A 101467-nucleotide genomic window follows, 5' to 3' on the forward strand; every position below is an offset into this window, starting at 1 on the left:
AATACTAATGAAATGTTCTAGGAATATCTTATTATTTACCGTCAAATTTAAACACCACCCATTTCACTATCCAAGTGGCTCTGGCCAATTTAAAATGATTCCATAGAAGCCCTGTAGAAGAGACATAAAAGCACAATTAAAATAGAGGGACAGAGTAAAAACAGTTTAAAAAGTAAGTTAAAAGTTGGAGGAAGTGCCCTCAGCCAACAACCATTCCCAGGGTTTGTGTGCTACTCTTCAATTCCCATGCCAATGGGCAGAAGATCAAAATGTGGGGGCCAACCTAACCTTTTGAGACAAGATATTCCATAGGATGGAGGCAACAGCAGAGAAGGCTCTCTTCCTAGATCCTCCAGTTAAAAATCTTTAACCAATAGGCTACATATCCTTCCTGCCATGCCTTATCATACCGTGTGGAACAGGCTGATGTAATTGGGACAAGGTAGTTCCTCAGGTAATCAAACCCCAGGCCATGAAGAGCTTTAAAAGTGATAGTCTACACCTTGAATAGGATCCAGAAGCAAATCAGTACTCAATGCAACTTACATAGCAGACGTGTCACACGCACAGTCCTTGAAGTTCATCAAACATACGCACCCGCATTCTGCACCAGCTGAAGTTTATCTTAGGCTATCTACAACTAGAGTGCATTGCAATAGTTCATGTCGGAGATGACCAGGGCACAAGTGACTGAGAGAAGGGCTTCCTGATCTAGGAAGGAATGCAACTGGCACACGGCACAAATTGATCAAAGGCCTTCCTAACCATGACTGCCACCTGCTCCTTGAGCAGGAGTCACGAGTTTAGGAGGACTCCCAGATTGAGAACTGGGTCCATCCGGGCAGTGCAATCCAATCCAAGACCAAAGATGGCACATCCCCAGATAGAGATAAGCATAGCCCATAGCCACTGTCTTACCAGGATTCAGTCCCCAGCCAAACTCCAAGAGCCTCCAGACGTCACAAAAGAACATCCACAACATAAAAAAACGTTTATTAATTTTTCATGAAAGTGTAGAGTACTAGCATGGAAAACTACATGCTTTGTTTCTATAAAATGAATTGCTCATTAGTTTTACAATAACACAATGGCTAAGAATCAGCATATGGTTAATACAAAGCCCGCAGGGATTCTCTGTGGAAGAATGTTTCCCTCTCTCTTCACCTCCTCTCTAATCCCATGGTATAATAGTGTCACTTGCATCAGCTTTTGCTTATCATGATGTTATAGTACATTCCTTTTGTTATCATGCTGCATTATTGAGCAAGGCGGCTGCCTTATCTTTTTTTTCTCAATTCTGAGCATTCAGATTGGAAAACAGCAGTTAGGGGAACAAAGACAAAGAAATCCTGAATATCTTATAGATTATTTACTTTACTGGACATTTATTTAATGGAAGGATAACAGATAAAAGCACTAAAAGCCCATTAAGATCCTATCTCAGGCAAAGGCAGGACACAAAGATACTCTATCAAGAAAAGACAGCAAAAATCTGCAGACACATAGCTTCTCAATAGATTACTGATTGAAATCTATGGACCCTTCTCTGCATTATTTTACATAAGTACCCATTTGAAAAAGGGGAAGTAGCCTCAGTTGTCTGCTAGTAGAGTCAGAATAATCAGGAACAAAATCCAGTAAGTTTCCATTATATATCAATATCTGATGTTTGTGGAGAAGTCCTATTGAGTTCAATGATGTTTGTTCTTAACTATACAATTTTTACATTGCTTACTACAACTGTTTATACAACTGCCTATTATAATTAATTCTGTGCAATATACAAACATGATCCTAAAAAAGCTATAATACAAAAAGATTTATATTTCTAACATCAATTTTGTGTTTTTATAGAAAATTTCATATAAGGAGTTACAGATATTGATAACATTCTGCAAAACCCTTCCATCAGTGCAGTATATACGGTAGAAAGGACATGTCTTGCCATTTATTACAAAACTTGCAATCTGGAGCAAAGTTTGGTTGACTCGGTAATTTTGGCTGCCTAAATAAATATGATATAATTTACTCATCTATGCATAGTTTTGTAGTGAAAGCACCTAAATTCTAAAACAGCTGCTGCTAAAAATAATATTTTATAAGACAAAAATTCACATCTGCCCTGGTGAGTCTGTTTTTGTTAAACGATTCTTCACGTACAGTATGAAGGAATGGGCAGCACTTTAGGCTAGGTAGAAAATATACATAAATAATTTGAGACACTTTCTTCAGAAGTGAAGACTAACACTTAGATAACTGGACCATTCTTAACTTATTATGCCTGTGCTTAAAATTATAGACTTTCAATGCTGTTTTTCATTAAAAAATATATTTGGGGAAAACTAATGGCTCAAATTTTCCAAATCTATTAAGCCAAGCTCTGTATTCTCCATTTCATGGTCACTCCACTCCTTCAACTCTCAGGAAGTTCTTTTCTCCATAGTTTTACTGCCAAAAGTTTCTTTGCAGTACAGTATTTATCAGGACTTCTTTCTAGCATGTTAGTTTCACATCTGAAGTGGGTGGCACAACACTTGAAGATTACAGTAGACAGATTTGGGGGATACAGAAAGAATAATAAAAGTGGAAGTAACCAGAGAGGTCATCAATACAGGACCCATCCAAAAATCTCTGATAGATACCCAAACAGCTTCTGTTTGAAAACCTCTAGCAAAGGAAAACTCACTGTAAGAGCATTTTCCACTGGCTACAACTCATACAGTTGGCAAAGTCCTCCTGGCAGGTAGCTTAATCCAACTTCTTTGTGATTTAAATCCCCTGGAGTAATAGATAATAAATCAGTTTCCTTTTCTGTATGACACTCGTTCAGTCATTTATTTATCTATTTATTATATTAATTTATATAGCTCACCACTTATGAGGCTGAGCAGCAAATTTAGGATTAAAATCCAATATAATTTTTTTTAAAAAACCCTTAAGATACCAGTGGTAACACAACAACAACACACTGGCGCCTGACAATAATCCAATCTAATTTATATCACAGCAATCATAGCTAGACAAAAAAAAATCACATTGATGATCTCATGCAACCTCCAGGCTCAAGGGAACATTAGGAACAAGCAAATTGGGGATATGGTATTCCAAACAGCAAGTTCTGCAATATTTGAAAACCACATACTGTATCTCTGCTCAGTGGTCTCTTCTGAAGGCTAAACCTTAACCCTAAGGCTTAGTTTACAGAACTTTACTATCTTGGTAGCTTTGCTCTGAAATGTGCATTCATTCATTCTGAACAGTCACTGACTCAATATATGACATTTGATTCTGAGCAGTAAATAAGCTAAAAACAACAATGAAAATATTAACAAAGAACCCCAAATATTCTTGGATCCAGAGAGAGGCTGCAGTACACATGGGCATTCTGATCCAAATCTGTTGGCACACTTTCATCCTAAGAGATCAGCTGTACTATGCTGGAGTTTCAAAAACATCCCATGAGCAAAGGGCTGATGCATTATAGAGAACTCCAGGACAATCAAAGAGAGAACTATGACCGTGACGGCGAACCTATGGCACGTCTGCCAGAAGAGCCCTCTCTGTGGCATGCGCACCGTTGCCTCAGTTCAGCCAGCTGGTCGTTGGGTTTCCAAGGTGTGCATGCATGCCGGCCAGCTGGTCCTCAGGTTTCCGGCATGTGCATGCCTTCCGGTTTGGGCACTCTGTGCCTAAAAGGTTCGCCATCACTGGAATATGACATGGGATTAACATTTATTTCCCTCACATGATCACATCACCCATGCCTAAGACAAAATAGACATATCTGGGTCAGGTTGTGATGGTCCTGGACTAACTAACCACTGGTGATTTTGCACCCAGAGAAGGCAGGTTGAAGTTGCCGGGAGTCTCTTGGAAAGTACTGCTGGCACAGAATCAAGGAGTACAGGGAAGAAAGCTGCCATACAGTATGGATGTTAATGCAGCAGTGGCACTCCTATCTCATCCCTAGAGTTCAATTTCACAAATAAGGTCTCACATTCACTTGTCTGCAGAGCAGCATCTCTGAAGAGCACCAGAATCTCCCAAATAACTACAGCCATTACACCACACCTGGGTCACAACAGTGCCACACTTGAAGTACATTTCTAAGAGAGGACCCCAACTCCCATGTCCAACCAGGGAGCTGATATGAAAAATCAACATGACATCAAGACTACCTTCCCCAAGGGCGAGTTGCCCCAACATATTTCTCTCTGTCTATCACCTACTATCTTGTTTCAATTTGTCACTGTCCTGTTTGAACAGTGATGTCCAAATAAGACACAGCACTCCAAGTGGCAGGGCAGAATAGAATAGAATAATTAATTCCTGTGAATGACAGTGAAATATTCTTCATTTTGATGTGTTAGTGGGGTACTCTGTCAGCGGGACACTCTGGTACAATTAAAGCATAACACTAAGATTATTGCCCTCAAAATCAGTGCTGCCAGTTTCCAAGATTTACCGTTAATCCTGTCACAGAGTCAGTGGGTCCTTAGGCATGTATTAAAAAAAGGAATGCTACAAACAGCTGACCCTGCCTTGTAGCTGTAACTAAATATTTCATCTACGTTAACCTCAATTACAGTAGCTTCAATTTTGCTTTGTTTTATCCTGCTGAAACTTCAGTGTATTGTGTAGGCTTACTAATGCATATCATGTGTGAGACAGCAATACATGCACACTGAATGGTTTGTACAGCTAAACTCAAGATTAGTTTGTCTTTTTTTACATTCAGTAATTATGCAGCAAAAAGAATAGTGGTACTGTATTGTTTATGACTACCAGTAGTGTTCAAAGCTACTCAAAATACAGAGCAAACACGACTACTGAAAAGCAACAGAAATTCAGCTCTGGGCCTGTTAAGAAATGCCCATGTGCCTGCTGGACCAGTTTGTTCCCTTGAGATCAAGACAGCAGACCTGTGGCAGAGATTTTCTGAAGGCAGAGTTTCCAAGATATAATATTGGTGTTCCAATTAAACCAGTGATGCGAAGGAGCCTTAATAAGTCAGTGGTAATGGGAGTTGTGAAATAAATAAATTCACTTTCTTGACTAAAAAAAGTGAAAATTCCTTGGAGTCAACCTCAAAGCCAAGTGACATCATGGGCATATCTATGTAGGTAACAATATGGAAGAGGATTATATTGTCTTCTTCTAGGATCCCCCCCCCCATTTCCATCCTATTTTGTCCTCCCCAGTATTTCCTGGTGGTTTCTCATCCAAGTATTGACCAGATCTAATTCTGCTTGTTTTTCAAGATCACAGAATGATGTCTAAGGCTCCCCCATAACTGGCTGTTATCTTGAGTGTATGTGTCAGAGGTGGTATTCAGCAGGTTCTGACCAGTTCTGGAGAACCAGTAGGGGACATTTTGAGTAGTTCGGAAAAACAGTAAATACCACCTGGCCTCGCCCTCACCTGTTCTCTGTCTCCCAGCTGATCAGGAGGGAATGGAGATTTTACAGTATCTTGCCCCTGCCACTCCCACCAAGCCACACCATGCCCTCCAAGCCATGCCCACAAAACCGGCAGTGAATTTTTTTGAATCCCACCATGATATGTATGTGCATCTGTGTGCTTTCATGTCAAAGTTGATTCCTGGCAACTGCCTGAACTTGTCCCAGCAGTTTTCTTGGCAAGGTTTTTCAGAAGTAATTTGTTCTTGTCCTAAGGCTAACAGAGAGAAAGAGAGTGATTTGTCCAAGGTCACCCAGTTGGCTTTATGCCTAGAACTCACCATCTTATACAATACAATAGTAGAGTTGGAAGGGACCTTGGAGGTCTTCTAGTCCAACCCCCTGCCTAGGCAGGAAACCCTATACCGTTTCAGACAGATGGCTATCCAACATCTTCTTAAAGACTTCCAGTGTTGGGGCATTCAAAACCTCTGGAGGCAAGATGTTCCACTGATTAATTGTTCTGTCAGGAAATTTCTCCTCAGTTCTAAGTTGATTCTCTCATTGATTAGTTTCCACCCATTGCTTCTTGTTCTACCCTCAGGTGCCTTGGAGAATAGTTTGACTCCCTCTTCTTTGTGGCAACCCTTCTGACTTCTAGCTGTGGAAAGTTATCACCCAGCCCTCTCCCAGAAAAATGAAATATCCTAGGAAATATTGAAATGGCAGAATATTACATTTCCCTGGATGTGAAAAGGAAGAAACATGTTTTGAAGAGAGAATAGCTCCATGTAGCTTCCTGCCCCCATCCATTATGTCAATGGACCATTAAGAAGGCTAAACCAGTCCCTTTACATAATAAAGAGTTCTTGCCTTCAGCTCCAGGGGGATGGGATTAAGGCAAAATAATATTGGTCCTTTACCCAACTCACCACATGGCATCTGAGAACTCAACCAAACCTGGATTCAAAATGCAGCCTAGAGAGTTGCCCCTGCATGCCCCACTGGGAGTCTGACAACCAATCAGAATACAAGCTCAAGATCAAAGGCCAGAGAGGGCATACAACCAGGGACTCAGCATCTCTGCCCTCCCTTCTCTTTTTTCTCCACCAACATTGAAGCATGTGATCACCTTTTCTGTTCAGGACTCAAGCCATGTGGTCCTGTCCACTATTAAAACCATCTTTCCAAGCAGCCTCCATGTCTCCAGTGTCTTTTTCCCCACTTGGAGCCGAACCCAGAAGGACATTTCTTTCAACATAGCCTGGTGCCTTAACCATGACACCAAACTGTCTCCAAATTTATATGACCAACTTCTTTATTTCCTCCTTCCATTCTCTTGCCACAGAATTCTCTGATCTCTGTTTCATTCCCTCAATTAAAACACCCACTAGGGAATAAAAATCTCTACATTATTTCTCACCTAAGGAACATCAACCAATCAATTTCAACCATTAGAACCCAACCAGACCGTCATCCAACAACTGCAAAAGTATGTGAAATGACCTTCACTGAGGGCACTTTTTATCCTGCATCAGAGGCAACATTAGCTTGTGCCCTTTGCTGTATTGTCAAAACGGTGCAAAGGAGAAGTAAAAATCCAATTTGATTGTAAATTTGAACAAAAGAACATTATACCCAATATGATTTAGAAATGTCTCTTTCACAAGTGTGCACAGGATAAGCAACCTCCTTTCTAATAACTATTTATGTGTAGTTATTTCTAATAACTAATTATCCTCCTTTCTTATAACTATTCCAAACGGACTTTTTGCACCTAGTGGTAAAAAAAAAAGTTCCTCCAGTTCAATCTTGTTAACATTTGAAGCATGCCACGTGTTTCCGGGGAAAGGCTGCAGTTTCTGTGCAGCCTTTTCCCATCCAACTCTACAATCTTTCTAGTCGACATCATAGAAGGAACTTTTCCACCAGCATCACCTACATATAAAACAGCCTTTATCCAGCCCAAATCCAACAATTACTTGCAAAAGGCTTTTGGAAACGGCGCAAGAGGGAGGGGGGAAAAGCAAACGTTCCGGCCGAGACCAATCCAGCTGCTGCCTCCCTTCTTTTCTTCCTCTTCTCCACATCACTGCTGGGCGGCCTTTCTGCCTCGGGTGCCCCACGAGAAGCACTGCCCCCCCTTTCCTTGGGGGTGGGAACTGGGAGCTTAACCTCACCGCCCCCTGAGGGAGGGCGCTCACCTGTCCCCCGAGGAGGCGAAAAGAGGCGGTGACCACATCGCGAAGTCTTCCAGAAAGTTTCTACTGTACAGGGGTGGGGTGGGGAGCCAAACGAGGTCTCCGCCCTGGCCAGTCGCGGCAGAGAGCGAGCAGTTTTCCCTCAAGGAACCAGAAACTCCGGAAATTGTGCAAGAACTTGCGGGAAAGGGGGGAGCCTTTCCAAGCCCCCTCCCGCCGGAGGAACCTCCATTCCTTTCCTTCTCAGGCCCTCCCGGCCGAGCTTGGGGACGAGGAGAGCCGGACAAGCGTCTGCGAAGACGCCGATCATCTGGAATCTGGCCTGGCAAAAGGCGCCGCTGTGGCCACCAAGGGCTCTCGCCAGTCCCCACGAAAAGCGGGGCAGAAGAGGAGACGGTCGGCGAGCCTTTCTTTTTGTTCGGGGTTAATCCCCGTCTCTTCTCCTTCCCAACTTTTGTTTTTGGATCAAGTTAAAAAGCGTCTGGCTCCTTCCCACTTATAGCGGCGGTGCGGAGGTGCGCCCCTGGAGCCGGCTTTTGGGGGAAAGTTAATTTTTTGTGTGGTTTTTAATTTAATGTAATTTTTTTAAAATTTTGGAGCGAGAGACAAAACCTCGAAGCGGGAGCAGCTGCTCCGGAGCAATTTGTAACCCGGCTGCTTTGGTTTCTCCCCCTTCCACCTGATGGGCAAAAGCCTCCATGGCGCTGAGCAAAGGGCTGAGGCTGCTGTGGAAGCAGGAGCCCACTCCCAGCGCCCTACTGGAGGCGCGCGGCCGCCCGGATTGCCTGCTGCTGGAAGCCGGCACGACAGCCACCCTCAGTAAGTGCCTCGCACCAAGACTGCTGCTGGTGGTGGTGGTGGTGGTGGTGGTGAGTGGGTGTGTATGTGTTTGCCCGCGTAGTACCCTGGACGCAACTATCCTACAATTGCTTTGCCTGGCAAACTTTGAAGGAAGGAGGCGAGGTCTTTCAGACCAATGGTCCACCCTGTCTGCTTTCCAGTTTCCAAGACAGCCAACCGTGACAGAAGGATTTGGTTGGTTGATTGATCGATTAGTCAACTCAGCGCCTGCTCTTAGCAATGGATGGGCTTCTTCCAGCATGCTCTGCTCAACCTGGCCTTTTCCATCTCTTGAGTGGTGCTTGCCTTGATGCTGATCGCCTTCCTTCCATTTTTCCCAGCTTCTCAAGGCAGTGGCAGATTAAGGCTCACTGGTGCCCTAAGCACTGACAAATCTTGGGGGGGGGGGGGGGGGGCTCCTCCAAAGTTCTTTCACAACTTTGTGATACCCCTTGGGCCTGATGCCCTAAGCATTTGCTTAGTTTGCTTAATGGTTAATACACCACTGTCTCAAGGGAGCTGGCCTTTGCACAATTGTATGCAAACTAGTGTTTGAGGTTTTGTTGTTTTGTTTTGTTTTGTTTTTTTGCTTCCTTGGTTGTCCATGGTAATCTAAAAATCCTCTCCAATACCAACTTTCAAAAGTAGTAGGCATTCTATCTATACCAACTTTCAAAAGTTGTAGTAGGCAGTCCAATTGCAGAAGTCCAATTTTCACATCCACCTAGTGTTGCACTGCATGTATAATCTATTGTAATGTTATACGTGTGCATTTGACTTATTTATGCAAGGCCTTCATTGTTTCTCTACCAAGTGCTGGTCTATTGCATATTTCTTTCTTTCTGTAAATTAATTGTGGGATATTTCTTGGCTGTTGTTCCTGAACTCTTAATAGTCAATTCTAAAAGACAAAATATATCTACCCCCATCATGTCTTCACTGTTAATTTTCCTGTTGTCGTTATTTAATCATAGTCCCATTTTTTCATTGCTTTCATTACAGTAGGATATGAAAATATAATTTTTATTTTTCTATGGAGGTTATCCACAGAAAGGGTGCTTTTTTTCAAGAGGCAACTGTACTTTCTTGTTTTTCTTTGAAGACATTTTGCTTCTCATCCAAGAAGCGTTTTTAGCTCTGACTGGATCGTAGGGAATGGAAGGATTTCATTATATTCCTTGTCTGCAAGGAGTATAAATCCTTCCATTCCCCACCATCCAGTCAGAGCTGAAAAAGCTTCTTGGATGAGAAGCAAAACGTCTTCAAAGAAAAACAAGAAAGTTCAGTTGCCTCTTGAAAAAGCATCTTTGGGATATAATTTCCATTATTACCAGAATCTTAATTGATTCTTGATTCAATCATCACTGATTTGGGAGGTGTGGGGCATCTCCTTTTCAATACCACGTAAGCCATGATTACGATCATATCTTATTACAGGGGGAAGGGCTCAAGACCTTTCAAGAATGAACAAGAATATATTTTTTCCTCCTGTTTCAACAGTGGCACATAGATAACTTTGCACCAGTTCAGGAAACCTTACTTGTATTCTTTCATGGAGTAAACAGTCAACATTACTGGACAAAATTAAATAACCAGTGCTTCAGGACAGACAGTATCAGTAGCTTGAGGCATCCACATTTCTTAATAGCATGAGTTCTTCCTTGCTGTCATACATTTTATTAATTACAGAAATTGTTTCACAATTGATAAAATGATATGGTTAGTTAGGTGTGAATTTAATATAACAAGTGACAGCTTGTCTTCAGAAATTCATTTGCATTATGCTTCCTAGAACCAATATGAGAGATTCCGTAAATGCTCAATACCTTATTGTCACTCCTTCATGCCGTCCTCTTTGATTCAACTGATTATTGAAAATGAGGGCAATAAAACAAGCAATTGAAGCTCCAAGAGGCCCACTTAAAGCCAGGTGCTAGCTAGATAATTCCCCCATCACTCACTCTACAGCTTTGGTCTATAGACCAAAACAGAAAGTAATGCAGCCATGCAAAGCAACACCCCCAGATTTTCCTATGCATTGCCTTTCGCAAATGTAAACAATTAAAATATCAGGATCTTACATGATACACGAATTGCAAAGATTGCTATAATTTAAATGTCATATAAAAAACTTGGCATGCATAACTTTTACACTGATAATGCATAAGAAAGACATTGATGATCTATTTATTTTATCAACAAAGCACATATTATTCATATTTTAAAACTGATTACGTTTTAAAAACTGATAAGAGATTGACAACATAAGAAATGCTGTGTTAGATTGAAAGCCTCTTTATTCCAGTCTCCAGCGCTCACAACAACCACATATAGTTGCCCCTCACTAAATGCTTTAGTGTCTCTTGCATGGGTTCCCAGTAAACTATGACTCGAGATATGCCTTAAAATACTTTTTTTGTCTTTGTCCTTCTCCCCCCTTTCTTGAATCCATCCTGCTTCACTCTGGAGTCCCTGAAGAATTACACTCCCATCTTGATTTACAGCTGTGTGTCTGTGTCTGTGTGTCTGTAGAAGGAAAGAGTGCTTATCAAAAAAGTAATGAAAGCAGCAAGTTCAAAATCCCACTCCCTTTGTAAACACAGAGGGGTGGGGCAGGCATCACTCTCTGATATGGTGAGGTAGGGCTTCAATCTTTGTTGCTGTGGCCACTATTTTGACTCTATCCCACATCCTGTGGACACCCCTGTTCTGCTTCATTATTATTGCCTTCTTGATCTACTGGATTTTAGTGTACTATATTTATTTAGAAATCTTAAAAAGCATCTCTCGATATCTAGACATTCGTGCAGTTTGCTTCATCTTGGAAGTTTTAAGAGGATTTAAACTTCAATAATATAGTTCTATGCGTATCTATTCAGAAATGAGTCAAAGCAGAGAGTTGAATTCTAATTTAGAGATCTAATCCTAGCCTTTCTTTGCTAACATGTGAAAATATTATTATAGAATTAATTTACAGCAGAAAAATATATTTTTGACTTCTAAATAAACAGGAACTTCCACCTTGACTGGTGCTTTGCTCCAAGATATGAAGAAATTATGACAAATGCATATATTTTTTTAAAAGAAACATTTTATGCCATATTTCTATCTCTACTTGTTACTTATTTCCTAATATGAACTGATGCCTGAAGCCAAGGTCTGTCAGTCATTTCCATAAAATGTGTGTTTTTTTTTTAATTGCAACATTTTTTCAGAGATTCAGGCTCGATTAGATCCAATACTTAGCTGACTGCTTTTCCTTCCTCTTGGTGAATTAAGTTTTCAAAAGATCAAAAAAATTTCAACCTTGTTCAAGATCTGCCTTTTAGCCACCTGGAAAAGGAAACCTCTCACTTCAGGGAAGCTTGGTTCAGACCTAGAGTTGTGCATTCCTTGCCTGGGAAGCAAATGTTCTTGAGAATACCAGGTAGCCTCCTGTAAGAAATTTCTTCTGAATTAGCCCTTTCCCCTTACTACCAGTGGTGGGTTGCAGACAGTTCATACCAGTGCCTGCCTGGGGCACCAGGTACCGTTCCGGTATGGTGCTCCGGAGGGCCTACCCACCCACCCTTCCTTCCTTACCTGTCTTTAAACTCTTTGGCGCTTCCACACATGGCGCGTACAGTGCCTTCGCAATGCTCCGCCGAGCAGCTGGAATGTTATGGAGGCATGAGGGTACGACGTGTGCGTTCATGTGGAAGGCGCCTGGGCCCCGTTGTAACCATACCAGTTGCAACAGGATCCGGAACCCACCACTGCTTACTACTAATAGTAATTTACTACCTCTGGAACTGTTGTTATAACCAGTGCATTCATGAGCATCAAGCTTTTGTTCCTTAACTGTAATCATATGAATTTTGCTTTGTTTAAAATGTAGTTTGCATTTACTCGTCCATTATTTAAATCTTGCTGTTTGTCTTGTTGGTAGCATATACTTTTCTTTCTGCAATCAGTGTTCACGTTGTTTTAAATATATTTCTGTTTGCTAATGCAGACTAGGAGAACGAACTTTGGACTCTCAATCTCTTTTCTCCATGAATTGTGAAATGGCAAAGTTAGAAAATTGCTTACATTCTTAAACTTCGTATACATTTCTGAATGTCATGTTATTCACTCTATTTGTATAGTTCCACTGTGGCCTGTGGCTACAGTAATTCCTTTGTCTAATGAAGAATTAAATATCTTGATTGTGTGATGTCAGTGCATGTCTGTTGAGTGCACTTTCACAAATATGAAACCTTGCAGAGAATTAAACAATTTATTCTGTTAGCTTCATATTACCAAGAAAATCCTAGCTTAACAGAAAAGTCTTTGCTACTCAATGTGTTTTGTAGAATTTTTAAAAACTAGGGTAAATTCATTATAGCGAAGGCTCAGTTTACTGGATCGTGGTACAATCGATGCAACAGAACAAATTTCCACCATGTAAAAATGTAATTACAAAAACTGTGTGATGTTATCTACATTATGAGATCATCATGCTAATGATATCATTTGTGTCATTCCAAAAAAGTCACAATATTCCACTTTTATATATATAGTGCACCTTTGTGAATTACAGACTCTCTTTCTCCCCACCCCCCACTTCAAAATAGGAGTTCACTAGCATTAGCTCTTTATTAAGTCTATAGCTAATATATCTTCCTACTGATCCCGGGTAATACTTAAAATAACTAAGCAATTGGCAGAAATTAACAAAATAACAGAATAACAGAGTTGGAAGGGACCTTGGAGGTCTTCCAGTCTAACTCCCTGCTCAAGCAGAAGATCCTATATCATTTCAGACAAATGGCTGTCCAATATCTTCTTAAAGACCTCCAGTGATGGACCACCCACAACTTCTGAAGACAAACCATTCCACTGGTTAATTGTTCTCACTGTTAGGAGAACAATAATTTTAATTGATCTTTTAACAAATAAAAGAGTCATCTGCTTGATACTTTGATGGGTGTCTCAGGAAATCAAAAGTGCCATAAAAATACTCTAGAAAATTAGAAAAATATCCCCCCAAAAAACTTTGGACAAAACTAATCTATTTTATTGCCCACATAGTCTCCTGGAATTGAGTTTAAGACAAGGGAGTTAACATTTAACTTTTTATATCCTTTAATGCGTGACTCCCTGATTTTATTATTTACCACTAACATTCAGCAATTCAACTACCGTAGTGGAATTTCACACCTGGAAATGTTGATTGGTTAACTTTCAACCAAATTAATCTTTCTATTTATGGCTGTCTTCTCTGTTAAGGCCACTTACTGTTTTCAATATTTTTGTACACTAGTTTCATTCTCTCACTACCCTGTTTCCCCGAAAATAAGACCTCCCGGGATAATAAGCACAATTGGGCTTTTGAGCGCATGCATTAAAATAAGCCCTCCCCTGAAAATAAGCCCTCCCCGAAAATATTGCAACACAGCATGAGGTGACCACGCTCACCGCCTCCTGCACCTCAAAAATAATAAGACCTCCCCGAAAATAAGGCCAAGTGCTTATTTCGGGGGGTCAAAGAAAATAAGATTCTGAAATGCGGTAAATTCCATCCTCTTATCTCTGTCCACAATTACTCTGCAGTCTTTGAATTCCTAAATTTTAGCTATACTACAAAAATAACTTCCGGGGATGGCTACTTTAGGATTGAATTTACTAAGACTTAATATATTTATTTAATTATGTCCTAGTGGTATATTTGATGCAGCTTAGCTAGCAAATGTCTTAGTCACAAAGTTATGGTTAATACATTTTGGCTGATATAACATATTATGGAACATTAATTTCTATATAATGTGTTTTGCATCTTTTTCTTTTATTTCTATATAATTTGGGAAATTGGGTGGCATATAAGTATCAGTAATAAATAAATAAGAACCACCTTGATGTAATAGTTAAAACAACCAGGTTAGAAATCAGGAGACTATGATTTCTAGTCCATTCTTAAGGCCTGGAGCCAGTTGGATGAATTTGGGACAGTCATTCTCTCTCGGTGTTAGGGAAAAGACAATGGCAAACCACTTCTGAAAATGTTCCCAAGAAAATTGCAGAGTCTTGTCCAGGCAAGGAATCAAAATTGACTCACAGGTGCACAGGCAAGGCCGGATGGCTAGTCAGCCAGCCAATAAGTAAATAACCAGCCAACCAATCATAGGCTTCATTTGGAAGAGTTTTTGTTGTTTTAATATCAAAAGCTATATGCCACTCCTTGAAGTGCTGAAAGTTGAGCATGACCAGTTTTTCCCGGTCATCTGAACTGGTATGTGCAAATCCAGAACCGTCAGCAAAGCAAAGAGTGTTTTGTCACAATCCAAGCATCCCTTCTATTTATTTGCATAGCCCTAAGAAACACACTGCTTTTAGTTGGCTTATTGCATTGCCATAGAGTGATTGCAAGAAAGCAAGAAATGATGACTTTTACTGTGTGATTTCCCCAGCATTTGAAGAAAAAGAAGAAATTAAAGGGCAATATGAGAAGCTTATGGATGCTTATGGATGCTTAGGCGAGCTGCAGTTAAAATCTGGTATGTAATCACTTAATATTATGCAATAATCAGATAAAAAAGAACCATCAATATTATTCATTGATTCATTATTGCTAATGAAAATGTCAATGTTATTCTTTGTTAGGTTAAAGAGAAATGGTTACAGGTAGTCCTCGACTTACAAACATTCATTTAGTGAACATTCACTTAGCACAGCAGTGAAAAAAGTTGACTTATGACTGTTTTTCACACTTACGACAATTGCAGCATCCCCATGGTCATGTGATCAAAATTTGCAGTTGGCACCAGGCACGCATTTAAGACAGTTGCACTGTTCTGGGGTCATGTGATCACCTTTTGTGATCTTCCCAGCCAACCTTCTGAGAAACAAAAACAATGGGGGAACCCAGATTCGCTGAATGACCTCATGAATCCCTTAACAACTGCGCTGATTTGCTTAACAACTGTTATAAAATGGGACAAATCTAACTTAACTACCACCATGCTTAGCAATAGAAATTTGGGGGGGGTCAGTTGTGGTCATTAGTCAAGGACTACCCGTACAGTATGGAATAATTATTTCAGTTTTTTAAACATTCATCTTACCATGTGTTCTAATACAAATTTGAAAATAAGATTTGTTTCACCAAAATTACTATAGCTTTTATTTTTGTAATCTACTGCTTTAGCGGGAATAAATTGGAGGGAAATCACCACAGTGATGGTCTCACTGCTGTAATATACTATTACAGCGATGGCGAACCTTTTTTGGCTCGCGTGCCACAAGTGGGGGGAGTGCAGGGGGGTCGTGTGCGGGCGTGCCGCACCCATAATGCAACGCGCAACCCCCCCAGTGCGCATGCATGCACAATGCACCCCCCCCACATTTTTACATGCTTTTTTTGCCCTCCCCAGGCTCCAGAGGCTTTATAGGAGCCTGGGGAGGGCGAAAAGAGCCTCCACCGCCCTCCGGAGGCCTTCCGGAGGCTTCAGGGACCGTCCGGAGGCTTCCCTGAACCCTTCGGAGCGCTTAAAACCACCCTCCAAGCAAACCGGAAGTGACTTCTGGGTTGCTCGGAGGGTCGTTTTAAGCGCTCCGAAGGCATCAGGGAAACCTCCGGACGGTCCCTGAAGCCTCCGGGGGGTTGGGGGAGGCTCTTTTCACCCTCCCCAGGCTCCTATAAAGCCTCTGGAGCCTGGGGAGGGTGAAAAATAGCTTTTAAAAAGGTGAACTCAGCTGGCCAGTGCGCGCATGCGAGCTGGCCAGCTGACAGAGCAGCACCTCGCGTGCCCTGACAAATGGCTCCACGTGCCACTTGTGGCACGCGTGCCATAGGTTCGCCATCACTGTACTATTAGCTTAAAGATTTCTTCACGTATACTTTGTTTTGATAAGCTCTCAAATGTGCATGTTTTGTTTCTGTTAGTGAGATGATATAGAAAATAGATGAAAACTCAGCAAGCAGTTAAAGGAACACTTTTTGACCAGGAATTATGAAACACACAACTTTATAGTCAGAGGCTCCATGCCTTGATAAGAAGAAGGCAACCCTTTTTCTTAACATTTTAATGCAATGCTGAAGAAATCTGTATTTTTGTCCATGTTAGTCCACCAATGTTTCTTTTAAAAGCTCTGCGCATAAAATATGGCAGTGCTCAAGAACCTCCCTTCTTAGCCAAGAGCCAGCTGCCAGAAGCATTATTTTTATCTGGCAGGTTTTATTAATTATGGCTCAGAGTTAATGAAGACTACTCTCATTTCAGAATGTGAGGCAAAGAAGCCATTGGCAGCCTCAAGAACAATGATGTAATGTCTGCTTTATTTGTCACTGTTTTAAGCAATATAAGCATGTATCTGGCAACCCTGCATAGCACATTCTTCATCCTGATTTTGTCCTCTTATAGACATTCACTTAACTATTGCAGCAAAAAAGACTCGGTTACATGGTGACTTGCTTAAAAACTGGTACAAATTACAATGGTAATTCTGGCTTCAATTACGGTGATAAGTTGAGGACTACCAATAAACCCTTACATAGGAAAGCATGTGAAAGCATCCTTCTAGGAAATAGGGGACTCTGCTGGTTATCGATTGGACATGGTAAACATTTGGGGGAGGGGGAAACCTTCTATCCCTCCCATTTGATAAAAGAGATTTAAAGTTACGTTTCAGACAAAGAGGAATGTTTACCTGATTAATATCTTTTCATTTCCTCTTGCACTTTGATCTCTGCAGCCTATTTTAATCTGCTTTTAAATTCCAGAAGGAAGAACATGTGAAGGGAGGACTTGATTTATTTTCCACAATAGTATCCCGATCTTGGGGCTTCAGAATTCTTCTCAGGGTATCAAATAAAATGGGAAATATGGCGACTAAACATTAACATTTTCAGTGAGAGTTACCAGGTTGGAAAATGGTTCCATTAGAGAGACTTGCACAAAACTCTTTTCTAGATTTTTTTAGTTTTCCAAAATACTTTTTATTTTGGCTTCAATAGCTGTCTTGAAAAGATTTTTTAAGTTACATTTTAGTATGATACCATATCATGAAGATTCTGGTTCAGCTTTATTTCCAATCCTCCTAGAAATGTCCAGCTATTAGAATAGACAGAATCTACTATGTCTAGGGTTACAGATAAATGTTCTACTTACAAAGATTTATAAATTTAATTATGCCTTTAATTCTCTCATACCTATAGAAACTTCCAGACAGATAAATATCCTAAATTTAGCCCCTGATTACCAGGCTAAGAAAGACCCATTGTGTTGTTCTGATAAATATAATGGAAGAATGTAATATAGACTGCCTTTGTAGATAAAACCTAGAGCATTATAAGCAATTATATACATATATAACCATATTATAACGTGTCATTTTGCAGGCAACTCCACTTTGCATTTCCTAGTTCTTGTGACAGGCTGTACATCAGTGGGAAAAATCCTTGATACCGAAGTTTACAAGATCACAACAACTGAATTTTGTGCCCTCCAAGAAGAAACTAAGGAAGAAGATCGTACTTCTGCCTTGAAGAAACTTCTGAATTCTGGGGTCTTCTATTTTTCTTGGCCAAATTCAGGATCAAACTTTGATCTCACTATCCGAGCCCAGAAGAAAGATGATGATAGCTATCAAACTGGAAATTCATTTTTCTGGTTAGTACCAAACTTGGGAGCTTTGCTCAAGCCTTGATTTAAGATGTTTGGGTGGGTCTCTTAGAGTTGAGTTGATACATCAGGATGTTATGTTGTCCATCAGATAATTTTTTATTATCTGATCTATGCAGGATCTTCTTAGATCCTTACAATTCCACATATTGAGTAGCAGGTTTAAATATATTTTGAACATGCTTAATAGAGACAATTTTCCTGGACTTGGTTATCACAAATATGTTGCACCCCATGCTAAGTTTAATTGATTTAAACCAGAGAGGCTGAAATGTGTGGTTATATTGTCTCCACTGACTGCATTAAGAAAAAACAATAGGACTCCTTAGGACAGGTTGGTGGAATCTCCTTTCTGAGAGTGCTGTGCCCTTCTTCCTATATAAAACTAATGAATAAATTAATTCTGCTGAATGATCAATCGTTTTCAATAAAAACATATAAATATATATTCATATAGAAGCAATATACAGGTTTAATCATATATGCATGACTGTTAAATCTATTGCATTATTTCACCATACATTTTGCTTTAAATGGTGATGTGAACAGTTGTAGAATAAATCTATATATATAAAAACGAAATGCCATTCATCCGACATCATGAAATCTCCAGAACTATAAAGCCTAAAAACTTGAAATTTGGCTCGTATGTTCCATTTGGCTTCTAGGTGCTTACTAAGAAATGAATTTTCGAAAAGACCATCTGATCATTAATAATGATCTTAGCATCATATATTAATAATAATATATGATGCTAAGGAGTTAGACGTTCTATTCCCCCTCCCAACTTGAAAATAACTCTGTTCCAACTGCCACTTGGGCGTGGCCAGTGCATGATTCATCTGGCCTGCTGGCTGGGAGTTGGAGAGGAGCCTGAGGGAGAGAAGAGGATAAGATAGGAGAGGCCTCTGTGGGGCAAGCCTAGGGAGAGAATGGGATAGGAGAGGAGAGGCTTCTGTGGGGCAAGCCTGAGGAGAGAAGGGGAGAGGAGAAGCTGATCATAACTATTCATTAATTTTCAAGTTGTAAGTGTCGATTTATCAAGCCCGATCACATAATTTCGTAGCGGAGCACCGGTATTCAGCTAGTACATTAATATAGCAATTGTGCCAAACTGAATACATACCAGCAGTTGAATATTGATCAGAAGCACCCAAATACTTGTGTTAGATTTCCTACCATTTGTGATGAAGGAACACTAAGTAGGTCCTAAATTCAGCTTTATGGGTCATGTTACACAGATATACTACACAGTATAGATAGTTTTTGTGGCATTGATGCGATAATATGATGTAGTTTAATGATTCTAACTTATCAGTGGTGAGAACCAGGTTCCAGTCCCCGCTCAGTCTTGGAAATTCTCTCTTCCATTGCTCAGCTTACCTGAAAAAGTTATTTTAAAGAGAATAACTATAGCTTCTGGGTGATAGGTAAGTAGGTAACTAATAAGTAAATAAAATATTTTATTCTCAGCTTTTATTGCAGAAAAACAGTGAACAACAAACACTTGTTAAAAGTTCAGGTCATAACCAATACTTTAAATCATGCAGTTAAATTTCCTTCCCTTTGTGACTATCTAGCTATCTCTGTGTTACCTGCAGTGCTGGTTTTTTTTGGCCTGGTTAGGAAATCATTTGTTACCTTATGTACTGGGGTTTTAAAATTTTATAAACTGCACAGGGAAAACATATTAAAACTGCTAAAGAGAGAGATCTAGATTTGGATATTATAGAGATACAGTTATAGATATAAAATGTGTACATGTGTGTTATACATGCATGATCTTTCTTTCTGTCCTGCTTACAGGAACCAGCTATTGCATGTCCCTTTTAAACACTATCAGGTGAACTGTTCAGACTGGCTACTAAAAGTGATTTGTGGTGTGGTGGACATTCGTACTCTTTACGCCTCTCACAAGAAGGCAAAAGCCTGCCTCATCTCCCGGATTAGTTGTGAGCGAGCTGGTGCCCGGTTTCACATACGAGGAGTCAATGATGATGGTCATGTTTCTAACTTTGTTGAGACAGAGCAGGTAAGTGGCAGGAGAAGATCCATGTCACTAAATAATTAAGTGTGAAATGAGGTATTTTCTAAAGCAGCAAGGGACAGAAGCATGGGGTCTTCAGAATTTCTCTGACTTTTTGCTCTTTCTAATACACAGCCCTAGCCAAAACTATTGGTATCCCTCTATTTGACTCAGCCTTCCATCCTTCCGAGGTGGGTAAAATGAGGGCCCAGATTGTTGGGGGCAATATGCTGACTCTGTGAACTGCTTAGAGAGGGCTGTAAAAGCACTATGAAGCGGTATATAAGTCTAAGTGCTATTGCTATTTCCTTCTGAGAATCTCATTTGTAGGCATTGGATGAAATTCTTCAGTCATATCTTAACTGCATAAGCGGTCACAGATTATAGGAATAGCTTTGACTTCTATAAAATATGTTGGGCATTGGACAAATGGTACTTATGACTTGCTCTAGGAGTTCTGGCATATGTGGTGTCCCTGTGGTCATATTATTACAAATTCCGATATCGTCTACCAGCTTCACCCATGCATAGTCAATGGGGAAGCTGTCAGTAAGTCAGAAGCCATGATCATGTTTGATCCTGACCTGGGTGGCCTTTTGGTTATGACAGCAACCGAGACTGCCAGAATTGCTGTTGCTAAGTGATGTTGTCATGTGGCATTATATTTTACAACCACATTGCTTAGAAATGAAAATCCCAGTCCCAATTGCTGTCTTGAGGATTACTTGTATCCTTAGTAACAGATTTGAGGTGATAACAAGCCATTGAGAATCAGCTCCTTAACATTAGCACTTCTTTATAATAATATGTATATAAAAATGGTATTAAACTTAAGAACGGGCTGGAACATAAAATATCAGTGCTGGAAAGAAAATGATTTTGCTTTGCTGTTAGACTAGTAGATAATTACCAATGAGGGCAATAACTTGACTGTTTCTAATACAGTGGAAAAAATAGTTCACTGTGTCATATTGGCTCTGCTCATTCATAAATTAATTATACCCCAGGATTGTAGCTATCCTGACCCATTTACGCTGCATGGTTTCCTCCGGTTTAAAGAAGAAAATAAACAATTACTTTTATTTCCTGGAAGCTCTTCTATGAATAAATGGTCTTCGTTTGCTTCCTACTGAGCTACTCCTTTGGTATTTCAGTCTCTCTCTCTCCCTCCCCCCCTCTCCCCCCCCTCTTCTCCCTGATGACTCATTGCATTAGCAAAGAAAAACAAAACAATTTGAAGTCTCTTTGCTTTCTAAACTGAAGTCAGCTGTTGAACTTTTAGCTCATTTGCTACAAAAACAGAATCCAAAGAAGTGGTGGTACTGGGTACCTGAACAAAGTAGCATGCAGAGTGAAAAGTAGGGAGAAGGAATTTTGCAGCTGGAATTAAATTAAAAGTTGCATCCCACACAGCTTAATTCCGCATTCAAAATGGCCTTGATGCAGCAGTATTAGCACCAGCAGGAATCATCTTGAGTTAGTTGTATAAAAATACTGGTAATCATTTTCCTCAAATCAGTTTGTTTGGGAATCATATGGAATATGATTTGTTTGGCAGTCATATGGAAGTAACTTGATATTGCCTTCTTCTGGGACATTTGCTTGACTTCTGTATCTAACCTAACAGCCCTGAGATTTTTGATGGTTCCCAAACAGCCACTAACCATTTCTGATCCTACTTAGAAAATAGGACATAGAAATGACTAATTTCTCAATTAAGGTTGTTTAGTCTTGATTGATTACGTAATTAAAGATCAGTCCTGGGCCTGGGTATATGCAGGGACTTGTTTCTTGATTATTTTAGCAGCTCTGATGTATGACTTATTCTTGGCTGCCATATGCCTTAATTTTTGTATTATTGTGTTTTTATTTTCTTCTGGATTTTGCTGAGATGGGAGAACGTACAAATTGAATGAACTAATAAATAATATAGTCCAGCATGAAATGATGTAAAGTATTATGCATTAGAAAAAAAACGTATTATCTTTTTAGAAAAGGTAGTTTGAGGTTGTGTTGAATAGACTGAAAATGTTGTGTAAAACAAGGCAAACTATGACTAGGATTATTAGGAAATAAATTATAGCATGATGTATTTATTTAATTTTATGGCACAATCATACCTAAAACAACCTACACAGTTCTGGCTACTATCTCAAAGGGAAAGTTTAAATAATGCATTTTCTAAGTTTTCTCAACATTCTAAGCTGCTTATAGTAGTGTTATATTAATTTTAATTTTATTGTTATTTTGTGAATTTAAAAATATCTTAAAATTTAGATAAATTGACCTCTAGTCAATGTTTAAAACAATTTAATATAGGCACCCTTCTCTTACTAATGGTAATTAAAACCAGGAACTCTGTCACTAAGTGACAGAGCATGATAGCACATGACCACTCTGACTTAGGACAGCAGTTTCGAGAGTTCCCAGTTGCTGTTGTAGGCGAATCACGCAGTTACAACATCCTACTGTCATATAATCACCATATACTACCTCCTTCCAGTTTCTCTATTAACTTTGTTGGAAAATAGTAGTGTAGGTTGCAAATAGAGATCACATGACAGTGGGATACTGCAGTGTTGTAATTGCAAGACGTGCACCCAAGTCACAATCACAAGATCATGGGGACGTGTAACAGCCACAACTACAAAAACCGCTTGTAAGTAATCTCATTCAGTGGACGCCCGTCCTAATTTAAAACGGTTGCTAAACCAGCAGATGTTAAATGAGCACCACTTGTAATTAATTACATTAATCTAAATATATGTTTTTTTTAAATTTTTTCAGACTATTTATTTGGATATGGATGTTTCTTCCTTTGTTCAGATCAGAGGTTCAGTTCCATTATTCTGGGAGCAACCTGGATTGCAGGTAATTAGCATAAATCATGAATATCTAAAGTAAAATTTACTGCTATACTGAAAGTCTCCTTTACATTTGGCATGTCAACATTTCTGGCCTTAAACTCTAAACAGGACAAGAGTTGCCATCCTTTTTGGAGGGACTGTATTAGTGATGTAGTCTTTCACATGGAATGGATTTATACATGTGCATATTTGAGTTTGGATTGATTCAGGAATACAGAAATGAGTGCGTTAGTTACCTTTATCATATTGTAAATGCAATCATATTTTTGTTAATTAATTTAGTATAATAAAAAAAAATATTAGCGAGGCAAGCAATTTTAATCTTACAAGGAAATTGAAAAACATTGGAAATAAGTTTTGGGGCAGATTTATTAATTGCACATCATTATTTTTTGTCATCCCCATTTTCTAATAACATCTGCCTTCTATGTTCTATGGCATCATTTGTGGATACCAAGATGGTTGCTAGGCTATAATAAAGAAGTCCTTTTCTCTAAATGAAGAAGGGAGACATCTAGTGATTCATGTTAAAAGTATCACTTCCTATTCTTTTTATTGTTATCTTCTTAGGTTGGTTCCCATCATCTGAAGCTTACCAGAGGCCTGGAGGCAAATGCTCCTGCTTTTGATAAGTAGGTTTAATAATTGCAATATTGCTGATAACATGAAGCCTAGAATTTGATATTACAGCTTTTATTGTAGGATGCTTCAGAATCTTTGCATGGAGCCATGTCTTTTGGTTTTCAAATCCATTTTGCTCTTTTGCATGAATATTTCCATTTGTCATTTAGGACTGCATCTGAAAAAGAAGACATGTTGAAAGATAGGTGTATATTTTTGAACAAAGCTGTCAATATTTTAGGTGCCTTCAGATTCCCTGGTACCTTTGGGCATTTGCTCTTAGCCAAATCTACCTCACTAAATTATTGTTGTGTGAGAAAATGGGAGGAAAGAACGCTATGCATGTTCCATTGAGCTCCTGATTGGCATATATAAAGCAAATAAACAAAATATGAACATACGGCATTATGATTATTTTTTTAAAAGCAACCTTTTTTAAATCATGTAGCTCCAAACTAAAAGGGTGGCATTCTGTTACCCATAGCAGATGGGAAGGAGTAACCTTTGTTTAGGAGAATGTCATGTTGTTGACACTTTTTTAATTCACAAGAGACATAGCTGCACTCTAAGGGGAAAATTTGGACAGAGAGTATACAGTGGAAATGTCAGTTCCCGCCTATAAATTTTCCATCAGTTGGAGAATTTGAATAGAAGTACCTAGTAAGGGATGCCGATAGCCCCTAGAACTATAGTTTGATGAGACTTCACCACTAATGCTGAGTTGTTTGGATATTGAACTACTCAGTACTGTACAATGAAGAAAATTATATGATTGTTCAGCCAAATCTTAGGATAGGACATACTGTGGGTGGATTTATTTTATCTAGATGGAGGATAATCTGAAATAATCTGAGTTAACATCTCATTGCTCTTGTCAAATGTTTTTCTTTTGAAGATTAGGAGTAGGAATAGCTTTTTTACACTGCAAGTGCCATGATGGGTAATCTTTGAAAACCGTCCATCCTATTCTGATGGATTATGAAGATTTGTGTGATTTTCCAGGAGTTATGACTGGCACTCTTATGGAAACTCCGACAGAGTCATTATTTGGTCTTGTAAGATAAAATGCCCTCACCGTTTTAGAAATCCTTAATTGCTTAAGGAGAAAGCAATTAAAAAAGTGAGGTGACAGCTGCAAAGCCTGCAGGAGGAAGACTCCTGCTGGCTCTGATGGAACCCAGGTTGAACCTAGTCTGTGGGGTGCTAACAGTGGCAAACAAAAGAATTGTTTTCCAAAATCATTGAATCAGGTTAATTTCATGCAGCGTCATTGCTGTACTGATTCCTGAGCAATTTGCACTGTTAGATGCCTTAACATTTCCTGCAATATTTGAAACAGTCTTGGATACCAAGTGAAGGAAAGAACCCGTTTTCTAGTAAAATTGGAAAAGTAAAATAAAAATGTAGTTTAATGGCTGAGAGAAGCATCTTAATACTAAAGATACTCTTAAGGTATTTTGATTTTCCGCCCGCCGCCAAACAAGTAACACTCTGAATCTATTTGTTTACCTGTATAATTTCAATTATTTATACTCCCAACAAGTAACCAATCCAGTTAAATTTTATTTATTTGTATTTTATTTAGTTTGTCAAACATGTACAAGATAACAGGTATAAGTACAAACGTGGACATGAACAAGGGAAATGAGTACAAATAAATGGGGACAGTAGGACAGGGAGGGTAGGCACGCTGGTGCGTGCATGCCCCCTCATAAAATTATAAAATGGTTTTGTGTAAGAAGTAATAGTTGATTATTAAAATATGGAACATTTATTCATTTGGAGTAAAACATAAACTGTAGTAAGGAATCAAGTTCTTCAGTCGCCATTCTGAAAAAAAAAAACCTCTTGTGTGATTAGAAGGCCATAACTGACATTGGTCATTTGTATTTTAAAGAGAATTCTAGGTAGTTTCTATTATTTATGAACTAAAACCGACCTATTCCTGCTTTTACAGGCATATGATGCTTCTGAAGGAACAATATGGCAAACAAGTGATCGTTAATTTGCTGAGAAGCAAAGGGGGAGAAGAGGTTCTCAGTAGGGCTTTCAAGGTAAAAACAAAGATCAAAGCCTTTTTCCCCTAATTTTGACTTGGTTCAGAGTTTTATTTCTTATGAAAGTAAGAAATACCTTCATATTAGGTAGCCGGCACTCAGCCTGGCAAAATGGGAGATAATAATTTTCCTTTTACAAATATGTTTGAATATCCCCAAATTGGTAAAAAATATATATAAATGCTTTTTTTGACAACCTACTGGAAAGAATTGGGTGATAAGTAATTGTGAGTATGACTGAATCATTTATCTGAAGTTGATCCCTATTTCTTAGAGAAATAATCCCACTGAAAGCAGAGGATGACAGGTTGTATCCATGGATTTTCTTTTCTTAGGAAAAAAACCCACAGCAATATGCTGTTGCTTTTCCAATAAGGCTTTATCAGAGAAAAAAGAAATGTAAGATGTAAGAATGTACTGGAGTTAAGCTCTGTAAAGGGTATCAGATTTTGTAAAAATTGCTAAATGTTGACAAGGAACATAATGGGTTGTGAGGACTGGCATGTTGATAAATGTTTAGCAGCCGTCTCTGCCACTTCCCCTGCACTGTGCATTAAGTCTTGCGTCTCAATTCTATTTTCTCAAGCTGATACAAGCGGGCTCCTGCATACCACTAGTTGCAAGTGACTCCTTCACTTACTGTTCACTTTAGTTTTATGGACTATGGGTGTGTGTGTGTCATGAAGGCACCCAAGTGAAATTGCTCCAAGGTGCATGGAGACATTTGAAGATGAGGGGGAAAGAGGAAGGGACAGTGAATTCTGCTGTGATGGTAATGTCAGGAGCAGGTAACCAGGAAGAGGAGCTGAGTTCAAAATACTAGAAGTTTATTACATTCTACCCATACACAAGAATCTGATCTACTGACCGTCAAGGCAAATTGGTGCTAGTTAAGAATCAAGAGAATTCATGGGAGGGGGGGCTGATTACGTGTTTCACCCCGCATTTGGGTTGTCCCGGGTCATCTCCTACAAATATCCAGCATGATCGACTAATCAGGCAGTTTGGGGAAGGGGGTTGTTCCACGCAGCCCTGCTTTCAGCTTAGGTGGGCTCTCTTGATGATTACTTGGATTAAAAATAGGGTCCTACAGCATGTGAAGTAGCTCCTCTTTCACCCAGCTAAGCTTCTACTACTGTGCCCATATTTCAGACATGGAACATGAAATATAGGGTGAGGGAGGGGAAGATAAATGGTTACGAGAAAGAGAGGAGCACGGTGGCTTGTGTGGTTAAGATACTGGGTTGGAAGTTAGGAAGCATGTGTTAGAGACGGAGTGCTTGCCGTGGAGCAAGGTGAGCTCTCATCCTTCGCTCCAGCTCCTACCGGGGACAAGAAAGGAGCCCCCAACTGGGCTTTCCCTAGGCAACGGGGATGTCACTGGCTACTCCTTTCAATCCAGAAGCGCCTCGGTTCTTCTGACATGAGTGTGATGCGACCAGATAGGGAATTGATATCATGTATTAACATTCCTCCTAGCCCAGGTCTGTCAAACTCTCAGCCTGTGGGCTGGATGTGTCATGCTCTGGACATACCCAGTTTAGCGAAGGGGGGAAAGTCCCAATACGTCATGTGATGATGCCATGACGAAGTGAGTTTGACATCCCTGTCTTATCCTGCAAGATGATTTTCTGTCACCCCAGGTTAAAGTTGTGGGCAGGAAACTGCAAAGCATTTGGCTACATCTACACTCTTCCTTTCTTAAACCTCTTTTTATTGATAAAACCTAGAGGCCTTTTGGGAAACCTCAGCGCGCTGACTTCCCATTTATTCTCTTTTTAACATTTTAAATGTTTTTTTAAAAACAAAGTTTTCAAAACTTTGAGAACAGAAGACCTGGGGAGTACCAAGGCAAGTATCTTTCTTCCTGCTGCCTTTCCCACTTGCATTGTTTAGAGGCAATCTGTTGTGATTCATCTGTGAAGTTAACAGTTAATACAACCACAGAAGTGAATAGCATGCTTGGAACAATGACTCATGCTGGGCCCGTAGGGCTGCAGTCGTTCCTAAGTAAGCTATGAAGAACTGAGGCCTGTAAATAGTCAAAGATATGTAGGCAGTTAGCAAAGGAACAGATCCAGTGGCAAACACAAGCTGATATTGCTTCTGATCGCCTCTTAGAAGCAGCCTTTACATACACTGTGATTTTCTCTTGAATTTATTTTGGATCTTAGCCACTGGAAGTTTGCAATGAGTTTGATCATATTGCTAGTGAGAGTAAATTCCATATCAATTTAGCGTTTGCACCCCTGCTGTCTGCACACAATCCAAGTTTAAAGGGCAGGGTAGGAATCTTTGAAACAACAGCACTAAACCAACAAGCATACGGCTTTGTGAATGGGTGGAGAAATTTCCTACTCACATCACACCTATTAGTCATAGCCATCTTATGCAATGCGGTCCAGCCAAGGCCACATAAAGGAGACATGAGGGCAACATATAAAACGGCCTCTTGGGGGGGGGGTTTAATTTTCAAACACCATTTTCCCATATGTGAGCACGTATGAAGCCAAAGAGGCTACCCTAGTTATGTCCTACTTGTACTTGTGATCCATTCAATATATTTGTGGTGATAGCCTGTGATACCGCATTGAGCTACTCCAGTTATACATTCCGTTACGGAGAAATAGTAAACTATATTTTTGATTCAGTCTTCCCACCAAATCATTTGGGAAGAAGATCCTCGGCTCCTGATTGAGCTGTTATAAAGCATCATTGTAAGGCAGAGGTGACAGGTGTAGATTGAAATGATTTCTAATATATATTACTATATAAGAATATTATTTCTCTGCCTATTATCCTGTCCATAATGTCTCCTTTTCACTGATTAGTTTTTGAATTAACTCTGCTTATATAATATTCCATCAGTAATTTCTGTGATAGTAGCATATTTTGCATTCTACCAGTCTGCTGGGATTTCTGCCAAATTCTGTAGTCTCTTGGCTGATATTTTTTTTCAATGTAGGACTGGATGCCTCAAATATTCTACTATAGTAATGTATTACATGAGAAACAGATTTTATTACTTACACTGTCTTATTGCTTCTGGGAACAAAATACAGTTTATTTTAATTTATTTCTCTGCGTCCCAACCTGTAATGAAGACAATAAATATTCAGGCCATGAATACAATAAACAGACTGCAATGCAGCTGTATCACAAGTATTAACTAGGCTTTTTCAACCTGCCCTTTCCATAATATTGGGTTATATGATTGCTGAACTAATTCATGTGGAGAACGTTAAAGGATAGATAACTAAATCCCAATGAGATCAGAACATGGTGAATCCATTTTTTTTACGATGTCATGTCACAGAAACTTTAAGTACAGGTAGTCCTTGACTTGCAACCACAATAGGGACCTAAATTTGTTGCTAAGGGAGACATTTGTAAATGGATTTTGCCCCATTTTATGACCTTTCTTGTCACAGTTAGAAGTGAATCACTCCAATTGTTGTTAGTAACACAGTTGTTAAGTAAATCTGGCTTCCTCGTTGACTTTGCTTGTCCGAAGGTCACAAAAGGTGATCATATGACCCCAAAGCATTGCAACCGTCATAAATGCGAAATCAGTTGCCAAGCGGCTGAATTTTGATCACAAGACCACAGGGCTTCTGCAACAGTCATAAGTGTGAAAAACAGTGAGTGGTAAGTCACTTTTTTCAGTGCCGTTGTAACTTGTACAATGACAATAAAGATTATACACATACATACATACATACATATATATCTACTGTATACATCATTCACCAGTCGTTCAATACATGTTATCAGAAAGACTTTTACAAATGAAGTAACAAAAAAGATTGTTTTCTGCTCTTTTCTTTTGTAAGAAATTACTTTGGGCATCATCCCATGCAGTAGACACACCAATGATTAATTTTGATTACCATCATTTTGCAAAAGATGGGAAACTGGAGAATTTGCTGGGGCCTCAGCTAAAGCTGCACTGGGAAGAATTGGACATCTTTACAAAGGGTGAAAATGCAACTTCCCGGTGAGTATTATACTCCTTCGTCTGCACATGTTTGTGCTTTTTATTGAACAGTTTTTCATGCTCCAACTTTACGGTTGTGGTTATTTTATGCCAACTTGCTTTTAAACTTGATACTTTTATGCCAGTGGGATTATTTAAATTACAGCTCTTCATCATTTGTACATATGGGACAGTCTGGAAAGTTGGTGACTCAGACATTTTTGGACACCCCATATCCGTTGCTGATCTTTCAATCTCATCCATTTGTAAAGCAAATTAATATGAACCACGGCTCCTATAATAGTTACAATTAATTGTTCTTTCGATGTATGGGAATCAGCATGTAAAATAAAGAACGTTCAAAAGAACGTTCAGGTAGGACCAACATTCCTTCCAGTCAGAATTGGGCTATGGTTCTGAGGAGACCATTTTGGGGGAAACTGATCTAGCCAATTTCAGCATTCCAGATGCACATCCTTGATGAATTGTGGCAAAGGAGGCTAGCAATGAATAAACTGAATTGTTGTAATTTGTGCTTCTGCTTTAAGACTTGTACTTTTGTCCATAGAATCCTAAATTTTCATGCTAGAATTCCTCAGTAGAATTCTCAATTTATAAGGGGAAGTCCAGTACTAATTCTTTTAGTTCTTTGACTTGTTTTTTGAAGTCAACAGATGGGTACCATTCGAATGAATTGTCTGGATTGTCTAAATCGAACTAATACCGTCCAAACCTTCATAGCCCTTGAGGTGAGTGATAGAGCATTCAGTTTCTAAGAATTTGAGCAAAACCCTTACAAGAGGAATTATAAATCAAACATTGAATATTATGCGGGTGGGAAATTTGATTCGTGTCCTGTCTTGTTCTGCATTGTATTTTTCTTTTTCAAATCAGATTCTCCAAAGTCAACTAGAAAGCCTAGGATTAAATTCCAAACCTATAGTTGAGCGTTTTCTGGAGTCTTACAAAGCAATGTGGGCCCTCAATGGGCACAGCCTAAGCAAGATTTTTACAGGGAGCCGTGCTTTAGAAGGAAAAGCCAAGGTAAAGGAAAAAGTGAGCTCCAGTTATTCTCTGACATTTCAATAACTATGAAATTAAATTAAATTGTTAATCCTATTCTTATATAGGTTGGGAAATTCAAAGATGGTGCCCGGTCAGTGTCACTGACCATTCAGTCAAACTTTTTTGATAGCGTGAAACAGGAAGCCATTGACTTACTGCTTATGGGTGATTTTTACAACGAAGAGTATGCTGATAAAGAGAGAATGCTGCTGGATCATACCGCATTATTGAGTAAGCAAGATCATTTTTATTTCAATAGCTTTGCAGTCATATCTGTTATTGTATATTTCTTGGGAGTAATCCACTTAAGTAAGCCTGCACAAGATTTTGTATTAGAAAACATTTCAGCATAATGTTTGGGACCTCCCAGTAGGATATTCAGCCACTCTCTTCGTTGTTTCCAAAATCAGTGTCTGACAAGTGAAAGGTTCCAGTAGGAGATTTTAATGCAACAGTAGAATCCTACTGATAAAATAAGGACCTGAAGATCTTCACCATTTTTTTCTTGACCCTCCCATCCACAATGGCACTTCAATCTTCTCAGGAAAGCTGGGTGACCTTCCAAAACATTGAAGGAGGGTGGAATCTGCAAACATCATGTCCCTATTTTTTTTTAACTATGGACATATCATGCAAAATTGCTTCTCTCTGTAGAGGAGAAAATGGATCTGTTGTCACATTATCCATGTACCTACTTGGGAACTCTCGCTAGTTAGAAATATTATTGCTATAAGGAGTTCAATATAATTTAACATGCTTATCCTGCATTTAGAGAGTACTTATAAAGGAAATATTTGGAAGCATGACAGCAAAATAATTATCAAGAGATAATTTGCAATCAGTGCTATGGTTCATAGTTTAAGGGAAAAAAATATCTTTCCTTCCTCTCTTTCCTCATCTCCATTAGTGACACCAAGTACTTTGAACATCATGTCAGAGCGTCAATTTGAATTCACAAACTTCAAGAGAATTCGTGTTGCCATGGGGACCTGGAATGTAAATGGAGGCAAACAGTTTAAGAGTAATATCCTTGCTACCAGCGAATTAACAGATTGGTTACTTGATTCCCCTAAGCTCTGTGGGGTTTCAGAGTTTCAAGGTAATAAAAAGTCCTACAGGTGATAATGACAAAAATATGCATGCGCACACACACACACACACACACACATACACACACACGTACGTACGTACAGTGTGTGTGTGTGAATATATGAGGATGTCATTTGGGACTGCTCAGTTCCATTGTAAGAGTAACAAAGTTTTTTAGATACTTTTAGTAGGAGTAGGAGTATGTGCATTTGGGAAGGCGATCTTAATTATTAATGTTTAATCTCCTTTCCTGAAATGGAATGATTAGATTAAGTTCATATGTTTGGTTTTTCCCTCCCATCCCAACAGATGATCATTGTCCCGTTGACATATTTGCTGTAGGATTTGAAGAAATGGTAGAATTAAATGCTGGCAATATTGTGAATGCGAGGTAGGTTGAAATTGAATTGTTCAACTGCTTTATTTCAATGCCTGGCTGAGAGGCTCACTGAATGTCTTATTTGTGGTAATTTCAGAGCTATCATAAGTTTTGTTATTCTCAAAAGTATTTGTAATTTCCTGAAATGAATTTGTTCAGTATTTTTTAATTATCTTTCTTTATATGTATATTTTTATAGTCCAAAAAGTTACTTGGTGCTCTGTCATTAAAATGTATTTTAACATTACATGTTATAAACTAGCCAGGGTACAATACTCTTCAGTGACTTTATATAAATATAATAAATAAAATGATTACAAATCTCTAGAGTCTGATTCATATATGCATAGCCATTAACCATGGTGGCACAGTGGTTAGAATGCAGTATTGCAGGCAAACTCTGCTCACTGCCAGGAGTTCGATCCTGGGTGACTTAGCCTTCCATCCTTCCAAGGTCAATAAAATGAGAAGCCAGTTTGTTGGTGGCAATATGCTGCCTCTGCAAACCACTTAGAGGGTGCGATAAAGCACTATAAAGTGGTATATAAGTCTAAGTGCTATTGCTAATTGTTGACTGTAGAATCAAATAATAAATGACTTGTGCAAGGACCTTCACAATAGACTTATATCATCTCATACAAGTGCAATACATTTCAGTGGAAATAGTTAACATATTCAGCTGAAAGTCATCAGCTGATATTTACTCATAGAACTGACAATCCTTGTAACCACGAAGACCACACATTGATTGCTGGGCAATGATCCAATGGCTAGGAGTGTCATCATACTCAGGTACCCACATATCTTGCTTGCAACATGTAGTCATAAAGAGCTTTCTTTCAGCTCATGGCCACAGAAAAAGCAATTGTGCTCAACAGGATTGCTGAGAAAGAAAGAGAGCAATCTTTAGTGGCTTTTGTCAAGATTGCTGACTATGGAAGTGGGAATTTAGGTTCAATATGAATTTAGCTTCATCATATCAATTCCAAAATTTCATATGTATATGTAGTACACATAATTGAATAATGACCTACTAATTTAGTCCATCGTTAGGACTAAAAAGCATTTTGCTCAAATCCATAAAACATTCGATGGAATTTTGTTAAATTCTTTGATGAAACGGTATGTTTAAAAACATTATATCTATTATCTTTTTAGCACAACCAATAGGAAGACATGGGGAGAACAAATTCAGAAGGCTCTTTCAAGGACACATCGATATATTCTGTTGACCTCAACACAGCTTGTGGGTGTTTGCCTCTTCATTTTTGTAAGACCGTTCCATGTTCCCTATATAAGGTAGTTCTTCTTGCTTCTATTTTTATGTGACAGCTTTGTGAAGAGATTGTAGATTTTCTTTTATGGAAATGAAAATTAAGGAACAACTGTGTTTATTTCTAATTCTGATTTAAATAGCCTAGAAGAAAATCGAAGTTACGTATTTGGTTTTGTTAGTTCTTCTCACCAGGATGAATTGGGATCATTACTTTGTTTTTCAAAATGAATTTTCTACATTCCTGTATTTCTCAGATGAATTATAGTTTACCTGTCAGGTTTCCAAGCAATGAAACCCATTCAAAGAAGCAGTGTGCAAAATCCATCGTCAAAAACAAATTTCTTTCATTTGGATAGAAATCAAATTGGTGAAATCTATTGTGATTCCGGATTTGAACACAAACCGGAATTACACCACGTAATATTGTAAGTTAGAAACATCCCTCAAAAGTCACATTATCCAATGAACACTCAATCCACATTGCCCGGTGTCTTCAAACTCTACTTTCTGTTCTCAGCAGGAGCAGCCTCTGTTCCCACCGGAAACAAGGTCACCTAACCAAAACAATCCTCGCTATCTATGCGCTCTTTACCCCCACCTTAAGAATGTAGCAAGCCCGAACCCTCCTCCCCTTACATAGTAAAGAGAAAGAAAAGGAATAAATAGTATAATAGAGAGCTAAATAAAATGGCTACACATATGTCAAATTCGGGCTTGACATTACCCCCCCCCCCCCATTTCTTCATATAGTTAGGAGCACTTCAAATATTGTGTATGGAAGACAGCCAAATGTTCAGAAATGAAAACAAGTAATGGCTTTTGATTCTTTCCTACTCTTGTATCTGTTCCTGAGTATATGTGTCTTGCTAGGAGAGCTATGCACTGTTTCTCCATAAAAATTAGATTATATGAATTAAGCCCACAGTCATTTCCTATGATAATCGTGACTATGTGTTCATGTCATGTGTGAACCACATTTAGGCACAGTACTTGCAGTATTCCTTAAGCACGTTTCCTTTCATCATTCATCAAAGATGCAACAAAACGCAGATGTCAGGTGGATTAGAGAAGAAACACCTGTACATGCTTAATATGATTGCTATATGTTTGGCACTAGATGATTTTTTTTATTCAGAAAATTATTTTAGGATTCATGCAAGTTATTTTATAAAATATTTTTTAAATATTTTGGCTGTTTTATATTCTGCTCGTTGAAATGCTACCAAAGACCTAATTGGCAATCAGCTTGCAAGGCCACACGGAGCAAAGAGTCAGAAAGGAGCTTCAGAATTTAAACTGACCCGAGCAAACAAAGTTGCTTCCTGCAAAGGCTCATGTGCCTTTGCTCCTCCTTTATGTCCTGTGGGAGGGGCCAATCACCTCCAAGCCTTACTCCTGAGTCGTCCCTTTTGTCTTAACTGTTCTTGCCTTCTGGCAGCTCTGTGCATGCGCACACTGGGAACAGGCTCCCCCTATTCCTCTGCCTCGCTGATGTCCGACTCTGGAGGCAACACATAACTCCCAGATCGCCCTGGCCCCCTCTCTGCCTCTGACGCAGAGCCCTCGTCCGAGCCTTCCCCAGATTCCAGGACTGGCCCACGTTCCTCCCCAATCTCCTCACTGTCTGACTCTGTTGCCAGCTCCGTAGTCCCCGGCAGACCACAACAAAATGTTTTTATAAGTTTAAGATACACACACACACACACACACACTCACACTCTTTCCAAAATAGACAGTTGCTAGGCAATCGAAAGCTATAAAACATGCCAAAAAGAAGGAGGAACATGAATAGGAGCTGTGCTCGATAAATTGCTCTTTGAATTGCATTCTGCTTGAATAATTCACATAATAAAACAAGTGGGTTTTGAGATCTTTATTGCAACACACACTGCCCTCCATTACAAAATTGTATTTCAGGGCAAGCGTAATGGCATGTTCCTTGAAAATAGCTGCCTGCATAGATTGATATTGGCAGAGTAAAGAATGGCATCTAGAATATATACAGTTGTTTTTCTCAAGTTCTGACAGTTTATATAACCTTCAAAATATTGTTATGCCAAAATATTCTGATCCAAAATAGGAAAAGTCCTTTAGATCTGCCATGGCCAGATTTTCCCTACCTGTTGGTAATTCTTAAAAGACGTTTTGCACTGGATCCCAGGAAAATAAGGGTTTGAGTTAACGAAGAAACACCACCTCGTGGCTTTTTATCACCACCTTAAATGAATATTTTCTTGGGGTCCCAAAACTACTGAATGAACTGAGGAGAAGACATGGTTTCTTTGGGGAATCACCACCAAACAGAGTGAATGTGCCCAGGCACCTTCCCACTTAAAATCTGAAGAGTGCATATCTCTATTCAAAGCGTAGTCTAAGGCTGTGATGGCGAACTTATGGCACATGTGCCACAGGTGCCACACAGAGCCCTCTCTGCGGGCACGTGAGCCATCGCCCCAGCTTTGCTTCAATGCACATGTGTGTGCGCCTCCTGCCAGCCAACATGCATTCGTGGAGCGGGGGGCACATGTGCCTTAATGGGGCACATGTGAGGGGCATGTGGGGGCGCACATGCATGGGGCCAGGGTGCATGGGGGAGTGTCGTGCGAGCATTGTGTTATGGGTGCATGCGCACTTTCAGCACGCAACGATAAAAAGATTAGCCATCACTGGTCTAAGGTGCTAAACAGAAAGTTTCCATTAATTAGGGTCTGGCTAACATCTCATAATAATATAATAATAACAATATTTAATGCTTCTAGACCGCCCCCTCTCCCGCAAGGGACTCGGGGCGGTGTACAGTTCATACAAAATATAACAGGATACAATAAGATTAAATTAAATATGTACAGTTGACAATTGACATGGAGGAGGTTAAAATGTAGTTAAAAGAACTGTACAAAGCAGATATAAAATAAATTCAAACCCCTAAAAACAAATACAGTAAATTAAAAAACCCCTAAAATAACCAGATATAATACATTTGCCAGGAGGGACAGTTGAATTATGCCAGGCCTGCTAGTCGGAACAGGTGGGTCTTCAGTTTTTGCCGGAAGGAGCGGAGGTCAGAAGTGGTTCTAATGTCGGGGGGGAGGTCATTCCAGAGGGTTGGGCCCATCACAGAGAAGGCCCTACTCCTCGGTGTCGCCCGCTGGCATTGCCTAGTGGACGGCACCAGGAGAAGTCCCTCCCTGTGTGAGCGTATTGGCCGCAGGGATGTATGTGGGAGGATGCGATCCCGCAAGTAACTAGGTCCCGTGCCATGGAGTGCTTTAAAGATGGTAATCAGCACCTTGAAACGCACCCGGAAAACCACAGGCAGCCAGTGCAGCTCGCGCAGGAGAGGTGTTACGTGGGAGTACCTCGTACTCCCCATCACAGCCCGCGCGGCTGCGTTCTGAACTAACTGCAGTCTCCGGGCGCGTCCCAAGGGAAGCCCCATGTAGAGAGCGTTGCAGTAATCCAGGCGGGACGTCACCAGCGCATGAGTGACCGTGCGTAGGGCATCCCGGTCCAGTAGGGGGCGCAATTGGCGCACCAGGCGAACCTGGTGGAACGCCCCCCTTGCCACGGTTGCCACATGGTCATCCATTGACAGCCGGGCATCAAGGAGGACGCCCAAATTGTGCGCCCGTTCCACAGGGGGCAATTGTTCGCCCCCTATGGCCAGCGATGGGATCAGCTGGCTGAACCGAGGTGCCGGTAGCCACAGCCACTCAGTCTTGGAGGGGTTGAGTTTAAGTCTGTTGTCCCCCATCCAGACCCCGACGGCTTCCAAACACCGGGACATCACTTCGACAGCCTCGTTGGGGTGGTTTGGAGTTGAAATATACAGCTGAGTATCATCAGCGTAGAGGTGATACTCAACCCCAAAACCACGGATGATCTCACCCAGCGGCTTCACATATGTGTTGAACAGGAGAGGCGAGAGGACCGACCCCTGTGGCACTCCACAAGTGAGTGGCCTCGGGGTCGACCTCTGTCCCCCTGTCAACACACATTGCCTCCGGTCGGAGAGGTAGGAGCCAAACCACCGCAAAACGGTACCTCCGACTCCTATCCCCTCCAACCGGCGCAATAGGATACCATGGTCGATGGTATCAAAAGCCGCCGAGAGGTCTAATAGGACCAGGATAGAGGAACAACCTCTATCTCTGGCCCTCCAGAGATCATCAACCAACGCGACCAAGGCTGTCTCTGTGCTGTGCCCGGGTCGGAAGCCGGACTGGCGTGAGTCTAGATACTCGGATTCGTCAAGGTGTCGTGGAAACTGCTGCGCCACCACATTCTCTACAACCTTCGCTAGAAACAGAAGGTTGGAGACTGGACGATAATTAGCTAGCTCCATTGGGTCGAGTGAAGGCCTCTTAAGCAAGGGCCTCACCACCGCCTCTTTCAAGGCGGTTGGTAAGGATCCCTCACCCAATGAGGCATTCACCAGGCCCAGAAGCCAGCCTCGGATCACCTCCCAAGATGCCAGTATCAACCAGGAGGGACACGGGTCCATTAAACATGTGGTGGGTCGCAGCCGTCCACGCAACCTATCTAAATCCTCGGGGGCAACAGAATCAAACTCCTCCCAGGATGGTCTCACAAGACTCGCTGTTGGCGGCCCGTCTGGTCCACTGAGTGGGGCCCATCCGCTCCGGATCTGAGCGACTTTGTCCTGCAGATATTCCCCAAATTCATCTGCTCTGCCCTGTAAGGGTGCCCCCTGTGTCCTCTGTGACAAGAGGGAGCGGGTCACCCTAAACAGGGCGGCAGGGCGGTTATCCGCGGACGCAATAAGGGTGGCGCAATATCTACGTTTGGCCACCCTTAATGCCACAAGGTAGGTCCGCAAGTAGGATCTTACCTGTGTTCGATCAGATTCGGAGCGTGAGGACCTCCACCTGCTCTCTAGACGTCTCCTGTGGTGCTTCATCACCCTCAGCTCCTCGGTATACCAAGGAGCCCGGGTGGGTCGCTGCCGCAGGAGAGGTCGCAAAGGCGCAACCCGGTCCAAGGCCCCAGCCGCCGCCCTATTCCAGGCGGCCGCTAGGTCCTCCGACCGAGCGCGGGTCAGGGCTACAGGTAATGGCCCAAGCTCCGTCTGGAACCTATCCGGCTCCATCAGGTGCTTGGGGCGGTACCAGCGTGGACCGTCTGGTCCCGCCTCCTCGCGGTGGGGGGTAGCGCCAGGGAAGTCAAGCCGGAGACATGAGTGATCTGACCATGACAGGGGTGTAACAGTAAAATCCCCTCTACCCAGATCACTCGTCCACTGCTCAGATACAAAAACAAGGTCCAATGTGTGGCCTCCTTCGTGTGTGGGGCCCTGAATTAACTGGGTCAGGCCCATGGCTGTCATGGAAGCCATGAACTCCCGAGCTACCTCAGACGCTGCTCCCGTCGACGGCAGGTTGAAATCCCCCATAACCACAAGCCTGGGGATCTCAACCGCCGTCTCCGAGATCAGCTCGAGGAGCTCGGGCAGGGCTGCTGATGTATAGCGAGGAGCCAAGTATACAATCAGCAAACCCAACTGCCTCCCTGGGCCCCATTTCACACCAAGGGACTCACACCCGGATATCTGAGGAACAGTGAACTCCCTCGGCTCTAGACCTTCCCGTATAACTACCGCCACCCCACCACCCTTACCCAGGGCCCGAGGCTGATGGAATGCACGGAAACCTGGTGGGCACATTTCCACGAGGGGTAAACCACCCTCGTGGCCCAACCAGGTTTCCGTTATCCCTGCAAGGTCTAGCTCCCCCTCAGAGATCAACTCATTAATGAGGGGGGCCTTGTTGGTTACGGACCTTGCATTGCAAAGCATCATATCCACTCCCCTTGACAAACCTCCACTAGTAAGAATTATCCTTACTGCTGGACAGTCATGAATTACAGGATGTGCCAGCTTTAATTTGAGGAATGAACTGATGTATCAGGCGCCATACTCCAAAAAGTAGGCATGAACAGGAAAAATGTGTCTTGTGTACTTTATTTATGAATTGTTTTCCCACTCTTCTATCAAGTTAATCATTGCTATTTGGTGACATGTGTGTTTTTTTTTTGGGGGGGGGGGGCTCTTGGGCTACTCCAGAAGTGTTTTTCTTTTATTGTTGTTGTTTTAAGAATATGCAAGATGTGCATCTCTGATTGACCAGAAATTACTCTGCAATTTTGCTGGAAGTTTTTTGGTTGCATGAGTTACTTAATTACCTTTCCTATTACAATATGATAAGAATCAATGTCAGGATGGTTTAGGGGTATTAAGATATGCTCATACACAAACTTGTTAAAGTCACTGAGTTCAGCACAAGCTTTCTATATTTCTTTTTTTTTTTTGGTATTGGTTTGTACCTCAGATGTGCAGAGATGCTGACTTTGATTAGATGATACAATATCATTGAACAAATGATCTTCACCATATAACACTATTGTCTGCAGTTGGGATTCTGGCTTTACATGTGTATGAGTCCACATGAACTGAAACTTTCAAATGTAACAAGGAATGTCCGCTGCAGATAGCTGTCCTGTATATGTGAATGACCAGATGTTTGTTGACATCTCAAGTGAGGGTTTTTTTTGGGGGGGGGGGGATGGCAACTCCCTTGGGTTATTTAATTGCAGACTTTCAAGGAACAACTGGCGTGATCTTTGACGTTTTCATGCATTCTAGTGATTGGCTTATTTCAGTCGGATTTTGCTGGTCTTTTGCTGGAGGGAGGAGATGATACTTCCAATATCTATATTGGATTTTATTTTATTTTTTTGCCAACAGCATTGCCAGTGCTGGGCACAACCAACATTTGTGGTCCTTTGGGGGGCAATTAAAGGGCTTTAAAGGATGTAGTGGTTGTATTTAACCTTTGGTTTTGCAGAAAGACAGATCACATTGTGGGATATCAGCATTTTCTTTTTTGTCAGATTGGTATAATCGGGATGAAATCAGAGTGAAAGAATGGGTTCTGGGAGACAAAATGCAGCCTGCAGGCTATAGATTGATCATCTTTGCATCAAAGAAAATTGGAAATAAGAAAAATTCCACTCTTTCTTCCATCAGGAATCTCCAACGGATCCGCATTCCATCCTTGAATGGAAATGCTCTATTTAGAAAGAACCAAGAACTAAAGTAAATCACTTGTTCAGAGTTTTCAAATTCTTCCTAAAGGTTTAACTTTTTTTATTTTATTTTTTGCTTTGGGTTTTATTATCACCTTCTGTCCAGGGACATAGCAGTGGACACAGTGAAGACTGGAATGAGAGGAAAAGCTGGAAACAAAGGAGCAGTTGCTATCCGTTTCCAATTTCATAGCACCAGCTTATGCTTTGTGTGTAGCCACTTGACAGCTGGTCAGTCTCAGATAAAAGAACGGAATGAAGACTATAAAGAGATCACTCAGAAACTGAGTTTCCCAATGGTAAGGTCTGGGGAAAGTTTCATTTACAATGCTACTAAATTTGCACATTTTTCAGGATAAAAATACACATTGGGAAACGCCTATGTGCATGTGATTTTTATTTTTACTCAAGCTTATCTTTTTATACTCAGCGCGTTCATGTAAGGTGTGTTCCCTGTTAACAATCACTTTGTTGCCCAGGTCATTTGTTCATCCATCCATCTCAGTTCTTTAAAAATTTAAGTCCTGAACAATTACATTTTAGTAGATCAATTCCTTACCTACCAACCTGAAGCATAAAACTAATAGAGGCAGTATGAAAGGTTAGGATTTTGGGGGGTGGGAGGGAGACAAGAAAGTGTTCTAGAATGCAGTAGTTTTAAGTAGCTATTCTTGCCAGTAGGATTCCATGTGTAATTCAAGGTGCTTGCTATCCCCTTTAAAACAATGAGTAATGTTTCTCAACCTTGAGAACGTCAAGAATTCCCAGAATTCTCTACCCAGCATGAGTTATGGGAATTTAGGTTCATACATCTCAAGGTTGTCAAGGTCAAAAAACACTGGTTTAGACATTTGGAGAACTACTTTTTCCCTTTACGCCTACCTGTAAAGATTAAGGATAGCTCATCCCAGGCTCCTTCCTCTTAGGGCAGAGGTGTCAAACTCTCGTTGTCACATTATGTATTGCAGCTTTTTCCCCCTTCGCTAAATGGAGGTGGTCATAGCCAATATGTGACACATCCGGACCATACGCCGTGAATTTGACACCCCTGTCTTAGAGAGTGTCACCTACAGGGACTTTGAAAGAGTGCCTTTTCAGCTGCAGCCTCTTTCTTTGCAGTAGCTTGCCTCCTGACATTAAAATGGCCCTTTCCCTCCTGGTTTTCAGAAGACCCATTAAAATGAGGCTGTACCATTAGACCCCTAGAACTGGAATGATATTATTAGGAATGTTATTTTAATTTTAATCCATTGATTATGGCATTCCTTTTTTAAAATATTTTTGTCTTTTTACCCATTATTTATTTTGTTGCTACTATTGATATTCCTATGTTTAAATTAATATATGTGTTTGTGTATAATTAGATATTTAATATTAAGATTGGGGTTTCGCTGTTTTATTGTGTTGCTATGTACAAATTTCGCTGCTATTTGTGTCTTGCTATTGCTGTTTTTATTATATTGCTAACACTCAAATTTCATCTGAATTTATGAAGATTGGAATTTTGTACCATTCAGAGTCAACTGAAAAGGCTTATAATTCTTGTAAAATAAGAAATCAGTAATAAATCCCTGGAAGGGATTTATGCACTTAGGCCAAGGTTTATAAGGCAACTTCAGAATTTATTAACATAGTATTGTAAATACATGCTATGATATATAAAAAAATATAAGCTTTGAAATGCGGAGATAGTGATAGCAAAAGAAATAGAAATATGACATTAATACATTAAGACAGTTGTTTTTTAACATCCCAATTTATCTTTTTTTCAATAAGGCAGCAAAGAAGACTTTCTAGCAACACAATAAATATGTTAATGTTATTTGGTACAGAAGTTAATTTTGAGGCCTCCCTTAAAAGTGTTATGTTTATCAATGTTAATAATTCTATCCTCTGGTATAATGTAGCTTTTATTTGTTGATTAACATAAACAAGTATAGGGACACGGTGGCTCAGTGGCTAAGACGCTGAGCTTGTCAATCAGAAAGATCGGCAGTTTGGTGGTTCAAATCCCTAGCGCTGCATAACCGAGTGAGCTCCCGTTACTTGTCCCAGCTTCTGCCAACCTAGCAGTTTGAAAGCATGTAAAAATGCAAGTAGAAAAATAGGAACCACCTTTGGTGGGAAGGTAACACCGTTCCGTGCACCTTTGGTATTTAGTCTTGCCGGCTACATGACCACGGAGATATCTTCAGACAGCACTGGCTCTTCGGCTTTGAAACAGTGATGAGCACTACCCCCCAGAGTTGGAGACGACTAGCACATATGTGCGAGGAGAACCTTTATCTTTATCTAACATAAACAAAACTGTAAAATAGAAGCTGAACTTCTAATATTCAGCAAATTACAGAAAACCTTTGGTTTCCCTACACCTCCCCCCCCCCACCCCAAACATTTTGTAGCCTTCAGGAAGAGGCTTCTTAAGGTGATTGTGGCCAGCTGGTCACAGAAGAAATTTGATAATGTCATTAAGTCAGATGGTAATGAAAGAAGGAAGCGATGGCTTCATGGTTATGAAAGGAAGTGTAGCAAGATTCTAATTAGGTATGTTCACATGTTTCTGAAGTCTTTCACTTGTTTTACTGGTGGAAAGAATACAATATTTTTTTATAAATTGCAAATTATTTCCATGTCATGCTTTCACCATGCATCCTTATTAATTCTTAGAACTTAGAGCAACAACAAACCATGCTGTAACTTTTAGATCTTTAACAGCTCTTTCTAAAATCTGACCCTTATCCTATGGATACATGTTGCTGTCAAAGAATGGATTGGTTTGCTGTATTGTCAAGTGGGGTACTTCATTAGATTTTCATATCTGCACTGTTTCTTCTTCAAACGTTTCTCTAAAGATTAAAAGGTGTTAATAGCTATTTCTGTTTCCAGGATTGAGAGTATAACTCAGCCAATAGTGTGCTAGAAACTTTATTACCTTAAAAGGATGCTTTCCATTTATACAGAATAATTCTTATAAATGTCCATCTACCGATCATTGCCTAATTAAGCAGTTTATATTTGCAAAAGTACATAGGCAGATTCACTTTTATTATTATATAGCTTTATTAACAGCACCCTCTTGTGGTGTGATTGAGAAGTCATCTTTGTGGTACCTTTCCAACAATATATGCAGTATCTTTTAGACTGTTTAAAAGGGACACGGTGGCTCAGTGGCTAAGGCACTGAGCTTGTTGATCAGAAAGGTCGGCAGTTTGGCGGTTCGAATCCCTAGTGCCACGTAATGGAGTGAGCTCCCGTTACTTGTCCCAGTTTCTGCCAACCTTGTAGTTCGAAAGCATGTAAAAATGCAAGTAGAAAAATAAGGTGGGAAGGTAAAGTGTTCCATGCGCCTTCAGCGTATAATCATGCTGGCCACACGACCACGGAGACGTTGTCGGACAGCGCTGGATCTTCAGCTTTGAAACAGAGATGAGCACCACCCCCTAGAGCAGTGTTTCTCAACCTTGGCGACTTTAAGTCCTGTGGACTTCAACTCCCAGAATCCCCAGTCCATGGGACTTAAAGTCGCCAAGGTTGAGAAACACTGCCCTAGAGTCAGGAACGGCTAGCACATATGTGCGAGGGGAACCTTTATCTTTAGTTTGTTTAGATCAGGGGCTCTTCGTCTGATATCCCTTGGGGTCCATGGCTTGATGCTAGGAGCCTATGAACTTGGATTTTAAAAGAATCTAACTTTATTTAGTTAACCTCTAACTAGAAAAAATAGCCAGTTTGGTATAGTGGTTAAAAGAATCAAGCTAGAAATGGGGAGACCTTGAATTTTAGTTCTAGTTTCTTAGACACAAAGCCCGTTGGGTGACCTTGAGCCAATCAGGTTCTTTCAGCCCTAGGAAATAGGTAATGGCAAGTCCCTACTGAAAAACCTTGCCAAGAACTTACCCAGGCAGTGAGCAGAAGAAAAAACCATTAAGTCTTTATATAACTGAGTTAATGAAGAATTTTAAAATGCTGTTGTTTCATGAGTTTTTCCTCGAACAGGGAAGAAGTATGTTTTCTCATGACTACGTTTTCTGGTGTGGTGATTTCAACTATCGCATCGACTTGACTTATGAAGAAGTATTTTATTTTCTCAAACGACAAGACTGGACGACTCTCTTAGAATCGGATCAACTGCAACAACAGAAATCCAGTGGAAAGGTAAAGATGTCACACTTATGAGGGTTGCAACATCCTGCAGTTACACTATATTGCCAAAAGTATTCGCTCACCTGCCTTTACTCGCATATGAACTTACTGTAAGTGACATCCCATTCCTAATTCATAGGGTTCAATATGACGTCGGTCCACCCTTTGCAGTTATAACAGCTTCAACTCTTCTGGGAAGGCTGTCCACAAAGTTCAGGAGTGTGTTTATGGAATTGTTGACCATTCTTCCAGAAGCGCATTTGTGAGGTCACACACTGATGTTGGACAAGTTTACGTGGCCTACCACTTTGTGGCTGACTTGCTGTCGTTCCCAAACACTTCCATGTTCCTATAATACAGCTGACAGTTGACTGTGGAATATTTAGGAGATGGGAATTTCACAACTGGATTTGTTGCACAGGTGCCATCCTATCACAGTTCCACGCTGGAATTCACTGAGCTCCTGAGAGCGACCCATTCTTTCACAAATGTTTGTCAAAACAGTCTATATGCCTAGGTACTTGATTTTATATACCTGTGGCCATGGAAGTGATTGGAACACCTGATTCTGATTATTTGGACGGGTGAGCGAATACCTTTGGCAATATAGTGTATTTGATCAGGATTCGCGACCTCCTCTGCTGGCGTCCTATCAGCAAAATCACAGGGGAAGCCAACAGAGAAGGTCACAAGTAGCTCGGGTAAGTCTCCCCCCACCTTCCACACCCTCCCTCAGGCCCTATGCACTTGAGCTCTGCCTCACCAGCCACAATCACTCCCTTCCTAACCTTTCTGCACTCACTCTGTGCCTCCTCTGCCAATTGCACATCGCCCAGAGAATTGCTGCACCCGCCACTCACAGACCCTCATACATTTCCCTGAACCTCGCTGTGCTTATGCCATGCATCCCCTACCATACATCACCTTTGCACCCTCCCATACCCAGCAGCAGCTACCACAAACCTCAATCCCTCACAACCTGTGCACTCTCCTTGGGTTGTGTACTCATTCTACACCTCCCCAGCCACTCACCCACCCCTTCCCCATCCCACAGCAGGCACTCTAAGCCTCATTAATGGCCACTGTGTTCATGTGATGGGCTCACTGGCTCCCTAATTGTCATCGCTAAGCAATATGATTGCATCACTTAGCTATGTAAATTCTGGTTCCCATTGCTGTCATTACTTGAGGATTACCTGTAACAAGACTTCCTGAGGGTAGAACAAGACGCAATGGATGGAAACTAATCAAGGAGAGAAGCAACTTAGAACTGAGGAGAAATTTCCTGACAGTGAGAACAATTAATCAGTGGAACAGCTTGCCTCCAGAAGTTGTGAATGCCCCAACACTGGAAGTCTTTAAGAAGATGTTGGATAGCTATTTGTCTGAAACGGTATAGGGTTTCCTGCCTAGGCAGGGGGTTGGACTAGAAGACCTCATCCAAGGTCCCTTCCAACTCTACTATTGTATTGTATTATAAGACAAATGAAAAATGTTCTATTATGGAAACTTAAATTTGATCAATAGCCATGCTGCTGTTTTTCACCAGTTTCTTTTCCTAGTTGTTAAAAATGAAATTATTTCAGAGGATCTTTAAAGTTTGAAATCATTTCTCTAATTCATTAGTTCGTACATATTATTGAAGTTGTGTGGTTTTTATTTATACTTGCAGAGTTAATTGTAGCATGGATGTTTTATTGCTCTGTTCTTTTTATGATTGTGCTGTAAACCATTGAAAGCCTTCCCAGTGGATGCAGAATGAGATGAGATGAGATAAGATGACATGCATAAAACTTATCAATATTTTCTTCCATAGATTTTTAAGGACTTCCATGAAGGAACTATAAACTTTGGTCCCACGTATAAATATGATGTTGGCTCTGAGGCTTATGATACAAGTGATAAATGTAGAACTCCAGCGTGGACTGATAGAGTGCTTTGGTGGAGGAAGAAACTTCCAATTGATAAAACAGGTTGTTGGGGTCGTTTTTACTCTTTCCTAGGGATTTCTTTAGCTTACATTAGTGTTTTTCAATCTTGGCAGCTTTTAAGATGTTTGAACTTCAACCCCCAGAATTCCCCAGCCAGCATACTGACTAGGGAATTCTGGGAATTGAAACCTTCACATCTTAAATGAATCAAGGTTGAGAAAGAGTGGCTTTAGTTGTTTTATGATGTTCGACATAAAAATCAGTGCTCAATTCTGGAACTCCATGCATAGTTTTGCAAAGGACACTTTTTTTTTTGTTAATGGAATGTACTTCATACCACTGAGAAAATATACCTTGGGAAGCAGGCATGATGCTGATCTCTCATTACTTAAATGATTTACTTGTGTGCAGAAAGTTTGATTCAGGAAGAATTTTACTCATTAACTTAAATACTAGCGATAATCTTATTCTTTTTTTTAATTATATTTCATACTCAATTAGATTAAGCATTTTCTGTCCTTAATAATTCCAGAAGGCCTTTTTTTTTGGGGGGGGGGGGTCAAGACATTTTGGAAATGTGCTTTGTGTCAGTGTTCTCTCTCTCTCTCTCTCCCTCTCTCCCCCTCCCTCTCTCCCTCTCCCTCTCTACTCTCTCCCTCTCCCTCCCTCCCTTTCTCTCAATATTGCAACACAGCAGCAGCCATGAGGTGACCATGCTCGTCCAACTGAAAGGTGACCACGTTGCATATGTGTGTGTGTGTGATATTTGTGCTAATAAATAAATAAAGGGAGACTTGCACAAATCAGCACAAATATAACACAAATATAACAAAGACAATATTAAAAATATGGTTTTCTGCCTGGATGGTCTCCTGCAGTGAGCCGAAAGACAGAAAGGGGAAGCAGTGAGTTCCCTCCCATATTTGGGCATATAACATTTGGGCATATAACATTTGGGTTGTAACACAGTACATACATACATGCATACATGCATACATGCATATTTAGGGATTGGTATTATTTATCATCATTGTATTGCAGTCTATTACTTGTCCTATTGCAAGACTTATTATATCAATGATTTACACCACTGATATAAACCACCTTTTCAGCACTGAGTATACTGAAACTGGAGCACATGTGTGAGTACTGGAACCCAGAAGTGAGTAGTTGGCTGGTGCTCATGTGTGTGGTGGCCAGCTGCTCTTCTGGGTTCCATCACGCGCATGCACGCTGGACAGCTGCTCTCTTCCGGGTTCCAGTGCACGCATGCTCAGCGGACAGCTGATCTTCGTGCAAAGAGCAGCTGGCCGCTGTACACATGCCCACAGAGAGGGCTCTGCATGCCACCTCTGGCACACATGCCATAGGTTTGACATCACAGATTTACATCCTTCCTATCTATTTGGTGCCATATGAATGAGGAGCTATCATGCAGGCAACATAGCTAGTCAAAATAATGGCGAGTTTGTTTAGCTTCAATATAGTAAGTGGGTTCATGCATCTCACTTAGTTTTTTATAAACCCTGATTAATGGCTTAAGTAAAAAAAGAAACAACCTCAGTTGTGTGATTGGCTGGTATGTGTGAATCAGGCACATGGTTCTGGAGCAATGCCTTCATTATTCTTAATTCTAAATCTATTGCTTTGTTTTTTCACAGCGGGACAAGTCAGTCTTCTTGACAGTGATCTCAATGCTGGAACCAAAGTTGGACCCATTTGGTCTCCTGGTGCTTTGATGTATTATGGGAGAGCTGAGCTGCAGGCCAGTGACCACAGGTAGCATCTTCTGGAGTGTCTTGGAAAACATCTTTTGCCATTATAAAACCCAGATAGCTCCTCCATTTAAAATGATCTCTTTTTATGACTCTAAAAAATCCAGTAAATAGAATTGGGCTAGTTGAACCAAAGATCTGATTCGTTATAAAACAACTCTAAATTATCACAAATATTGACCATTGTTGAGTGAAGAAGCTTCTTGGATGAGAAGCAAAACGTCTTCAAAGAAAAACCAGGAAGTCCAGTTGCCCCTTGAAAAAAGCATCTTTGGGACCGCCATGACCTGGATGACTGAGAATCTCCACAGACATTGCCATGCTTTGCAACTTTAGAAGGAATTCCAGGGGGAGATTCTCATGTTATCCCTTGCACAGAACCATTTTGCCAGGTTCTCAGGAACATCAAGCCTTTTATAGACCTTACGGAGAACGAAGTTTCAACATTTCCATCTGCTTTGTGGACTATAGAGAATATATAGAACATCCTTATAGCATTCAAAATTCCTTTCTTGTTTCTTACAGAAGCAGTTTTGGAGCAGAAGTGGTAGTGCTGTCACTTACCTTTGTCATACTGACTAGAACTGCTGAAAGATTTAGTTAGCAATAGCTGGAGGGCCCAACCCTAACCTACTAACTGTCATTCTTCATTCTTCTATATGTATTTTAGTTGCATACAAACCGGGACACATATATAGACCAGAGGTGGGTTGCTGCCAGTTCAGCCAAACCGGTAGTGTAGGCAGCGGGAGGCTCCACCCACCCTCCCGGATGCTTCTGCACAGAAGCGTTGCGCGTGAGCACGTGTGCAAGCGTGAGCAAAACGGTAATAAACCGGTTAGCAACCCACCACTGATATAGACACAATCTGAGAACTGAGTAAAAAAAACAATATTGTGGCAAAGTACCTCTGCCAAATTAAATGACAGAGTAATTGTTAGGATTGTTTTATTGTGTCTCTGGACTCCTGGAAATTGTGTGAAGTCAACTTGGGCAGATAAATGAGCAGATGTAATCAATAAATAATTTCAAGCTTCCCTGTGACTACTTATTCATTGTCTTTTTTCCCTGTTAGGTAATTATTTATAGGATCAGCTGTCAACTTTTCATTATTTAACAAAGATGTAATACGCTATATAAGTTATGCTGAAAAATAGTTTGAGAAGCCAAGTAATCTAACAGTAATATTAAGCAGATCTAAGTGATTTCAAATAGTTGTGTTTGACAACTGATTTTTCAATAACCTGTCGCATTTTTATCTTCTGTCCTCTTATCTGCCTTCTGTCATCCTTATTAACTGTTTTTCTTCCCTTGTTATCTCCCTGTAGGCCTGTTTTAGCTATTGTGGAAGTGGAAATCCAAGAGGTTGATGTGTCTGCTAGGGATAATGTTTTCCAGGAAGTATCATCCTTTCAGGGTCCCCTTGATGCCACAGTGGTGGTGTCTCTATTGTACTGTTCCCCTGAAGAGAAAGATGAATTTCCTGAGGATTGTCAGATGGAGCTTATGCAGATCTTTGAGACTTACGGCACTGTTGTGCTTGTCAGGTAAAATATGCTGTTCATTTTAGAAAATAATCTTTGGATCTTAATTTTGAAGGGAACTTTCCCTCATGGAAAAGAGACTCTTGGCATATAAGGAATTGTTCCATTAATATAATTCCAGAAGAAGAGTAGGTTATAAATCTAACAAGCAAATAATTATTCAAATTATTAATAGAATTTCATTTAAATTGTGGAGTAAAGAGTTAGGGATCCATGTCAGTGAAATATAATGATGCTAGAGAACGTTAATGGCTTAAAACTTGTTAATGTAATAATACTTCAATAATAATGAATATTCAGTTATTAATCCACCATTTTTAAGAAGAAACAGCTTAGCTTTCCTATCTGCTTATTTAATGGCTGATTAGAAATTAGTTCTGTCAAGACATATAGAGTTTATTTGATCTGTGTCTATCCTTGTTAGGATCAACGGAGGTCAAATGTTGGTTACATTTTCAGAAAGCAGATCTGCTCTTCACGTTCTTGATGTGGATGGCATCAAGGTAAAACAAAACAATTAAAGTTGCTTGTACTGTTTGAAATACTTGAGTGACCAAGTAAATCCCCTCACGATGGCTATTTTGCTGAGAGAAAGCCAGCCAATTTTGTTTGCCTTGCTGGTGGCAAATATAGATATCTTTCTCATATAAAATTGACATTTCCTTGAATACCAGCTTGTAGTTTCAGGTTCACCAGCTTTTTAAAATGTTAGCTGTTAAAATGGTTTCCAAAGAATTGATTTGAAAATGTCAAGCTGTTAGACCAGAAAACACATTTAACCACGAAGATTCCTTTTGAAACTTTAATGAATAAATTCATTTATAATGTAATGAGCTTTTATAATGTAGGTCATGACATAGTTTGTTATTTTTAATATACCACCTCTTGCTGTTACTTTTCAAAAATCCATTTTTGTATTTAGGGATTTGATAAAAACATCTGGAGGCTAATTTTTTAAGCTACATAATAGGTAACCAGAATACTCTCCATATTATATTGGAAATGTTAGAGAAATTAGCTGCTTTTTAAGGAGGATTTCAGCAAATACAAATTGGGAAATAATTATTTTCTAATTGACCACTAGAGAGGACTTGGCAATTGCTGTCTGTTTATAAGTGGTTTCTCATCCTGACACATAAGGAAACTTGATGTCCTTCTTCCATTATGAGTAATAATGATACAAATAGAGAACACACACACACACACACACACACACACACAAATCCAGGATATTTAGCTTAATCACTTTCAGTTTTTTTATTCTTTAACAATTGACATAAGAAGAAATGGAACACTGTTAAAACCAATTATTGATATATATCACAACAATATATATCTGAAAAAATCAAATCTCATTTAATCTGCAATAGTAGCCATGCTCTTTAAATATATACTGAAGTTTTTTGTCTTCAATTCAATGAACAGACTACAGGTAGTCCTTCACTTACAACAGTTCATTTAATGACCAGTCAAAGTTACACTGGCATTGAAAAAAGTGACTTAATGACTGGTTTTCAAACTTGGGACTGTTGTGGCATCCCCAGAGTCACGTGATCAAAATTCAGGTGCTTGGCAACTGACTCATATTTATGATGATTGCTGTGTCCCAGGGTCATGTGATCACCTTTTTCAATCTTTTTACAAGCAAAATCACGGGGAAGCCAGATTCACTTAATAACCGTGTTACTAACTTAACAACTTCAGTGATTCCCTTAACAACTGTAACAAGGTCTTAAAATGCACTTACCGTATTTTTTCGGAGTATAAGACATACCTTTCCCCCACCCTAAAAGAGGGTAAATTTGGGTGCGTCTTACACACTGAATGTAGCCCCACCTAACCATCGGCCCCAACCCTTTGGCCTCTGCTTCCCAGCAATTTACCTCCTTGCAGCAAACGGGGGCTTGCAGAGGCTGCAATAGGCTATAAAAATCCCTACAGCTGATGATTGGGAGAAACTGAAAGTGAAACTTGGTGTTTGCTCCACAAGGCAAATTGCTGGGAGGCAGAAGCAGATTTTTTTTCTTGTGCTAATCAGGCTGTTTGCTGCAAGGAGGTAAGTCAATAACTATAAATGCCTATAGAATGCTTAAATTATTAGACTTATTTTTTGAAGACTGCTTTATTTATTGTTCTAGACAGCTTAACAAAATGAAGAAGCTTTTTAAAATAAATGCTGGATCTGAAGAGGCCCAGTACTATTGTATCTTCTTTTAAATAGAAGAGAATAGCTATACTTCCAGAAAGCACATCAATTTTAACAGCATTTGTACAAGTATGGTCTGAAATGTAACACTACAAACAGTGTATATTATCTGTACTGTTTGCTGTTAGTTGCAAGGAGGGAAATTGCTGGGAGGCAGAGGCAGATATTTTCCCCTTGTTTTCCTTCCCAAAAGCTAGGTGCGTCTTATACTTCAGAGTTTCTTATACTCCGAAAGATACGGTAACTAATATTACACTCAGCAACCGAAATGTTGGGCTCAGTTGTGGTTGTAAGTCGGGGACTACCTGAATTGCTTTGCATCATGTTAGTACCTGGGTCTTGCTTATGATTACAGGAAAAATAATATATTAGGGGTTTTATGTCTAGATTAAAGGGAGGATTGTGAAGATTTGTCCTAAAACCAAAGATTGGCTGAAAGGTCTTCAAGAGGAAATTGCTAGGAAACGCGACAGTATCGCTCCTATGTCACCCACAGCAAATTCCTGTCTGTTGGAGGAAAATTTTGATTTTTCAAGCTTAGATTATGAATCAGAAGGTAAGTGGCCTAGGATGCGGGTAAACGTATAAGGTTTGGTCAGGGGGGCTTTTTCTCCATGGAGCCTGACTGAGATGGGTTGCTATTTTCTTTGCAGAACGATATAATTTGTAAAAAACAACAACAACCCCCTTTTCTTTTAGCTGAAATGTTGGAAGAAAACAACATTTCTTCAACTTCCTTGTTCTGTAACATTTTCCAATTTAGGTGATATCTTAGATGAGGAAGATGATTATTTGGATGAAACGTTGCATCCGGTACCATGTGAAACAGAAATGGTATCAACAATGGAAGAGTCGGGAGATGGATCAGAATATGTGAGCATGGCGTCTACCATACATGCAAACAAGTCACATCTTGCTGGAAGAAAACCATGTCGGTATAAAGGTATCCGTCCTTTCATGATGAAAGACAAATGAAGCCCTAGCCATACAGGAAAAGTTGGCTGGGTCATCCAGATAAAGCTTTTTTATTGGAATAAGTAAACCCAATTAAGTTGACAAAGTTATCTCTGTGTGAGAGCTATTCAGATAATTAACGATATAATTGGTCTTTCTGTTAATGACTAAGACTTTCTGGGACAGAGTGATGTTGCCCTGGAGATATGTCATAATTTAATTTGAGCTCTTCTTAAGGATTGATGAGCAAACTTGATTGATATGCCAATGATGGTAATCTTTTTCTCGTCGCGTGCCGAAAGCGCACAACAACATACGGCAATGTGTGTGCGACACCTCCAGCTCCCCACCCTCCTGTGCATGCGTGCGCTCCCCCGTCCCCCTGCACATGTGCACGTGACCACCCACGCCTCCCTGCAGCCTCCTGGGACCAAAAACGGGCTGCCAGGGGAGCACTCTGCGCTCCCCCCCCCGCACCCCATTTGGGGCCTAGTAGGCCGACCTGCAGCCTTCTGGGTATAAAATGGCCTGCAGGGGGGTGCCGCATCCTCCCGTGCTCCGCTGCCCATGCACGTGGGACCCTCCCCACACGTGTGCATGTCCCCCGCATGCATCACGCATACACGGCAAAGACCCGAAAATCTGTTGGCCGGTGGGAGGTGCGTGCACATACACGTTGGAGCTGAGCTGGGAGGGGGCTCGTTTGCCTCCAAGGAGGGCTCTGCATGGGCACCTGTGGCACACGTGCCATAGGTTCCCCATCACGGCTGTATGCCATCCATACCTCTTGCCTTTACTCCTTTGGGGGCATTATATGCGCTCATATCAATTTTGGAAATCTTTGAATGACGCAATTTTTTCATTATTATACTTTCTGAGTCAGCATTGTAGCTCAAAGTTTGTGCCATAATTCATGGAGGATTAAGAGAACAGGCCACTTGATTTTTGACTGACCTCCTTTATGACTAATTGTTTCACCACTAGGAACAACAGGAGGCAATGACTGGCTCAGTCGATTAACCCTGATACATTACTATTGGATAGATGTCAATGATTGAATATGGCTTATAGAACCCTTACTAATGTTCCCCATGTAGCAAGCACGTGTTGGGTGTTGTATGGTTATTTTTCAGTTTCCTTCCTTCCTAGTTAATTTCAAGGGCATCAATTTTTATCAGTTGCATTTTATTTTCTAATTTTATATTCTTTGGTCATGTTCACTAGATGATGCTGACTTGGTCGAATTAAAACATGAGTTTGAAGAAAGTGCGGAGTTCTGTCATCGCTCCCCAACCAGGTCTCTGTCTGTGCCTGGTAGGCCTCGGCAGCCTCCGCCCCCCCAGCGACCTCCCCCACCAGGTCAGAGTTTGTGTTCTTTCTCCAAGAGTTTCTACTTAGTGGGGAAAAACGTTATGATTTTGAAACGACAGTCCTGAATACACAAGGAAAGCAAGGTTGAATGTGTTGTGGCCCGTCAGTGGCCAGGGGAGCTGGCAGCAGATTCAGACAATGAGGAGGTTGGGGAGGAACATGGGCCAGTCCTGGAGTCTGGGAAAGGCTCTGATGAGGGCTCTGTGTCAGACGCAGAAAGTGGGCCAGAGACGTATGCCAGTTATCAGCTGCCTTCAGAGTCAGACGTCAGGGAGGCAGACGAACAGCTGGAGCCTGTTCTCAGTGTGCGCGTGCCCAGAGTTGCCAGACGAAGGGAACAGCTAAAGAACAGGGGTTGACTTGGGAGTAAGGTCATAGGTGGACAAGGAATGCCCCTCCTAGAGGAAATAAAAACATCCTACAATGGTATGCAACTTAGTTAACAAGTGCCTTGTTTAGCAATGGAAAATTTGGGCTCAGTTGTGGTTGAGTCAAGGACTCGCTGTTATGTAGTTCAAGCGGATGCAACAGCCAGCTGAAAGTCAGATAAAAACAGATATAGATATCACCAGACCAATTTCCATTTCATGCCTTGCCACGCAAGCACAATTTGGCGAAATGGTTCTCCAGAATGGTTCTTTGTACGGGGCACAATTCAGCTTTTCTTGGCAAAAAGATTTAGAGGAAACTAGATGCAGAATTATTCTTGTGTACAGTATTTGCTGTTCTGACCGAGGCTTCCCGAGAGCATGAAGCAAACTTCAAAATCAAAACAAATGGTTGTAAGTCAAGGACTACCTGGATACTAGCCATATAAGCACATTAACAAGGTGGATTGCTGAAGGTAACCCCATTTTATATCACTGAGAAACAGCTGGAGATGTGTATTTTTCCTTCTGTATAATTTCTGTTAAGTTAGGGCTAACAGAAGCAGAGGAATTTTTCTCAACAAAAAAAAATTATGTAAATTGGTTTTCCCTTAGTGACATCACTCAGAGGTAGATATCCCAGTCCAGATTATTTTCCCCCTCTCAGTTGGCCCTTCTTATAGAAGCAAATTGAACATTTCCTTAGCCAGTTATGACAGGAGTTTAGCCATGTCCCCCGAGCACTGTCTCCAGTTTTCTCACAAGTTTTCAGGATTTTTAAAACCAAAAGCTTGGCCAACCTGTCAAGCACACCCCCTCACATTTTGTAAATATTTCAGTATATATTTCCATATGACCACACTGAAGAAATGACACTTGGCTACAATGTAAAGTAGTACGTATACAGCTTGTATAACAGCGTAAATGTGCTGTCCCCTCAAAATAATGCAACACACAGCCATTAATGTCTAAATGTTGGCAACAAATGCTTAAATATTTGCAAAATGTGAGGGAGTGTACTCATGTCTGTGATATACTGTACATTACACCACCTTCCATTAAGAAATTATTTATGTGTTTTTCCTACAGCTGCAGTGCCCATTAAAAGATCCCCATCAGATGGTTCCATCTCTTCAGGAAGCTGCTCCCTCTCCTCCATCTTGGATACAGCAAAGCTTCTTCCAGGAGCACCACAGCACCCGGTGAGTAGCTGAGTACCATCATTGCAAGTACTGATAAGAAAGAAAAAAATCTCACTTTGCTCAGTATAATGTTAAGCTAAGGTTCTTTTATGAGAAGCATCAAAATACCAAGAAGCTCTAAATCACCACTACCAGCACCCTAAATAGGATATCTTTGGAAAATATATGCCCCCTTCTCCAACCTTGTGCTTTTGTGATGAGGGGGACTGCCATAATTCCTAATGGCCCTCTACCTGGGTTGATGGAAATTATAATCCACGTTCAGAGAGCGTGGGGAAGATTAATAGCTGCTCTGAGTATGTTTTAAGTAGAAAGCAGACAAAGAATATTTTAATTAATAAATATGTATCTGGTGGCAGCAACTAAGGAAAGGAAAGGAATATGTAAGAGATGTTCCTCTATATCAGTGATGGCTAACCTTTTTCTCCTTGCGTGCCGAAATTGTGTGCATGCTTGACAGCACGCACATGCATGCCAACACCCATAATGCAATGCCCCCTGCCCCCTGTGCATGCACGCGTGGTCCCCCCGTGCTCCCCTCACCTCCTGCGAATGCCATGTGACACACACCCCTGCCCCCATGCATGTGTGCATGACCCCCCATCCCTACACATCCATACGTGCCTCCCGCATGCGCAGCAGAGACCTACAAATCAGCTAGCTGGTGGGTGGGGGGTGCGTGCACATGTGCTGTGGAGCTCAGCTGGCCGACGGCTCATGTGCCCTCAGAGAGGGCTTCACGTGCCACCTGTGCCAAGGGTGCCATATGGTTGCCATCACAAAATTATGTTTCATGAAGGCATGACCAGTAAAAAAAAAAATGATGATGATCCTTTATTTTTACATTTTCCCGCAAGCCAAAATCACGAACTGGAATTAGTAAGCCATACAACGTGAAACAGATCAAAACCACAACCCCAGAAGAAGCCGAGGAAGCCATTCGGTGTCTGATGCAAGCAAAAGGAGGTATGGCCGGTTTTCTGTTGTAAACTTTGATTATATTCTATTATATTTACTTAGAAAGCAAAAAAAAAACCTCAAACCCACAATATTGGATAGGGGCCACATAGTTTGGTAAATGGTACATGTTAAAAAGTATCTGAGAACAGTGGTCTGGCTCAAAAAAAAGCAAATTTAACTAGGTTACATCGATAGAATCATGGGAATTGTTCCATTTTATTTGGCTTTGATCGGACCCCCTGCCAATGACTGTGTTTGGCTTAGGGCACTACATTTAAGAAGGATTCAGAAAAATTGGGACAGGTTCAAAGAAAGTCATTGAGAATGACCAGGGGACTCAAACCTTGGCCATATGGAAAGAGATGGACGAAGATGGTCTGATATCTTCTGAGGAAGAAGTGAGGAAGACAGCTGAGCAGGAATATGACAGCCCTCTTCAAATATTTGAAAACATGTCACACAGAAGACAATTACAATCTGTCCTCTCTCATTCAAAATGCAGAATACAGAATAAAGGAGTCAATTTACAGACCGCATTAGGGAAATTCTTATAGTAAGAGCAATTTATCAATCGAACTAATTCCTCAAAGGAAGTTCCTCTTCATTGTATGTGTCAAAGCTGGATAGCCCTCTTCTGGAATGCTTTAAATTGGAGAAGAAAGCTTTGGCATTGGCAAGAATGGGGCAAAATTGTAATGGAGAATCAGCTCTAACAGAATATCTAACTGAGCTCTTGCTGGAAGCAAAGATGCTGGTGGAGAGCTAGTAACATACCCAAGTTCTAACAACACAGAGTGGCCCAACTGTATGGGCAAGTTCAGAGCAGCCCAGAATATTAGTCATCACTAGCAGTGGTAAAATTCTCAGGTACTGGAAGCTTTAGAAAGTACATCTGAAGACTTAGCGCTCTACCAAGCAGTGAGAAAAGCCAAGAAGAGATTAACACCTCCGTCCAGAATCAACCAGCTGTACAAAGCGGGGATAGAGAAAGAGAAGGATAGACCTGTAAATCCAGGGGGGGAAGCAAGTTAAGCAAAAGTTAACGTAGAAGAAGAACAGAAGCTTTATTTTTAAAAAGTTGGAAAGTAGACTTTATAAATATATACTGTATATATAAATGGCTGTGTGTGTGTGTGTGTGTGTGTGTGTGTTCTGGCATAAGCCTGGAATGCCTCAAGCAATTTCAACCAAACTTGGTGCACAGATGATTTACTCTCGGGAGAAAAATACTGTGGGGGTAAGACACCCCTAATACCCCTCGATGTGTCTGTGTGTGTGTCTGCGTCCCTTGGCACACAGAGCCCAGCTCGGCTCCATTGCGCATGCACCTCCTGCCGGCCAGCTGATTTTCAAGTCTCTCCCGCGCATGCTCAGGGGCGGGGGGAGTGGCATGAGTCCCTTGTCCTGCAGCCCGTTTTGGCTCCCAGGAGACTGCAGGGAGGCCTGCGAGGTCCAAAACAGGGGGGGTCATGCGCATATGCGCGGGGGTCAGGGGTAGCATGGGTGTATGTGTTGTGTGACACTATAGATATTATTCACTTTTTTCCTATCTAATACAGCATTAGAAAAAATAAATACCTGGGCAACGCAGGATTATCAGCTAGTATAATATAAAAGCCTATTATTAGAGAATAAAATAGGAAATAAAAGATAGAATAGTAAGGCTTCAGACAAAGTATAGACAAATATACTCTTTTCCAATGAAATCTTCATTTTTGCTAGAAATCTTTGCTAATAAATTCAATTCATACAATCCTTCTCCCCATTTTCTTCTGAATTGAGTATTTCAGGATGGATTCTAGATTTAATTGCAATTAATACATCACTTTTAAATACTATATAGTAAATGTTGATTTTTACATGTCATTTTTACATGTTGATTTTATTTCACAATATAGATGTGAACACTTAAAAGTTGTCCCTATAAGGCACATCAACATATTTTCAACAAGATAAATTTTGCAAAAACATTTTCTCACATTCTGAATTGAGAAGGAAGAGGCTGATACTGAGAATGATCCTTTTATGCCAATAAAATAAATGGGGAAAAAGGGTCTTGAAATTCCAATTCATCTTTGTCCTTCCTTGGTTTATCAATTAGTAAGGCTATTAAAAATTCTTTTCTTTGGTGTGGATTTTTAGCCTAGATGTTGGCAGGTTTTATACAAGCAGTAATATGTGCTGTTAAAAACAAGTGCTACTTTGGATATATTGAATGCTTTAAATAAACCAAATACATTCTTTTGTATTTCAGTAACACCCCAGGAATCCTTGGCTTCCATTCCAGCAAGAAGTCAGGCTGTGACTAAACCTGAATTCATTCCCAGTGGCCCAAAGCCAGCACCTCTTCAGGGCCCCCAGCCAGTCCCAGTCCTCATACCACAGCGCCCTCCACCTAAAGTCCCAACTACGAAAAAACCCTGTCCTTTGCAGAAGATGGGAGTCAAGCCAGGATGTGTAAGTGTCGGTATAAGGCTCTTCCCTCTGCACAGAAAGCATCCCCTCATATAGATTGCATATTTAGTGTTTGGAAGTAAGTTATAAGAACTTCAGGGTTTTGTTTTGTTTTTTTGTCTCAGAGATATATTTGGGAAGATAGAGCTTTCGCGTTTTCCCTATAGTCCTCCTCTCCTAAAACAAGTGTAAGATGTGTAGTGCCTAACTGAGAGCTGAAGAAAGAACTGAGAACTCTTCAAGTTTTTCCTGTGATTGATGCAGGTTTACATTGTGTTGAACTGAACTCTTCATAGATGGGAGGTTAGGGAAATCTAATTCAAGTAGCGCTATTCCAGCTCAGGGAATCGAATCAAAATCTAAACTCTCCTGTGCAGCTTCATTGGCATTTGAAATGTGGAGTGACAAGCAATACATGCAGAAATCCTACATAACAGAAAACTCCAGGGCTTGGAGAAAAGAAGAGGGATTGTAGTTTGTGATGGATTGTTGTAGCTTTGAACCAAGAACTCTCTGACACAGGGCTTAGCTAAAATGCTTTTTGAAGTTATACTAACTCTAACCCCCTTAGCTTAGAGCCGTGGTAGCACAGTGGTTAGAATGCAGTATTGCACTTGTCGGCTACTTCTGCCGGCTGCCGGCAGTTCGAGTCGCACTGGTTCATGGTTGACTCAGCCTTCCATCCTTCCGAAATTGGTAAAATGAGGGCCCAGATTGTTGAGGGGCCATATGCTGACTCTGTAAACTGCTTAGAGAGGGCTGTAAAGCACTGTGAAATGGTATATGAGTCTTAAGTACTAAGTGCTAATTATCTCTTGATCTCAGGAACATTAAAATGAGCATTCACAGGATTTGGAGGTAATTGCATATATTGTGGAGGATTTGGAGCTGTTGTTTTTCTGAGTTGCATTGCTGTGCTGTATACCATTTAACCATCTGAACGTTTGCTTGAGAGAGGGAAGACAGAGGGGGAGAATTGGGAAGCAAATAACTCTCCCCTTCCAATTTGTCCAGGCTTCCTTTCTATTAAAAAAAAATCCACCTGCTTCTAAAATTCTGCAGCTTTCTTAACTTCATTCTGCATGTTATGCTCCAACTGTAGACCCGAAGCAGAGATTCTCAGGAGAAAGGAATGGTGTACCTTTGTACCTTTGAAGATATTTAGCAACTCCTTCTCAGAGTCCTAAAAATGTTATCCCAAAATGTTAACAAAATTGTTATAGCTATTTGATTTCTGGTTAGAGATCTAAAGATTTGAATTTCTAATGGAGGTTGGGGGAAGGGAGCAGAAGAATCAAATAGCAAGGTTTATTTAGCATAAAAACAGTTGTATGGAAATATGAGGAATTAATTTAGAAGGTTGTCACCCACTTTCAAAAGTTCTTTGAATTACTCTTTGCATTTTCTGTTTTGCTTTGATGCAGGGGTTTTGAAGAAAACCAAATGCCTGCTAAGGATATACGAATGCTGTGTGCAAAATTATAATGAAAAAGCATGTGTGGTAGGCCAGGGATGAAAAAAAAAGATAAAACAAGATTTGGAAGGTTTTTACTGAGAATTCTGCTTTGTGATATTAAACAGTGGGCTATATTGTAGGTCTTTTGTAGATATTTGCTCTCCTTTGTCTTAAAAATTGTAAAAATCCTGCAAGGGTTATTGCTATATCGTGGGGCTATTATGATTACAAACCACGCTGATTAAATAATTATCTTCAAGTGTACTGGATAGGGACAGAAAATTGCACTGGCATTTGTATTACCAGAAAACACACACATGCCCTCAAGAGCAAGAGAGAAATGTTTCTTTGTTTATTAAATGTATGGGCCCACCCACCTGGTCCAGAGATGATCTGGATGGCTTGCTGTTACTAATGAGAGGTTGGTTGAAAGACAATTCATTGTCCATTTTTCTTCTCAGCCCCATTCTCCAGAAGAGCAGCTGGAACAAACCTTGGGTCACTTCTCCGTATCACCAGAATCGGGTCTGGAAAGCACAACTGTTACTGGTTCTCTTCAGACTGTCCCCATTCCTAAGCCAAGGACAATGCCGCCTGGCAAAATTGTCCAGAGGAGCAGCAGCAGCAATGGAAAGCAACCAACTCCCTTGTCTCTTTTAGAGGAAAGTTCTCATATTCCTTCTCTGAATGTGACTCAGGTTCCAAGAGTTCCCCCAAGGAGAAAGAAGTCTGCTCCTCCCGATTTTCATCTGCAAGTACTCCAGAACAGCAATAACCTGTTTCTAAAAGGGCTGACATTCAATTCCAACAATAACAATGTTCCGGCACCATGTTTTTCCCCAATGAAGGATTCTGGTGGACTTCCATCTTCTCTGAGTGAACCCTCTCTTCTTGCTACAACAGTCGTGACCAGCTCAAAAGACAATGATGCTAAGCTTTTGGGGCAGACTGGCTTAGAATTTATTGGTGACCAACAGGCAACTCCTGCCTTGTGGATTCAGCAACAACAGCAAGCTTCAGACAATCATTGTCCAATGGAGAACAGCCATTTGCTAGACCTGGAAATAGACTTTGCTGCTGGCCAGCCAGTGATTCAGCCGTTACCAGCCAATTCACCTCCTGCTTCACAAAATTTGAAACACTCCTCTCCAAAGGATTTCAGCCACTGGGTCACATTTGGAGAAGATGGCAACAATAGTACTATATCTCAGGGTTAAGATCTGACCTCGGTTCAAAACTACGAACTCATTTTTGTCCTAGAAAAGCACATTTCCCCTCTAAACTTTATGATAGAAGGAGCTAAGTTCAGCAAATCAGTTACGGCAGTGGTACCCCCAACCTTTGGGCTTGGCAGCGCGGTGGGAACGGGAAAGCTGCACAAGTAGCAGCCTGCCACGCATACACGTACCAGCATTTGTGTGAGTGGGGCTGCGCACATACAAGTCCGCTGGCGTGCCATGCACTAGTGGAGCTGTGCGTGTGTGCCAGCCCAACTCTTGGCGGCCCAGTTCCAAATAGGCTACAGGCCAGTGGTGGGCTGTAGCCCAGGGGTTGGGGACCACTGATGTGTGGTATAGCACTCATCTCTCCTCACTCCTTGGTGATTTCTGGTTCAAATTTAATAGTAAATTCAATAACAAATATTTATTTCTCATATGCATGTGTGCTATAATGAGGCATGCTTCAATTACTCTTTACTTGCACTTTGCTCTTTTCTAAATTCCATGCCACAGGTGGCTTCTTGCCCTGCAGTTCTCTACTGTAAAAAGATGGTATAGTTAATTCTGCTTTATATACCAAGAGGTATTCTGTGTCATTCTGCATGCTTAGAACCCACAGTCTTAAATTATTTTTATCCTTGTTATCAATGTATGCAAAGTAGGAATGAATTTGAGTTTCAAAGAGGCCCGTTGGTAAGAGCAAAAATGATAATCTGATTCTTTCTAATAATAGCGGTCATCAATAATATAAAGGGAAGTCCCAGGTGGTTTTAGAAGTGGCATGGTAAGCTTGGAGTTGGTAGTGTCCAAAATAGCCATTCAAGTTCAAGCTGTGATAGAAAACCACCTTCAGGATATTAGAAACATGCCTGTATGAAGACATGGGAATATGTACTGGGAACAATGTACAGATCACCTCATAGGATAAACAATTAATTTTCTATTATATACAGAGACGGGTGGGCTTAAAATTTTTAGCAAGGGATTCTCTGCCCAGTTGCTGGGTGGGCGTGGCCATGTTAGGCGTGGCTTAGTCACCTTCTTGCACCAAAGGGGGGCCTTTTTTGCCCTCCCCAGGTTCTGGAGGATTTTTTCGAGCCTCCGGGAGGGCGAAAACAGCTCCCCAGCCTCCGGAGACCTTCTGGAGAGCGGAAACGGGCCTGTTTCTGGCCTTCCCGAACTTCTGGTAGGCCCGTTTTTCACCCTCCGAGCTTCCGGCATGCCCTGCACTTACCTGCATCCAAAACAGGTCATGTGGGGACTCCTGAGAGGGGTGGGCAGGGCCAGCCAGGAGTGGGATATGGGGGTTCTCTGAACTGCACAGAATCTTAGCTAGAGATTCTCCCAAACCCTTGCAAACCCCCGGCAGCCCACCTCTATAACATAGATATGATTCTGTCTGGATTAATATGAATAAGAGTGTATTACCTATGGAAGAAACTACCCATATATGATATAGGTAGGAAATACACAGGTACATATATGAGAGGCTTTTATTCTCATTTTTAATATTTAAATCTCAAGTATTTTTTGAGAGCATCTGAAGGCTGATAAAATGTCCAGTGGGTTATTGGGGAAAAAAAACACTAATCAGCTTGGGCACAGAAAAGCTTAATATTTTTGTGCACAATCATTTTACATTGTAAAAGATACAATGATCTAGCCTCACAGTTCAGGCCAGAAATTAAAATCTAGGATCTGATTTGTAATTTAATAAAGATTAATGTTGCTTTAGAAGAAGCAGCAAAGTTAATGATTTCTTTTTTATTTGGGGGGAGGGGGGATGCAATATGTATTGGCCTTTTTTATTCTGTTAATTTTAAAAATGTGGTTTATGAGAAACTAGTCTTGGCCTATTCCTATATATATATATATATATACTGTGCAAGGCTAAAGGTGAATTAGCTAACATGTTGCTATTGTTTTTTATTAAATGAACCTTAAGAAAATATAGTTGGGAGTGCTAAATCAGGTAGGTTATTGTGGTCTCCATTCTCCTGCATGTAGGCTAACCATTATACCGCTGTAAGCAATATTTCAAAAATTGAATCAAATAATGAAAAGGAGAATATGTAGCAGTGACATTTGCTTACTAGAAGACATAATTTTGTACTCTCTAGATGGGTTGCCTGTAACTCTTCATGATCCCCCTGTAAGGTTGTTGCCCTTGACATAGGACAGCTGGTTGGGGAAGATTGCTCTAACCCTCCCCTTTAATAAGGAAACCAGAAGCATCACTGGTTGTTTATAGCTGCATCTTAAGATGAAAAATGAACACCTATTAAAAGGAAGGCTAGTATACTGTTACTGGCGATATTCTGTGCAACGTGGACAATTTATCAGCTTTGTGGCAGGTCATTTACATGCTAATAAAAGCATTAGAAAGCAAGTCAATTGAAGTGACTTTATAAATTGCAAATGAAAGTAATTTTTATTACTCTACTTGAAGTGGTATCCGGCTGTTGGCACTATATTGTATAACTTGCTGCCTAGTGAGATGCCTCATTAAAACTTGAATCTTTCTAGTAACACACTCTGCCATCGATTGCAAGTTATGCCACTCGCCCTGAGCAAAAATGGAACGGGGCAAATGTTGCAATAAATAAAAGTTGTTCTGAGCAGTTTTTAAAAACATTTTTTCTAGTGAGTAAAATATAACCTTTGAAAATGTTTAATAAAAAAGGACCGTTTAAATATTTAGAAAGTCACAGGCAATTTCAGGAAAGCAAAGCTGAATTTCAGTTACTTCAAGACCAAATCATAGTCACATGTTAATCCATTCAACACCAGTAGCTTCATGATGCTATTGACTCATGTATCCATTTAGACACAACAGTATTCATAGATTTGACATCATGAATAATTCTCATATTGTTTACTACATTACATATAAATTGCCTAGTGATAGGTTACTTGTTGGAAAGTTTTTATTCTGGAAGAATAATTTTTGGTGGGTTTTTTTTCTAAATGTGTAATGTTATAACTGTACGTAACAATGTAATGATCAAGTATTTTTTATGTTTACGACATGCCTTTTTTAATCAGCTGCAATAGTAAAAAAAATCAAGAGTTGCCTGAAAAAGTATACACAAATTATTATTTAGTACACACAAAAAATATTAACAGTAGGTAAATTACATGCTGTTTGGAGTGCGTGGAAATGGGAATGTATACTTCAGATGGCTCTGACAGTTAGAGATATTTTTTGACACAAGGAAATGCAGCCAATTGATATGGATAACCATTTCCCCTTTGTCGACAATAGGAATCTGCTTTGCTACAAACATAGTCGCTTAATTTATCATTCTAAATCATAGACAACATTTACAAGGTTCTCTATAACTCCACACTACGATTTGAAACATCTGACAATATCAGTGGTGGCTTCCAACTCACAATTATGGCAGTTGCTTTACCAGTGGGATATTAAGTAAATGGAACATAAAAACAGGACAATCTTCAGGAAGATTTTTTTTTTTCATTTACATGAAAAATCAAGTCATGGTTTGGCTTCATGCTGGAACTGAACAACTGCTTTATACATTATATTAACTTAAGATTCAAAATACTCAAATGGCACCAGCCAAAGGGAAGAATTTCTACCTGGAGTGTTTCGCATTTTCAATATTGCGAAATAATGTATGTATTTGGCAGGCGATTCAGATTACATTGAGACTGAATTTTATCTTCTGATAAAATTTTACAAAAATTTAAGTGGTAAAGACATAATTGGGATTCATCTCAAGTGCCCCCTTGACTAATCCAGCCTTTTATGCAAAATCAAGCAACAATTCTGAATCTTTTGTTACTTCGTGCGGCATTTTGGTATAAGATGACCACAGGAAAATCTGTCGTCATAGAATTAAGAAACCGCTTCAGTTCTTTGGAGTAAACAGTTTTGGGCTTGTAACAGCTTTCCAAACACTGTACAATAGCAGATTTACTGTATACCCTTGTTTTCAGTTGGCATCCAGGTGCAAAGACACAGGTTAGGGTCCAGATTCATTTGTCATTACAAATATTTTCTACTATATTTAAAATATCAGAATGTCCGTAAAGAACTTGATATCACGCAATATGGGTGTATAAGTACATCAGCACGGGAGAGTAGATTTATGGCATTAGTGCATTTGCTCTCCAGTATGCACAAGGTCAAATGCCCCCACCCATCTAGTGTCAGTGACTGAATAAAGTAGTATAGGATAATCATTAATGGCATAATAGCTTTGTTTCTATATTGAGCAGAGAATGAAGATCTCTTTAGGTAAAAACACATACTTACAAAGCAGTGAAAAGACCTTCTAGGAGCCCAGATAACTCTTTTCTTGTCAAGCATTAAATGGAACTCAAAATGAACAAAAACACTTTGTACAATATACAACACCAGAAATACACCCACGGTTTCCCATTAGGCAATGTTAAAAAAAAACAAAAAACAGCTTGAGTGTAATAAAACAGCCGCCCTGCCAAGGAGAGGCCCAGATTCAAAGAAAAGTTAGTATAACTGCTCCAGTAAAAGAACAAATATGCACAGTGTTGCCGTTCAGTGATTTCCCAGCTGCCTTTTTAGAGACTCTTGAATAAACTTTAAGGTTTGTTGATATAGGAAAGATTCTTTGTTCTTGGGTTTGCAAATGTTGAGGTGGCTAACTTCTACTTGAATGAGTTCTCCAATGCCCAAATCTAAAACAGACATGAAATCAAAGAGCATTAATATCACAGAAAAGACACACATCACCTATTTGCATTCAAGGGACTCTCCCTCCCCCTTCTTTTGAGGGTCTCTAGGTGATATGTCTCCGCATTGGAATCAATAAAGAATTAAAAGATGATGCTTGAACCAAATTCTAGATTGGTATATAAAACAAGGTTGGAGTAGACCTGAAAATTTATTTCTGCTGCAGTAATCCATACTTTTTTTCACAGGGTATAATACATAATGTATGTCTTAACTGTTTGGGAATATGTGCACCGGTTTGAAATAACGTTTTACTCCCTTTCTACAAAAAGCATATTAAAAGAAAAACTGCACCTCGTTTTCAGGCCAAACATACAATTACACAACAAAGTATAGGTAATCCTAAAACTACAACCATTGTTTAATAGCAATAGCACTTTAGACCGCTTTACAGTACTTTACAGCCCCCTCTAAGCAGTTTACAGAGTCAGCATATTGCCCCAACAATCTGGATCCTCATTTTACCAACCTCGGGAGGATGGAAGGATGAGTCAACCTAGAGCCTGTTGAGATTTGAATTGCCAAATTACAGGCAGGCAGCAGAAGTAGCCTGCAGTACTGGACTTTAACCACTGCGGCTCTGCGGTTTAATGTTCAAAGTTAAAATGGCACTGAAAAAAGTGAATTATGGCAGTTTTTCACACTTACAACCTTTGCAGCATCCCTATGGTTACATGTTCAAAGTCCAGACAGTTGGCAAATGGCTCATGATAGTTGCAGTATTCCAGGCTGAGGTAATCACCTCTTGTGACATTCCGATAAGCAGAGCCAATGGGGTAGCCAGGTTCACTTAACAACCGTACCAATTTAACAACTTCAGTGATTCAGTTAACAGCGGTGGCAAGAAAGGTTGTAAAACGGGCAAAATTCCCTTAACAACTGTCTCGCTGAGCAACAGAAATTTTGGGTCACAATTTTGGCCTAAGTCCAGGACTACCTGTATAATATAAAAATTCCCGCAACATAGAAAAGCCAGAAGCAATAACTTCAAATTGTGAGCGAATCCAACCCTCCTATTCCTAGTTGTTTCTAAAGAACTACATTTTGTTTGATATTACAGAAACTGTCCTAATGAAAATGTTCAAAAATTAATGTCGCATTAATTAAAATGTAGCTGAGCATATTAAAAAAAAAGTGAGTTAGCAAATTACCTTGGGACCTGAGGATGGTTGATCTAGTATTCCTCAACTAGAAAACTACCATTAATTTCTTTGATTTTTTTCCCCCTCCATTAACTAATTTAATTTTCATTAAGATGTCTAATTTGATTTTCCTTTAAGATGCATGGAGTTCAACTCCCAGAATCCTGCAATCAGCCATGCTGGCTGCAGGATTCTGGAAGTTGGAAGTCCACAGCCTTAAAGTTGCTGAGTTAAAAACACTGTTACAAATGACTGAAGACAGACATTTCTGAAGGGGAATGCTGGGATTGTCAAACCTGCAGATTCCACTGGCACGACATGCAGACTCAGCATTCTGCCAACTCGTGTTGGCAAAGTTTCTGCAAAACTTAATACTGGAAAGTTCTGATTCTTGGCAAAAGAGACGAAGTCATCATTCAGTGCTTTCAGGGCAGGCGAATCTGGAAAAATGCATAAAAATGAAATGTGGCTTTCTTATTTTAGACATTGCATTTCAGGGGGAGGTCTACATTTACCTATAATATTTTTCATCTGGAAGATGGATTTCACTTCAGAAAGGTGGCATCTGCCTGTCAAGCATAGATTTTAAAGGCCGAGTGCAACGGTATAGGCCAGCAAGGCTAGATGGTATCCCGGCCTCTATTTGTTCTGGTGAAGTACATGTAGCCCTCAACTGAAAACATTCATTGCAACGGCACTGAAAAAAAGTGACTTACAACCAGTCCTTGCACTTACAACCCTTGCAGCATTCTCACAGTCACATGATCAAAATGTGGATGCTTGGCAACTGGTTTGTATTTAAGATTGTTGCAGCATCCCAAGGTCAGGCGGCTGCCATTTGCAATCTTCCCAGCTGGCTTCTGACAAGCAAAATCAACGCGGGAAGCCTGATTCACTTAATGACTGCATGATTCACTTAACAATTGCAGTAATTTGTTTAACAACTGCAGCAAAAAAGGTGTCAAATGGGGCTTGGCTCAGTTAACAATCCCCTCGCTTAGCAATGGAAATTCTAGTCCCAACAGTTGTAAGTATTTCTATGTGTTGCTAGCTTCCTACTGAAAAAAAAACAAAATGGCTCATGCACAAAAGATCTATCCATCTCAAAGCCTAAGAGTTATTGTTCTATCCAGGAATACAAGGGAAGGGAAGTGGGCTAAGGTGCTCAAGGACAGAACTTCCAGTACACAACAATTTGGTGTAGGTGGGCAGGTGATGCAGAACCACAGCTGCCCAGAGTTGCCTTGAATTTAAATTTAATAAATAAATAAATAACAGGCAAGGTGTTATGAAATGATTACACTTTAGCTAAGTCTGAATTGAAGATATGTCTGGCCTTAACTAGAATTCCTTTTTTGAGTTCCTCTTTAATATTTGTTTCGCACAGTTCCTGATATGGTCTGGGAGCAAATATTGGGATGCCTCAAATCTGAACTGGCAGGTCCTCAAAGCGATGCCATGGGACTCTGTCAGAGGCCTTTATGCTGGCCTTGTTTATATTTACTGGAAACACTGATTCAGAGTCTAATGGAATCAGAACATGGACGTCATCCAACTCTACCTCCCTCTTTCTAGAGGAACACTGTAGAGCAGGGGTGTCCAAACTTGGGAACTTTAAGACTTGTGGACTTCAACTCCCAGAATTCCCCAGCCAGCATGGCTGGCTGGGGAATTCTGGGAGTTGAAGTCCACAAGTCTTAAAGTTCCCAAGTTTGGACACCCCTGCTGTAGAGGTTCTGAATGGTGGCTGGAGGCAACAGTGACCTATGGGTAAAGAGGTTAAATTAATTGAGAAGACTAAAGTACTTCTGGCTCTTGCATTAAAACCCAAGCAGTGCTGGATAGAGTTGAAAATACAGTTTCATAATTTGGAGTCTTCTGAGGCCTAATCTCTAACTAGTTCCACATAAACTGGTATCCATGCACTCACCCCTGCCTTTCTTACAAGTCTAACCATGTGAAACATGCTTCATATTACACAATTGGCTGTTGCATCACATTTATGTTACAAGACTCTGGGCACTGTCATCATGCAACCCCTTTATTGTGATAGCTGAACCAGCTTCCTATTTATTTTTTTAGTGAAGATATCAGAAACAACGCTTTCTTCTATATAAACCTGCCATCACCAAGGCTGTTGACAGAGAGGTCATGCTATGCTTCATCATCACAGAAGACTACCTAGCTAGGGTCAGGACAGAAGGGTTTTCATTTCTCGCTGGAGCTCCTTCCTCTCACTTGTTGACACAAATCTGTCCTGGATCCTTTTGGATCGCCTTAATAAAGCTTAGAGAATTCATTCTACTAATAAAGATGCTGGACTGGAAACAGGAAAAGCTGAGCTCTGTCCTGGCTTAGGCACAAAAGCCAGCTTGGCGATCTTAAGTTCATTCCTTCTCATTCCTAGGAAGAAGGCAATAGCAAACCACTTCCAAAAATATTGCCTAGAAAACCACATTTCCATTAAGCTCCATCAAAGGAATAAATAAAAATGAACCTCAGTGTTACTTTGATTAGTGCAAATAATTTGGTTTTATTGTTAATATTTATACAGAGAGAGAGAGAGAGAGAGAGCTATAGAAAAGAAAGCTATGTTTTAAATATACACTTTCCAGAACTACACCCCCCCCCCCAAAAGAAACAAACCTTTGCTGAGCTCTTTGACTTCCACAGAAGGGAAGAGCAGAAATCGAATATTTACGGAATATTCAGCTAACCGGGATCCGTGGTGAGGAACACTATAAAACACAATTCCCTGTGTGCTGTCCACTATGGGAGCCATTTCCGGGTCCATGGAAGCATCCAGCAGCATTTTCTTGACTAGGAGGCCTGAAAAGAAAAGCCTTCATGAAAAGGGATCAATGCAGGGCGGAGATGTACCTATTACAGAGATATAAAAGAGAAAATCACAATAGCAAATGAAATGCCAGTACGCGGTTATGTTTTAAACCTTGGTATATTTTATGATGAAGGACGTTTACACAATTATAGTCAAATGAAAATGGAGGTGTGATGATGATAACATGTATAAGTATATCTGAGTTAAAATACTTGAGTTAATATGAATTGTGGTTGATGACTGGGGAAGAGATGCACGGAAGTCTTTTGTAACCAACTGATACACCTTCTACAGTATGTAAAGAAGGAGGATTCTTTGTGTTGTGTTTGTTTTGAAAATAAAAAAAAATATTTTTTAAAAAAAAGAAAATCACTCTCCCACAACTCATTGAAGACGTTCTGGCTTGCTTTCTTTACAGAAAAGGAGGCTCAGTCCAACTTCCCTCCTCTAGAAAAGGAGGGCCTCTTTCTACAAGCCCCAGACCACCTCTACCAAGGACAAGAGATACCAAGTTGGCCATTAGCCCAGTCTGGTTATATGCAAACGGTACAGTTATTTAGAAGCTTTATATGGCCACCCATCTTAAGCAATTCTGGGCAGCTCACAGCAACTATAAAGCTAATAAATACATCAATCATAAAAACAATAAAAACTGTAAAACAAAAAACCTGCAACCTAAACGTGTCCCAAAGCAGGTTCAGTTATCCTTCTTTCATGCCTTCTATTATACAATCCCAGCACGTCAGTAAAATGGGAGATCCTTGAAGGAGATGGGAAGTGTGGAAACGTGACTAACAGACAGACAGACAGACAACAGACAGGCCTTAACAAGCAAATAAGCCAACTCTTAACAGCTTTCTAAAAGGCTAGAAGGATGGAGGGCCTGTGGTAAAACACCAGCAGGAGGGTATTCCACAGGGTAAGGGCAGCCATGGCAAAGGCATGCTTCTTAGGTCCCCCGGGATGGCAAGATTTCAAGGGGGGGGGACACGGGGTGTGCGCGCCCTATCTGGTTTAGTGGAAGGGGTGGATATTTTTAAGGAGAGGTGGTCCTGCAAATAACCAGATCCTGTGCCATGCAAAGTTGACAGAACATAGTATCTCTGGCACATGACATAATAGTGCATATCTTAAGGGAAGATGGACTATGTGTACAATTGTGTGTACAATTGTGACAGCTTCTATATATCCTTTCCTGTAAACTGCTGAATGCCAGGAACTAGGATCTTAATATTTTAGGATAACCTGAAAGCCGAATGCGCTGTATATAGTCTTCTAAAGTGCAACGGTCGAACAGTTCAATCCCTTGTAGAGAGTTTTGAAGGCTACAGAATAAAATCTGACGCCCCAGTAAGATGAAATGGGTCATACTGTGCCTCCTGGTAGACAACGTAAAAGCAGTCACATTCAAAAATAATATAGCTTTCTTTTCCAAATCCTTCATGAATCGCTCTGCTTGGCTTTCAGACAAACAGCTATGAAAGTGCAGAAACAGACTGAGGGGATGGAGGCACTTTAAGTCACATCTAGAAAGCCCATGGGCACTGTGGAATTAATATGATATTTTTAGATAGAACCATTCCAAATCAGTGCATGTGAAATCTTAGCTTCTCCATTCATTTTTAAGAGGTGGTGAGTTATTGAGGAACAAGGGTTTGCTGGAAGGTGATCTCATGTTTTGACAGATATATGGTGGATTGCCTCCTGTGCCAGAGGAAAGAGCCAAGGCCCAGAACTTGAAATGTCAGTACTCAGAGAACTACAAACAAATACACTGAAACAACTATAGGGGAAAAGCCATTACTAAAAGTTGCCTCCGTTTCCAATGGAATGGATGTGGGAACAAGCAAGAGGTTATAGAGAGGTAACCAATTTACTATGTATTCGTTGGTTTATTAAATGGTCAAGGTAAGCTTAGTTTCTAGATATTGTTTCCTGGCTAAACATGATGCTTTAAGGACACATAAATTTAATTCATCGATGCTTTCATTATGCCCCCAGGCCCCACAATACTTCAGCAGACACTTTGGAAACCATAAGAAAGGGCTTAGAGGGGATGAGTATTCAAAGAGATGCTTACCATCCTGTCATGCTTGAAAAGGAAATCTACCAACAGAGTGTATTGGAACACATGAAGGGTCTAGGTTGTGTTAGCAGTGCAGTTAGGAAATAAAAGAGTGCCAAAAATTAAAGGAAGTTGGGCTCATTAAAGTTTGAATACATACACACTAAAGAGGCAGATAGCAACACTCCATAGTATCGGTGGAGAAGAAAGTCGGTAACTATTCATCCATGTAAGGTTTAAGACTGTTTTCTGACAAGCTAAAAATCAGAATTTTCAGTAGAAAGCTACTGGAAATCCACAAACAGCACTTTAAACGTTCACTAATGACTGAAAACACACCACATCTAAACACATATCCCATGCACTACTATTATTGTAAATCCACACGGGGATTGCTTTCTATGGGGCTCAAATGAATCTATGAGCATTGCCTTCGAATGGAAGCAAGGTACTATATTTACAGGGCTAACAAGCTTGAAAAGGTTTGTTTTAAAGTTGATACAGAAGACAATGAATTTACCGCCCATGCTATGCGACAGCCATATGAGAGGCCTGTCTCCAATCCCAGCAGCTCTTAGTTTCTTCAGAAGCTCAGTACTTCGATATGCAAGAGATTCTCTGCAGATGAGACAGCAAAGAAAGCAAGAGAGGCAGATATAACAAGGCAGCATATTCTGAAGAATCGGGTTATTTCTTGGCAGCTTTACTCACATTTCCTTAAACTCAGCTTGTCTCCATAAATGCTACCCCCACCCCACCCAATAGCATCCTACTGAAAATGTTGGCATGTTTTAGGGCAGCAATTCTGAAACTTTTCTTATAAGTAAATCAATATCCCCTATTACTAAAAGCTTTAAGAACAGTGTCCCCCAACCTTGGCAATTTTAAGACGGTGATCTTCAAGTGCTAAAATACTTACCAATGGCCAGGCTATCTGGGAATTCTGGGAGCTGAACTCCACAAATCTTAAACTTACCAAGGTTAGAAGATCACCACAAAAAACAGGTGTCTAAACTCAGTGCTTGTTAGTACTACAAAACAGTTGACGTTTCAAACAGATCTCATGAGACTCTAATTTAATTAAAAACATAAACAATTACTATGGAATCACTAGATTTCATCAGATTTAAGCATGATTAGTGAGATTTCGGGTGGAATGCCAAGGTCTGATGCAAGAATATTTTTAAAAAACCTTAGATTCCATGATCTTGCAGTTTCTGGCTGTACAATATTTGCTTTAAATCAAATCTTGCTTAAAATAATGGTTAGCATCCACATAATCAAATCAATATGCCGTATTTCACATATACATACAGAATATATACAGAATCTTAGAACATGTTTTCCGCTATGCACAAGAGATTTTGACTGATATGTAAAACACAATATTTAAAAGTCATGTCACAAACATGGAAATTAATGCATTACTTAATATTTTAAGTAAGTATTCAAAGTACATATTTAACATCCCTTGTTATTAATCAGCTATTTAACAAATCTTTAGATTAATATGAATATCAAAGAATCACTATTCCAAATACTGCATTAAGTCAGCAGCTACAGTATTATCCAAGTTTCCTTTCGGTGCAATTGAAGGAGCAATTTTGACAGCACATAATCAAACTATCTGGGACAAAAAAAATCACGGTTTTGGGAATATCAAGTCTCCCTACATATTCTTCAGGGAGCAACCACTATCTATGTATGTGGTTGCATTAGGAGTATATTGAAAAGTGTTTGACAAGATTATAACAATTCTGCCAAAGTTTATTCAATTTCGTTAAATAAAGTTAAATTTTGTTAAACAAAACATGGATTAATGCAAAGAATGAATCCACCTAAATATTTTAAGACTGATTTTAGTATACATCTAGATCAGGTATACAACGGAATCGGTTTTGATCTTGATCAATCCTGGCAGGGCTCTTTAAGAGTTTACATAATACGATCAATCTGTTATTTTAATCAAACTGCAGGTATGAATTTAGACTGCTCACAATGCAATAAACATAAATAAATGTAACATTAGTGTTAAGTATTAATGTAACATTGTTAATACATAAGCATTATATTCACATCTAAAATGTACAAGATGATGTGTACAAAAGCATAACAGTTTTAGGTTTCTACTCCTATTCCTTACCTGTAGCTCTCTACGGGACATTTGGTTCGCCAGTCACTAAGGTGGGTATCATATTCCACAGAAATAATTCTAAGAGATGGGCAGTCAGATGCCAACCAAGTCTAAATTTAGAATACACGAAAACAAGACAGAAAACGATTGTGTTCAGGTAAGTGTTTAGGCTTCAGGTACTGCACTGAAGACCAGATATATATATTTTCAAGCGAGACGAGTGAATCAGGGGAGTAAACTATGATTGCAGCGCATACCATCTAAAGCGACTTGCTAGCAGTATCTATTGCCTTAATTTCAGCAACACAGCATTAGTCTTATAAACAACCATTGTGCCTTAAATCCATAAATATAGGGCCAAAGTTTTTATTTTATTCTTCTAGGAGATAATGTTACTACGGTATCATTCTGTTTGGTGGATCCCTACCAATTAATCAAAGCCTCTGCATTTGGATATGTTAGCAGGCTTCAAAACATATTTTAGAAAAGATCAAACTGTCACTTATGACTTGTTATTCTTCTAACAGCAACGTAAAGCAGAAATCAAGGAAATGATACCTTTTCTCAGTACAAGTATAGTAAAAGGAAAAAAGAAAATGCTTTATCGGGAGAGAATCTTGATGTACATGTACAGTATTGTCATGGATTTGTCAAAAACAGATCATGCCAGACTAATCTTATTGCATTCTTTGATAATGTGACAAAATTAGTGGACCAGAAGAATGCCGTTGATATAGTTTACTTGGACTTCAGTAAGGCAAGGTAGACCATAACCTACTAGATCAGGGGTGGGGAACTGTGGCTCTTTTGCGACTTGTGGACTTCAACTCCCAGAATTCCAGAACCAACATAGCTGCCTCAGGAATTCTGGGAGTTGAAGTCCACAAGTCGCAAAAGAGCCACAGTTCCCCACCCCTGTACTAGATAAAGTAGAAGAATGTGGGTTAGACAGCATCACCACCAGATGGATTCGTAACTGGTTGACCAACCGTCCTCAACATGTAGTCCTCAATGGAACTGCATCTTCATGGAGGGAAGTATGCAGTGGAGTACCCCAAGGCTCTGTTTTAGGCCCAGTACTCTTCAACATCTTCATCAATGATTTGGATGAGGGAATAAATGGGGAACTCATCAAATTTGCAGATGACACCAAGCTGGCAGGAATAGCCAACACTCCAGAAGATAGGCTTAAGATACAGAAGGATCTTGACAAACTTGAACATTGGGCACTATGTAATAAAATGAAATTCAATGGTGAAAAGAGTAAGGTTCTACATTTAGGCAACAAAAACGGAATGCACAGGTACAGTATAGGTGGTACCGTGCTCAATAGTAGTAACTGTGAGAGGGATCTTGGAGTTCTAGTGGACAACCATTTAAATATGAGCCAGCAGTGTGCAGCAGCTGCCAAAAAAGCCAACACAGTTCTAGGCTGCATCAACAGAGGGATAGAATCAAGATCACGTGAAGTGTTAATACCACTTTATAATGCCTTGGTAAGGCCACACTTGGAATACTGCATTCAGTTCTGGTCGCCACGATGTAAAAAAGATGTGGAGACTCTAGAAAGAGTGCAGAGAAGAGCAACAAAGATGATTAGGGGACTGGAGACTAAAACATATGAAGAACGGTTGCAGGAACTGGGTATGTCTAGCTTAAGAGAAAGAAGGACTAGGGGAGACATGATAGCAGTGTTCCAATATCTCAGGGGTTGCCACAAAGAAGAGGGGGTCAAGCTATTCTCCAAGGCACCTGTGGACAGAACAAGAAGCAATGGGTGGAAACTAATCAAGGAGAGAAGCAATTTAGAACTGAGGAGGAATTTCCTGACAGTGAGAACAATTAATCAGTGGAACAGCTTGCCTCCAGAAGTTGTGAATGCCCCAACACTGGAAGTCTTTAAGAAGATGTTGGATAGCCATTTGTCTGGAACGGTATAGGGTTTCCTGCCTAGGCAGGGGGTTGGACTAGAAGACCTCCAAGGTCCCTTCCAACTCTACTATTGTATTATTGTATTATTGTATTATTGTATAGTAAGCAAATAAGTGTTGTGTTGCTGATTAAATAGATATAACTGAATAAAAAGCTGTTCACACAAATGCTGCTGTTTGTTAGTATTTTTTAAATTGATTTTCTATGAAATACATTTCTTAGTGCTTAATAAACATCGTGTTCTCTGAGTATTTAATTTGCTTAACAATACAGATTTACGTTTTTAATCTCCACCCCTTTTTCCCCCAACCATTGGTAAAATAGATTCCATGTTTGATAATATTCTACATCTTCTTTCTGTTTAATTTTCAATGTCAATCTATCCATTTCTGCACAATCTAGTATCTTCCTGATTATCTCTTCATCTGCCCGTATATCTTTGTTGTTCCAATATTGTGCTGTCTGTTATTTATGCAATAACATGAATAGGGAGGAACTGAAGAAAAACAATAGGGAAAAAATGAAATATTGGGGTGTACAAACTGAAGTTGAACACTTATGGAAAAAGATATGAATTGTTAAAGCAATCGTAATTAGAGCCTCAGAGCAATAAGTAGAGGGCTTTCTTGATATCTGGCAATATTGAATCTATGGAACCCAAATAACCTAACTTTACAAAAAAAAAACATCCATCCTGCTTGGAATTGCCTATAGTCTTAAATGCAATTTTAATAATTCTTAGGTTCTTGGTTAGGACTTATTAAGTTTCTTCCCGTCTTAGACTGTAGATTACTCACACATCGCCATCATTATCATCATCAAACAGTTTCAACAGCAACCAGTGACCAGGACTGCTGTTGCTAAACTATGCAGTCATAAAATGTGATATCACGGGACCTCCTCGCTTAGCGACAACAATCCTGGCAGTCCTGGTTCCTGTTGTAACTCAAGAGATGTGGTTAATGATTCTTACTTTTGGCCAACATTCACTGTAGTCATCTTCCGCATCCATGTCCCTCTCATCTGCAGACTGCTCAAGGTCCTGTTGTCTCCATGTTTTAAATGCTGCTCCCAAAAGGCCATGAACAAAAAGGACATCAGCTTTAATGGGCTCACTGGTAGAAAGAAGTGGTAAAGAAAAATCCATTATTAATTAGAGTATCTAAGTCAGTGTTTCTCAAACTTGGTGACTTTAAGTCCTGTGGACTTCAACTCCCAGATTCTGGGAGTTGAAGTCCACAGGACTTAAAGTCACCAAGTTTGAGAAACACTGATCTAAGTCAACAGGCTGCTTGGGAACCCCTGGAATTCTAGTCTGTGCATCTTAAAGCTGCCAAGATTGAAAAATACTTATCTAGGCAAAGAATTTACTCTCAAATAAATGCAATAATTCCTATCCCATCTCCACTAAAATTATTAGTAATGGTAGGGACAAAAAACTGATGGAATTATTCTAAATTAGATTCCAGACAAGAGCGAGGAACCAAAGGTTGACTTATATCTCCTTTATTTTATGAGATGTAGTGATTCATTAGAAAGTTCCTTCCAAAATCTCAGATGTACTTTATTTTCTGCTCTGCTCTTCTTCAAGCTTTTTCTGCAGGCTCCTTTAGCCAATTGGACTCTGGACTTCTTTCTATCCATTGTCTGAAACTATTTTGTGCCCCTTAAGGTAAAGGTTCCCCTCGCACATGTGCTAATCATTCCCAGTGCTCATCCTGGTGCAGTGCTCGTTTCTGTTTCAAAGCGAAGAGCTAGCGCTGTCCGAAGACGTCTCCATGGTCATATGGTCAGCCGAAGGCACACGGAACGCTGTTACCTTCCCACCAAAGGTGGTTCTTATTTTTCTACTTGCATTTTTACATGCTTTCGAACTGCTAGGTTGGCAGAAGCTTGGACAAGTAATGGGAACTCACCATTACACGGCACTAGGGATTCGAACCGCTGAACTGCTGACCTTTCTGATCAACAAGCTCAGCATCTTAGCCACTGAGCCACTACGTCCCTTTTGTGCCCCTTAGCAAGGTGTTAATCTTAGCTAAATTACATCTTTCCCTTCTCTCTGTTATTAATTTTCAAAGGCTTAACTTTCTCAAGACTGTAGACTAGGTCTCTCACAACACACTGCTGTCTTGAAGGCTTGAATGTTATGAATAATGTACAGTATTAGCATCCTAATGGTAGTCCACAATATTGTAGGTTGTTCCCAGTGGTGGGTTCTGGATCCCAGTGCAACCGGTATGGTGCAACGGGGCCCGGGGTCCACCACATGAATGTGTGCAGTGCGCGCGCACACACGTGCATGCGTACTTACCGTCTGCGACACCTCCATGACACTCCAGCTGCTTGGTGGAGCGTCGTGCAGATGCCATACGCTCCATGCGTGTAAGCTCTGAAGAGCTCAAATACCGGTAAGGAGCGTGGGCGGGTGGGCCCTCCGGAGCACCGTACCGGAACGTTACCCGTTGCTCCTGGGAGACACCGGTACGCCCTTTCCAGGGCCTACCGGTCATAACCCATCACTGGTTGTTCTCAATCATAAACCACAATTTGAACTGGCAACTCAGTCATTAAGAAAAACTGTTGCTAAGTGAAACCATGTCTGTGCTTATGATATTGCTTTACAGATCTGTAAATGTGAGGATTGGATGTAAAGTCACTTTTTCATCACTATGTAACTGCGAATAACGAGAGTCACTAAACAAGGACTATTTGTAGTATATTTATAATGCCCCTGAAACAAACATAAAGCCAAAGCAATTTACACATGTTGACAAACATCTATGATATTTGTGCAAAAGATTTTGTCCTGCTTTTAAATTATTTGATCCATGCTGTGCATACCAAGAGCTACCTAAGGTTGAAAACATTTGCTGTCTATGCACCCAGGCAATATTGCAAATCTGATTGCGTTTATAACATTTTCCTTCCACTCACAATAAAAGGAAGGGGAAACAGAAAGAAAAAACTTCTCCCTGCACAAACCATTCCTCAGGCCAAACTCTTAAATCTACCGGAATACATGGTTACAGCAGCATTTGATGATTCATTAGTCAGTCTCTTACAACTGGATGTCTGAATCACCTCCACTGCAAACAATGGGCTGCATCAGTAGATCAAATCATGCTAAACTGTGGTTACAAACAAGCCTGAATTACAAAACAGGCTTAATATAAGAGATAAGAGCTTGCTTACTTGGTTCGACATTGTGGGTGTAAAATGTATACACCATCTGGGTACTTTTCTTGCACCACTTCCCTGTCCAGATTAGCCAAGGCTCTCGCAGCGTGAGAGGATTCCATGACACGTGGAGACTTCATCATAGCTGCTAGTATAGAAACCCATCCTAGCATTGAATTAAAATAAAACATTGGGGTCATTGTTACCTACTCGTATGCTTTATTAATGAAGGTACATTTAATATAAGTAATAAATATGTAGGAAAGTACGGTACTATATAGATTGACTGCTTTTCACCACATTTTCTCTGGCAATTCTCTGCAAAATTATTTGTTAGCAACTGGAAGTCTAAAAATTTAATTTCTCCTGTTCATGTTTGAGGATATGGTGTAAGACTGATTATAACCAATAATTCATGCAGGAATATCAACAGGCAGGCAGGCAGGCGGGCAGGCATGCCACCCTATGAGTAAGAGGTATACTGTCTACTCAAACTTTCTGCTATAAAAACCCCTCCAGAAATAAACAGTCATCCTGTCAGGAAAGCCTTTGTTTTAATCATTCATCTGTTTGATTCATTAATTCCTTCCGTTTCTTGAGATGAATCCTGAATAGAAAAATGTACTGCCTCACTAACTTTAGAAGTGTAAGTAGTTTCTGATCACTTCCTTTTTTCCAAAGATGAATTCAATATACACCCATGTATAGTTTCTATACTATGCTCAACCAATGAGAATATATATTTGACTAACTGAATGAATTGCCTGGAATATTAAATAATTAAATCCCAACTCTAAAGTATTGATTTCCAAAACCCTATAACTCTTGTAAGGAAAAAAAAAAATCACAAGACAAAATATTGTAATAATTCTTTCCCAATTAACAACAAAGGCATTTGCTATTACCTGCACGTGTTATGGATGCATGAAGACGTTCGTCGAGTGCCATATTTCCAATTATGTGAATGATACTTCTTTGTATTTTGTGAGAATCTCTATGGAGGTGATACAACTTTTGCAGCAGTTGAAGTCCCTTGTTTGCTTCAATTTTATTACAATGGCTAGGGATCTGAAATGATACGGGAATTGCAATGACGAGCTGTACTTGAATGGTGTGCAAATGAAGTATAAAATTATTTCATGCCCAAAGAGTCACGGGGATTATCCGGACGCTGAAATAAAATTAAAAGTGACACTCTCTACATGGGGCTTCCCTTGAAATGCACTCGGAGACTACAGTTGGTCCAGAATGCGGCCGCGCGGGTGATTATGGGGAGCACCAGGTACTCCCACGTGACACCACACCTGCGCGAGCTGCACTGGCTTCCTGTGGTCTATCGAGTGCGTTTCAAGGTTTTGATTACGATCTTTAAAGCGCTCCATGGCTCAGGACCTAGTTACCTCCGGGACCGTATTCTGCCCCATACATCCCTACGACCTATTCGCTCGCACAGAGAGGGACTTCTCCAGGTGCCGTCCACTAGACAATGTCATGGGGCGGCGCCTAGGAGCAGAGCCTTCTCTGTGGCGGGCCCAGCCCTGTGGAATGACCTCCCCCCGGATATTAGGACCACTACAGACCTCCGCTCCTTCCGTGTTAAGCTCAAGACCCACCTTTTTCAAATATCTGGCCTGGCCCAACCATAACTTCGTTACGCTCCTGAGGGGTTTTTAATTCAGCAATTTTATTTAGGGGATTTTAAACTGTGTTTTAACTGTGTTTTTAGCTGTGTTTATTGTCTTTCACTTGCAGGTCTACTCTCCTCCATGCACAAATGTAATTGTCCTTGTTTTTTCGTATGTATGTGTGTCCTATGTGTATTTTATCTTTTTGACTGTACGCCGCCCCGAGTCCTTCGGGAGAGGGTTGCGGCTAATCAAATAAAATTTGATTTGATTTTGATTTGACTTGAGAATGCCTACACTGTCTCCATATTTATATGGGGTATTTATAATTATCTAGTTTGTATATTGTTTTATTGTGGTCTGTACACCGCCCTGAGTCCCTTTGGGGAGAGGGGGCGGTCTATAAATTTAATAAATAAATAAATAAATAGCAGTACCGTTTTATTTCCTCATAACATGACTTAAGTAGAGAATAGTGCCTACACATTTTACAATCTGTCTTGGGTTTTTAACAAGGCTTGAGCAGGGATTTTCTCTTCATGCCTTTACCTTGAGTCTGAGAGGGCTGCAAATAGCTGAGTTCAACTGTTTAGCGGCAAGTGTGGGTAGAGGCAGAACTCAGAATAGCGCTAAAATTAACTGGTTTGATTAAAAGGCTCATTCATTTAAGAGGAAAACATTTCTTTCTTCTATTTTAAAATGAAAACCATAACCTATTATCATGAAAAATATGAATGATGTCCAAACTCTTTGATCTTATTTTCAGCTTGTTGTCACTACTGAGATCCAAAGAGAGCTACAGGCCCAGACTGAGAAATCTCAGGCTAGGTGTTTCTGCTGCGTTACCTTGGAATGTTCCACTAAAGCTTGCAGACAGAAGAGTTCCACTGTCTTTGCTGGTATGGTACTAAGGCTTTCACAATATGGAAGCCCATTACCTCCAAAACACCATAAGCCTCCCTGGAAGAAAAACAAGTTGGGAATTAATTTCAGAACAACAGAAGGAACAATGTGAAGTTTGTTTATAACAACATTTCTGTAACAATGTGTAGAGTTTTGCATTTGTTTTATGAATTAAACACCAAGAGTACAGTGTACTCTAATGGGTCAAAGGAAACAAGAGATCATGTCTCACTTTACAGAAAAGATGCTATAACTGAACCATATTAAAAATACTGACCAGCAAGACAGAAGTATCACTATCATAACAGTCATTGGAGCCTTCTTGCTACTAACTTTATTTTCCAGGCAAATTACTCAAAAGGGATATGAAAATTTAATATTTTTTAAAGAAACATTTTATTATTCTGAAGCCAACATTTTTCCAGTAAATAAATCCCAATAAGAATTTATTCCGCATTATCAGTTAATTCAAGGAACTGATATAACTGTAATATGTAATCAGCTGGAAACAAGCAAATATTACCATCTTCTCATTCCTGCTGGCTCAAACTAACCTTCTAAATTAGAAACTTATTGGAAAGACAGAATAACAGTTGAATTCGTCTTCAGTTTACTTGAGAAGTAAAAATCAAAGTATAAAATCATGGTATCCAATATTGCATTTTCCACCTTCAAATATATTCAGAGACTACGCCACTTTTCATATCGAGGATTTACTAATTTATCTCTGGCTTCATAGGCCGACAAATCAAAGACCCACCATGGTGTACAAAGCTAAAATACTGTAAAAATGCAAACTAAAACTGGAATCACAAATACAATACGTTAAGGAAGAAACGCACAAATAGAATGCCAGTTCTAAGTACCCAGTTGACTAGAATATTGAACTCTGAAGTTTTGAGAATATACCTTTTGGGCAGCTATGGTCTGGCTGCTTTCTCTTAAAGCTAAAGAAGTAAAATACTGTACGCACTGGTCAAGATCTGTTTGAGGTAAAGATACCAGTAGCAGTCGAAGTTCATCTTCTAAGCAACAAGTCTGAAATATGAAACCACAAACATTCCTGTTATTGTATCTTGTTGATGAATGACTCACATAAAGTTTTTATCGTATGAAGCAACATGAGTTTTAGTCTATAAAGTTCCAGATTAGGGGTGCAATCCTTTTCTGTTGAGACCATATTCCTTCAAGCATAATCTGATTAGGGAAGTATGCCTAAAGTGAAACCAGAGGATACTGCACAGACATAAAGTAACTCCTAACAATCACCTAGCTAACTATTTCTCTCTCTGTTTTGCTCAAATAGCAATTCTTGTGACATATGAAGGATAATTCACATAGTAAACTGAGCTGTTGTCTTGAAAAGGGTATTTGAAATTAACTAAGAACTATATCATATCATAAGGCAGGATGGACAACACTATGCAGCCTGAGATTCTCCTGCCAACATTCAGCAGCAAAATGACCAAATTTCTGTGGCACAATTTCAGGTCAGTTTTAGTTGTTTTAGGTTAGGGCTATGACATTCATTGGAAGCAGTTCAAAAGAAGTCCTGTGGAAAGCAGCTGCAATCACAGACATGAACTGAGTTTCTATTTCTTGTTCCGGAGTATCTCTTCTGAATTAAATCCAAAGTGTGGCACAGACAGATTTTAGAGGGTTTTCAGAATGTGAATCGGTAGAGCTTGCCTCTCAGAGTCTTTAATTTCTCCATATATTGATATCTTCAACTCCTGTGCATGGGAAAGGCAGTAGTCCTGAGTCCTCTCACTGCAATTCCCATTCTTACACTCCACAAGGCCAAGTCTGGGGTTTTAAGATCATGACTTCCATTACTATGCTTCCAGTGAACTCCTACTCAGGGAAATGGGACAACTTGCCACAGCCAACTCATTGCAGCCAACCCATGGCCAACTCGACAGGGGAAACTCACTGTCGGACAATTTAACAATTCTATTTAATTATTTAAAATAAAATTATTTTAATTTTTGCCATTCACATTTCATTCTTTGCCTTCTTTTGCATCCTTTTCTTAATGATTCTATTCCACCATTTATTTTATATTAGTGTAACTTTTGCCTTGCAACAAGTTGTCCTGTGCTGAGTTGTCCCACAGTGAGTTGGACGTGGCAATTTGGGTGTGGTGAGTTGGCCATAGTGGGTTGGCCTCGGCGAGTTGGCCGCAACTAATTGTCATAGAACCTCTCCCCCCACCCCCAAGACACTGATCTTCCTTTCCAATGACACCCCTGGGCTTTTCCTCACAGTCATATTCATGAGTTCTCCATCCATCCTTGAACCTGGAGGAAACTATAGTGGCATACAATATATATATCTCTATCACACGTCACCAAGAAGGCCAGGCAGGGTTGCTGCCCTGAAACAAACTAGGGCAGGGTACTTTCAAGATAGCAACTGTTGGATGTCTTCTTGTTATTTCCTCTTCCACCCAGCATGGACTACAGGTGGGGTAAAAAAAAACCAGGCACCGATTATTCTCCTAAACATGATGCCCTTGGGGTGGCTAGAGGTTGCCATGAATTTTATCCTTTACTTCTAACAGGACTTTCAGTCTCCCAGGAGATCACCATCCTATGAAATGATTTCATGGCACCTAGAGGGCACTCGGATTACTCTCAGACTAGTATACTTACCATATTTTTCTGAGTATAAGACAGACCTTTTTCCCCTCAAAAAAGAGGCTGAAAATCTGGGTGCGTCTTATACACTGAATACAGCATTTTGTGCCTCCTGAAACTCCGCCCCCTTTGCAAAAATGGCTGTGCATAGCTTGTAGGAGGCTTTCAGAGAGATCCTGGGGGCTGGGGAGGGCAGAAATGAGCAAAAAACGGGCTGTTTTTTTGCTCAATTTTGCCCCCACCCAGCCCCCAGGATCTCTCTGAAAGCTTCCCAATGCCCCCTTTTTTTTGATAAAAAAGTGCCCATTTTTTGCTTGTCCTCCCCCTCCCCCGAACACTCTACAAGCCTCCTAAGGGCTATTCATGCCCTTTTGGGGGGAAAAAGCCGGGCCCCTTTTTGCGAAAAACAGGCCATTTTTAGCAGGTTTGCAGAGTGCAAAAACTTTTTTTTTAATTTGCCGCTTCAAACCTTGGTGTGTCTTATACTCCGGTGCGTCTTATACTCCGAAAAATACGGTAGGTAAAACAACCTAACAGCCTCAATCTATCATTCATAGATTGATTAGAGATACAGAGCAGAGAAGCCCAAATCAGAAGAGAGCCCTCGGGATTATTGTGCCTCTGGCTCTTTTTTGCCTTTCTCCCTCCTGAGGCCGATTTCCCCCAGGAGTCCTTTCAGTCAGGCAAAGAGCGTCTTCTCTTAGTATTTGATTGGGAAAGGTTAAATTTAAAAAAAAGGATTTTAAAAGTACGCCTGTCCATATGGATGCCTTCCGGGCAACTGCATTATACTACCTACCTTGGTCAATTCCCAAATATTAATTTTCAAGTATCTACACATAAAAGAAGCCGCTGCAGGAAAAAGGCTGTTCAGATCTTATTGTACATACATCTTTTGGATTCAGTAAAAGATGAGGAGGCAGGAAAAATCTCAGATCAACGTCTTTACTCCGAGCTAAAGCAATGGCCATTCTCTGGTCGCTTGTTTGGGCAACAGTCCTGTACTGATAATCTGTACTAAAACAAATATAAAGTTAGGATTTTCACTAATCCGAAATATATATTTTTTAGTAAAAGCTATGTGAACAAGCAATACATCTTTGCAATTAAAAACCCAATGAGGATAAGCTATCTGTTTGGAAGGGACTACCTACCAAGGGATGGCAGAAATAAACAAATTCCCAATTTTGAAGAACAAGGCCCCGGGTGGGTGGGGGAGATTCAGCTGTAACGCTATTAACAAAACTGTTAACACCTGCAGTTTGTATTGTGAAACAAAAAGTTGCCAGTTTAATTTCAGAACCCTGTGGACAGCAATAGCATTCTTAAAGCTTTTCAATAGGAAGTCTGACGTCTCACTGTAAAACATCCATCCACTGGTTCTTGGTGAAGTAAGATAACAGAACTGAAAGGATTTTACTGTTTTTAAATAAGTTACTGTCAAGTGTTAGCCCACACCAGAGGTGAGTTGTTTCCGGTTCGGCCCAGATTGGGCAAACCGGTAGTAGCAGCAGCGGGAGGTTCCACCCACCCGCCCAGACGCTTCTGCGCGTGCGCAGAAGCCTCATGTGCGTGCGCGCAAATTGGTAGTAAAAAAATTGGCAACCCATCACTGACCCACACCCTAACTGAAATTCAGCAAACCAAGAAACAAATATGCTGAGGGTCCTAATCATTTAAAGGTTCTCCAGCACAAGCTCCAATTAAAATAAATGGGTTCTTGTATGGTTCCTATTTAGTCTGTAGAACTTGTATAAGAAAGCTTTCTGATATATTGTGCTGCTATCCATTGGCTATTCTTTTCATAGTACTATGTAAGAGACAAGAGACAACAGCAACTCTGTAGTTATCTGAATAGATACCATTACCATGCCAGTAACGATTGGCGGCCAATTCCTGCACAGCTTGTAACCGGACCATTTTATCATTTGATTGACTTCTTTTCACAAGCAGCCACAAGGCATAATCGCGCTCTTCTGCATCAAGTGTACTGAAGCGTTCTTTACCAAACATAAAATAGGACAAGATTATTATAGTCACTTTATTTCTATCTTCACATTATCAGCAGTACTGTAACTAAAGATCATATTTTTGGAGTAACATTTTAAAGCATGCAATTTCCTGGATCCACAATTAGGTGGCAATACCTAATTGACCTTGGCTAATCCAACAGGCTAAGGAGGTAAATTCTTGGATGATGCACCTTCAGAGAACACTAAAGCTACAGTCAAGATTGGGTTACAATCCCAGAAAAAGGTAATTGTAAACAACTTTGTTAAAGTTGTCAAGAAACCTATACATGATTAGTATCAAGTTTGATTTGAAGGAGATTTTTCTTAATATAAACGATTGACCATTCAATTGAATGGGCTGCTTTGAATCTGGAAACTGAAGTTTAGTGGCCATAATCAATAGATTATGGACTTGAATAGGACTTGATTCTGCACAAAATTGTAACACGAGAATATATATTGAACTACATTTAAGTCATTTTTGCATCCTAGTGAGAACCCTGTGGATCCCAGAGTAGGAAGGGCCTTCAAGTTACTGAACACCTGTTCAGTGCAGGAATCCAAATTAAATCTTTCTTGCCAGATGGCAATCAAGTCTCTCCTTGAATGCATCCAGTGAAGCACATTACTTGACTGAACAATTGGCTCTTACTACTGCACTGATTTTAAGCCTAAATCTCCGAATAAACACTGACAAGATATTTTATTTATGAAATAGCAATTGGCTTAAGAAATGCTTACATTTAAGCATAACTAGCATGTTCAGAGCCAGTTCCAAAGATTAAGTCACTGTTCCAAATAACAAATGTCAGCCAGATCATGGCAGCTTTGCACTCTGTGTGTGTGGTGTGTGTGTGTTTGTGTGTGTGTGACAGGGATAAATTTATTGATTTCCCAATATGCAGAAACAGCATTGGGAGGAGGGAATGGAAAAAGATACATCTGTTTAGTTCTGCATAGTATGAACTGTTAAAGGTACAGAGCTTCTGCTTTTTAAAAAAAAAACAGTTTTAGATTACAGCAAGTTGACAATGACATTCCTAAAGCTTTCACCAAACCTACCATCAAAGGGCTTTTGGAAAATTCGAGCATGCATTTCTATAATTTTCTTGGCTGCACGGTGAAGCTTCTTTCTCACTTGATATATAACTCCTACAAAAACAAGAGAGAGTTCATTTTGGTCAAATGATATATTATTGTCTGTCCTTATACGTAGGCCAGAGCAGGAAACCAATTCTACAGGAAGAACTAGAACTATATTTGAGTGAAGTAGGCCTTAGTAAACAATTTTTGCAAGTTTGTTTGTGCTTTCTCTTCCCTTCCCCTTTCCTCCCTGACTTATGAGTCAGGGAAAACTCAGCCTAAGTCTCTTCTGAATACTGTATTATCTCCCTCCCCAGGACCAAAGAATGCTTCTGTCATTTTTGTTCATAGAAGTTTCAGAATATTTGCTTCAAGGCCATCTCCCTGGCTCCCTACATATATAAATTCCTGTCAGATTCAGCAGAAAGAGAATGCCATTTGCGTCTTTCCTAATAGTACAGCCTCACCTTCCAAATAAAACCCCGAGGCTCTGTTTGGGAAAAGGTGCATCACCAGCCAAAAAGGAATGTTACCCATACCAAACTAAATACTGATCGCCAGCTAAGGATCAAGTGTTGACTTGCTCTCGGAAATGTCTGAGGATTGCTACCAATGGGCTATTTGTCAGAATAGGAGAGATATATCACCAAATCAAGCTTATGAGATGGCTAGCCATACTCTATTAATACAATTTCTTAATAATAGACACAAGGAGGAGAGAAAAAATAATGATTCAACTGGATTTAAAAAGAATATAGAAAACATGCTGGTCCTAGCGGAGTCAATTTCCAGTAGAAGAGAATATTAAAAAAATGGGAAAAATATTCTTATGAGGAAAAAAAAAAACAGAAAATCTGATAAAATTCTATTAATAGAAGAGAACATGAGTAAATTTCTTCCATAATCTCCAGTGTAACGTTCTTCTTTAAGCATCAGGATGAATATACTAGTTCTTAATTGATATTTCTTATATTCAAACTGTGTTTCTAATTCATTTTACTATCAACAATAACCTATTTTTTCTTACCTTGATAGTCACTTTGATCTAAAGAAACTGTTTGTAAGTAGATGTAGGATTTCAGTTTTTCTTGTTGTACCACTTGGGTATCAAAACTGAATAATTTCCTTAAAGTCAGAACTTCATAAGTAACAAATATACAACCACTTAAAAAAAAGCAGAAGACAGATATCAGTGTAAGCATTAAAGTACAGATTTAAACCTGATTGCAGCTAGGTAGAAAAGGAAGCTATCTCTATGTAGAGTTTTCTAAAATTTTAACTTTTGAATCCAAGCTGGCAATTCTTTTCCATAGTTTTATCAGCTGAAGAATTTCCCCCTCTTGGTGGGGAAAATGTGGAATTCTACACAGGACGCCCTGAACTCCTGATTAAAAAGAACATATTGTCTAACAAAACAAGAAGAAATGTACCGATAAAGGAGAATATTCATAACTCAGGGTCGAAATGAAGGATCCTTGGTACTCCTCTGAGCTTGGTTGTTTTCTTGCAGATGTTTAATTACCCAGGTAACATCATCTGTGCTAGAAAAGAGCAGGGTTTGCTTTCATTTTATATATTATATATTTTATATATTATAAAATGAGTATATAAAAGGGAGAGCAAACCCTACCTATCCCCTTCTAGCACTGATGTTACTTAGATCAGGTAATGTAAGAAAACAGCCAAGCTCAGAGAGCACCAAAGAAGAAATGTCCATTCACTTCCCTTTGCCCACTTTCATAATAATAATAATAATAATAATAATAATAATAATAATAATAATAATAATAATAATAATAATAATAATAATAATAATAATAATAATAATACTTTAATTTATAGACCGCGCCCTTTCCTTGACAGGACTTCTCTCTCCCTCTCCCATAAACAGAACTCTCTTGATTCCTCTTGATATCCAAAGTAGGCAAATCAAGATGTGCCTGTGGGATACACTTTCCTTGCTACCTTCTAGCCATGCTCTATTCCATAATCATATCCTGATGCTAGAAAGTAGCAAGGCGTAAATCATGCAGAGATGGAGCAGGAAGAGTATTTCAGATCAGCACAAGCCACTAAATTATCATCTCACAATCTTTATTGCTTTACAAATATAGGAAACAATAAATAAACACATGAAACTGAGCAGGAAACACAATCTGCTTCTAAATTTAGATTTCAAATAAAGAAAGGCAAAACTTGTTTGTGGATTAGAACCAAGAGAGGAGAGGAGAGGAGAGGAGAGGAGAGGAGAGGAGAGGAGAGGAGAGGAGAAGAGATGAGATGGAAGGGGGCCTGTCAATTCTTTCAAAACTCACAATTTCTAAAGTTTTCAGGAATGACTGATTCACATAGCTTATTATTAAAGGGCCCAAATTTTAAATGATAAACTAATGTAGGAATTGACTGCTACCATGTAATATGCCCTGTTTCCCCGAAAACAAGACTTCCCCAGATAATAAGCCTAATTGGGCTTTTGAGCGCATGCGCTAAAATAAGCCCTTCCCCAAAAATAAACCCTCCCCCAAAATATTGCAACACAGCAACAGCCATGAGGTGACCACGCTCGCTGCCTCCTGCACCTCAAAAATAATAAGACCTACCTGAAAATACATCCAAGTGCTTATTTTGGGGATCAAAAGAAAATAAGACCCTGTTTTATTTTCAGGGAAACACAGTATTAAAGAGGGTCATGCTTAATTCTGCATCTGCTTTTAGTACTAGATAATATTGTCAACATTACCATATACACAGCATTTAAACAGTTACAAACATTATGTGTGTGTGTGTGTGTGTGTGTGTGTGTTACAACCACTGGTATGTTTATTTATCAGCACAAATACAACACACACACAGACATATATATTCACCAGAACAGATGAGAAAATAACACATTAAACACCTACAAACTATGATACTTTAGTTTTATTCTAAAAACAAAATGAATGTTTACCAATAAAAACTTACCCCAGAATAAGTGAGCCAGTTAACTTCACAATTTTTCCTTAAAAATTAAAAGCTTAGTATCATTGCATGTGCAAAACAGATGTTTTAGTACAAACATAATTATCAATAATGGAATATAAAACAAGCCGCACGCAAAAATAAAAACAATGCTGCCATAATTCAAAGAGAACAAAAATATGGTAATCCTGAATTAAAATAAATTAGGGGAAGGCTCTACAACGGAATTCAATCCTTAACAGCTTGTGGAAAATCAGCAAAGAGGGGATCAGACTGATCTTCATAACATCAGCACTGCAACAGAAAAGCAGCGCCTTCTCTCACCACCACCACGCCAGGTTCCTGAAAGTGTGGGGTGCATATCAGTTTCTTATTGCTATAGCTAGTTGGTTGGACCACAGATGGCTGGAGAATGTGGCTCTGAATATATTCAGGTAACAAGCCATGAAGGGCTTTATAGATCAAAACCGGCACCTTAAACTGGATCCCAAAATCAATTGGCAACCAATGCAAGGTTCACAACATGACAAAAAACTCCCAGACTTGGGAGCACATAAGTGTACCATTTTTGAATATTTATAACCTGCTGGATTATAGTGAGCAGTCTAGACAGATAAGAGCATGAGGTAGTGTTATCAAGCCTTTAAGCCTCAGGTAAGGTCTAAAATAATTAATTTAATGGTAATTTAATTAATTCCTATTCAAGGTTATGCAAAACTAAGTCCTATTTCTTAGGACGCAAGTGGCAGCTCTGTGTAAGTCTAACCACTGAAAAAAATTTCTATAGTTGGGACTATGCCCACTCAACTTGATGCGATTATTTCTGGGAAGCATTCTTCAGATGAGAACACACAATTTGGCAAACTAACCTGGCAACAAAGCTCAAGTTGTGAATTAAGAAGAATTTACTTCTGAATAAACTTGAACAAAAACACTGGTTTCTTCCATTAGTCTTTTAGGTATGTATGATCCTCCCACCACCATCCTGAAAAGTTTTAAATTATGGAAGACATATCATTGGATTCATAAAATATTCTAAACAGATTTCATCATTGGAAGTCATCGTTTTGTTTATATTACTAGTTCAAAAAATCAAATGGTACAGTATTAATTCTTACAGATGACCTTATCAACATTTTTCTACCTAAAATTTCTATGACATCTTTTTTAGATGGCTATCATTTCACACTATGTGCTGGAAAAGTAAGCATTTCAACCTTGTGCTTAGAAAAATATTCAACTCATTCTTAAATATGGTTTAAATCTTTATATAGTGATGCAGAGCAACATCACTAAGATCCTGCTTAGAGATCCGACCTTCAAATAGACTTTACATTTCCATTGGTATATATGTTACGGTGAAAGACCGAAATCTGGTGAATGTCGACATTCACCGGTGAAAGACCGAATATTTCATTACATTGTTTTACATTCGGACCTTCACCGGTGAATGTCGACATTCACACAGTCGCTTGGTGTATGTCCGAAAATACCCTTATCCTCTCGACACCCTTACCCTAATACCTCGGCTCCTCGCTTCCTTTTAAGCGTCTTCTATTCACGGAGTTTTTTTTTTAAAAAAAACCTGCGATCCTTAAGAAGACGCTTAAAAGGAAGCGAGGAGCCGAGGTATTAGGGTAAGGGGATTAGGGTAAGGGTGTCGAGAGGATAAGGGTAATCCTCTCGACACCCTTACCCTAATCCCCTTATCCTAATACCTCGGCTCCTCGCTTCCTTTTAAGCGTCTTCTATTCGCGGAGTTTTTTTTTTTTTAAACCTGTGATCCTTAAGAAGACGCTTAAAAGGAAGCGAGGAGCCGAGGTATTAGGGTAAGGGTGTCGAGAGGATAAGGGTATTTTCGGACATACACCAAGCGACTGTGTGAATGTCGACATTCACCGGTGAAGGTCCGAATGTAAAACAATGTAATGAAATATTCGGTCTTTCACCGGTGAATGTCGACATTCACCAGATTTCGGTCTTTCACCGTAACGTATATATTTCTTTTTAGAGGGGAAAAAAACCAATAAATCAAAACTTCTTCATCAGTCCTACGGAATGGTGATAAATATTTCTCCAAAGGCTATCTCTAGGAAGAATACAATTGCCGCCCCTTATGGACTTTTTGTGTAAAACCCCCCATGATTTATGGTTTTGATAAGTAGACAAGATTATAGAAAGAAGAGTGTCATGATGCAGCTTTAGAGAAATAGCTTAAATCTTAATTGTATCACTGATATGAAGAAAATGAGAAACAAGTGCTTCACATCTTTCTTTACCCTTTTTTCTTTTTCTTTTTATTTGCATTTTTAGCCTTTTCCTTTTCCTTTTCTCTTCCTTTTTTCAATCTATTTTAGTTTGTATTATTTATTATTCTTAATAAAACTTTCAGGTAGATAGATATAATTTGCCTAGGTAGGCAAAGAAGTGATGTGCAGCAAGCTCCAAATGAAGAATTTATCTGGGAAATCATACAAATAAAATAATGATAGAGTCAGGCTTGTAAATACAGAATTGCACTTACTGATATCTTTCCATGATTGATCAACTTTCCATGTAGAACCTAAAGTGCCTATCTTTCTATAGCAAACCACACAATAAGCAGCCAGAGACATTCTGTAAAGGTACAAAAAACTGATTTAGCTCATCAACAGGATTTTAAAAATTATTTTATATATCAGTTATGCCCTAATCTAATATATAGCATTCTTTCCAAAAACATATATTGCAAGTTTAGTACAGGATTTCATGATGTAAAAAAAAACAACCCCTCCAGGTATCTTTCAAAGGAAAAAAGAATTATATCATTTTCCAAACATTTTGATACGGGAAGTCTTTCCCTTCTGAATTTAAAGGAGATGCCATTCATCTTACAATCCAAAATAATATATTGTGCTTTGCTGTATTTTTATAAGATAATTATTTTGGCTGCCCATCTACACTGGAAAAAAGAGAGGTTCAGAGCCACAAGCAATTCACTGCAATCTAATAAATTTGCTGCCAATCTATAGAAATGTTATTGGAACCATAGATAATTATAGGATCTTATCTATATTCTATAGATAACTATAGAATGATAATTCTGTGCAGAGATTCAGTACACGGAATAGAGCAAAGAGACCAATCAAGCTTTTTTGGGGTGAGACGTTCTACTGATATGGTATCATTTGATTCAAAAAAATCTTGTGTTTCCTCCTGTTATACCACTAAATCATGCTGTCAATACTTTGCTGCTTATCCCATGGTTAACTTTACCACTTTACTCAACTAGCCCAATTTGGGGAGTTTGTATGTTACACTTAATATTAACTAGTTTTGCTCAATAACTTAGGGTAAAATAAAGCGAGATGGTCCTTAGTTCAGTAACCACAAAGAATACTCAGATTCTTTGAGTACAATAATAATAAATATTTATTTCTTACAAGTATTGAGCATTCAGTATAAATCTACATGTTTGAATAGATCTGTTTTTTTAAAAAAAATAAAACCCACGTATGAGTTTTTAGATCTGGGTTTTTTAAAAATAAAATGCATAAATCTGGTTTTTTAAAAATAAAATAAAAGGTATCACTCAAAATACCTAAAATGTGCCATATATGAAGATAAAAAGTTTTTTAACCAAACTGTAGGTTGTAACCATTTTTTTTCCATATGCAGTACACAGCCCTGGGACCATAAAAATCAAAGGCAGCCGGGTTAGCAAATGAAGCTTTGTTGGTGAACATGCCATCAGACTTCTTGGAAAACAACAACTCTGCCCGACCATTTCAGTTTTGCATGACTTGTTGTAGCTCAACCTGATTAACTGCCTTGCAGATGTTTCTGAGAACAGAACCAAGAGTGTGGGAGGGGTGACTAATATCATAGCTGAAGAACAACATTCACTAGGCAAAGAAATATTTTATTCAGAAAACCATGGCGCATCTCCCTGCACATCTCTGAAATGAAAACACGCCTCCAGTACAGACTTCGAAATAAAATCGCAGCAGCGGCTCTGCCGAATGTAAAGCGCTTTTTTAGCCTTTAGCGAACGTGCAAAAAAGATTGCAATTCGCAAACAGCATAGAAATGCCCCAGTTCTCCTCATTTTAGGGGTGCGGCACAATGAAAAGGGTACGCTCTAGGCAAACGGACTTTATGGATAGAGCCAAGTCTATCATTGCAGGTTACAGCCATAATAATGGATAAATAAGTTATACGAGCATCCTTCGCAACATTACTCCTTAATTGAGGGATCTCTCCGGATAGACAAGGAAGGTCCTCCAGCCCCGACTTCGCAACCACACACTAGTCTGGCCCAAACCACCGCTTCTCTCTTCTCCTCCTGCCGCCACCTCCTCCTCCTCCACCCCTACCTGCCCATCTCGGATCCCTGTCCCACTGTCAACGACGAAGCCTTGCCATACCGCCCACGCTCTGACGTCAACGCGACCCACCTGACGTCACCCGCAGGGCCGCCCTTCACAGGAGCAAGCCAATCCAAAGGCACTGTACAAGGAAGGGGACGCCTGCGCAGTTTTAGATCTTGCGTCTGAGTCGGCGCCCCTTCCGCCTCCCACTTCTTCCGGTCGGGGGAAACAGGAGTGATTTGGGGCGTTCGTCGCCAGGGCAACGTTGCCGGACGGGTGAAGCATGGTTCCGTGTTTTGATAGCTTGAACTGAGTGGGTTTTCTTTTTCTTGGAAGGTCTTTCTTTTTCTTTCCCAATTTCTCGTTCCTCGTTTACCGTTTACGTATCTCTGGCATGAAAGGGCTCCCTTTCCGCAGAGCAACGTAGACGTCAGGTCTTGCGAATCCTGTGCAGCGTGAATAGTTGCAGCCACGTACTCTCTTTCAGCTTAGTTTTATCCGGGGGCACACTAAATCTCATCAGTCTGGCCGAGAATGATGGGAAGTGCATTTGCAACCTGCCTGGAAGATGCAGCTAGTAAGGTTGCCAGATGCTCTTGCAAACCATAAGGTTTCCTCTCCTCGTTAGCCTGAATTAGGTTTCTCCAATGTAGGATTAGGGCAGGGGTCAGCAACCTGCGGCTCTGAAGCCCCTTTTGGTTCTTTCATCCGTCTGCTGCGGCTCCCTGTCGCCGGTCGGCTCCACAATTGACAGGGCTCTTGGTTAGGACAGGTAGAGGAAAAAGGACACCGCGCTAGAAGGAAGGAGACTATGGTGGGGGAACTGGACTGCAAGTCGGTTTCAGAATGGAATGGGGGGCTTTTAGTTAAGACCTTTGTGGCTCTTTGAGTGTTTAAGGTTGCCCACCCCTGGATTAGGGCTACCAAATCTGGACTGCAAAAATCCTGACTACAGGGCAGAGTTTTCTCTTTCTTAATTGTCATTTAAGGCCCTTGAAATTGTTGAACCCAGATCCAAAATCTCCACAAAACATAAAGTAACTTTGAATGAAGGTGGATCTAGTTCTAAACAGGTGCTATAATAAGCTAGAAATAAATATGCCAGATTCAAGATAGGGCTTTTGTTTTCCTTTTTTAAATTGGAGCATATTAAAATATTGAAGTGCATTCAGAATTATATTAAATAATTTATTACATTCAAAGTTGCTATGTTAATTAACTGTACAGGCCTGTTCTCATTGACATGAAAAACAATAAACCTGAATTCAGCTTAACCTTTGCTGAAGTGGCTAGGATAGAAACTTCCCCATCAGGACGTTGGTATTGATTTTGTTCAGTTTAAGATTGTGTCATTTTCTACAAATAGTTTTTCCATTTGATGTTTTAGGAATCTGACCTTGTGAAGAAGATGGTGAATGTTTTGAAAGGGATACTTATAGAATGGTAAGCAAAAATATATTGGCAATGCAAGTGCTACCCCAAACTTGTAAGAAATTTGGTAGCATGAGCAGGAAATGTTTATGTTGTGACATGGTTACAAGAAACAGTTGTGATTGTAATCAAGTAACATAGCACAAATAACATACTCTTATTTTAAAGGAATACAATGTCACTGAAATGTGATATGGTGTATTATTCATGTAATCTATGAACTATGAATATTTGGTATGCCTACTTCATATTATTAAAATGGAGATTATCCTGCCAACAGCCTCATTTTCATATTACACTTAAAGTTAACTGGCTTAAATAGCTTGTCAACATTGCCTTTAATTTCTAAAGGGGTTACTTGTTTAAATTCCAGATTGTAAAGAATTCACTTAACCAGCAGAATGAGCTGAGACAGCAATTACTATCTTCTGCTAGTACTTTCCCCTTTATGTAAACTGAATAATGGATGTACAGTTTAATATTAATTTTGAGGACTCTAGGCCTCGTGGGCAATTACCAGATTAGAACCACCATGACGTGGTTCTAAAAATACCATATCCAAACTACAGCAATCCAGATAATCACTGGAAGTAGAATCAAATTAAGGGTTTTGTTGCATCTAATTTTTTAAATCCTTTTTAGAATTCACTAGGGACACACAGCAGCAAAAACAAAACAGAAAAAAAAATGGATGGCTACTAGGCTTTTTAAAAAGAGATTCACCTTCAGAAAGAGCAGTGTATGCATAGAAATAATAAGGCCCAATTAAGATGAAAGTTAAATTCAGAGAAAAAAAAGCTTTGAAAGAAACCAAAAGCAGGCAATTGCTTTCAGCTCAATTATTTAAAACCAATGCAATTCTAGCTGCTTACCCACCATATACCTTAGATAACTAAATCTACATTTGTTTGTTTTTCATACATATTGAAAAATTTCACTCCACAACTTGGATGGGAAGTTTACATTCCTTTACTTCCTTTCTTACAGCCAGCTGTTGTAAGATTCCAGCAAACCTCTCCTTAGTATTTAATTTCAAAGGAAAGGAAGTTGTTTTGGCTCAAAGATTTGGCCAGTCGGCCTTTTACTCTACTACAGATAGACGTGTGTACAGTATGATAGTAGATGTATTCAGAGAATTTCTAGCAGTTTATGTTACTATGTGGCTGTAACAAAATGAATATATTTCTTAGGCCAGTGATTGCAAAAAGAAATCCAAATAGGTATTTTACAAAATGCATTAGCATAGTGCACTTTTGCTTGAAGTACTATAGCAGCTGTTTGTGTATGCATGTACAAATAGCACTTTTGGGGTCATAAGAGAAATGGTTAAACATGCACATGCAGGCAGTGTCAAAAAGAGACAGCTTTCAAAACAACCCCGTGAGCCTTGTTAAGGGTGCAGCTGCCTTAATAATTTGAAGAACGAAAAAAAGAAAAATGGTTTCATAGATTTACTTCTCCTTCCTCACAATCTCTTCCAGATTGGGTAATGTTATTGGAAAAAGTATCTATTCTGAGTTGATCTTAACATTGAAAACTTTAGATATTTGACCATCTATCTCCAAATTTAACTTTTTTTGATTATATAAAATCTGATTGTTAGTGACTGTCACAACCCAACTCTGATTGAATAAACAACCCAAGTTAATCTTTTCTAATTCAATGTTTTAGCCTAGTTCAGAACTAACAAAATTGCCATAGTGAATGGATTGTGCTATGAAAAGAACAATTGGAACATAGCCCTTGGATTTTTCTTGCATGCATAGTCCTATTTAATAATCATCTCTTGCCTTGCAAGTATTGGGATCTTAATATTAAACTCAAGTTGTTACTGAAGGATAGAGTCCAGACGATAATACCTGTTGATATTTCTCCTTGGTTTATGGTCAATGGAATCTGTAAGATTCAGTCTTGTGCATTGCAATACAGGCTGTAAGTACCACTCATTCAACACTGTCATAACTCTGAACGGTTGCTGAACAAGGGGTTAGGACTATAATCCCTTGTTCAGCAACTGTTCAGAGTTATGGTGATGTTGAATGAGTGGTACTTACAGCTAGATGACAGTTCTATTGATACCACTACTAGCTTATTCGTACAACAATTTCAGCATTCTGCTACACATGATTACTGTACTGTAAAGCCAGTACAGAAAGTGGCAAGTCACTCTGGTAAGTCTCCTGCACCCAGGAACAGCCAACCCCACACTGCCCTGCTTGCACTATATTAATTTCTTGTGCACCCTGCAGAACTACACCAAGTCCTGCTCTACTGGTATCCTTATGTTCCCTCCCCCACTGGGCAGCAGCCACATATTAGCCTGCCAACTTGTTTGCAAGCTGCCTGGGAATTGCAACTTGCTGCGGGCTCCCCCTCTGACCCTCACCCACAAAGCCTCTTAATAATGACAATGGGACTGCTGGGATTGCCATCAAAAAACATGACTTCATGCTTTATGACCACTCCGTTTAGCAACAGAAATTATAGTCCCAATTATCTTTGTTAATCGAGGACTATCTGTTTTACATATTGGAAACTGTTGGAAATTTGTCATTTAGAGACTGGCTAAAAAGTCATCACTATGCCCTTGATACTTGCATATATTGATCTTGAGGACATATTAAAAACCACATTTAATCATATTAAAATTTGTTTATCTGGTTGGATGAAACACCTAGTCGAACATAATCCCAACTGTTTGCACTCAATTCCAATAGGTGGAATATATTCATTCTATTTGATTGTGGTTTAATGGTTCAGCCTTTCTTGGATAAGGTTGCACTCCTCTCAAAATATCACATTTGATGTTGGCAGTGTTCCTTCGCTTGTATTCTCCTGCTGGAATATATCCATGAGAAGGAGCAAATTTTTATGACCTTGTACTTTAGATTTTACTTGATGACAGGTCTTTGTTACAATTATTCATTGCTTAAATACTTTCTGGATAGAATGTTAGGTTATATGCAAAGCTAACCTTGAAAAGTATTAGAAATTGCAGTGACGGCAAAACATATGGACTAAAATAAGGTAACCAGAATATGTTGTACCTATTTTACTAAATTCTCATTTGCTCCCAGTCTTTTTTCATCACTGATTAAATTTAACCAGTTTTGGTTCCTAGGAATCTTAACAATGCTACTTCAGGGCATTTTGTCATAGAAACACCTGAGTTTTCATTTATCCAAGTCATAGCAGATTTTTTTAAAAATATGGTAGTTATCTATGAAATATCCTCCACAACTGAAGGTGGCCAAGATCCACACCGTGTAATGTTGGATGTTTGCTCAGGGTTGGATGTTTGGGAGAATCCTGAAAATACTTGATCCCCTTAACATATTAGGATGTTTTCATAAGTTTTCATTTTTTTCAATCTCATGTTTTATAAATTTCTGCTTGGTTACTTTATAAAGTTTAGGACATTTAATGCATTTCATAAATGCGGTTTTATTGTATTATATTGACATTTGCATTGTAACCATTGCAAGCTTAATTCGTTGAAATGTTACATGAGATTACCATAATTTTATCCTTGTCCCCACAGTGACCCAGCCATGAAGCAATTCCTGCTGTACCTGGATGAATCAAACGCCCTGGGAAAGAAGTTCATCATACAAGACTTAGATGAAACCCATGTCTTTGTGTTGGCTGAAATGGTTAACTTCTTGCAAGAGAGAGTGGGAGAATTAATGGACCAGAACTCTTTTCCTATTACACAAAAATAAAAAATGAGGCTGGATATGGATACACATCGAACTGAAAGCCTGTAAATGTTTTTGTGAATTAATTTAAGGCAGATTGAATAATAGTCACTATGAGAAGTGAGCTACATACATATCAAGAATTCTCTTTTGTTATTTTCAGTTTCATCCTGTCTTAAAACGGCAATTATGCTAACAGCTCATTTTGTTTGCTAGTGTAAATTACTGTAGAATTTGGGATTCTTTGCAGAGGTGGATGCAATATTGATATTCAGTTGCTCTCTGTAATATTCCCTCATAGAGAAAATACAGTATGTACATTTTTAATAAAATACAAAGTTGGTTTTTTTATATTTCCAAGGAAGACTGTTAAATTTTGTAATTTGAATACCCTTACAACCACAATTGAGCCCAAAATTTCAGTTCTAGGCGAGACAGTTAAGTGATTTTTGTCTCATTTAACCACACTTCTTGCCACAGCTGTTAAGTGAATCATTGCAGTTGTTAAGTTAGTAACATAATTGTTAAGTGAATCTACCTCCCACATTGATTTTATTTATCAGGTCAAAACGTGATCACATGACCCCAGGACATTGCAACCATCATAAATA

General features: G+C 39.8%; 3 protein-coding genes across 6 annotated transcripts; 2 read left to right on the forward strand and 1 right to left on the reverse strand.

Moving 5' to 3' along the window:
- The first annotated feature begins 7667 nt into the window (after positions 1 to 7667).
- Positions 7668 to 64993, forward strand: SYNJ2 (synaptojanin 2). The gene is made up of 27 exons (XM_081941249.1): positions 7668 to 8419; positions 14869 to 14955; positions 17799 to 18069; positions 19888 to 20113; positions 22895 to 22978; positions 23545 to 23606; positions 25553 to 25649; positions 29486 to 29649; positions 30296 to 30377; positions 30523 to 30672; positions 30759 to 30924; positions 31601 to 31792; positions 32092 to 32173; positions 33320 to 33460; positions 40648 to 40840; positions 44538 to 44696; positions 46501 to 46657; positions 48277 to 48394; positions 49719 to 49937; positions 50359 to 50437; positions 52528 to 52696; positions 52904 to 53083; positions 54319 to 54453; positions 55923 to 56035; positions 56893 to 57001; positions 59250 to 59452; positions 61367 to 64993. The coding sequence occupies exons 1-27, from the start codon at positions 8299 to 8301 to the stop codon at positions 62120 to 62122; spliced, it is 4515 nt and encodes a 1504-aa protein (XP_081797375.1). The 5' UTR covers positions 7668 to 8298; the 3' UTR covers positions 62123 to 64993.
- A 143-nt stretch (positions 64994 to 65136) lies between these two features.
- Positions 65137 to 95830, reverse strand: SERAC1 (serine active site containing 1). Of its 4 annotated transcripts, none has more exons than XM_081941252.1 (17): positions 95815 to 95830; positions 93903 to 93994; positions 91382 to 91418; positions 89445 to 89581; positions 88397 to 88486; positions 87191 to 87322; positions 86213 to 86334; positions 83593 to 83721; positions 82627 to 82740; positions 81061 to 81223; positions 80171 to 80321; positions 77949 to 78090; positions 75053 to 75153; positions 73430 to 73527; positions 70652 to 70834; positions 68302 to 68445; positions 65137 to 66808 (listed from the first exon to the last, which is right to left on the reverse strand). In XM_081941252.1, the coding sequence occupies exons 2-17, from the start codon at positions 93991 to 93993 to the stop codon at positions 66669 to 66671; spliced, it is 1974 nt and encodes a 657-aa protein (XP_081797378.1). In that variant the 5' UTR covers position 93994; positions 95815 to 95830; the 3' UTR covers positions 65137 to 66668. The 4 variants fall into 4 exon arrangements, with proteins under 4 accessions (XP_081797378.1, XP_081797377.1, XP_081797379.1 ...); XM_081941251.1 differs by lacking the exon at positions 95815 to 95830 and adding an exon at positions 95734 to 95799; XM_081941253.1 differs by lacking the exon at positions 95815 to 95830 and adding an exon at positions 95599 to 95670.
- A 70-nt stretch (positions 95831 to 95900) lies between these two features.
- GTF2H5 (general transcription factor IIH subunit 5) lies at positions 95901 to 101216 on the forward strand. The gene is made up of 3 exons (XM_081941260.1): positions 95901 to 96040; positions 97115 to 97170; positions 100700 to 101216. Exons 2-3 carry the CDS (start codon positions 97136 to 97138, stop codon positions 100878 to 100880), a joined length of 216 nt encoding a protein of 71 aa, XP_081797386.1. The 5' UTR covers positions 95901 to 96040; positions 97115 to 97135; the 3' UTR covers positions 100881 to 101216.
- The last annotated feature ends 251 nt before the right edge of the window (positions 101217 to 101467 follow it).

This window comes from Natrix helvetica, assembly GCF_964273705.1.
Source record: "Natrix helvetica genome assembly, chromosome: 2".
NCBI lineage: Eukaryota > Metazoa > Chordata > Lepidosauria > Squamata > Natricidae > Natrix > Natrix helvetica.

Coding starts and splice junctions, on each gene's coding strand:
- SYNJ2 (XM_081941249.1), top strand. CDS start 8,299: ATGGCGCTGAGCAAAGGGCTGAGGCTGCTGTGGAAGCAGGAGCCCACT. Junction 23,607..25,552: donor AATGCTCCTGCTTTTGATAA/GTAGGTTTAATA, acceptor CTGCTTTTACAG/GCATATGATGCTTCTGAAGG. Junction 57,002..59,249: donor TCTGATGCAAGCAAAAGGAG/GTATGGCCGGTT, acceptor TTTGTATTTCAG/TAACACCCCAGGAATCCTTG.
- SERAC1 (XM_081941250.1), bottom strand. CDS start 95,029: ATGGAAAAAAAATGGTTACAACCTACAGTTTGGTTAAAAAACTTTTTA. Junction 80,322..81,060: donor TGCATCCATAACACGTGCAG/GTAATAGCAAAT, acceptor ATTCAATGCTAG/GATGGGTTTCTATACTAGCA. Junction 73,528..75,052: donor TGTCCCGTAGAGAGCTACAG/GTAAGGAATAGG, acceptor TCTCATCTGCAG/AGAATCTCTTGCATATCGAA.
- GTF2H5 (XM_081941260.1), top strand. CDS start 97,136: ATGGTGAATGTTTTGAAAGGGATACTTATAGAATG. Junction 97,171..100,699: donor AAAGGGATACTTATAGAATG/GTAAGCAAAAAT, acceptor TTGTCCCCACAG/TGACCCAGCCATGAAGCAAT.